General features: G+C 40.2%; 3 protein-coding genes across 4 annotated transcripts; 1 reads left to right on the top strand and 2 right to left on the bottom strand.

The window, feature by feature from the left end:
- Window positions 1-16,150: 16,150 nt before the first annotated feature.
- LOC129096920 (voltage-dependent calcium channel gamma-6 subunit-like) lies at window positions 16,151-22,707 on the top strand. The gene is made up of 6 exons (XM_054605613.1): window positions 16,151-16,354; window positions 17,209-17,319; window positions 17,776-17,884; window positions 20,897-20,971; window positions 22,204-22,341; window positions 22,487-22,707. Exons 1-6 carry the CDS (start codon window positions 16,151-16,153, stop codon window positions 22,705-22,707), a joined length of 858 nt encoding a protein of 285 aa, XP_054461588.1.
- A 15,731-nt stretch (window positions 22,708-38,438) lies between these two features.
- Window positions 38,439-49,170, bottom strand: LOC129096883 (voltage-dependent calcium channel gamma-4 subunit-like). 2 transcript variants are annotated; one of them, XM_054605566.1, is made up of 5 exons: window positions 49,140-49,170; window positions 44,970-45,221; window positions 42,061-42,144; window positions 39,706-39,846; window positions 38,439-39,313 (listed from the first exon to the last, which is right to left on the bottom strand). In XM_054605566.1, the coding sequence occupies exons 1-5, from the start codon at window positions 49,168-49,170 to the stop codon at window positions 38,439-38,441; spliced, it is 1,383 nt and encodes a 460-aa protein (XP_054461541.1). The 2 variants fall into 2 exon arrangements, with proteins under 2 accessions (XP_054461541.1, XP_054461542.1); XM_054605567.1 differs by having other exon boundaries at window positions 44,970-45,197.
- Window positions 49,171-65,837: 16,667 nt separating this feature from the next.
- On the bottom strand, window positions 65,838-97,229 carry cacng7a (calcium channel, voltage-dependent, gamma subunit 7a). Its single transcript, XM_054605583.1, has 6 exons — window positions 97,186-97,229; window positions 83,213-83,408; window positions 81,481-81,567; window positions 79,035-79,175; window positions 70,166-70,311; window positions 65,838-66,377 (listed from the first exon to the last, which is right to left on the bottom strand). The coding sequence occupies exons 2-6, from the start codon at window positions 83,406-83,408 to the stop codon at window positions 65,838-65,840; spliced, it is 1,110 nt and encodes a 369-aa protein (XP_054461558.1). The 5' UTR covers window positions 97,186-97,229.
- Between the last annotated feature and the right edge of the window lie 46,950 nt (window positions 97,230-144,179).

Below are 144,179 nucleotides of genomic sequence, written 5' to 3'. Positions count from 1 at the left end.
TTGTACTAAAAGGCCAATAGCAATGAAGAGATGCTGTATGAAGCAAGATATTTTGTAATATTTTGGATTCTTCACATGTACACAGAACACAAATTGGAACATCCTCAAGGTAACCAAGTACCTGGTACTCAAAAAACCAGGCCGACGGGGAATACTCATGATGCTGTGGAAAAGCTCTCTGGCTCAATCAAGAGTGAAAAACATTAACCTACTAATGTGACGAACAACATACTGGCTTAGTGCTGGGAGCGCTGCAGGGAGCTCAGGTTTCTCAACAAAAGGTCCGGACTGCCTACATATTCTATTTACAGTTTGTTAGCAATGATGACTAAGTGTGCACATGCAGTTTGGCAATGTAAAAACAGCAATAGCTTGTTTACAAATGACATTTAACACCAAAGGTAGATAATGGAAACTGAAAAAATTTATATTTGACTTTGGTGTGCTATTGGTGAGTGGGTAGAATCCATTAACAAGTGGTCCAATACTAAGTGGACAGATATAAAGACGTATTTGGTGGAGAAACATAGCGTGAATGTTACATCAACGTCACTAGAAAATCCAACTCCTTTTTCTGTGGTCGTGTAAAACTGGCGCTTCAGCAGAAGACGCTGCTGGTGTTTTGCTTTAACCACTTTGACTCTCATACGAACGCAACCGTGGTTGCTTATAGTCAACGCGACAACAAAACATGTAGACGACCTTGTGAAAAGCCTTCAATCAATTTTAAATACAGTCTTAACTGTGTTTATTATCTAGGCCAACCATTTACGTAAGTTACTGCGAGCCACCATGGACGCATTCATTGGAAAATCACCAATTACGGTCAATCGCATAACCGAAAAACAGTCTAGATCCTGTCTGAATTCTGCAGAACTGGAGTCGCTGTTGGAATATCGATTCTGACAACTGAACATGCAACAACTGGACATTTTGATGGTGCCAACTATTTTAATTCAAAGTTTGAAAGCTTTTTAACTCGTCTGGATGGCTGGAGTACTATCGCTGCCACCACAACAGAAAACAACAGGCACCTTGCTGTGAAATTGAGACCTATAGTCTGTGTTGTTTTGGATTTTGTTTCGCCTTTGAACCGCAAGTAACATACTTTCCTCTGCAGACCCACAATTACAAAGTATATCAGCATCATTTTCATGATTGACGGCAAAGTTAAAAGTCAAACTCCCACCTCTTACAGATTGGCTCTCCTGACTCACTGAATGATGACCTTCAGGTAATACATTTCCACCATAAGGTTGTCCATCTTCCTATCACCCAAGGATTTGAGTCCCTGTTCAGTCTTTGAAACAATACCATCATTTATCTTAATTCTCGTCTGTCAGTGATTTAGTGCGAGCCGGCGTCACGCTTGTCAAGAGCTGGATTTCTGATTTGAGGGTTGATGGATCTCCTCACATTGTGTTGGGCTCCTGTAAGCTGTCTCATGTCCTCGCTGCGTCTAATGAAAACGAGTCAAACCAAGGTGTTGGTGCTTCACGTGGCCTCCAGCCCGTCAGCACTGCGTGGACCGGGCCTGAGGCTCGACAGGATGCACAGGAAAGGAAGCCAAGGCCACCACAACAACAAACTCCCCTCTATCACTTATCTGTTTGACGCATATCGCTAATATTAAGTTGGTAGAGAAATCTCAATTCCAACAGTACCTATGTCAAACAGATATCAACTATAAGACAAATGCGTCATGCTGAACAAAAGTAACGCTAATGGTATAATAGCAGAGGATAACCAATTAAGATACAGCCTCTAGAGTACTGTCCCTCTTGGTGTCTTTGCTTACACAATTTAAACATGATTTAACATGATGTTTAAACTCTCGTGAACTCCAGCAGTTCAAACGCATAAGGCGATTGGATGAAGGCTAAAGATAAGGTGTCAAAAGCCTCAAGATCTTAGCCGCACGTGAGGCAAAGCTCATCACAACTGCACTGAATATTAGCCGAGGCAGAACAGGGTCATGTGGTTATGGGGGATGAGGGGGTGAGGGGTTAATTTAAAAATATCAACAGAAAAAAGTTTGCACCTGTTTGGGTAGGACCAGAACAAACACTCCGAAAAAATTAATAAAATAAATAATATTCAATCCTGTATCTGCTGCATTTTTCTGATTGCTTAAGTCAAATCTAAAGATTGAAAAAAGGTTTTATAGCATGAATCTACATTTTGTGTCAAAACATTGAACAGGAAAATTACAATAAACTCATGCGCAAGTAGTCTGTCATTTTGAAGACTTGAGCCTTTTCGACAAAACGCATCAACTTCACATCTCAACTCAACAGTGCTCCATGTGATTCAGCTAAGTTCATCACGAGTCTTTAGATAAACCTGCTGCTATTTATTGACTGACACAAGATGAAATCATTGAAATTACTTTTAGTTTAACAACGACAATGCACAAATACTTTTATGGAAAAATACTGATGCAAACAAGCAAAACAACCTTTTTCCGATGATCAGTTCTGTCCTGAAAACAAATTAAAATAATCAAAATCCTAAGTGCCAGAGGCTCAGAAAGCAAATTCACTGATTTTAAGGCTGTTTTATATTTCAGAGTGAGTTCAGATATATTTTTGGAGGGTAATCAGATCAATACTGCTGTGCTATATTTGCAGTATGTACATATAGCACATAAGCTTACAGCTTATGGTCGACTGTCAATTCTGTGTCCTTGAGAAAATCCTACATGCATTACATAACTAAATCAATCGTATCTTATATTTACAATATTGAAGAAGAGAAAAACATGTTTACCTATAAAAGTACAGATGGTTTGAAGTCTGAGATCTGCAGGAGAATTATTCACATCACCGTAAACAAACTGCCTGAAGAGTTCAGCTCTAACTTTGTGTTCCATTAATACTTTGTCAACTAGCTGTAGTCATTTATATAATGTTTAAAAGGCTGAAAGAGGTTTGCTTTTAAGGAAACAACAAATAACTTTGTGAGAAAGAAACAAATGAAGTTTTCTTACCTGCCTGCAAGTGTGAAGTCCCCAAGCTGGTTAGTCCATTGAGCACACTGATCAGCTTGAGGAGGATTGGCTTTAGGTGGATAATTTTATCTCTCTCGAACTCACACACACTCACCTCTCTACTGTAGGTTCGCTCAGACAGCCCATAACTGCCATTTTGTTACAGGTTATTCTCACTGCTGGGAGTTACTTGTGAATATGTTTTAATGAAGGTCGGCAGTACTGTACTTCAGCAACAAATGGGTCTTTACTCAATCGGTCAATTTAGAGATTCTGGTCTATTTTGCTTCCATAACATGTCTTCTTTCAGGACAGTGGGAAGTAAACATCCAAAATACACATTTAGTTTTTTATTTTACTACTTTGTTTATTTGTGTCTTTAGATTTCTCCTAAATTCACCAGAAGTTACAATTAGATAATGACTAATTTGCATATTTAAACATAACATAAAAAAAAACCTGTAATGCAAAAATGAATTGTCATAAAGGTAAGTAATCAACCCTATTCACCTGTAGTGTCTTCAAAATGTATGTCATCTTAGAAAACATATCTTTAAAGGCCGTTCTCTTTGAATTATTTTGGACTCTTAGCCAGAAATCTCTACTTCAGTAGCACTTACATGCACCGAACTTTCCACTTCCATTCTATCTATATTCTGAAGGTTTTAACGGAGAGTTTTGTTCATATATCATTCATAGCCTGAGTTTTCCAAAATTTCCTCTGTAAAAACCTTTGACACTAATATGTCAACAAAATGGAACAACAATTTTGAACCCGGCTACCAATGTTCACATTTCTGTTCTGGATAGGAATTCAAATTTGAAACATATTTCATGAGATAATGTGTCATTTGTATTATTAAAAAAATCCTGAATGTAAGTAATCAACTAGAGACGTTTCATTGTGATAGCAATTATTATATTTTCTTTTTAATATATACACTTGTAGTGTCTCCCCTTAAAATAAAGTTAAAGAGGCTCTGTGAGGAGCCAAACCAATAAGAAGCAACAGTGGGTCTTAAGATTGGTAGGTCACCAAATGTAAAATAAGATAAAATAAGATATGATAGTTCCACCAAATACTCTCTCATTTTCTTCAATCATTTTGTTGTAAACACATTTCACATTTTGCAGTGAGATCTCAGAGCTGGGTCAACCTGTTCTTGAATTCACTCCAATCACTTTGGCATCTGAAGTCCTTTAAATTGAAGATTAGATTGAGCCTTTATCCTTGGCCACGCCCCCCCAGGATTCTCAACCATGCCCACCTATTCACAATTGGAGGAGTTTCACAGGAGATGCCCCTGCCCTCCTCCGTGGCATAAGATCTGGACTGGAAAAGTCCCACTTACCTGATTGGCTGATTGACAGACCCACTAATGATGCAATCAGAGTTCCCAACAAGACAAAGATGTGGTTTAAGAGATCTTATGCAGCAGTTGGTGTTTTTGACAGTTCAGTTATGATTGTAGAAGAATATTTAATAAAAGGAAAGTTTTGGTGTGAGTTGAGTAGTTTCTGAGGTATTGGCCGTGGAGATGTCTGCCTTCTCTCCAATATAAACGAACAAAATGGCCAAAAAATACATTTAAAAAACTGACCCTGTTACTCAAAGTGTCATTATGAATTTCTGAGACATTGTTAAGTTCTAAAGCAATCTTTGTTGCCACTGGGGAAGTTTCATGGTGATATCTATTAGCATTAGTTTTACCCTATTCATCCCATAAACGTCCACAGGTGTGTTTTTTGATTGTAATCCATGAGTCATGTGACGGTGACCAGTGAACTTCACAGCTTACATGCAGGCCTGGACCTTTTCCTCTGCCTAAGCATGTTTCATAAGTCAGGCTAAATCCAGTTCTTTTTGACCTTTATGACCCCTGCTATTCTCCTTATGGCAGCACCATGATAACTAGCCAGCCAGTTAGCCGTTATTATTGTAACCTGCAGATGAGGTCATCGGGGTAAAGCCTGCTTTGGTTTGGTCCTTATATAGAAACATGCTAAAAATACCCAGACTACAGCTAAAAATGAACCGGATTGTTGGTGGTTATGTGTTAACTGTTTGGCAGGTAATTAACAACCTGCTGTGGCCTCAATGTATCCACAACACAAGAAATACAATATGCATGTATTAATAGTTAATATTATTAGTTATTAATGATAAATACAGGTAAACGCAAATTCATTCAGGTTTTTCTGCAACTGTGTATGCAAGCTATTTAGTAGGTAATTTTTGACAACTATTCAAAAGAAACTTTTAAAATCACAAAACAGGCATTAATGAAATACTTAAAATATCTATCATACAGTGAAAGTACCAATGTTTAAAGTCTTAATAAATGGAATCATTTTTCTTTTTTGTTTAAACATTCTACTCAACTCTTTTTGTGGGTTTTTAATTTGAGAAAGTACTGATCACACTAAATGATTCCTCTAAACTCTGTGTCACACTTTGCATGGTTACTGTCTATCAAAGGTTGATGGACAAATTTGTTAAACTGTTACAATTTTTTGAAAAGTGTAAGTAACCTCACTAAGTCATTAACCCTAGCCCCAGACAAACAAGCTGCAAATTACCATCTTATCAGGATTTAAATGCTGCAAACCTTTTAAGTTGTGGTCCAGAAAGCTCTTTACATAAAAGTGTTAATCTACTTCAGAATCAGAATTAGAAGGTGTTTGTTGCCAGGCACGTTACACATACAAGGAATTTGGCTAAGTAATTGATTGGTGCATAGCAGTAAACAGTGCAATGATATAAGACTTCATTTAAAAATAGAAATATGAAAATGTACAATAAAATATGGTAAACAGGGCAAAATTGTATTGTTTCTTTATGTAACTTCCTCAAAGGATTTGATCAGGATGAAGGACTCCTGGCTCACTCATGGAATTGAACCTGAGAATGAGTTTCATAATTCATATTTCCTTAAGTTCACTTCGAAAAAATAATAAAAAAGTTTGTTTTATTGAAAAAAAAGCATGTGTGCCTATAGTGTTGTATTTTCAATGTTTCATTTAGGCCATTAACCATAGTTCTGTAATATGTATCCAGGGAAAACACAATACAATTCCAGTTTTTAACCATCCTAGTCTTGCTTTTCGAGCACATGTATAAATTAAATGATTTTTGTATATGATAGATTGCTCATGTAGAGACTAAAGTGCTAAAAATCATACTTGTTCTCCAACAGACAGCAGGCTACTTTTGAGTCCCTGTTTGGAAAATGAATGTATTTTACAGACCAGCTCCATTTTTCTAGTGCTGTTGAATCATAAATGTCAGGAAATGATTTGATCCCCAAATGTATTCATGCCAGAATGAAACAAAGCTCTTCATGTGGTAAAAGCATTTCAGTCAGTGGAAGAGTGACAGACACATTATAGTTTTCAGAGCGAGATAAGCATATTTTAAAACACAACCACACAGGACTGCCACTATGAATATATTTGAATATTTCTGTTCAAGCTGAGGAAAAGAAAACTTTATTATTTGATGGAACATTTGATCGACAGCTCATACAAGCTGCGTCGCCATTACAAATGGCCTCATATGACCTTAGCAGGTTCAGCGTTTAGTTAAGTGAGAGAGAGGATATGTGAACAATGGTTTTTGAATGCAAATGTGTCTGATTTAAGCTATTTGAATAAAGAAAATCTTTGTTACCATTGAAAAAACATTGATTTTTTGAGCCAAATCACGGCCAACCAGAAGTTTCAGAAGCACTTTATGTCAAAACTTTTGAAGTACTGGTAATCACAATGGAGCTTAATTTGAAGATGCGCTACAATTTTACAAGTTTATATCGACTGTATGTTTAGAGAGACTTTAGTTGAGAAAAATGTGTGGATGGAACTCACAGAAAACACAATGTTCCCTTTGTCTGAGTTTCATTCTGCCATAATAACCGTAACACATCATCAAGACACTGCAACACTTTTTAAATATGGTTATTTGGACCGCGACCTGTCGGTCATCGCTGAGGCAGGAGGATAATTATGTCTAATGGCTTTTCATGCAACAACAACTAAAGACGGAGGATAGCGGCAGTTGGAGGGAGAGAGCAGAAGAATAACAAGGTCAGAGAGACATCGAAGAAACAACAGAAAGAACTGTGGACAGAACGCTTTGTCTCTGTGTTTGTGTACATCTGCCAACGTCTGTACATTATGAGAGAGACGGATCAGGAAGAAGAGATGAGCTTGACTGGACGCACCAGCAGGCTGCAATCCTCTCCGTTTGTTTCTTCAAAAGCCCACTTTTCTGCTTTCCATACTTTTTAATATCTTTCCGCTTTTCTGCAATTCTGCCCTTTGATGGCTATCTCCTTTTCCCTCTGCATCAGCCACTGCCTTAACTTAATCAGAGAGGCACAAGAAAAGTAGCTGACACAGCTCTGCTCTCACCGTGGAAACACAATGATTTTACTTCTTCTTAAACTATATGAATACATATATAAAATATACCAATCACACTTTCACGAAACTCACTGATATTTTGAAGTACTTGAACATTTTCTTTATCTTTATCTTTCTAAATCCGTCTACTCTCTGTATGTGTTGTACATAATATAAAAGCAATAGCAGAAAACAATGAAAGGAGACATATACTCATGCAAGATTATGGCCAAATTTGTGTCTTTTATGAGTTGTAAAACTACTACAGCTAAGTTTGGGGACTGTCCTCATCATTCAAACCTTCCCTCTGATTAATTATTTTTTAATCTTGCAGTGGAGCAGATGTTTTTTTATTTAGATTGATAGAAGAATCTGAGTTTAAAAAAAATACAGCAATAAGTTTGGTTACAGACCATTGGATTTTTGGCAAAATGGCCAGATATGTATTTCTTAGATATTTAGTAGTAGTTATTTAGTAATATCTTGAGTCTCAACCATGCATGTGTAGTTTATAATTGATTATAAAACCATGAGCCAATTTACAAAAATCATGTAAAGATGCATCAATCTCATGCAAGCTTTTGGCCATTTCTGCTGTTGCTGCTTTTTATAGAATGTAGGAATAAAACGTCCCCTTAATCCTGCCTACAAAGCTGTTTGGTCTCCAATTGGAATAAACAGCTGTCAGTGAACACCAGACTTTGAATCCCCTTAACAGCTAGGAGAGCTAAGTGGTCTTGAGCCAGGCTAAACCTTAGCAACTTTTAAAACAATAATAAAATGGCACCTTTTCTCCTGTGCCTTTGATTCATTTTTCTCTGTTATCATTGCAGTTTTTATTTTGATATAAAGCTTTTTGAACTGCCTCTGTTGTGAAAAGGTATAAACGAAAAGCCTCGTGTTGCCAGGGCGAACACGTTTTGGCAAAAACCAACACCCAACCTCAACTGTGCTGCGCTCTGACTGGCCATCTGATGTGGTTTGTCTTTGACAAGATGTGACAAGAAAGGTGTCTATTCTTAGCCTGTAAACATGAACCCTAGCTGAAGTGTGTCTCGGCCCAGGTCATGCATCTTAATGAATCCTATTGCCCCTTTGAGTTGTTGTAATCCAATCAGAACTCCCTGCGACATACAAGTTCAGGGTTCAAACTCCTGACTCTCTCCATGCCAGAAGGATTGGAGCGGCTCAGTATCTCACCCTCCACCCCTCCCTCCCTCCCTTCATGCCTCTCTGCCAGGTAGTGCCATCTCATGGTTAGGGCTCACAACTGCACTGGGGACTCACGCACAGGTGGTTTAAGAACCAGTTTTCTATAAAAGATACATGACTACATTTCTTTTCAGCACGTACGTTTATTGGAAACTAATATTATGCTGATGAGTAGTCAGCACACCAGAAGGTCACTGGTTTATACATCACCTGGTTGGCTGAAGGAGCTGGGAGGAAAAGGTGAATAAATAATTCTCTTTTTTCCCCAGAACACTTAACGTCCAATTGTCCTTGGACAAAGCACTCGACATTCAGTGGCCCCTGTAGACCAATAGCTGTGAAGTCTGGTGTGAAGTCAATCATTTCCTGTTTAAATAAAAAAAGTGAAGTAAGTAAAGCCCAGCTGAAATGTACCGTGATTTTAATGCAATTACTGGGTGTATCACTGTAGTACAAAAAAAGAGCAAAAAGTCAATAAATCTGTTGCCTTTTCTTACGATAAGTTCTCAAAACAAAACATTTCAAATTACAGCATCAATAGATCAACAGCAAATTAAGCTATCCATAATTTACCTCCTCAGCTTTGGAAGAAAAGCAGCTGTTTTGCTTAATGGGACAAAACAGAAGGTGAAAGTTTGGAAAGCAAAAATAATTTCAACCATTTTGTATTCACCGGCCATTAAAACTAGTGTTAAATCAGTGTTTCCCAGTAGCCTCAGGGCTGACTATCAATAAAAAAAACATGTAATCAGTGGAAAACTCTGAGCTGCTCTACATCAGCCTCCATCCGCCACCTCAGCATGCTGTGCATCTTAATTTGGCTGCTCCGGATCAGCGGTGAGGTAACTGTCTGAGCCCTTGTCTGGTCTCTGTGTCCATCATTCTTTCGTTTCCTATCTTTCCTCTCTGTTCTTCTTGTCTTTTACTTAATCTTTCTCCCCTTTCTATTCAGTGCTCCATCTCCATCTGTCTTTGTCTGTCTGACCTTCTTGTTTGCACATACACCATTTATCACAATGCCAGGCACATCTGACTGCAGTATTCTCTCCCTCTCTTTTTCTCTCTGAGGCAGCAGAAGGACAGGGCAACGATCCACCGATGGAGGGAGAAATAACTGAATTAATACTCAAAGTATTCATAATATATCAATATGAAACTATAACATTTGCTTTCCCTGAAGAATATGATGTGTTAGTGATTCACATCTGAAGATAGCACCCACAATTAGTGGTAATTAAATAACGCATTCCAGAGATATGGTGGCGTTTTATCAATAGCCAAACAGTTGAGCTTTTGGTGCCATGCTCCACTATGTCATACACATACTCGTGGAGATCCTAATACCAAGTTTAAATTATTTATAGTCAAATGAATTGTAGAAATATCTATATCTATTTTTTAATTGGTGCTGTAACGCCCCTGTAGGAAGAATTGTACAAAATGTTACCCACCTATGCATTCTGGCTGTATGTACAATATTCCCAAATTTGGTTGAAATCCAATTAAGCATTGAAGAGTTATGGCCCGATAAGTGCATCAGGCCACGCCTTAAACAAGTTGGTCACCAATTACAAACAAACTTTAGAGATACCCCAAAAAAAGTTTTGTTTGGAGGGATTTGAATATGGTTTGTACCAAGTTTGGTGGAGATTAGAGGAAATTTGTGGCAAAAGAACATTCTTTTACTACGTACTTGCAGAAATCACAAAATTAGTTAGTGACAGCTTGGTTTGTTTAGAAGCCTTCTTACTGGATTTATTTTGTATTATTTCTTCCATTGTGTCTATGAGTTCTACCCAGAGCTCCTCCAAGTAAAATGGGAATGATGTAGTTGTTGGATAACATTACATTACATTACAGTCACTTAGCAGACGCTTTTATCCAAAGCGACTTACAGTCAGTAGTATATTACATATCATTCACCCATTCACACACTGATGACAGGCTACCATCAAGGTGCCACCATCAGACTCTAACTAACATTCATCATCCAGTCCACACCGATGGCAAGCCTTCAGGAGCAACTTGGGGTTAAGTGTCTTGCCCAAGGACACATCGACTGCCGAAGCCGGGTATCGAACCACCGATCCTCTGATTGGAGAGGATACTACCTTGCTCTCCACTACGCCACAGCCGCCCACAGCTGGATAAGACTGTAAATACTGCCCATATATCTTTGTGCGTCTGCAATTTCTCGGTAATCATTGTCTGATATAAACACGAATCTCACAAACAATATATCTGTGACAGGCTAATATTCAATTACATCACCAAGGTCTGTTCATTGACACAGATGTGCACTATGGAAGTGCAGAAGGCGTGAAAGTGCATCTGAAAAATATTTTCTTGCATCTTGAAGGTTCATTCTTGATAATGGAAACCTTTGTCTGGCAAAATAAATTCTCAACACAAGGTCCAACTTTTTTTCTCCTGGCCTTTCACTCGCAAATCCATTAGCTGAGGAAGGACATGAGGTGTGTATGATGCTCCGGAAAAATAAAGAAAGCTTTAACAAACTTTTTTATCAAAGAAAGGCATTTTCGTTTGGTTGAGTATCATTTGTAAGACATTGTTGCACAATGGTTTTACAACAAAGTTTGTTTAAGTTGACCAAAATGTATTTTGTTTCCAATGCTCCACGCTCATCTCTAATAAAACATATTGTTTGTAAAATTGTTCACCAACTACCCCTATGATTGGCTGGAATAACATTGCAGGGCAGTTAAAATGACTTGTTCCAGACATGCAGTTTCACACACATGATAAAGTTGGTAAAACAAACCATCATCTACAATTCACCTCAAGATGCATTATTTTTTCATAATGCATCTTCTTTAAGTTTCCATCCCAATGGTCTATTTCATGGTGGCACAATACTGTAAATATTTTAAAATGACACGGGGTCAGTCTTTTTTTGATTGCTTAATACAATCATCTTTAAATAGGAACAAACTGCTGCTTTATATGTCTCAGCAAGCTATGGGATAGGACGGCTTCACTCTCCGGTTGAAATGGATCTCACGGCTCCAACATCCCACCATGTGAGCCAACAGGCAGCCAACCAGCAGTGTAACTTGTTTTCGAGGTGATGAATCTACAATTCCCTCCTCAATCAGCGGGTTCGTAGAGACGTGGCCTCACAGCCAGAGGGAGGCTGACACAAACCCCTGCTGCAGTCCTTTCCCCCCGGGTCGGCTTTAATGTCATTAACAGGTGGGGGGCAAAAATAGATGTAAGGGAGGCATAACATGCACATACACACACACAGATAAGGAGTTTGGGCCGTGTGTGTGTTTGCGTGTGTGTGTTTGTGTGGTGTGACACATTTAAAAGTACATTTAAAGCGTAAACAAACAGATTCACTTTCACACACACCCATACACACATTCTTTCCTACATTACCAACAGTGGACCATCGAACAACTCCAACCAAGTGTGGACCCCGCAACACACACACACACACACACACACACACACACACACACACACACACACACACACACACACACACACACACACACACACTCACACATACATTTAAGGCAGGGAACCTAGATACACATGGGGCTGCAAACTAATACACTGGCATGCACATGCACACTCACAGATATGTGCATACTTGCACACGCAGAGACACACACCAATATGTATTCCTGCAACCCTATCTATGTGTGTGCTCAGGTACACAAGTTGTACACACAAATATATGCACACACACACACACACACACACACACACACACACACACACACACACACACACACACACATTTGGGCATTTAGCTGATGCTCTTTGCCACCTCCACACACACACACACACACACACACACACACACACACACACACACACACACACACACACACACACACACACACTCTTAACCTTCCTATCCTCCATCAGACATAGCACCGACTCCTTCTTCGACCTCCACCCTCTTTTCCCCTCCCTCACCCTCTTTTCCCCTCCCTCACCCTCACCCTCCCACCTCTCACTCCCTCGCTCACTCCCTCTTCTTGCCTCGCCCCTCCGTCACTCCGAGCAGAAGCACACACACAAAAACCAGGTCAGCAGCTTGTTAATACCATTGTTGTGATATTTGTGAAGCAGCGGCGGGCGTTGTGGACATCGCGTGCTGCACGTGTTAAAGAGTGAAAAAATTAAAACTAATGTGTCTCATTTCAGCATGATATTTGTTGGCTACTGGACTGTTTGGGGGGGGGGGGGGGGGCTGGTGGGGGGAATAAAGCTGAACTGGCTTCAAATGTTGCATGTATAGAGTGCTTATGGAGTCCAGTTTCCTTTGATATAACGGAGGAACTTTTGCCTCACAGACGATAACATCTTGGCTCGTCTTTGGAGATATTTTAAGAGAGTGAACCTGTTAAAGAGTGTTGGTCGCTGGTCACAGCCAATGCAATGAGTTCCCTCCTCATGCTTTGATGCTACTTTTCCACTGAAGCCAATTGGATGCCTTATAAAGAGAGCCGTGTTCAGATTTCATGAGTAAGGACAGCAGTTTGTACTTTATTTAATGTTGTGCTATTCTTGACCACTAACATTTTACTTCAAATAAATTGTTCTGTAATGATGTGAATGCTTTTGGGATTTTTGCTGATGTTTAGTATATTGTAGACCATAATGACGAACTTTCATCACCGCCATTTTGGCAGATTGCATGCACTCTACTTTTTTTTTGGGATGCATGCACCAATAGGGCACTTCAGCTCCTTACTTGCATATTTGTTTGGATTACAGCATTGGCTTAAAACCTAGAATGCAAACTACTGTATTACTATCACTACGACTTTTACTACTACTATTACTACTACTACTACTACTACTACTACTACTACTACTATTACTACTACTACTACTACTACTACTACTACTACTACTACTACTACTACTACTACTACTACTACTATTACTACTACTACTACTACGTCTTCTTCTTCTACTACTAGTAATGATTATATCATTATATCCTTAGAATCAGAAGATCAATTAGATTTTTACTAAAATTACCATTTTAGTGAACATTCAAAATCATTTTATCATCATTTGATTTACTGCTAATTGTTCAATTTCTTTTGTCAAATTTAAAGTTGTTTTGTTGTCTGAATATCTCATTAATTTGAAGATTTATTTTCATATTTCACACAACTGAAATATGACCTTTCTTCTTTTGATATATATTTTTTAATATTTTCAAATAATACAACTGAATGCCTTTACTCAGGGGTTTCTCAAACAGCCAAACTCAGATTTTATGAGCAAGAATGTAACACATTCAACAAAGAACATAAATAGTACATTTTAAAAATTGTTTTTGTGACAAATACATAAACATTTATTACACTTAAATAAAACTATGAGTTATTTTTTATACAGTCCCTGCAAGGCGTACACTGTATATAAAGCATTTCGTTTATGCTTTGTACATTTTTTTATATGGTGTGCATACATGTTACATTTTATAGATGCATTAGTGTTATTATTATCTGTAGCTTGACTGAATCTGTGTTTGAATTTACTGATAAGATTTATGTGATAAGATTTATGTTGATAACAGAATATGATGTAAATAATTTTATTTGATGCACTGTACTGTGCTGTTTTGTATCGTTAGCTGTATTCCATGAAGTACTTTCCTGGAGTTGAAACTCTGCAGCTTGTTAGCTTGTCAACAAGACAGACGGTGATGGGAAAGCAAAGTTATGTGTTCTCCCCAGGGGATGTTTCATTTCTGCTAACAGGAGGGAGGGCTGCATGTCATGTCTGTTGTCACAACATTTTGGCAAAACACAGCTAGACAGCTGCTTGGTTCACCCTACAGACATAAAGGGTTTAGGATTCAATTCATCGGCAGCGTATCTGCGTGACTCCTCCATCACAGAGCTTCTCCGAATAGATAATTGGTTATGGCTTGAACACGATGAGTGTTTTTGTGCTGCTGAGGTACAACAAAGCGTCTCAGAATAGATAGCAGGTTATGATGTCAGCACTGCCTGTTTTTTTCAATGTGTTTGCTGTCACATAACATCTCTAAATAGATCATTGATTGTGATTCAACTATGCTAAGTGGTTTCATATGTTTTTTTTGTACAGACAGTACAGATAATTGTTTTTGATTGGAGGAAGCTCTCTCTAGTTCTGTGTTTTTCTTCTATCAGAAGCTCACACTTATGAATTTTCTAAATTCTGGATAATGCATACAGTTAATGTCTTTGGTCTGCATACACTATGGGGACAAGCCGAATAACCCTTTATGGTTCAGGTTAGCACCTCAATCTCTATAGTGGGATAGCGTAATATTGCTTCAAGGTGAAGGGAAGCAATGGTGCTGTAACTCGAGATAACAGAGAGAGTCACCATCACCTAGTTGGGTAACTCTTTCCTTCACTATGTGGGCGAACTGTACTTATTAACAAATAGCCAAGATCCCATATCAAAATATTGAGCCAGACCACCAACTGTATATTCGCAGCCTTAACCTGCATTCTTCCTTATCCAGATAAAATGTATATTCTTTTTGTTTTTGGGGTTTTCCAATTACAAAAAAACAACTGTGTGTCTAGCTCTGTTTGCTTTTCATGTTTTTTCTCTGTGAGTTTGGTCATTTATTTTGGTACATAATCTGGAATGACATTTTTTTTCGGTTGACAGATTTATGTAATGGTTGTCATAATAAACTTAAAATGGAAATTCCCAAGAGAGTTGATGATTGTCATTATCGCTCACGTCCCAAAATGTAAGAATGTCTCTCTAAACATGTGGAACATGTCCGTATAAGCAGGAAGTGTAATTCTCTATTTCATCTCTATAAAAAATATGATATGAGTAATTCTTGGTTTATTTTAGTACCATGAAATGTGCACCTGCATTGTCGCTCTGACAATAAATGACTGTTCTTTATAAACTGTGAAGTTTGTGCAAAAGACAATAACTTCATTTCCAGCTGATGTTTTACATAAATGCCTTACATAGTTACTTTGAAATTCTCCTCTTTACTTTTGTCTTTCCATTTCCATTTCTAGGAAGCATCACTTCATCCACACCTGGTATCTACCTCTAAAGACTCGAAAAGTGGCCACACTTTGCTACACATATTTTCTATCATTTTATTTTTCATAATGATTAATTTATCAGTTCTGGATCTGTCTTCAAAGCCGTCATTTTTTTCAAGGCTGTTTTTCAAGAGAAGGCTGATTCCTGCCTATGTCTGCTAAAGTTTTCTTTTACTTTTGTATGACCGTTTTTTGCTGTTAGTTCTTATCTAATAGTCTTTTTCTTGGTTCATCTCTCTACCTCTTCCTGTGCTTCTCCTTCCTTTTTGTCAGATAACCTGTTTGACATTATAACTTTAACACTGTCTCAGGTCTTTTTCCTGTTCTCTTTTATGGGCACAAACTGAGAATACACAACAGTTCTCCTCTGTTGTTGTTCCAGTCATCAATTTTTCTATTGCTAAAGTTTCAACCATCAAAGCAAAGCTCCCCGAACTAAATCCCACTCGGCTGTCTTAGTTGTTTTTTATTTTGTTACAACATGTGGTCCACCTTTTTTGTGACCGATGAGGAGGGCCGTACTATTGGTCCGGCAGGGCCAGGAGCGGTGGCTGCACCGGGAGTAGCACCCCAGGGTGCTGCAGGCCTGTCCGGCCTTATGACTGGACGAAGTACATTTGGGGGGAACAAGCGGCGCAGGACGACGTCAACAGGACACACCATGAGTGAGGCCCAGGAAGGGAAGGTGACTGGTTTCATATTGTGTGAATGTGTGTTCTCCCGCTGGCTGTATGAAAGTATTCTCGATGGAACCAATCGATCATTCGTCATTAAGCTGCCATTTCAACTGAAATCAGGCTTTTCCACAGGTCAGGGAACAGTTCACAAGAGCAGATCTAAAGTTAGAAAATAAGTATTTGCAAAAGACCAAATGCAGTCCTTGGACGTTATGGAAATAAAATGTTATGTAATCATGAGAACCATGTTAGTGGAAAATGATTGCTCAAAGATGACTGTGCCGGCTTTACCCACACTGAATTCAATACCCTACTACTTAAACCTCATGCATAACATACAAAAAGTCACCACTCAAAAACATCTTCACTCTCAACATCTCCACACAGAAGTACAAGAGCCCACCCACACATCTTAACTGCGCGTTGGGGGGTTGGTCTTTCATCTGTTGAGGACATTAAAAACAACATTCAGAGATTGTTCTTTCCCTTTGGTATGGTTAATTGCCTCCGTGCACATTACTGAAGGATTTCTGCTTATAGATTAACTAGCTTTGTTGTTCTCCTTGTGTAAATCGCAGCACATTATGGTCCAGTTCTCATGTTCATCCCCTATGTACTGAACTCCCACAGAAATGAAATGATGCCAAGAGCTTAAATGTTGTTATTGCAGAAGAAAATGGACATGATTTTGTGAAATCACCTCAACATGGACAGTAAATTCTGATAAAATGCATATGTGAAAAAAGCTAGACATGGTGCTTACTACTATGTGCATGTAACATTTTACTTGCTAGCTCTTTCAATTTCCTTTTGATTTAATTTAAACACTACCTCATTGTTTTGTGTTATGTTCTGTCCCCAGATCAAGTTGGCGTTCTTTGTGGCCATCGTGGGCGTAGTCCTGACAGTCCTTGGGATGGGGACAGAGTTCTGGGTGGAGCTATCACCTCCTAAGAGTTTCTACAACAACCAGGTGTAATATCGGAATTAGCAACAAACGGGATATTTTCTACATATGACTTAATTCATATGGTACATATTCATATTAATCTGTGCAATGATGTTTTCCTAAGTATTAAAAAACATGGTGAAAAACACCTCAACTAAACAGTGATTTCCTGATGGAAATGAATCTGTTTGGTGTCTTAACACTGTGATGGATGGAAAGACATTATATTACTACCGCATATTTTAACAAGAACATGCAGGCGAGAGCACATTTCCCCCATACTGGCGCTCATTCACTGGCTACTTGTGCGTGTTAGGATTGATTTTAGGATTTTGTTGTTCACCCACCTATCACTCCGACCTTTTTGTTATATTTTGTCGTACAGCACTACCCTTAACTGTCGTTTTTAAATGTGCTTTCTAAATCAATTTGGATTGGATTGTGCTAAAAAAACCTCTCCAATCTTTTTTCTTTTTGCAGACATGTCTGACAGCTCACTACGGCCTGTGGAAGGGCTGCACAAAGACCTTGTGGGTGTCTGATATCGACCCAGAGAGAGAAAGCTGTGGACCTGCCGAGCTACCTGGAGGTGACTCACAGATTTTCTGACTGGTTGGGTGGTTGTCTAACCTTTATGGTAGCTGGCTGGTCTGTGTGAGTGTAGGAGTTTTTGGATGATGATTGACGGACCAACTGGCCGACTGGACGTTTGTCAAACTCTCGAGGTCGTTGGACAGCTCAGTTTGGGAAAGCGAGATAGCATGAATGAGAGGTCTACCTGACTCTCTGGCAAGACAAATGATGTTTGGCTCACTGTTTGATGTGTGTCTGGATGAGTTCACTGGCTGACTGAGTCAATGTTACATAGTCTGACTGAAAGAGCAAGTCAGTCAAATTGCTTTTGGGTCAAGTGAGAGGTTACATCATTTGGATTTTGGAAGTCCTCAGCTCATGAGTAACAATCCAGTTTTCTGGTTTGAGTTTCTTTTTTTCTATACGATTTGAAAAAGTCCCATAGAGGTCAAGAACTAACCTAGAAAAGAAGAACTGGCCATGACAGCAATACACAAAAAAATATATATATTAAGCATGTTTAGTGTGGTTAAAACTGTCGGCAAATATTAGTTAGGGTTAAGATAAAAACGTCATGGTTTGGCTTAAATTAAGTACGCTTGTTATGTAACGTTAGCTACGCACATAATGTCATGTAACTCAGTGACTTGTTTGTTTGACACATCCCACCAGTGAACTCCTGTGCCTGCACTTAGTGGACTTCTAGCTAGTAAAAATATGTCCGTTGCTCCAGCACGTTCTCAGCCCAACCCTTGGTGTCAATTTCTAACGCACTGGATAGCCCAGCACTAAAGACTATGACGTGCAACTACGGTCGCAGTTACCGTTGGCAACAAAACCACTTAGTTTACTGACCTATTTTAAGCTGAACCATAAAGTAAAACATAACAATTGGGGCATGAACATCAGTGGCCTGGTTGAAAGTCCTTTGTTTTGTTCTCCAATCATTTCTGTTGGTAATTTGTCTACATCATGACACTAACAGAGCCTTTTCTCTGAACATCTGACAATGATTTTGATTGGTTTATATTGCAGTTAGTTGAAAGCCCGGTGCATCTCATAGAGACAGTAAAGATTCACTTCTGCACTGGTATCAACACGCCGAGGGCCTGAGACCATGCTGTACAGAAACATATGAAAATGTTTTAATTAATAACCAAATTCTCATCACAGGTTGAAGAACAGCTTATGGAAATAATGAAGAATTGTGGGTTGAAAATGCCATTCAGATGTCTAACTTTAAGACGTGCCTGGAAAAGATTATTACATCTATTTTTCCATGACTCGCCTGTTCGAGCTCCCCTTTTGAAGAATGACTCACATAAAAAGCAAAATAGAGACAGACTGGAAAAAGTCCACCAGAAGCTCTGTGTGTGTTCATCATCGGTTTCAGACAGGATGCCTGTTTGATTTTCATCAAAGCGACGAGGACTGATTCACAGGGTTACTTGCTTAGTGGTTCACAGGGTTGCAGTGTTCCCTGGGACTTTCTAACATGTAAAGGGATGGTTGTAGGTTGTTGGTTCCCTGTCATTGACTAGACATGACTAGGCTTCCTTATTTGCATGGTTGGATAAGGATACAACCCCCATTGGCTAACTATATAATTGTACCAAAAGTGAAACAGTCATTAGTTCACAAAAAGGAATCAATATTAGCCCACATTACTTTGTTTATCAAGCATGTTGTTTACAATTAACAAAGGTTGGCCAAAGTGCAGAGTTTAAAATGCCAATGTTGGGACACATATGAGATGAAAGTAGTTCATGTTTAGATTGGCATCATATATGTAATCATTGGACATTCATAATTGTACCACAGCATGGTGGTATCTTCAGTGAGAACGACATCTTAACATCCTTCATGAGTAAATCATTTACGCTATATTGTTGTATTAGGTGACATATCCTCAAAAATGGTTCGATTGATAGCTTACAAAAGTTGATTGCCTTTTCCTACGAATGTCAAGCAACATGTGTCAATTTCCTCTCATTGCATGCATAAAGTCTTTTCAAAAAAACCTTTCATCTTCAAAGGAAAAAACTGGGTTTTGGAAAGTTGGGTTTAGGCAACAAAACCACTTAGTTAGGTCTGTAAAAAGATCTTCATTTGGGTTAGAATAACAACAGAAGGGCCATTACTGAAGGATGCAAGTCACATGACACATAAATGAATGATCCCTTCTCAGTTCACATCAGCAGCTGTTTCCTGGGTTTAAGATCATCTTCTGTTTGGCCCATCAACCACCGCCCCAACCTGGCTTGTGTGGGCTTTGGCAGTTTGGTTCATGATTACATTGATTACTTACAAAACTATTTCCAAGAATATCTATGTATAACAGCATTTTTGTCTTTGTACAGTTATTGCTCGATAAGAACAGGCCGAAATATAACACATTGTAACTGTAAGTGTTTTTGCCAGACGCCCATGACTGAACAACATGAAACATGTCTTCCTTAATGGATAAAGAGGTACAAAGAGGAAAGTCCAATTATTGTCTGACTGCCTGTTAAAGGGACCCCTTTATTTGTTGATGGGATTAGACATTTTGTCAATGGGATTTGAGTGCAGCTCCTCTCAGTGCTGCTACGCCGATAGCTGTTGTGTGGAAAAGAACAAGCCAGAACTCTCTGAGGATGTAGCTTTGATCACACTAATTAAGAGTAATGTGTGTGCGTGTTTCGCTTGCTCGTGTGCGCAAATGTGCGAGGTAGCAGATAGAGGTGTCACATTCCATTTGACGGCCAAACTCCAATTACTGTAACACATCATCAGGGCGGCGGAATGCTAATTGTGCGGGAAGCATTGGACTGTCACCTTGAGGTTGTCATTGTCGTTCACGGATGATTGTGCTTGATGGAGAATTGTCGAAACCAAAGAGAGAGAGAGATGTGGCTGCTTGAATGTCAATGAGATGCTCATCAAGATTGCGAGCAGTTACGGCAGATTAGCTGTCTATGTTTGTGTTCCTCTCAGTTAACAGTGGCTCTTTTTCTCGTCCTCCATCTTTTTTTTTTCCTTTCTGCAGAATCAAACTGCACCTACTTCAAGTTTTTCACCACGGGGGAAAATGCTGTGATGTTTCAGAAGACAACAAGGAAGAGTGAGTCACGCACCTCTTTTGGCTCTCGTGGCCTCTCTGAACCGCTATCCCACCTCACCCGCCCACTACCTCCTTTCTTTATCCCTTTTCTTCCTCTCCACCTCTCTCTCTCTCTCCCTGCTCCCCTTCATCTCCCTCCTCTGATGCTCTTTCTTTATTCCTCAGCCTCCTGTCCGTCATCCGCCCCTGTCTTTTTCTGTCCTTTCCTTTTCTCTCCGTCTCCCTTCACCTCTTCGCTGCACTCTTTCAGGTTGGCCATTGTCTGCTCTGTGAGTGTTTTGAAATCTATTCCGCCTACGCTGCGTTCAAGTGTCTCCCAGCAGCCGTCTAACCTCTCATTTCACTGGCAGCTCCATAATGTATTAAGATCACAGAGTGCCATACGCTGAATGAAGAACGACAGACGTACATTTAAATCTAATTGGTCGCTGGTTCCACATCACTGTCGACGCTTTAGTGATTCAATAAATACAGCCATGAGTGTATGAAACACCATACTGGAACTGAGATTTTAGATCACAAGTCTTACTTTATGTAAATCTTCTTTCATGATTAATATGAATATAAAGGGAAATCATAAAGCAACAAAACATTTTATCTTTTTCACATCTTAGATATTTGTTTTCTTGTGTTGAATGATCCTCCCAAATAATCCTCTCAAAAACCTGAGCAAATACAAAATACTAATGGTCCCAAAATGTCATTGCAGTCATGATGTCATTATGGGTCGATTTCTTTTAAACTTTTATACTTGTCGGATCAACCAATATTGATTTTGATTGCTGAGATTTCGGAGGTTTGTGCATCAGCTCTTCTGCAAGCCGCCATGGCCTATGGTTACCCATAATACCTTTCTCTGGGTAGGTCCAAAGAGATGTTTATATGTAGATAAATAACCGTTAGTTTCCAGTCCCCGGCTCAGCCATCTCCATGTTGAGAGCCATGTGGAGGCAACCCCCTTTAATCGTGGATAAGCTCTGAATTACGTTTACAGACCGTTTAAGTAATATATCAAAGAGTTTTGAATGTTGGTCAGATGCCAAAAAAGTGCACAGCTATGGAGTTACAAATGAGTCTATTATAAATGTACACTCACACATATTTGCTATGCCAAAGCAACTCATCGACAGTTGATGTTGAATTGCGTTGCGGCAAGTTGTCAGAGGTTTTTCTTTCTAAACTCCTGGTAAATGTTATCGTGATAATAGCGCTGCTTTCCTTTCTCTGTGCAGATCTGAATGTAGCGGCAGCCATGTTGGCCCTGTTCAGCCTGTTCCTGATGGTGATGGGGTCCATATGTATCACCATGTCTCTCAGTAAAGAGATACTCTTCTTCCTCAAGCCAGCGTCCGTTTGCTTTGTTCTGTCAGGTCAGTCGAGGAAACAACACACTGGGCAACTTTCGAGCTTTTAGAGCATCTTTATTGATTAGTAGCTATTGCTAGAGGTTGATAAATCTTGTTTCATTTGTTTAAAAAAGTGTCCCAAAATTGATGTCCAATGTTTCTCCCACAGGTCTCCTGGTGCTTGTCACTCTGATGGTTTTCCACCAGTCCGTCCTGGCCTTCCTGGCCAGCGACCACACGGTTCCTCTCCACCACGAGCTGTCCTGGTCGGTGTCGTGCATCGGCTGTGCGGGCGGCGTCCTCATCGTGGGTGGGCTCCTCTTCCTGCTGCTGGCGCTGCCCTACAGCCCCTGGCAGAGGTGTCTCCCTCACAGGGACAGCAGCAGCTAGTGGCCTGGAGGTGGTGTCGCACTTTTGGGAGGGTTTGGAGGGACGAAGGTGTTTCCCAAAGACGTCTTAGCAGAGAAATGTTATCAAGTATGGCGATCTTAATGCTCAGATGTGGTTGGGAACCAGTCCTTTATTGTCTTACTATCCTGCAAGGTTTGGATGCAATTTACTGTTAGTTCATTCATTAAATTACTGTAATTAGTCCTTTGCAACTTAACCTATTTTTCAACTATTCCACTCCTTTGACATGAACTCAATGCTTAAACTCAAACAATTCACAAAAATGCTGTTTTAAATAGTGTAGAAGTGAAATGAAGTAGTTAATGTCAACTCTTTTAATGTTGCTCCTTTGCTGGAAGGATAGCTAACATGCTAGTTATTGGCTAAACTAAATGCTATCATGTTCATAAAGCATGACATAATGATTTTTGGCTACTTAATTTATCTGTAATGTTTCCTGAGCACCAGAGTCCATTTAGAAAACCTATAGTAACAATAATAACTATATAGAAATAGCCAATATACTCGCTGGTGGTCTGTTTGCTTATGTAGACTTATTCATAATCAGATAGAAGTTCTTTGTAGTTACTTTAGAGAGTACATTTATTCTAAATGCTGGTGATTTAAACCATTACTAAATAAATGTAATTAAAAACTGAATGAACAGAACAGTTTATTGACCTCCAATCAGAGAACCTCATTTAAGAAACTATTTTTTTTTTTCTCAGTGATGTGTGAAAAGAGTAATATCATGTGTGTCCTGTCTGCAGAGCTGCCTTTCTGTCTATGTTTTGTTGTTCACCCATTAACATTAAGAGACATTAATTACAAATACATTTCATGCATAGTCATGTGACAGGGCTCTAAAATTGAAATGGTAGCCCACAAATACCTTTAATTACATTTTTTATTTCTCATCAATAATAATTTATTTCAAGCTTTATACTTATTGTCTTTGTCTGGTTATGAGCATATCAGATTTCACATGCATTGCATTAGATATGGCTCACACTGCAAGAATATTACAAATGTTTTATTTTAAATTAAGTGTCAGGTAGGTGCCACGCTTTATAAATTGTTTGACAAGCAGATACAGCTAAAAAGATTTATGTTGGATTGGAAGATACACGCTGTTAAATCAGCCAAAAAGTGTGACAGGCTGCCATGTTGTTACCGTCTGTGTTTTTAATGGATGATCCCTGTTCAAGCAAAGTGCTTCTCTGTGCCTGAATGGAAGGTGAACCGACTCTGCAACTTGTTTTTTGATCCGAATCGATTGAGAATGAATGACTTCATTTTATTATTAAACATGACATGAATATTTAATGTCTCCCACTCTCAGGTTCCATTTCTCTCCTATTCTGCACCCTGAACACGTTCTCAGCTTACAGTCTTTGTCTCCTCAATAGCCGTCTTATTGTACCGGCCCACTTTACACCTCATGATAAAAATGACTGTGTTTACGAGCTGCATATTTGATACGTCCTCTTTGTGTTTGTGCTGGATTTTCATCGGTTGTAAATGTAATGCATAACATTTTACTTATGATAAAGTAAGCATAGTACAATACTTAAGTCATTATTTAGAATAGTTTTCATATTCTGTATTTTTTAAATACCCACAAATCTCTGCAAGTGAACTAGTGCTAAACTTCTGAATTGAAACCAAAACATAAAATATGAAGTCCAATAACAGAAGTTTGTATTCAACTTCTTCATGTAGTCTTTGCTTACCGGATCACTTAAGCCTTCAAACACAGCTACAGTAACACATCATCAAAGATTTCCCAAAAATGAATTCAATGCCAGCGGATGTAACATGTAACATAATGGCTTTTTATGTAGCGGGGTAGACCGATTAAGACGAGACACTGCAGGCAAAACATTATTTTTTCATGCACTGATCGATTATGAGATTTTGGGCCATTTTTTCTTCATGTGTCTACTCTCAGACCAGTGGAAAGTAAACATCCTAAAACAGATTGTAATACAAAAAAGAATTGTCTTAATGAAAGTGATCATCTGGGGGAAGTTTCATGGTTATATCTATTAGTTGTTTTTTTTACTCTATTTACCTGTAGTGTCAAACATAAGGCCGTTTTCTCTAAATGAGTTTTTTCTCAGACTCTGATCCAGAAATCTCCACTTCAGTAGCTCTTACATTCACCAAACTTTACAGTTCCATTCATCTCTATATTCTGAAGGTTTCTACAGAGGGGTTTGTTCATATATCATTCATAACCTGATTTATACAACATTTATTCCTAAAAACGTGGCTGTTGACAGTATTGTCTGATATATGGAGTGAAACAAAGAGCTATCCAAAACTCCCTCCATAAAACCTTTTGACTCTAATATGTCAACAAAATAAAAGTTAGCTCAAACTGGCACTGTGGTGGTTGGAGTTTGAAGTACAATCAATGTTTACAATTCCTGTTTTTTTTGTAAATAAATGGTGTGAACACACTGTTGGTCTACTACCAGACTGATGTGTCACTAACTAAATATAAAGCCCAGGCTCAGATCCAATACACCCACGGGTCATTATAAACCAATACATTTGTAATATTTGAAATCCAGGTGGAAAGTTTTAAACAAATTGACCTTTTTAATTTAAAATATTTGTCATTTGTCTATAACATAGTGGTCATACACTCCTTCCTCTAAAATGATCACATCTCAGCTACTTCATGATCATGGGCAATTCCAACTTTCCTATCATTAACCTTCTTTTGGATATGGATACTACACTTTTACCTTTCATGAGAGAGTGAACTGTGAGGGGCAGCAGAATATAAGAGGAGGTAAAGAGGCCTATGACATACAACAAAGGTCCCGGCTAAATTTGAACTCTGGATGTTGCGGTTGCATGTTATACGATACAGTACATACTTAGACTGCCGGACCACCAGCAGGGCCCTTTTAACCAGTCAGAAACACTCAAGCCATAATTCTGATATTTCCGACAGTGCCTGAATGCAGCGTACAAAATAGATTACAGGTATGTGGTGACATTGACGAGATCAGTGTTACTTTTCGAATCAATCAATCAGGTTTTGGTGTACATGACCTCGTGCAAACAGTTTGGATGGTTCTGACTTGTGGTTTTTGCCCCTCTTCGACCCCTCTCTCCCAACGCTAACGTTACTAATGCTCCGGTTCCCAGTCACCACACTGACCTCCTTCCAAGCTCACGTCTCTCTGAAGCGTCTCGCATGCTGTTTGGCTGCGACCTCCTGGCTAAATATAGAACCGTGGCCAATAGGACTGACGTGGCAGGAGAAACACAAACCTGGAGACACGCTGTGCACACTAAACACTCTCAAATTCACTTGTTAAAATGCACATGTGTGTGCAGCTCTCAAATGTGATGATACACACGGGGTGTGTTAACAATGTGAGGACCTGGTTTAGACTGAGACCCTGACGTCATACATTCCCACCGTCATCCAATCCACTTCACTGCACCGCAGAGAATCAAATTATCCTCCAGGGGTTCATATGAGAAGCGCTGAAGTAAAGTGAGCTCAGATCTCGAGTTGTTAAAGCTACAAACGTTCTTTATGTGTCAGCAAAGTGTTCTAGAAACCCTGTCTCCACCTCCTCCTTTGGTTAGGAAGGATTTTACTCACAGCACCCGTCACTCATGTTGATGTGCTGTCACCAAATATCTGTACAACACTCAAATGTCCTGGTTTTCAAAAATCCCTTTCAAATTGTCATCACCATTCAAATAATTATAATGTGAATAATATTGTACTTGTTTTCAGCATTGAAATAGTTGTTTAAGATGTTCTTTTACCCGTCAATATTATTTGACCCAATATAAAAAACGTCTGAATTCAACGTTGATTTGTCTGTACGTATGTGTGTCAATCAATCTGTATCGTTGTCGAGGCTGTTGCTATGGCGCTTGTGGCTCTCTCTAACAGAAACTGTCAGTGCGCTAACAGCTAGCTGTCATGCTGAAGATAAAGGTGTTTTTTCTAAAGAGTTCCAGGAAGCTCACTTCTTCTTTCATAAAGTAATCGACAACAAAAATGCTGCTGGTGGAGATGCTGATAAAAAAAAGATCATATTGAGACGGACAGATGACAATATAAAAAAGCTGGCAGAGAATTTAGCCGGCAGTCTACGCTGGAGCACACTGACAGATACTTTTTGTTGAGTTTTAAAAAGGTATCTGACAGTCAATAAATGTTATATTACACCAATGCAATCTGTTCCGGTTCACTAGTGTTATTATACGGTTTTTAATTTAACTATGTTTTTGTGGATTGTGAGGGAAAAAACATATTTTATCGTCTGCTGAGGAGATGTCCATGGTGTTAAAAGGTGCGCTCGTTTGCTGTGCAAAGTGCTGCAATAAATGTCCACAATCCTGATGAAAACTCCTATGGTCCGTGCATGAACATCCTCACTTGGGGGTTTGAAAATATGGTCACCCTATGTCTAAGGAACTCTGGGGATAATTGGAAACTAATAAACCTTTAATCTAGCTAATGTCCCAGTGGTTTACCAGTGGTTTAATCCCACACAGGAGGTAGATTAAACATAAAATCAAAAATGACTTTAATTTCTCACTATTGGTGATAAATCACAAGTATTCATCATTTTTAAATGTAAACAACACAACATAAAAGATTTTAAATCAGTGAAAGAAAGTGTATGGTTACATAAAAAATACAAACCATGTTATGATGAGTCTTGTTTCCGTTGTTATGCCTGATGGGATAAAAAAAGCAGTAGTAAATACCCAGCACGGTGTCCCTGGAGATGTATCAGTGTGGTAGGTAATGTGTCCATGGCTGAGGTGGTAGATTTGTTAGTAATGTATCCGACACACATGCAGGGGAGTTTCCGTCATTCATTTCTAAGAAAACATGATCTTTCCCTTTCCTAAACTAAATGTTTTAGTTGCCTTACCTTCCACACATTAACCAAACTTTATTTGCAATATCCACAATCTTTCCCAAACCACAGTAAGTAGCCATTTCCATAAATAAATACAATTAAATAACGAAAAGATACTGTCACCCCATCTATCGGAAAGAAAATTCACTCCTCCAATAAACATGAGAACTCGTCAAGTAAAGAGTGTACTCGGTGAAAACCGATATTAAGCCCTTAAATATTTGCAGCTTCATTGGCTCAAACCCAGAGCAGAAGTGTGTGGGAGAAGGTAGATGGTCTCTCTATGGTTACACCGGTGAGCACACACTCAGACGGATGTTTAAACGGTCCAACTCAAACAGAGCAGCGTCCAGCGCAGTAGCACGGAGACATTAAATTAAGATCTCCAGAATGTCACACGTGTCCAGACTACTGCGGTGCATTTTAAACGATATGAGTAAAGAGCTAAAAAAAGACTTTATTGCAACTATTAAAGCTCACGTACAAATTCAGCTTCATGTGTGAGTGAATATCAGATGTCTCTATAAATAAATAAACCCTCAAATAAGGCAGAGACATACAGTAGAGAAAAAAATTCATACAGTTTATTGACACAGGTCATGATATTTTGGAGATAAACAGGTCAGACTTTCACTGCTTTATCCTAATCTTTGGTGCATACAGTGATATATAAACTGCATTATTATCCATACTTTCAGCACTTTGGATTAGATTATTTCCATGATTCAGTTCACTTTTGCTTTGTATAATTTTAGGTGAGTAAAATACAAGTCTTAAAGGCACATTTATCAATTAAACTTTGTCTGTAGACTTTAATTTCCTGGAAGCTTACCATGACCCCGTGCTCTGCAGGTTTATCCCTGACCCTTAAATTAAGTTCAACCGTGTGGGGACCACCTATGTCACACTGGCTTGGAGGTAGGTCCCCACAATGTTACTGTATAAAGATATGTGTGTAGATTCACACAAATACTATTGAAGACAAATCTGTACTACTTAAACATTTACAAACATCTTCCTGTGATTTTTGTGCCTGATTTGCATGATGTTTTTATTTCACTTTTCAAAATCATTGTCCAAAGAAAACCATGAATATCCAAATTAGGAGATTATGAATTCTTAAAGATTAAATGTTTCTTAATGGGTTTAAAAAAATGCTTTTAAAACCAATTCAATCAATTGTAATAGCTAAAAGAAAAATGCATTTACAAAGGTGAAAACTAAGGTGTTTTTTGGTGGCTCATATGAAGTTTATCTGTTGGACATACTTGTTTTTCTCAGAGCAGCATTGTTATTCCGGCCCATTCAAGCAAACAGACAAACAGAAAGACAAAAATATGAACTCTACAGCTCTGAAATTGTATCTGATTATTGCACATCTTTGGCTTAGAAAATATATATCAGCTACATGTTTTTAGATAATTTGCTAGCATGCAAAAAAGGGGCAAATATTACATAATCCGAGAGTGTTCCGACTGAAATGAGACCCAGAATTTGTCGCCTGGTCTCTACCCACAGATTTTTTTTACAGTAGCTTGACGAATTAAAATATTTGAAACTTAAACGCTGGTGTGCCTCGACACACGTCTCAGTTCACGTCTACAGTAACGTGAACTGATGTCTGTAAACACCTGACTGTCTGCTAGCACAGCGTATTTATAGATAAACATTTTACCACAAAGTTAAATAAACTGCTGTTGATGGTAAAATGACACATTACTGACTTTAAACGGTGATGAACTCACATTGGCCCCAAAGCTCAAACGTCAATTCATTTTGAGGATTTGGTGTTAAAGATTTATTTGTTTGTGTTCTGAACATCTCTAGGTTCAGTTTGAATAACAAATGTAAATTAAATATTGGTCATATTTGGACTTAATCTTGAGACAGAGAGAATAAAAGAGGGCATAAATACAATATGTATGGACTCATACACACTGGGACCCCTTGGATAATACTTGTATTTGTCATTTATAAAAAAATGTTTGACTTTTAAACACAATACATGCAATATCGAATTACGCCTTAGTGTTGTATTGATCAATTTCCAAACAGAGAGCCTTTAGGACACCTTTTAACTCTGTGTGACTCTTCAGATTCAGATTGCACACATGAATGAAAATGTCCTGTAATTGTTTGTTTCAATTGACATGTTTAATGTCACATAAGGTTTTTAAAAGTAGATACATAAATAAATTCCCCGCAAAAATCAAGGGCTACTTTACATTTATTGTGATTTATGAAGTGAGATGTGTCAGTTCTAATCATATCCTAGTAGAAATACATGTAGTTTTCCAGTTCTACATTGTACAAGATGAATGTTCAAATCATTTCAAACATAAATAAAGCGTGAACTCTGTCTCTGAAGTTAAATCTGTGAGAGACAGCCGAGGTTTCCTGTTGCGGAATCTCCCTCTCTGAGGAGTGAGGAAGGATTGGAGGGCAGGAGGAAATGAGAGTGTAATCTCGAATGACAGGCCTCCCCGCCGGCATATGGACGGCTGTCAGCGAGCCCGGAGCCGTTATCAGAGACTGCAGGCATTCGATCTTTACCACCAAAGAACCCTGCGAGGAGGAGAGACAGCCGGACGGAGAAGCATCAGACTGAACGGAGGGAGAGGAAATTAAAATGCAGGATGTCTTCACAGGTGGCAGACTCCTGTTGACTCACGAAAGCAGACACAAGGCGGTAGCTATTATCGCCCTGTGTGTACGACAACTGTGCTGCTGGCTTCAGACATAATAACACAGGAGAGCCAGGTGCATCATGGGAGAACCCCCTGTGTAGACAGTGGTCTAGTGTGAAGGGTTACAGTTTATCCGGTTTCTATTAAACGTGGGACATTGGTCTCTCAGATTTGATGTGATGGAGGTTTCGACCTGTCTGTCTGGGCAAACAAGCAATTATGTTTTCTTTTCCCCCACGCATCCACCAATCCTCTCTGTGTCCTGGTTGTGGGCCATGGATTAGGAGAACTCTAAGAATGTGCAAATTAATCCATCAAAGGCAGCTCATCCACTGCACAGCAAGACATTATTATGGCTGTTTTTCTCTTCCAGGTTTGCTTCCTCGTGTCCAGACTGGTTAGTGTTTCTCAAACTCAATCAGCCTGCTTGTTCCATAGTCTTTACATTGAGATGAAGTCTATAATAACAATAGGCTTATTATTCAAACTTTATGGCTTCAGAATAATAATTGACGTTGTTTGCAATGTGAAAACAGTTCAACAGCTTTATAGACATAGATTTGTTTCACCGGGGCAAATTTGTCAATAAAGGCCTAATAAGTCTATATATTTAATCCAACATTAGCCGTGTTTTCAACTGTCAAGCGCATTTTTAAGCAAACTTTAGAAATGTCCCAAAAGAATAAATAAGAAAATAAAAAGAGGTTGTTCTGCAATTTCTTTCAATTGGTTTAAATTTTTCATTCATATGTTTTGCAATTAAGAAAGTTTGGTTACATTTTGCTATTTCCAAACCACTTTTCTAATGCAATACTTCAGAATATGCTTAAATATACTGTATGTGAATCGAAACATGGCTATTGGCCCATGTATAAAAACAAATCAAATCTCACTTTGTTTGAGTCATGTTAACAGTTCGACTCCAAAACTTTTATCCGTCATTAAAGGTTTCGGAACAGATTTGTGTTTATGCATTTTTTTTTTGCATCCGTCAGAGTTGTTTTACAAACGTAAATGCAAACATAATCATTCAAAATGTCATCTGACGAGCGCTGATTCACTTAATTCATTTGTCTCCGAGCACAAAGCACTTCATGCCAAACAAAGTGAAGAACACAGTCAAACAGAATTTAAAGGTAATTGCATAACAGCACACAATTGGGGAAGGTAGCTAAACAAAGAATGGAATGAAAGATTAGCAGTGATTGTGCCTATAGGCAGCAAAACGTTAGCTTCTTACTAATGTAATTCATTCATTAAATCCGTTTGGGACTAGTGCTACCCTGGAAATGTCTCCGCTGCAGGACTAATAAAGGATTATCTTATCTTATCTTACCCATTGCACCCACATTTTTAACCCACATCTACAAACGTTCGCAGCAAATTGAACAATAAATAGCATCTGGCTCAGTGTGCTGATAGGTACCAGTAAAACCTCAATGTTTTACGGTGTCATCATGTTTTATTTTCGCTAAGACAATGGTATTTTCCCTACATCTAAATCTATGTGATGGTTAACCTGCTCATAATGGGCTGCTTGTTATTTTTAAACAATTAAATTTCAGCAGGAAACAATCAATCATTTATTTTTTGCTGCATCTGTTTTAAATTGCTTTTTAATCCCTCATGGGACTCAAAGCCGGTAAATTGGCTTAAGAGAGCACAGATGTTGGTTTCTGACCCTAACCACTGGACCAACAGTTCGGATTAACAACAGCCATCTTTATCTTTCTCATAATGACCTTGCATTTCTCTGACGGGGAATCTTTCATCTTAGATCTTTGTATCCAAACTGCTGAGTCGATAAAGCAGCAAGACTCACTGATACTGATTACATTTCTGCTGAAAACAGCTTGCTCAGTCAGAATGTTAATATCATTGCTGATGGTCCTGATGCTCACATTTTAGAAATGCAGTCGTATCTAAACTGGGGTTGCTTTCTTTTTAAAGAAATGTTCTATTTCAACCTGCTTTTAAGGATTTAGTTTTATCCGAAGCAAACAGGTGAGGTGTGAAAGCAACCAAAGACTCAGAATGCTCAGTTTTTCACTACAATATTCAGTCTTGAAATAGATTGGTTGCACTGAACAAAATAAGCAGGTGTGCAATAGAAATGTCTATTAGGGTGCTTTAGTCCTTGCATGGTTACAAAGTCATGCAGAAATGCACAGACAAATGTCCAGTCTTCACGCTGCTGTTTCTGTTCCTGCTGCTCAAATCCATGAAGACGACACAGTACCATCAGGAGGATTCCAGACGGAGAGACCAACTAATTAAAACTTCAACACCAAATGACATTCCGTGCTGCTTCAACCAAACACATCTCCATCTCCAGCGAGCTCTGCCAGCAGATCTATTGTCAGCGGGATTAAAAAATGTCACAATTCCCCGAGGCTGACAGTCCCTCCCTGTGTTCTTCTCCAGAGAAGACATGTCAGCATTGTTAATTACTGCCTGTTACAGTCTGCTGTTTCTATCTATCTATCTATCTATCCATCCATCCATCCATCCATCCATCTAATTATATATTTTAGCAGAGGTAGAAGTAGTGTAACGTTGTTAAACAAAAGTAGTTATCAATACTGTAGCTTGGATGTGATGAGTTTGGAGCTTTAATGGAGAGCTGGCATCAGCATATCCTGACTCGCTGATGAATGTCTACGAGCCATGTCCCAACGGATTTGTCCAAAATCTCAAGGCACCAACTCCGACACTACCAAGAAGCAACTATATAATCTGATAAGACAAAGATGTGATCTTGGAGTCGTGGACATATGATCGCGGCTTGATCTTCTAAAAGTTAGGTTCCCACACAATGAAACTGCAATGTCGATCATGTTTCGAGGGAAACATGGACATGGATTAGGTTTGTTAATCCCAAGGTTTCCAATCAAAGTGTGTTATGTGTTTTGTGTTGGGTGTAGGCTGGGGTGGTTGGGTGGGTCAAACAAACACAGGACTATAACCCAGGAAACAGCTCTTAGTGTCAGCTGTGAATCAAAAAGTCAATGTTGACTAATTTCAAATCTACATCGGTAATTTAAATGTAGCAACAAACATATTTAGTTTAAGTCTAATCATGATGTTTTACCAAACCTAACCATGTAGTTTTTTCGCTTTTTGTTTTGTTTCCATTTAATTACGTTAAACTACGTGTTTAAAACTACAATCGAGAAATAATTAATTTCTGACAAAGAAAATTGAGAATGCAGCGCTATGGGAACTTATTTTAGTAGGAGACAAGGCTGAAAAGAGAGATCAGAGAAACTACCACAATGATCTTCTTGTCCATAGACATTTATCCACCATTGCTGGAGGCTTAATCTCCTAACCTTCTACTGCGTGGTGTTTCTTTCCAAGTAAATGTCCCCCGATTGTGCATTAGTTAAAATTCTTGTCTCTTGTAAAAAACTTTACCATGAACTAACCTCTAAATTGTAACTTAAACCAAGTAGCTTTTCTCAATCCTACCATGCTCTATGTGGCAGATCAGAAAACACTCATCCTTTTGTAATTGTCTTATGGGTCTGTATGGAAGACACTGACACCTTGGAGTTGTTGGAGCATCGACACAGTACTCAATAATTCAAATGACACAACCCAAGTTTCATATAGAACTTTAATGAATATATCTATATATTTATATACTTATATTTTTTGTCTTCCAGCGAGGATCAGAATATTGTATTGCTTCCCCTTTTCCTTATTGTCCTTTACAAGTGTCGGTCTGCTGAGTGGAAATTTAACAGTTTTCCATTTGAAGAGTTTCAGGTTTGACTCCTGTCAGTAGCCGAAGTGTTGGGGAAAGGAGCTGGTGACTCACGCTGGATTTAAAATGGCTTTCACATCAGGATATGAACTGAAAACGGAGGAACAAGAACGTCCGCTGTAGAACATGTTCTCACAAACACTTTTCAAAAGGTAAAATATAAGCTCAGGACGAGTTTAGTGATTTTAGAACAATTCACATATTCCTCAGAATGAGGCTGATGTACTTTGTTGTACTTATTACCATAAAAATCACTGACGACACCAACACAGATCACATTTAGCTCGCTCTCCCAGTCAGGGCTGGACTGGCCATCTGGCAGACCGCTGGGCCAACGTGACATTTGGGCCAAACAACTTCTTTTTTTTGACCAGCCCATAAAGCAGGAAGATGGGCCCATGTTTTTTTTCGCGAATTTTTTCTTAATGATTGCGATTGGCTTGTGACGATGATAGAGAAATGTTCTGAAAGCTGTCTGTATGAGTCCCGCCCCTTCACGCTGTAATAGAAATTTACTGTGTGAAAGTTTGATGTGCACAGCGGACAGGTGCTGAGGAAAAACAACGTGTTTTTCCCTCTTTGACCTTCACGCCTGCCTGATCATCTACTTCTCATCAAAATGACAATTGTTAGCAAAATCATTTATGTCAAATTGATGACAAAAACACTTGAAAACATGCATTGATTTGCCAAACAGGATATGTCCTCATTAGACTGGTTACTGCGGAAAAAACCCGTGCAGCAGCTTGCGGATTCCGTTTAAGGGCTTAATAAATTAACGAATGACTGAATTAAAATAAATAAAACATAATAAATAAGGTCAAATTTTCTGTCCCATTCCAGCCCTGCTCCCAGCACTTAGGCTACTGACAACATGTCCCAGGCAGGCGTGAAGCCTTTATAGCCCAAAGTTAGAGGCGTAAGAACTCTGAAACAATATAAACATTAAGAATATCTATACATACCACCACGAAAATAAATAGATTAATATAAATTCTATCGCCAACAATTATACACTAGTCAGAACATTAAAAAACACTGATTATTAGGCTACGTTGGTAATGTTTAGAAAAAAAAGCCTGCATGGAAATGAAAACATACTGATAAAAAAGTGAGCAAAAACCCCCAAATTAAAATATAGGAAAAAGCACAAATCAAATCCGCAATTAAATAGAGAAGATTAAAGAAAAGTATTAGTTGGGAAAGAGAAAAAAAAAGAGAGAAATGATTTGTAAAAAAAGAAAATCAGCACAAAAATTTACATACACACTAAAAATAATGTACACAGTCAAATTTAGAGTGATATTTGAAAAAAAAAAAGTCTACAAGCTGCCCATTAGAACAACAAAAATGTAAGAAATAAAATGACAAACACTATCAATGTGCCCTTGAGCAAGGCAGGTAGCCTCCAGTGGTTCCACTGTAGCCACTGCGTAACAAGCGGTGGACTGGTTTGACTGGGAGGCTGCCAGTGTGAATGTGTGAGTAAAAGGTGAAGCAAGGTGTTGCTGAAAAAGGAGCATGCACGCTCAGTCAACTCTCCGCGTACGAATAAATGGAATGAAACAATGAAAATGTCCTAAAGATGAGTTTACACAATATCACCCCCTCACGTATGTGCACATGCGTTCCACGTGACACCACTGACATTAATGTACATAAGCAAAGAGAAAGAAAATCTAAAAGTTCTTGAAACGAATATAAAAAAATTACAAAAAGAAAAGATTTCAAAAATGTATAAATACCCTGCAATAACCATTACGATCATAGAAACACCAGCAACATGATATTAATACTCAAGGAGTTACAATCTCATGTAACCTAGAGATGATTATCAATCACTCGGAATGAAAAGACAACCCATAGATTACCATTTACAGACATTATGTGCTTTTGTTGAAGTAAATGGATCGATAGAATATACTCAATAATACATTTATTATTCTAGTTTGTCAAATAGTATATAGTTATAGCTAAAAGAGAGACGGAGGGAAGTTGAACTGGTAGCTGTTGTGTTATTTTCTCTTTCACTTCCTCCGGCTCGTCGTCAACCAGGGTTGGGTTGAATTCACTTTGCAAACACAGATGATCCAGATGTGGATTCAAGAGTTCAGTGCATCAGTCCAACAGTCAGATTTTAGGACACGTGAAGAGTTTCAATCCAGAATGTTCCGTTACAGAAATGAGTCTCTCTCATTGAAATTTGTCACAGCCTCAAAAATATGAACTTCGCTCAAAATGTGATTGTTTTGTTTGAAATTCTATCAAGATCCTTTCTAAATTTTTACATATTCAATAATGTGCTTAAGTGTTGTATTATATTTTGTAGACTTGAGACCTTTACACTCTGGTGGTTGTGAGACAATTTTGCACATCAATATTTTTTTTCTAACTGTTGTTTTTGTCATGAATACTTTTTAACAGAACTCGAAATATTACGTGACGAACAAGTGAAGTATTTTTTCTTCGGAAGAAGGACGTTTTTTTCTGAGCTTTTGCTCCGCGAATAAGACCGTCAACCAACGCTTCCACGTTGTGAGGAACTGGTTGAGTTGGGCCATTTTTTTATGAACAAACAACATGGAAGCTCCATAGTTTGAACCAAGACGGCAAACTTTTCTTTCATCCTTGACAATCGCCATGCCCTCGCTGTGTAAAGGTCGTAAGTCAGGAATGACAAAATGGTTGATATATCATACTGGAGTAACACGATTTAAATGTTAAGCTTTTGATCCAAACTCTAACTAAAACTCCTCCCCCTGAGTGTAAAACTGAATTGACCCCCCACCCTGTTGCCTGTGGTTGCAGCCCTTTGCAGGAACACTCAACGGATGCTGCCTTGTAGCCTTCGGTATCAAATCACCTTCATAAATAGTCATAAAAACCCTGGAATCAATTATGCCAATTAAAGTTCACAAATAATGCATAAATGTCCATCTTTACAAGTACTGTCATTGACCTTGAAGGTGTGTTTAGCAACATTTCTAATGAGTCTGAGTTGATCAATACCAGTGATCATAGCAGAACTTGATCAGCTTCTGACATTTATGGGTTTTAAACCACATTTTTCGACAGAAAGCTCAACATTTTTGCAGCTTCTTACAAACTTGTGATTGGTGCAATTCACTAGTAATCTTGCAATACAATTTATTAACTTTGCAGCTTAATAAATTGAGTGACATCTTTGTCCATAACAGGCCACCATACCTGTATCAACAACCCTGTTAATATTGCTGGAGAAAAGACATGTCTTTTGTTGAGGCACAACAAGAGCAGTCTACTTCCATTTTGGCCAGAACTCAGCTAATATTTCTCACTTTTGAACAAAGACTGGAGGAATTAAACATCAAAAGTCAGAAGTTTCTTGTTCAGATGGACATTTGTTGCAGCGTTTGAGCAAACTGTGACAACCGGCAGTGGTGTAACGGAGGCGTTCAGGGTGAAGCTTGAAGTCTATGGCTGTGCCTTTCTCTAGGAGTGTGGAGAATGCCCATCTGTCACTGTAATTAGTTTTGACACACGCTGAAAAATAAATAGGCTGTGGCATTTGTGTGTGTGTGTTTGTGTGTGTGTCAGTAGGTTAGATATGGCTGAGGTTAAGTAGCTACTGGTGACCTTGACCTTGAGTTGGCAGTCAACTGATCACTGAGCAGCTTGTTACTTGGCTGAATGTACCCGTCTGTGGCTCACTGTTCCTCTTAAAAACAGAAAGGTAACAGAAAGTCCTGGCTTATACCATCTGGACACTTTTTATTTTATTATTTTATGATGCTTTAAAGTGTTTTAGAATACCAGAAAGCATTGATTTGGTGGTTTCCAGGTTCAAACTGGACGTCTGGATAGGTGAAATCTTTCACTTTTAAACGTCTTGTGACTTATAAATCACAAAATCAAAGCTTGGTAGTTTCTTCTGGCAGTTGATAAAATGTAGAATAGTATAATAAATAACTACTGATTCCCCCCGGCCTCTTCAGCAAGGCACTTAACCCCAAATGCTGCAACCAGAGACTTGTTTTACTGGAAAGCACCCAGTTGTGCACATGCAACAAAACAAATCCCTTGTGCTGAAGCCGCCACTGCACCATTGCTGTGCATTTAACGTGCAAACAAGGTTTTGAAGCTTAAGTCATGACCATTTTAAGGCAGTCGTCATGAATTTGCACAAAATGTCAGGTGTTCTATGACTGTTAATGATATTGGTAAGTAATTATGGCAGCTAGATACCACAGGCTCAAGGATGGAAACATGACCGTTGAAGTGTCACCCACGCATTTTCAGCCCTACTCTTCCTCTCTTTCAGCTCTGATATCTCTAACGTCTCTTTTCATTCAACACTCCCTCCCTCCTCTCTGAGGCTTCGTCCTAAACTGGCGTAGTTTTCCTGTTCAGAGTATCTGAGTTGCTATCCCGGTCCCTTTTGGCTGTCAGTCGGTCCAGGGTTCCCATGTTGCCCCGGTCCCTCTCCATGGTGGCTGTAGATATCGGAGCCGTCTGGGCCGTGGGGGCGGCCGATGTGGAGGTATTCAGCGGTGCTGCATTCTGGGCCACAGCCGCTGCTGCCGCCAAGTTGGACTTGGAGTGAGATGGAAGTGTGCCGCCGCTTATCACCGCTCCACCTCCACCTCCTCCTCCTCCTCCTCCTCCTCCTCCTCCTCCTCCGCCACTGCCGCTGGAATCCTTTGGGAAGTAGTTGTGGAGCTGGTACAGCGTGGCGCGGTCCACCGTGCCGTAGAGAGGTGGGGCGCCACCTCCCAGGCTGCCCATCTTGGAGTCCCTCGTCAGGGTGTACATGGAGATGTCGCCGCCTCCTCCGCTTCCGCCGCTGCTGGAGTGGTGAGGGTTGGGTAAGGTGGCCACAGAGAAGGGTGGAGCAGACGGCGGCAGGCTGAAGGTCTTGGACGTGCCAATGGGCGAGTTCTCCTGCGAGTGCGGCGGGTCGGTGGAGCGCGAGCTGGAGCGGGAGCGTCGTCGGAATCGGTAGCTGGGCAGCCGCAGCACGGCGTGCGTGGTGCTCTTGAAGAGGTCGGTGCGAGAGCGGCAGCGCAGCTCCTTGTTCTTCTCGATGTAGATGTTGACAGCGAGGACGCCCACCATCTCGGCCAGGATGAAGGAGAGGCCGCCAAAGTAGAAGGACCAGCCGTAGGAGTAGTGCCACTTCTTGTCCTCGTCTTTCTTGGGGGAGATGTCGCTCAGGGCTGCCGAGATGTACACGATCACTCCGATGATGTTGCTGAGGCCTGAAGAAATATACAAGACTTCGACTGTGAGTGCTCCTCTGAGACACATTAACCTGCTGCCTCGTTAAGTTGTTTTCCAGGCAGAGATACTGGAACTGTTTCCTTTCAATTATACAGATGAGAAGCAGGCGCATTATGAAAACCAATCTGCATATCATGCATAAGAACGTCTTATTATGCCTGTAATAAACTGAAAGGTGTGAAACATCGAAATGTGAAATAGCAGTTTCATTTCAGCGGAATAAGGCGGATTGGAAGGACAAAGACGTGCAACCAAAGGTGGTCCAACAAGAGCTAAAATACCAAAGCAGATTGTGCGTTATGAGTTCCTGTTTCGATAAAATTCCAACGCTATGAGTGAACCAAAAACCATGACAGAGCTGCAGTCTCACCCGCAGCTACAAAGAGAATCCCTCCACCGAGAATGATGTTCCTTTTGCTCTTGTAGAAGCTGCTGGAAGCAACACACACTCCACCAAGCAGGAGCAGTATGGCGCTGAGGATGGGGAAGATGCTGGAGGCTCGAACCACACCTGCAGATGAGAACAGAAACACATTTTCATCTACTAAAATATCATTTTTTAACGTCCTCTTGACTTTGCTGTGTCTGTACAAATGTAATACAATTAGTGAGTTTTTTTTCTTTTTCAACACCATCTCAAGTTGCAAAGTTAACAGCCTTGTGACACCCTTCGGAGATGTAGTGTTACCAAGAGGTGCCATAGCCGACACTACCACTTGGCTCGGGAACAGCAGCTATCTACAGTATTTATACAAGTTTCCTAAATAATGTTTAAAACATTATATATTTTGCGGCTTTTATAACTCTAACACATTTAAAACAGAAAGCCTGCATTAAAAACTGGTGTGAAGTTTTAACGATGTGGGAGTTTGATAGGAAAGTAGGGTCTGATGAAAATGTGATATGAAGTTGAATTATTAGAAATGTAGGATATAGTGTTCTCCGATATTGAAATTATATAAGGAAGTTAAGAATAAATCCTGGCTTTTATGGAAATTTTGCCTCTCGCAACTCCCAAAAATGTATAAAATTTCAATACAACCTGCAGGAATACTCCTTACACAGTGTTGCAGTTTACAGATTTTACAGTGGATCATCACAAAGACCACAAAGGACCTTCAGTACGGCTGCTAAAGGTTGCATTACATCCCCTAAAATCCCAACTACATGGGGATTTTAAATTCCTCTGCAGACACCTCAAACCCTGCGATAAAGTAGAGAGACATTAAACGAGATGAAAATGCTGAATAGCTCCATCTCTAGCAGGGACTTGTGGATAAAAAGCAAAGCCTTCAAGTTGTGAAGGTGACTTTCCGAGCTGCGTTAGCTTTTGTTTGCTTCTAAAGAGAAGCGATAATGCTGTGATAAGCATATATTCATAGAAGCTTCTGTCAGACAGAGGTTGCAAATGATTCTCGGAGGTTGTTTTTAAGAGGAAAAGGGACTGTATGGTTGGTGTTTTTCTCTTCGGCAAAATCTATTGATTTAGATAAGAAGCTGAGAAGAAAAAATGATGAGCTGCAGGAGTGAATTTCTGACCTTTGGTGCTCAGGGACAAACCTCTGCTGTGTGGTTTCACTCTGGAGAAGAATCAGTCGAGGGATAATTACCTCCTGCTAGTTTGAACTTTTCATGCTATTTTTTTTGTTGGAAGATGAGCTGAAATGGTTAATTGATAGACAAAAACATAATCTACAACTATTTGAACTAATTGTTAGTTACATGTTAAACACTTGTTGATAGATTTTAGTAGACTTTGGTGCAAAGTGAGGTCATGGACCAATGGAAGAAGCTTTAGTATTTGCCAAAGAATTAACAAATTGTCTTAAATATCAAGGTAAAACTGTTTTTTCCTCAACATTTTAACAAATTTCCAATCAACAATGGCAGTCACTTAAATAACAAAAAAATCTGGAGCATGTATCCGGGGCATCCTTTACTCTGGATTCTAAAAATGTTCTATTAATAATAGAGAAAAATAAATCGAAAAGATCGTGCAGCCTTTGGAGAGGTGGAAGATATATCTTGTTCAGTCAAGTAGTCAGATAACATCACAGCCTCCATCACTAGAAATAGATATCTTTATATAATATATATGGATGGAACATATGCTTTGGAAACCAAAAGGTTTTCAGGGCTGTACGAGCAGAATCTGCCGTCACAATGGAGGCAGGATGTGAAACCTGAATCCTGAGCTGAAAATAATCCATTAGTGAAGGCTGTTCTTTCAATCCATCTGTGAAAAAAAAAAAAAAAAAAAAAGCTTTCTGTACACCCCCAGACTCCAAACCCCATGCACCTGGGCATTTAAACACACACACACACACACACACACACACACACACACACACACACACACACACACACACACACACACACACACACACACACACACACACACACACTGTACAGACACTTACACACACCTCCAGGAACGCTTCGCTTGAATCTGACATCCGTGCATTGATGTCCGCCCACCATCCCCTTCTGTCCTTTCTCTATCCGTGTGTGATGGAGACTGTAGGGAGTGTATGTGTGTGGTGTTCTGTCGAGATGTGTGCATGCACAACGAGTTTAGTGCAGTGTGTGTGTGTGTGTGTGTGTGTGTGTGTGTGTGTGTGTGTGTGTGTGTGTGTGTGTGTGTGTGTGTGTGTGTGTGTGTGTGTGTATGTGCACACGTCTTTTTCCTGTCTGTCGTTCACGTGTTAATGTGTGTGCCACTCACGCAGCAGATACTCTGCAGCATCTTGGTCGTAGTCGGCGTCGTCTGGGAAGTGATTGATCTGGGAACACACACCTCGCTTCAAGCCTGAAAAAAAAAAAAAAAAAACGACAGAGAGGAAGAGGAGGAGAGCATGAGGAAGAGGGAGGAGGTAGAGATCACAAGGATGAGAGAAGGATGCTGGGTACAATATCTGCCAGAGAATAAGTGATAGGGAAGAAAGTGATGAGAGACGTCGGGGGGGAAAAAAAACACATTTATGGTGAGAAAATTTTAAAACGGTGAGAGAAAGGTGAGAGAAAGGTAGAAAAAAAATTGTGATAAGTAAAGGTGAGAGATATGGACGAAGAGAAGAAGATGGAAAGGGAATAAGAAGAGGAAGATGAAGGAGATGAAGATAGAGGAGTAAACATGCCGACAGAAGTAAAGAGAAGACAGACAGACGAACTGAAGACGAGAAAGACAAACAATTGCAGAAAAATGCGAGAGCAAGAAAGACCTGAGCTCTAAGAGTCTCAGGCTGAGTTATTTCAAAGCATTATGATGCCTCTGCATGGTAACCATAAGCCAATCACATACATCATTACCAGCTATGTCAGTGGCTCTGTGAGGCCGTATGCTGCATCGGGTTGAAAAGGTTAAGGTCGGCGTGCTAACATGCTCACAATGACGATGTTTACATGCTGATGTTATAACGAGGTACGATGTTTATCACGCTCACCATCTTAGTTTAGCATGAAACATTTAGCAAAGTACAGCTGAGGCTGATGGGAAATTTGTGTTTCAGGTATTGTGGTGGACTACAGTCCATCCTGAGGAGAAGCCTGAAGAACAGCAGCGTTATCTTGTAAATCATAACAGAAACTTGAATTTCTTTTTGAGAGGGACATTTTATTTTTTAATCTTCACAGCTATTTGTGCATCTCATGGACAAAATACACATCAAGATGAAGGAGAGATCCCATGTTTCTCTTGCAATAAAAGGAAAGACAGGAAAAAAAACATTAAAAAGAATGTTTAGAGAACACTCCGGTTCACGCTTGTGCAAACAAACAAAAGTCAGCCAAGAAAAAAGCTGAATCAATATCAGATCTTTACGAGATAGAAATCCATCATGCATTATGGATGTTCTGGGCTAGAATTATTATTCTAATAGGAACCGTAACTGCTTTAACGAAGGGAAGGGAAATCTACAAATGGGCCCAGTGGACTGAAACTGGGACAAAAAACAGTTTATCTGTGTAACACATTGGATGATTTCTGAAAAAGCTGCCAAACAACACAAGTTAATGTTCCGCCACATCTGGCAAGACACCACGAACAACAAGAGGACTTTCCATATGAAAAAGTTGCAATAAATTACTTGGTGAACTAATTCTAGAAGAAACTTTTGAAGCTATCAATTCAAAATGTACTTTCTGTGTCAGATTTGATTGCAAACAGCAGAAAAATGCAGTGAAAAGGCTGCTGTTCTCTTGTTTATGCTAATTATACTAATGCCTCAAAATGAATGTTGTCATTTTTTCTGGTGCTAAAATGCAACTTGAAACAAGAACCTATAAAACAGGTAGCTCGGCCTGGAAACCTCATCTTGTTTATGTGTGGTATTAAACCTGTCCGTCAGCTGCAGCAATGCAGGAGAACTACCTAATCAGCCACCGGATGAGTCACCACTCATATCTGAGCTCTGGGGCTCTGTGATGAGCTTTATGTTGAATGCATAGTATGAGTGTATATATATGTAAGTGTTTGTTTGCAGCAGGGAAAACACGAAGCAAAGCTCATATCTAAACATCCTGAAATCCTCTTCTCTGAGTTGTGTTACAGGATGAGAAGTAGCAAAAACAAGTAAACACGTCGGATCACAAAAGCTTTTCTAACGTGTTCACAAGGCTGGAAAAGTTCAACCGGCATGAACTTGGACTGCAGCGAGGATTTCAAGAGGCACTTTACAAATTATAGGATTTCATTCTCACCAGAAAAAATGTTGGCATTGTATATTTCTGCAAACCAAAGGGTGGTGATGTTTCTGAACCATGAATACATAGCTTCGTCTGAGGCTGTGTATCGCGCTCTGCAGAAAGCACAGTACTACGTGGTTAACATTGGGAAGCATTTGTCAAAGTTGACTTTTGGTTTCCCATGTGACAACTGTAATTTAAAAAGAAAATGCCCTGAGGGGACTTTCTTACGTCAAGTAACGTGACAAGCGTAAAGTCAAAGTTTTATTTTGGTGTCACACGTAACAACCGTAGCCTTAAATAAATAACAGTCGCCAGTAGAGGACTTTCTAATGCAATGCTTACTTTTGGTTTCACATCTTAGAAAACGTAACGTAGCACACGTGAATAAATAACAACCCTTGGCAGACTTTTTCACATAACTTAACGTAACAAGTGTAAAGGCCAATGTTTACTTTTGGTTTCACACGGGACGTGAAGAGAGGCCTTCTAGCTGAACGCTCTGTGTTTGTTTGACCAATCCACCACTTGCTCTGCACGTGCAAAAAACTTCAATATAACAATTTAATTCAACATATCCGTGGTCTGCAGAAATATACAATGCCAACATTTTTTTCCTAGCGGCTTTGCTGTATTCCCATAACTGACCTGATAATGAATGCAAAAGGTTAAAGTGCAGGTCAACAAACCAGATACAGAAACAAAAGCAGAACTACTCATCATGCTGGTAGTGTGTGTGTGTGTGTGTGTGTGTGTGTGTGTGTGTGTGTGTGTGTGTGTGTGTGTGTGTGTGTGTGTGTGTGTGTGTGTGTGTGTGTGTGTGTGTGTTTGACTAAGAGATCCCCTATTATGTCTGTTCTGATATCATTGATGAGCACATTGACCTCAACAAGACCCGCCATTGACCAGCACATGACAAAACACACATATAACACACACAACCAGCCGTACCTTCCAGGCAGCAGATCCTCCAGAGGCCGGAGTGGGTGAGGGCCCCGGGGTCCTTCTTGTCCTTGTTGTTGGAGTCGTCCTGGGACGAGTTGGCCGTGCTGTTGCAGATGAAGGCGCGGGCGTACAGCCAGTAGTCCGTGCCGATAGCCACCGTCATCAGGGCGAAGGCCGCGAACGCCCCCATGGTGGTCAGCAGCACCTGGATGCCCCGCTCACACCACACCATCGCTGGGCGGGGAAGGAAGCTGATGTCTGATGAGAACACAGACAACAGGATCACACGTTTATAGCACATAACAGGACAACCATCACGGAACAGATGACAGATATTATAGGTGTGAGTGGAAGACCCAGAGTTTCTTACAAGGACATTTTTTTTTTTGCATGGTGGAGAAAATGTCTACCATTATGATGATATCAGGCCACAGCTTTAGTTATAGGGAACTCTTTTTTAATATGATTTCCACATGATTCCTAGAAGTTTTATTGTTGACATCAGAGAACTCAGTAGAAGGTTGACACAGTTTCTACTCTGGTGTGAAGAGAGACGAGTCACTTCCTGCACCCCCGTCAGTCCCAGGTGTCGACTGTAATCATAGACTGCACATGCTTCCGCTTCAAAAGTGAAACCAAAACATCTGATCGCCCCTCTGGATGCTGATTACAGTATAGCGCCTTCACGTTAAAGTGTTCATTTATCCTATTGGTTTGATTTTATTTGTTTACTTTATGCCATAAAAAAAGGAGATGTGATGTCACGAATGACAGTGAAGTAGTTGCCGAGTCGAAGGCTGGGGAATTGTACGTAGAGTAGGAACCTGGAGAGGAGATGTTACTTTCCATAACAGTGATTATCGGTTTCAAATATAGACTGAAAACAAAAAAACTAAATCTAGCCTGAAGTCTATTGTTCATACAGTCACTGAATCTATGGCTAGCTAGCTTAGCAACAAGTGATCAGTCCTGAACTGAATTTGTGTCTGGCAGGAAATTGGGAAGGTCTCAAATTACCTCTGCTGTTCTTTTTTTGTTCATTTTACAACTGACTTCATTTTATTGTAGAGCACTTTATACTGCATTTCTTGGCATTACCATAACTGATCACTGTGCTGCAGGTTACTGATTGTAAGACTGTAACTGACAGCCACATAATCTATTCATGTCAAAATCCAGAAGTCTCAGAAGTCTATTTAGTGTGAAACTAAAAAGACTTTTGTTTCAATCATTCATTTCCATGAAGGCTCAGAAATGCCCTCAAAGGTTGAAATTAAATGAGATGCTAAAAGTAAGACATGTTTTTGGATTCCACCCTGTTCACAAATTCATGCATTGAACTGTCAAATATTTATGCAGTAATAGAACCACTGTCCCCCATGGGCCGCTGTGGGTGAGTGGTGGGAGCTGCTGACGGGGTTGAGTCTTTCCGTTGCATTCTGGGTGAGCACACTGGTGCGTTTTTTAATCAAAAAAGCAGCACACACAGCCTGAAGCAGTCAAGAAATGTTTGGCAGAACGCAGCAGAGGAACAAAATGCCGACCCGATGCATCAACAAGAAATATAAAACATCAAATATTGTTATAAAATGAACATTTGAGGGAGGAACATGGACTGCTGGGAGACGTATGAAATACTCTTTTGTGAGCCTGTCAGAGAGTTTCCCCGAGGAAATTTGAATAAAGTTAGAAAATCCTTTATTTCATGGATCAGTGGAATTCTCTCAGCAGGTTTCTGACCTTTCTGTCAAAACCTAGGATTTCAAAAATGACTCACTTTAGGGGCCGTTAATATCAACAGTTTGCAGGTTTGGAGGACAAATTGGGAATTTATTATCTGATAAGATCAATAGGATTTCTGGGGGAAAAAGACACCAAATGGCAAACGCAAAGGAAAGGAATCAGGGCACGGAGGTTTCATATACACATTAATAAACATAAGAGGGTAAAATGGACAAGAGAGGATTGTTAGACGAGAAGAGCCGAGTGGAGAGGAAAGAGGAGAGACATGAACGAAAGCTGAGAGGTGAACAGTGAGAAGGGACGACGAGAGGGAAATTGAGATACAACACATCTGTTGTGCTTCAGGAAACATAAATGAATAAATGAACCATCCAAGGAGAGAAGACATGAGGGGGAGCATAGGAAACCTGTATCCGACCGTTCTGCTCATGTTTTCCACAAACCGTTAGGGGGTTAATGTAAACAATGGATCGCACGGAGAATATCAATCCCAGCGTGGGCTTTTTTAAAACTACTTGGTTTAATTCAGTTGGCCTGAGGGGTGTTTCCATAGCAACACAAATCCCAAAAATAACAGAGAGACCACTGGTTCTCTGACCCTGAAACTGACCATGAACTGCTGCATAAGGTAAGTCCCAAAACGACTGCAGGGAGTCGCCAATGCACTGGGAGGTAAAGTAACGCCAATCAGACAATAATAAGTATTTTAAGTTGATTTTATTTTACTCATTTGTTTTATGCACTTAATGCAATTCTTCATGGTAAATGTTCTCTTGGAAGCCAGCAGACTGGTATCTGTGTCTACATTTCCTTTACTTCAATTTTTTTTGTATTTTGCTTTCTATTCCTAACTTGCTAAATCTATATTTCTATCTGTATATTTTAGGTTTACAGAAACACTGTAACCTAAATGTGAAATGTTTGATCAATGCCACCAATTGTAGATAAAAAAAAAAATGTCAGCTTTAAATGTATAGTTGAGTTGGAAAACACAATATAAGTATTAAAACAAAAGTGCAATAAATAAATGTTTGTTTCTGTTTGTCTTCAAGTGCAATTAGAACTTTTGTCAAGATAAAATGCGACAGAGGTTTGATGATAAATTTGTGGTTAGTCAAATAAATCCAAGTCAGTTCTATAGCGAAGTATCACATATTTGTTTCAAAGGGGTTTCCAGTCTGTGAAGCATACGACATACCCTCAATGAAAATGTGTCATGATTATCAGAATAAAAGAAAGATTTACACTCATTTTCTTGCTAAAGTGAAGTCTAAACTCAGCATCATTGCTACATGGAAGCAACAGGTTTCCACTATGTTCACACTGGACTGTACTGGTCCATTCTCTGCTGGACATTCAGAGCTCTATGAATAAGAATAACCCTGTAAATAAACACTGAGGTCTTCTTAATCATTATAAACAGTCTTATATTGAAGTTTTTTTGCGTTGAAACAAGCTGTAACATGGATGTAGTGAATTGTTACCATTCAGAATAAATGATTTAAAACTGAAATATATTAAACAAACATCTTTAAACAGCGTGCAAAGTGTACAGCTTGCAGTCAAATAAAGAGTGTAAATATGCTTCAGGTTTGCAGTGACAGAAATGGTTCAGGCAACTTTGTCAATTTTTAAAAATATTTTCTGCTCTGTTGCATCCAGTGTAGACGATAAACGAGGTGACACAACACTCAGCATCCGAAATTTACTTGATCCTGATTGGTTAGACTCGTCAAAAATATGTAATGGATCGAACCAATCAAGGACGGCGTTTTGCATTTGCAAAAAAAAATCTGTTGTCCAGAGATGATGCATGAAAAGACAACGTAATGAAACTGAATGAGATTTTGAGCTTCACAGAGATAATTTCCATATTGCATTTGATGTTCAATTAAGCAACCATTCATTAATTGTTTTACAGCATTTCTTTTAAAAACTGTTTTTTTTTTGTCAGAACTCCCTTCAGTCATGTCCGATCTAAAATCAGAGGAAATGTTTAGCTTGGTTACACAAATGCCAGAGCAGATTGATCGAAACCACTTGCCCTCTGAATCCAGACCTCAGTTCACATCTGCACTCCAGTGTGCGTGTGTGTTTAGTGTGTGTGTGTGTGTTTAGTGTGTGTGTGTGTGTGTGTGTGTGTGTTTAGTGTGTGTGTTTAGTGTGTGTGTTTAGTGTGTGTGTTTGGTTTCCTGCACGGTGGGGTTTGTTCATGCTGGTTTGTGTGTTTGAATGTTGCCTGAATATTTATATACATGTGTCATGTTCGAGTGTGTGTGCAAACAAAAATCCACATCTGCATCTGGTGGTTTTGTTGTGTGTGTATGCACATGCACGTCTGCCTCTGTCTGTGTGTGTGTGTGTGTGTGTGTGTGTGTGTGTGTGTGTGTGTGTGTGTGTGTGTGTGTGTGTGTGTGTGTGTGTGTGTGTTACCTGAGGGCATGTTTCTGCCTTTCGCCTCCATCTCTTCTCCCCCCTGCTGCTGCTGCTGCTGCTGCTGTTCTTCTTCTTCTTCTTCGTCAATGAAGAGCGCTCCGTAGCCCCGGTCCGAGCCGCCTCCATCCACCGTTAATCCTTCGCTTTCTCCCCCTCTCTCCCTCGCTCCTCTTCCTCTCTTCTTATCCCTTCTTTCTTCCTCCTCCTCCTCTTCTTCTCCTTTTCCTGTCTTTACCTTGAGCACTTCTTCTTTCCCCGGTAAGCGGAGGGGGATACTTCACTTGGCGTCCTCTCCTCTCATTGAATTGTCATGGCAGTCATCTTAGCAACTGAGAGAAGGAGGGAGGGGTAAAAAGAGGGTGAGAGAGAGTGAGAGAAGAGCCAAAAAGAGAGGGAGAGAAGCATAAAACAAGGAGAAGATGAGGAGGAGATAGGAAAGAGTGAGGGGAAGAGATGGGAGAAGGATGTATTCGATTAACGAACGAGTATTGAAACCAGGAGATGCTGCTGTCCAGAAACATCTCTCACACAAACATGTTTTCTATATGACAACGATGATGTGTCTTTGAACAAACAAACAAACAAACAAACAAACAAACAAACAAACAAATGTCCAAAACCTGATGCCGGCGGGAGAAAACGAGCCCCCTGTCAAACAAGAGGAGCTGGTTCGCCACAAGAGAGAGAGAGAGAGAGAGAGATAAAGCAATAGAAAAGAACAGGCGATGCGAGAGAGCGTGCTCTATTCCATCGCCATGGCAACAGTGAATTCCAAAGTCTATGGCGGAGCTGGCGAGTGCGTACGTGTGTGTGTGTGTGTGTGTGTTTGTGTGTGTGTGTGTGTGTGTGTGTGTGTGTGTGTGTGTGTGTGTGTGTGTTGTGTGTGTGTGTGTGTGTGTGTGTGTGTGTGTTTGTGTGTGTGTGCTGGGGGAGTAAAGAGAGATGGATGTAACAGCTGAGAGGATTTTGCTTAAAAAAAGTGTGTGAATTCCATTGGTGTGCAGAGTAGCCTGGATGTCATGCACGACTGATGCAAACACACACACACACACACACACACACACACACACACACACACACACACACACACACACACACATGCAGGTCTATGTTCTGGACGTACACGGTTGCATATAGTACATGAGGAATGAACATTCACAGGAGAGATGACGGACTCGTGAGTCACTCGCTCCGTGGTCACAGTGTTTCATCCGTCCAACTTTCTTCCCGTCGGTGCGATGGCTTAATCACAAGCATTTAGCGCTGTTTCATGCTTTTGAAATGCACAATACAGATTTCAACAAAGCTGAGAGATCCTGAGCGAGTTTTTTGATTCGATGCCTTGCTCGAGGGCATTTCAGCAGAGCGGCTGCTTGCTCACATCCTGCATTTCAACGAGCGGAGTCTTCCTGAAGAGAAAACCCCCGTCGGCACTGACACGGGGTCGGGTTGTGCAAGGTTTTTTCATTTTTCTTTTGCAAGCTGTTGCCAAAAACTGCAGGGCACCAAAAGATCCACATGAAAGCCATCAACAGCAGCACGGCAGGGGGTCCAGTCAACAGCAGATCTACGCCTCTGACCAAAGACTCCCTTTGGAGACTCCCGAGAAACCCGACAGCATCAGTCCTTTGTACAAATGTCTAAATCTGACAGATGTTTACATTTAACTGACAGAGAAACAGCAGCAGGTTTTTTTAAATACGACTTTTTTTCTGTTAGGAGCAAAGGCTGTACTACCATGATGATTTTATAAGGCTACACATCTTCATTAAGAAGAAGTTCGAGAGGCCACATGGGTTAACAAAGTGTGGAACTTTGACACAGGAAGCTGCTGGTGGAATCCAATTTCCTTCAGACTATCAACATTGGTTTCTTTTACCTTTACTTTTAATTACTTTGGAAGACAGAGATAGAGATATCGTCCTGCTGATGAAGGAGTCAGATCAAAGAATGATATCGGTGCCTCTGGCAATTACAGGAGGTCTTCAAAAGTCCAAAATGTTGGATCTGACACAAAACATATGTATAAATTACAACCTGAGTCTTGAGGACCATGAGAAGCCTGCAATCATCCCTGCTATCTGCCTTACAACAATTCAGCCAAGACTTCGAAGCTCTGCGATGCACCAGTCTTTGTTGACAATCCAATTAGCAACTTGAGATGTGAGAATGGAGTTGGAGTTGAGAGACGATGTCTACAACGGGATTGTTTCTCAAGTAGCCAGTTTACAAGCTACTTTCAAGCTAATTTAAAGCTAAATCGTTGTCAGACGATAGCTTCTGGGATCAGGGATTTATTTTCACCTCTTTTGCTCTCCACACGGAACGTTTACATGTATTCAACCAAGGCCTGCTCAAACGTGATTGGTTGAAAGAAACGGCAAACGGACACTAGAACCTTCTGATACCAAAAATCTTGCCTCATTGCCTTCTTATACCTGCATTCATACGCAGATATCTGTTCATAGAGATCAGTCCAAAATATGGATAATAAGGCAAACTTCCATGACCCAAGCAGCTATACACATGGGAATAACACCTAAACTGCGTTTGAAATCAGATGCATTTTTCTTTTTACTTTAAGTGCATACTGTACTGCAGTTGCCTTTGCAAAGTGCATACTGTTGCTTGCAGTGTGCATTCAATCGGGAAATACCACTTCATCAAAACATTGGAGGATTGTGGGTCAGAATAGCCAGAAAAGCAGGCTGCAAATGCAACCTGATGCAGGGAGACTTCCTGGTATTTTTGGCAAAGTGCTTTTGATAAACTAGGTATTGGGACATACTGGATCTGTTTCTGGCATGCTTAAAAGAATGGTAGTATGGGTATGTGAACGCACACAGACCAAAGACCCATGGCAATAGAACCGGATACCTCCAAGGACCGGATCTGGTAAGAATTTGGACCTTAACCCACTTTGGCTCTGCTTTGGGTGTCGGTAACTACAAACCACCAGGACCCTCTAGTCTGAGCTGTTGGTGGAAGATTAACAGCAAGTAAGGTGTGACATCTGGATACTTCCTCTGCCAGTGCAGCTGTCTCTACCCGATGAAATATTAACACTGACGCTTCTGTAGACAGGATTTGAATAATTTGTCAAATAAAGCTGACCAAAATAACCAATGTTGGACTCTCATCTTATTAGTCTAAATCCCAAAGTGGGAGCAACGAAACGGAGGTAACAGGAAGGAATGAATCAAAGTTACATCAGATATCAAATTTTTTTTTTTTCTTTTTAATGGTAGCGAGAAAGCGAGGAGTCCATCCTGAGAAAACAGTACACACCAACGCTGGCTGAAACTCTTCAACACCTCCACCCCCACCGCAGAATAATAGGACATTTAATGTTGCCTTTCATGGTTTTTGGCTGGTGAAACCCTTTAAACTTTTCCTCGTGAAAGTGTGAAGTTTGCTCATGTAGCATTTAAACATATCCTTTGTTTGGGACCCACAGACAGATAGAAAGCTTTGACGATGTCATCTGTGATGTCACTCGCAGTTTTTCTAAAGAGAAACTCTGAGGATTGAATTTTGGTTTCCTGCTCAGGGACGAGCCTGGAGGGAGCAGAATGTGGGACGAGCAAACAGCACAGCGTCACAGACTGAGACTTGTCAATTAGGCAAACACGCTCCCTAACATCCAAAGTACATCTCTGAGAGAGAAAAATACTCGAGATTATTAGAGAAAGCATGGATGTGAATGTGTTTGCCGTGATCAGATGGATGCTTTGAATTCCAGCTCGTTTTCCAACAGCAAATTATGAGTAACTGCAGCGTTTCAGCCATTATAAGCAGCCATCCCTCTCACATTTTAGACCAGTATAGGTGCAAATATCTACAGAAAAAGAAATAGACAACCTTGTCAAAGCTGATTCTTCTTAATCTCAAAGGCTGAGTCATGATCACTGATCTTTTAAAAGAAGCTGTAGAACTTAAATACCTTTACATTTTGCAAAATCGCTCTGATTTCTAAGACTTAGCTGCAGTTGAATTGTGTGTTATGAAGTTACAGCAGTTTATGTTGAATAGAACATGCATATATAATTAGGGAAATGAATTAGAGTAAAATCCTTATTGCATATCAAACTAATCAATTAAAAGAATAGGATAAACTATTCATTCCAAAGAATCTTGTGGAAAAATGGAGAATTCTGTCACTCAAAAGAGAACTTGAGAGTTTTGTCAATACAGTGATACACTCTGAGTTTTACTGGATGACCCATCTAGTGGTCATTAGAGGAACTGCAGCGGAACAGTTCAGTATTTCACCCAGCATTTGATTGCTGCTTTGAAAGCCCTGGAGGACCCCTGGGAGGGCCTGCAATCAGAGACAACAAACAAAACAAAAACAGGAACTCAGACATTATTATTTTGTGCTCAAACACCCCAAAATGAACCTGCTTTTCAGGCTGACAGCGTGGAACATTAGCAAGGTTCCAGCAGCACAACATGGAACAAACACAAAGGAAAAGGGGTTGCCGATGGCGGCACAGATGCAGAAAGCAGAGGATGAAAGTTCAAGGACAAATCATCCATGCTCTGCATCATGAATTCAGCGATGAATCCTGCTGTGAATACAGAGCATCAGCAGAACATGGACGTGGTGGAGGAGCCGGTTGGAGCATTGATGATGATTATTATAGCAACATATGTGGTGAGACACAATCATAAACTAAGACCTTAGAGATCAGAGGCACGGTGGGACGAATAGTGAGTGGAAAGGCACCTTTCTTTACATGTTATAATTACTTTATAATACTTTAAATACCGTACAAAATGTCAACTTTTAGAAAAATGTAGAAAAATTTGACACCATTTTAGAGAACGACATTATGGGAACATTGTTCTCCATTTCCTCTGACTGTGTGTGTGTTTTTGTAGAAAATACTATACTAATCTATATTAACTTAAATATCAAAATGATTTCAATGGATACATCGCAACAATATTTTAGTAGAGTATTCAGTTTCACAGATTCCTGCTGCAGTGTTACGGTAACTTCATATATATTCTTTCCAGTAGAGGACAATGACAAATCTTCCCATTTCATGGCCATATATTAAGATGATTTTTAAAGACAAAGGGATGTTGAGAGAATGATAAATCAACTTTTTTTTTTTAATTCATCTCCTTTTTTTGTTATGATATCACAGATATCTATATTGTGCATGAACTCTATCTGAAGTGAAACTGGATATAGAAGAAGTAAGGATGAGGTTGCTCTCTTCTGTTATAGTCAATACTCAGAGAGAGAGAGAGTCTAAATGCAGTCTCCAGGCTGGAGCCCACTCTCTGCACATCACGCCTGCAAATGATCCGACACACTAAACACTGACTGCTCTCTAACGAAAGCACAGGACACACGTCAGTCAAGTTGATGGTGTGATGTTCTCATTTGTTATAATCAATAATTATTAAACATTCCCCTTAAGAGAAATATCACTGTATATTAATGAGTCATGTACATGGAGCTCATGGTGACCATATTGTCCTATGGGATGTATAAATCCCCATCTGTACGTACACTTTTTGATATTGCATCCTTGAATTGATCACATATTTACAATTTTTTCCATTTTTTGCAGGAATAAGCAGTTTAAAAATAAATACTTTTTATACTAACACAAACGCAAAACGGTCGTTCCCACATGATTTCATCAAAAGTGTACATGGTGTTCATGAGGTGCGCTCCTCTCCGGCTCCACACACGCTCACACCGGTCTGCCACGCTGCCATGACGTTAATGCATGAACAACAGAGATGGGAAATTGGCAATCTGTTTAAATATATATATATATATGTATATATGTATATGTTTAAATCAGTTTTAGGCTTACCTTTGCAAGAGCAACTTCTGCAGCCGGTGCTGATGCGCCTGAGAGCGATAGAGAGAGAGAGAGAGAGAGAGAGAGAGAGAGAGAGAGAGAGAGAGTGAGGTGAAGTGACTGGGAGGTGGAGGAAGAAGGATGTATGTGTGTGTTTGTGTGTCGTTTATGTAATCTCAGAAACAGAACAACTTGTGACATATTGGAGTTTTCTCTGAAATAAATGTCTTGTAATGTCCATTATATCATTGTACAGTTTCTCTGTACCTGTGGAGATGTGCTGCAGACTGAGGGAACAGCTGCTTCAGTATTAGTGTCTGGTTGAGGTGTGAGAAAATGATTCTAATGTCTTCAGACAAGAGGCATCTGATAAGTGCATGTCTCTGCTGCTAGGAATTCTGGGTTGGGGTAAAGTCATACAGGAAGTGGACGTAGTCACCGTGACTTCACCTATTGGTTTGTGCAGCAGTTTTGAAGATTGTGTTCGGCATCTGGGCGGTCGCCATCTTGGTTTTTTGCAACCAGAAGTGACATGAGAGGGTGGAGCTACGTTCAACATAACACAGGTATTTTTGAGAACCTTAAAGGTTACAGTTAACTTTAAGGGTTAAAGTTTTAAGACGAAAACATGGACAACTCCCAGACAACGCTGTGATAGCAACCTGTCAATCACAATGTAGCCCCGCCCTAAAGCATACTCTGCTTTATGGTCTATTTGACTCTAAATGCGACCATAATTCACTAAATGAACATCATGCTGTATTGAAGGAGACTTTAAACTAGCTCTAAGCTTTGAACTATAACCCTCTATGTACCCCTAGGTACGCTTGTTTCAGTTTCAACATGTAACATGCATTGTGTCTTTTCAAAATAAGCTCCCACTTAGTAAGGTTAATGTAAAGGGCATGGCTGGTGTCAAATTCACCGATTAACAATTCATGTGACTAAATGTCACAATTGATTTGAGTTTCACATGGAACAGCTGTCTCCTGTTTGAAACGCCCTGTGTGAACCTTCTTGCTCTTAAAACTATGTCAGTGTATTTTGGTCGGACCAAACATCTTGTTTGACAAATTTGAATGGGTTTTTGGTTAGATATCTGAAATAAAGTCTGTGGTTATCACAAGCTAAAGATTTTAATGTTTTATTCTACGACATAAAATACATCAGTAAATATCCCTATCATGAATGTTGAAGCTTTTGCATGTCTTAAAAAAGGCGATTGCTAACAAATGGCTTAATGAGACGTCTAGACTTCATCACGTGGATGACTAGTCCTCCTTTTTCTCAGAGGTGGTGACGTGCGATCATGCAACCGTGGCGTAGTTTGTTTATAGACCAACGTTAGCTTTTTACTTCTGGTGATTGCATTTACAATCCCCCAAAAAATGAAAGACTATCTTGCTGAACAAAGCATTAAAGTATCATAAACATTTGTTTGCTGCAGAGCTCATTTTCTGCAATAATTAATAAAAAACAAAGGAAAAACAGAAGTACGTCATCCCTGCTGAACTATATAGAGACTAGTGAATGATTTCAGACAGTGTCAGTTAAACTGGTATGGAACTATGCCATTAGAGGTTGCCATAGCAACAGAATGTTCAAGTGAAACCAACTACTGGTGGCAGCATAAAAAGATCAAAGAAGTAGTAGCGGTACATTTGATCCATCACTCGTAAGGAGTAATGTAACTATGAATGTGTTAAGTCGGTGAGCAGGATTTGGATCGTGGCTGAGCCAAGATTCTGTAAAAAAAGTCACAATCGAATATGTGCAATATGAGCAATTTTTTATATTTTGAATTATTGGATTGGACTCATTAGTCTCAGCAGGAACAAAACTCATAGGAGAAAAAAAAAAGAACCTTGTTAAAGAACTGGATTCAGGATTGGATGTTATAGTACATAACGAATATATCTTTTTAATGCATTTGTTCACATGCATACTTGTGTGATTATGTCTCTTTCAGTGTAACCTTCCAGCAAAGAGGACAGAGGCAGAGGGAACGAGAAAGGTAGGAGACTAGGAGATAAGAAAGGAAGGACAGAAGAATGAGTGTGGAAAGAGGAACAGACGGGTAGAACAAGAGAGCCTTTACAGGTTTAATAAGGAACAGTGAGGGAGCTAAACTGAGATGGATCGTCGATATGGATCCGAAGACAGCCAGGGGGAGGGGAGAGTTAAGGTGTGTGTGTGTGTGTGTGTGTGTGTGTGTGTGTGTGTGTGTGTGTGTGTGTGTGTGTGTGTGTGTGTGTGTGTGTGTGTGTGTGTGTGTGTGTGGTCGGGGTATACACAGGAGGGGAGCCAGGGTAATAAAGACAGACGGAGAGGAAATCGATGCCCAGGCCAGCAAGACAAACATTTAGAAATGAAGTGCAGTGAAAGCCAGTCAGCCAGAACTTACAGTGACATTCACTGTCCAGCCACACAGCGGGCAGATTACACAAGAGGAGACTGTCTGCCTCGTTCTCACACCCAGGGCGGCAAATACCGACACTTTGTCAGGTCGCTGGGCGCCTGGTACCGACACATGAGGTGCCCTTTAGCGTTTGTATGAGACGCACCAGACGTTCAAGTAACTACAATGTGAACCCATCCGAGTCATTATTAGACAATCAAATACATTCTCTGGGAGTGTATTGAGGTATATAAGGACCAAAAAAACACACACAAGGAGGGAAGGGAGGTGGATGGGTCAAACAAACACAGGACTTTCAACCAGTAGACCCTTATTCGTGTCCCAAAGTGTTGTTGGGTTATTTTTCTTTTTCATTGTACTGATGTTTTACTCGTTAACGTACTTATTTTTAGCCCAACCATGACGTTTTTTCACAAATCTAAGGAAGTGTTTTAGTTTGAATTCACAACGTTAACCACATGTTTTACTGCGACAGTAGTGGAGCGTCATAGTTTGACATGCTCGGTTCGGCCAGATCAAAAGTGATACCATGGGTCCTATAAGCAAGAGTCAGTATATGACGAGTTTGGACTGAAAACAAGTGTCCAGGCCTCATTTAGCTAGAACCTTTGGACTACAACAGTGGCTAATGAGGGATGTCTTTTACTGCTGGCTACAACGGCAAACACTGAAAAACAAATATTAAAAGTAAAATGTGCCCAGGTATCCTCAGCTGAAAACATGACTATTGTGAATAACTCCAGCGATTTCCACACTACTATGTTCATACAAAAGGCACGCTGAGCTGATCAGTGTGAATGAGAGGGCTTTTATCTGTGTGGGGGAGGGAGCAGCGTGAGGACGACTGAACTTAAATAACTAAACTTTAAAGTAGTGCAAAAAAAAGAGAGCAAATATAAGAAAAAGTATTCCAAAAAGAAAGAGCAAACATTTAAATAAAACTAAATTGAACTGAGGGGGGGAAAAAAACACCAAACAAAAGAAAGCTGCAGATTCACAGCAAGCTGCCAACTCTTCTCTTCACTGACTCCAATGAACGGTGCTTTAACTTGTCAGCCTCAAATAACTGGAATGTACCACCTGCCCAGGTAAGACCAGGGTGAATGAAACAGAGCAGACATCAAAATCACACAGAATAATGAAATAACTATTAATACAAGGTGTCTAAGTTACTGCTGACATCACAACCTATCTATGGGCACTCTTCACACACCAATGAGCACGACAAATACGATAGAATGTACTTTACTGCAGAACTATCTTACCTGTCCTCCTTCATCTTAACAGAGTCCACCCCCCCACCCCCCTCTGCTAACAGGACACATGAGACTAACCTGTTCACACTCTCCTTGTTTGAGCTGTTGAGCAGCTGATCTACCAAGACATCCAGGTAACAACCCATCAAACAAACAATCTGAACAATGTAATATATCAAATAAACTGAAACATTGGTCTGAAATTAATATTCAAGCAGACACAAACCCCTGAGAAATTGAGAGAAGACACCGTTACAAACCTACTTCCTGAGTCTGAAATATTGTTTTATGACATATAGAATTGTTGGTATTACAGAAACATGCTTCTCAACTGCATTCATCTCAACTCAGGATAGGAAGTAAGTTAGTTATTACAGAGCCGTCCTTCTTGGATGGCATAGATTCTGTCCTAAATTCAAAAATAGATGACACAAACAGCAGCAGCACTGTTGTTAGGTCTGTACGGCAATGACAATGAAGACTGAAATATTATGGATGACAGGCTAGTCAAAAAGTTTGATGACGCTTTAAATACCCTGGTCTAAATATTAATGGGTATATATCGTCTGGCAAAAAATGAATTATGAATTTGATCGGTGTGCTCCATCCTGCCCTGATTAGGCCTACAAGGCGGCTCTGTAAACATTTGGGGCTCGGCCCAAACCTAGGGGGGTCCTCCTCCATGGAGATTCATATACATTTGTTAATAGAATGCCAAAAAATCTGTACATCATTTGGTAAAAAAATGATACTTGCCAAGAAGAAAAATCATCTTCTAGAGCCTTATTCTTTTTCCAACTGTCTTCATCATTCTTAAACCGTAACACAACACAAGCCTATTTTCACTCCTACCATCTAAAAGAGACAAAAATTGTTTTATGTTACTATTTTTATGTAATATAACATACATGCATAGGGTAAGCATTTGGCGTCAACATCATTACTGATCTTGCATACTTTCTTTTTACTATTTTGTCTATTTTAGCCACTCATCAAACCTTTGCACCATTGATTTGCCGGACCAGTCAGAGAGACTGAGGGGAAGTGATAACTGCATGATAGCAAGTTAGCTAGCTAGTGTCAAGTGAGAGCTATTATATCTTCACCACCCGCACTGCCTATCCATCTTCGTAACAAAATTCCGTCCCTCCCTCACCCCCCACACCACCTCTATTCTCCATTGTCATCATTGATTACTGTAACTTCTCCTCTTTGGTCTATATAATATATTATATATTATAAATCTCAAGTAGCTTACTGGTCCATACTAATCAAAGATACAGACATGACAGGACTGCTACCAATTGAAAAAAATCTAAGTATTAAGATTTGTGTAGTTAACATAAGGTAGGATATCTGAGATAGGACAGGACATGGCCATGAATTAAGGAATTGCTTTCGTAATAGGAAGACAGGGTTTTTCCTTTCTTCGAAACTGAAGTTAAGTTTGACAGAAAGTATATTTTTCTGCAGATTTAACTAATGACCCCTGTGACCTCCTCCCTGCCTACTCAGCTGACCCTTATTGGCTCATCAAGATGACTAAAAATTGAATAAACGTCAGTTTCTGTTAGAGCTAAGTCGTCTCGGTGTTCAAACCAATCTAAAACAACAAAGCAGAACAGCTGCTGAAATAGGAATCTGTCACCACAAAATGCTTCAAACTCTCTCCTCTGATCAGAAGAGTCTGTTCCTCCTGCTGGAATGAAGAGGTGCAGCTGTGAGCCCAGTGGTGCAGACACGTCACATCACTCTCACTCCCATGTTCACCTCAAGTTTGAGAGGAACTTTATAATTAGTGTCGGGAAATCACAAAAGGGTTATCAGGTTGTCCAAAATAAAATTGGATCAGAGGATTCTTCTCTTTGCTCATGAACCCCCATGCTGCACTAAAGCAACTTTTTTTGAGCCAGTTAGACTTTTTTCTCAGGAACATCTAGGTGTGAAAAAAAACACGTCTAATTGACATGTCTCTCTTTGTAAGAAGTGGTGAATCTCTGACATCAGGTAGGACAAATTATTCTTCTGACCTCAGTTTATCTGCAGCCTAGTTCTAAACGTCTAATTAGGTTTCATGAAAACACCTGTAACACCGTTCATATTGTTCTCTCTAAAGGTTGTATTGTAAACCCCTTTGTTAAATAGACATTCACTCACACATGCTTTGTGTTTAAGGCATTTAAACACTTTGAATGCACATTTTCTAAACATCTATCTAATTCATTAAGCCTACTCTGTGTATGTTTTAAAGTCAAATGAAGTTTGAATGGTGCTATACCTACAGGAGCATCCATCACTGTTTTATGATCTCAAGGTTTCCTTCTTTTTAATCCTCTGGAGTTCACATTTATCTTCCTGATGGTTCAGTGGTGTCATTCCAGTTATTTCCCTTAATTCCAAAGTTACTATTGTCATTCATTCAACGTTACTTCCCTGACTAATAACTCGAGTAACAATCATCAGATTTGCACGTCATAATATAACACGTCCATCACTGTGATACGTACTCGTGCTATGGTATGTTTCATCACTAAATATTCCAAAAACATACGACCTCCAAGGTTGTTGATTAGTAAGCAAATGCGTTATGCAAAGGCTGACTCATGCTTTAACAATGCACCATAATGCATTAGTTTTCAGGACTGCGATTGTTACATAAGTGCTGGTATCAACAAATGCAAATATGTTTTTGAAGTCATCAATCTGTGACTCATTTTGTAACCACTTTGTCCCTAAAACTTAAGGGACACATTCCATATCCTCAGTGGGTGAGTCGCATGCCTAATAATACAAATACAAAATATGGAGAATTAATTACTATCAGCATAAGTTCTCAGTTTCTGTTCTTCTTCTGTTCTGTGCCCGATTTATTAAAAATGAATCTATTAAAAATAAATCGGGCACAGAACATCTCTTATGAAGAGAAGCACTGTGACCCTGATCTGTTCCTTCAAGTGTGTAAACCTCGTGGTTAATCCAAATTACCAAAATGTATCAATATAATCCAAAATAATTAAAGGAAAGTTTATTGAATGAGTTAAAAGTAAGCTTCATCACCCAAAATGCATTTTTTTTTGCAGTGTCAAATAGCCATTATACTTGACAAAGTACTGATATAACTGAAAGAATAAGCAGCTATTTAAACGTCTTCATAAAAATTGAAAAAATGCTGGAACTGCATATTACTGCACATAAGTTGTTGCTTGTTATGTAACCATGCGTAAGAAAGTCCGTTGTAACGCTAGGTTGTAACGCTAGGTTGTAACGCTAGGTTGTAACGCTCACAGGCATTTTTTATTTGCAATATAAGGTGCCATCTCAACCTACTTAAATGAGCAAATGTGATTAACAAATAGGAGGCTGGAACCAGGCAAGCTTTATTGGTTTTAGACTTAACAAAACACTGCTGGCAGATAAAAATCACACTCCTGCTAATAGCACGTTTGCAGAAATGATAAAAAACAATGAAAGTTACATGAGTTGTTATGGTCGGTTTTGGACAGGTACTGAGTCAGTCAAATGTCATTAGACTCATATATGGCCATGTAAACTTCAGTTTGTTCAGTAATATTTACACCATAATCACAGTTTGAAGAAATGTCAGCATTTGAGGAAAGAAAGTTAACATTTCAAAAAAAGCGGTTCGCTGCATCAGAGCTCTACATCTCTGCTGTGATGTCCTCAGAAACACTGATGGTTCAGATTTATTTGCATCATAAAATGGAAAACAACTCCTCAGAAGTCAGCTACATAAATATATCTGGTGTGTGTGTGTGTGTGTGTGTGTGTGTGTGTGTGTGTGTGTGTGTGTGTGTGTGTGTGTGTGTGTGTGTGTGTGTGTGTGTGTGTGTTTGTTTGCTCACTACACAGCATGAATGCTCAGCTTTGGCAATTAAAATAAACATCTCAAAACATCAGCAAAAAGCTCTCATACTTAGCTGCTAAATTATTTCCTATTTAATTTCCACATAGCAAATATTCATAAAAGATGCTAACACCGCAGTTAATTTGCTACACTGTTGTCTTCTTAACAGTACCACAGGTCGTAAGCACATCCCTTCCATCCTGTCGGTCTAAAAATGGCTACAAACAATGCCCTATGCTGGGCACGATTGTTAATATGCTACAAAAACAAGCAATCTTTTTGTTTGTCTTTAAGTCACTGTGCAACATGAGAACTTCAATGGGAGTCAAACTGAAAATCCCCTTTTGATATTGTCATTTTTTTTTGTGCGTAGAAAATCTTACCCATCACTATCATACTCATGCAAAAGTATGTGGACACCCCTTACTGTTTTGTGGTGACTGTTGCTGGATACCCGGAGCTATATGACACTTCCAACCCATGTCACCATGACCTGAACGGAACAGAGCAGGCCTGGAGGCAAATTGTCTTCGTTAATTTAAGCAAGTTCTTGGTTTGTGGCAACTTTAGCATTTACTCGTTTTTTTAAGTTGCCTAGCAACAAGAAGAATAGAAGATGTAGGAAACTGCGAAAAGATTCATGGTCTGATCAGGTTTTTCAACCCAAAAAATCCAATCTGGGCCTTATAATTTTACATGACTTCCTGCCATGGCCTGAACCATAAACATGGGTCATTTGAAGCTCCCTCCCCAAAAATCAATATATTTATTTTGTGAGTCTTGTATGTGAGACCTCAGACACTGGAAAGTGACCAAACTATTCATTGCACCAGCACAACTCCCAGGTATTTCCAATCACATTTCTGACATTCACATTCATTTCTCCTCTCATCACCAGACAAATGATCGTTCACCCCTGAAATTGTCTGGACCCAAAAGATATTTGTGAAAAGATGTAGAATCCTACTCCAATTAACGGCAGCTGAGCTACCTACATGAATAATAGATTAAACCAGGAGGTAAATTGGAACGCAAAGCCATCTGTCACAACGCACTCAGGTTTTCAGTTTGTCTCCCATGTAAGCTCGTGTTCATCAAAGTGCCACGTCGTACTCCCATCTATTCTCTGTTTAAATCCTATATCTTCTAATGTAAAACCAGGAAGAGTTGGATTCCATTTCAAATCTGTCAGTTCAGGAAGCACGTCGTCATTCAAATAAACACTTCAAAAAGGGTCAGGGATAATGTCTACATGACAAGTTTGCATGAAAATATACCTTAAACGTTCTCCTGACATTATACCATTATTATCACATGTGTTGTACTCAGTCACGTCTAAAGCTAAGTCTGATTTCATTATATTCCCTGAACTGAATGGATTCAAATGGAGTGCAATCTGAACCTGGCTTTCAGAGGTCTGGTTTTCTTATATCATTATTTACATGCTTAAGAAATTAAATTCTCACGTCCATGGCAACAGCATCTCCAAGGCAGCCATTTTGATTGTGCCAGGGGTGATCGCCGTGGAAACAGGCGGTCCCTGATCGGTCAACGCTTACGTTGCAGAAACCTCCCGAAGCTCCCGCAGAAGCTTTCCCACTGTGCTCGGCACTTTGAAGAGTCTCTCTCTCAGTTAGGTCTTCTGTTTCACCCCACAAAATGTTGAACATTCATCCCCAAAGCTTTCCTCTCAAAATACAAACAGCTTAGAAAATTCAATACCTAAAACACCTAAACGCACTGTGATATTTACACCCCTCAACCGGCATACGGGATTAAGATTTTGAAACATTTGTTTCAGCATGAGAGGAAAGAAGAATTTCTATACAGTTGCAGTTTAGACCTCTATGCATATACAATTTACCTTTGATTTTGTATATAATAGTTGTAATTGTGGGTCATGGTACATGGGCAAAAGTTGTAAGCAATACGGATTATTAACAATAAGGACATTCTCTATCATATTGGCATGTTTCTTTTCAAATATAGTTTGTCATGGACATGGTCGGGAAGTAATAGGTGGTGTTAAGTGTCATTTACGAAATCAATTCAATTGTAAATTACAATTATAGTTACTGACTAAACTTGTTGTTACACAATATTGAGTTGGGCTAAACACTTTGTTTATAAAACATGTTCAGTTTATGAGCAATTCATATTTGTATGTACATATAGTTTTTGGCACACAAATTAAATACATAAATATAATTAAATAAATACAAATAAGACATAGATTTGGACATGTTCCATATATCAAAATGTGTATTTACGTGGCAACCCTGTCTCCAAAAAATGATGCTCCAATTCAAATACAATTTAAAGTAAAACATATTTTTCCCAGAATTACAATTACAGTTTTAAACACGTGGTTAACATTGTGAATTGAAAGAAAACAAAAATCCAACTAAACTAATTGGTTATGTAAAGGCTACAAAACCACTTAGTTCTAGGTTTAGTCAAAGATCATGGTTTGTCTTAAAATAAGCATGTTTGTTTCATAACTGAGGTTATCTATGTGACATCCCCTTGAGGACTTTGATTTGCCCTGTATTTGTGATATGATGAAAATAAATGTACTTTTCAGCAGACCAGGCTGGATTAATATCAATCTACTTTGGATTTTTAATGGATTTTTGGTGTTTTCATTGGGTTGCTCTCATGGTTTCAACATTTATTTAGAAAGTATTAAAAAGTATGAATATGTAATGAAGTTACCTTCCCAACCATGTCAATGGAATGACAAAAAAACACTGTATTATCAAAGCAGGTATGTTTAGTCCTTGTTTGGTGAAAAAGGATAACACATTTGTAGGCAGATATACCGTCTCACTTTTGTGTTCGTTTTGTGAATGGACAGAGTTTTGGATGTGATTCAACTTCCTGTTTCCTGTGCTGCTTCACCCTGTTGCCTGTGTATCACGGCCCTGGTGATGAATGTACCCGTCAGAAACCCCACAAACGTCTTGTTGCTACTAATCATCGTATCCCTCACTCCTCCCCTCCCATGTTCCCTCCCGGCGTGTTGAAAGTTTTGTTAAGTGTCTGTCTTCGTCTCGGCACCAGCAGTGAGTCATCCCTCCGCCCACCTGCTTCACCTCCCCCACTCCCCTCTTTTTACGTTCCTCCTCTCTCCTCTTTTTCATCTCCTTAAACCTCCCTCCTTCATCCACTCTGCTGCATCCCTCCTCCCACACACTTCCAAGATACAGGATTTGTGTTTGTGTGTGTGTTGTTGTCTTGTGGTGTGTAAGAGCCGTAACAGAGCCAAACTAATCCCCCCCCCCCCCCCAGTGGTGTTTTCCCTCCCTCCTTCTCTGCGTATGTAGCCTAGCATGGCGAGGCGCTCATTCGCATGTGCGAGTGATAGCGGGGAGGCAGCACGGCTGAGGGCGGCACACCCATGGGCAGGGAGTGGGGCGGTGGCCCGCTCGGGTGGGGGTGGGGGTGGGGGTGGGGGTGAGGGTGAGGGTGGCCTTGGGCATGGGAGGCTCGGGGAAGGGTGGAGGTGTGGGCCAGGTGGAGGGGGTGTGGGTAGGAGGAGGAGGTGGAGGAGGAGGAGGCCGGCTGGATCTGGTAGCTGGCCGCCGATGAAGGTCCAGAAGAAGAGGGCGTCGCCTGGGAGCTGCTGCCCCCCTTGGGTTGCGCCTGCGAAGGTGGAGTCTGGTTGAGCTGGATGGAGATGTCGGAGGAGACTTCGGAGGCGCTGCGGCCCCGCTGCGGTGGAGGCCAGGAGTCTGGATGGAGGAACTGGCCGCTGTAGTCGCTGCATTCGGACATGCGGGGGCGGTATAGGGCGGGATGAGGCCTGTACAACTCCTCCTCCGCATAACGCTTCATGAAGAGGTAGACGGACATCACCCCTGCACCCTGGGACACATTATACACAGATATGGTTACTGCAACGTCATGTACAGCATGAGTCTCCTAAGTACAAGTCCTGTGGAGTTACTCTTTAAAGCAAAAATAATAATCACAACCCAATTCACAAAAGGCCTTATCGAATTTCTTCATAAATGAATGTTTCTGACCATTTAACTGCTACTTTATTTCGTTTTATGCATATGTTATTGAAAACACATGTTAAATACATAAATGGGATCAAATAAATGCATTTTGACGAGTTAACAAGCTTGTATTTTTTAAAACAAGCAGAATGTATGCTAGCTTTTCATATTGGATTCACTGTTATAAGTTGGCTACAATTATCAGAACAATGTGAACATTCCTGCTCCCTCATGTGGCTCAAAGATGTACTGCAGAAAGAAATGTTAAATAAAAGACTATGGAAGAAATTTTGCAATACCGTAGTACAAAGGGAAAAAACATAAATGCAACTTTTGATGTAATTTGTTACATTTACAGTTTGCAAAAAGATCAACAACAGAAATGTTTTCACAAAATGACCAAAAGACTGCGTTATTTCAGTCAAAGACAACAAGCTGGAGCACTTTGTGGTAAATTCATATATATCTGTGAATTTACATGACATATTTTCATAATGTATGTGATGGCTCAAACTATGAAAGAAAGTTAAGAATTTGTGAAGAGCATGACATTGTGTGCAAGTGGTTCCCTTGTAATATGCTTGAATGAAAGATAAATTATAATCTGTTGTTAACAAACTAATTGTTGTGAAAAAAGCTAACTGTCATTCAAGAATTGAGCCAAAGCAAATATGCAAAATGGTAAATACGTTAAGAGGATTTTGAAGTCCTGGAAATAGTCTGGGTTCTTGTGTGTGCTTTCCATTTTTTATAATTTATTTTCAGTTTTCATTTCATGCACTGATGGGGTATCTCTGTCTGACAAAACATGCAATACTCTCTTATGCTCTCATTTGGTTTTATGTTTTATTACTATGTATATTAGTATATTGGCAGCATATTGAGAAGTAGCATGGTTGGATTCCCCACTAGGGAACATAACGTTGTCTTCGTTAAAAGAAATGGCAGATGTTTTCAAATGGAATAAATAGATCCACCCCATTACCTACTGGATCAAATATGCTTGTAATTGTACATTTGATAGAAGCTCTGGTTTTGTAGTTTTTTTTAAAGACAATCATTCAAATAAAGTGGATTTGCTTGATAAATAAATCCATAAAACAGTAATGAGAGTTGAGAGCTATTCCCGCTAATAACAAAGTCATCATTAGATAATCAAAATGAGCTACAGACTTCTCAGCCAATTCCCTGTTGCAAAAATATTTTAGAAAACATCAAAATCATATTCCCTAAACTGTAACACACATCAGGAGGGGGGGGGGGGAATTAAATAAATCCATAAAGATTTTTTGCAGAGCGTTGACAAAAAGGCTTGGCTCTCCGCGGTGGAATGAACCATTATCAAAAAATGTATTCATGTTCTCACCCGGGCATCTGCCGAGCATTCACAGCTCATACACTATTCATTCATTCATCGTCGCTACAACCGCCCGAAACCTTAGACGCTGAGGAATGTGTTTGTGTGTATGAGTGTGTGTGTGTGTGTGTGTGTGTGTGTGTGTGTGTGTGTGTGTGTGTGTGTGAGAAACATAGTATGTTTGTAAAAAAAATCCCATGTTACATAGCTACAGAACCGATTAGGAAAAGAGGGGAAGAGAGGGAAGGAGATACGAGGAGACAAGAGGAGACAGAAAGGATATAAAGTGAGGAGTACATGAGAGGAGGGAAGACACAAAGTCAAAGGAGGGAGAGAGAATATAAAAGAAGAGAGGAGATAAAAGAAGGTAAACAATAATAGAGGATTAGGGAAGGGAGAGTGACAGAAGATAAGACAGGTAGAGGACAAAAGAAAAAGAGGAGACTCTCAAGGTTGAGAAGAGGCTAGGAGTAGGGAGAGAAAATGATGTTGGATAAGAGAGGAGGAAACAAGAAAAGGAGACGAGAGAAAATGAGATACACAATGGAGAAGATATGAGGATAAAGAAGAAGAAATAAGACAGGAGTATGGGAGGAATGGAAAAGACAAGTAAGAGAAAAGATGAGTGTAAGAGTAAGAGCGACTTTATTCGCAAGGTAGAGGAGCAAAGAGAGGGAGAGAGAAAGAGATGCAAAGGGACAACAGAGAAGATAAAACAAGAAGAAATGGAGGATAAGCAGGAAATAAGAAATAGATAAGGACAATGAGTAGGGATGAGGACAAAGGGATTCAAAACAATTATTAAGACAGGAGAAAAGACACGAAATGAGAAGTACTTGAAATGTGAAGGACAAAAAAAGATAAAAGTTGAGTGACGAAATAAAGAACAGAAGATGGGAAGCAGATGTGAAAAGAGAAGAGAGTTAAATACGAGTCGACAGGAGAGAAAAAAGTAAAAAAAAAAGTAAAAGGGAATAGGAGATGAAAACAGGATTAGAGAGAAAGAAGAGAGAAGGGGAGAAATGCTACAAGACAATGAGGAGATACGACGAAAGGACAGAAGGCAAGAGGAGAACGGAGGAGATAAGACAAGAAGAAAAGAGAAGGGAAGTGACAAAAGAGGATTAAAGAAGCGAACATTAAAGAAAAACAAAGGGACAAGATAAAAGTAGAGGGCAGAGAGGAGGAGGATGAGGACTAAAGGATGGAGAAGATGGAGCAGCAGCGAGGAATATTCTGATGCAGATGAAGCTGAGCTGCGACGGAGCTGCTGCCCTCAAGTATTCTAGCTATTAACATGTATGAATATTGATGCAGGCTGGATGACGGGCTCCTACGCAGACACTTTTTTAATGTGTGTGTGTGTGTGTGTGTGTGTGTGTGTGTGTGTGTGTGTGTGTGTGTGTGTGTGTGTGTAAGCTGAATAAGTATGCATTCGGCAAGCTAGCACCACTTTGTGTGGTTGGTCCACATCCAAGCCAGATTTCACACAATCTATGTTCACACAATCGTGTGTGTGTGTGTGTGTGTGTGTGTGTGTGTGTGTTGTGTTTATTTCATTATTTATTCTAAATTACAGTAGCCATGATTATTTTCCTAATATCTGTTTCGCAGAGAAATGTTTAAATATTAATGGCGTTATATTTAAATCAGACTCTTTCTAATAAACAAACGCTTATTAGGTGAAATAATCGGTGCATTCAGTTCAACTTCAGTCTATGGAAGTCCCCTCTTTTAAAAGATACAGATATCACTCAAAAAAAGGAGGTTCAAAAATGTTTTTAAAATTTGTATTGAAAAGCAAATTTGAGGTAATATACTTGAAAAAAGACATACGAGGTAAATCTTCCATTTCATTTCTGTTTTTTTAAATGAGCAGAAACAGAGGTCCTCACTTGGTTGTAGTGGCGCGATAGTCCACTGTTGGTAATGTAGGAATGTATGTGTGTGTGCGTCTGTGCATATTATCTCTTTTGTCAGTTACATAGCGTCAGTAAATGTTAAGCATCAGTACCTATTAGTGTGAACCGCTCAGTGTGTGTCTGTGTGTGTTTACTTGAATACATCAGCAGAAGTGTGTGTGTGCACTTTGTCTACGTGCACATTCAGTGTGTAATCGCTTGCAGGTGTTGTGCATATACAGGCTGCAGTCTGTGTTTGTGTGCCTCCAGTAAACACCCAAATGTTTATGCATGACTACATCTGAGTGTGTGTGTGTGTGTGTGTGTGTGTGTGTGTGTGTGTGTGTGTGTGTGTGTGTGTGTGTGTGTGTGTGTGTGTTGTTCTTCGATTACCTCTTTCAGCAGGAAGGAGGAGGCGGCGAAAGCAAAGGACCAGCCGTAACGGTAGTGGAAGAACTGCTCTGCCTCTCTGGGTCGGTTCATCACCTCGTCATTAATACTGGAGATATACAAGACCAGTCCAACCACCAGACTGAGACCTGCACACACACAAACACACGAATCCATACTGTTATTACTGCAAATACAGAGGGTTTTACAGTGATCAACTTTCAACCCTTGTAAAAGGTGGCTTTAAAAAGTTTAATACAATCTCTATCCATGGTGCTGATCCTACTGATGGTCTCACTGGAATCATCCCAACCAACAACCAGACTAATTCAAGACCATGTCCTCACTACCTGTCTGCACTTTATATAAACTCTCCCCTGCAACCCACTGAGTATTGAGCTCTCCGGCTTGAGAGATGGAGTTCAACTCTAACACAGCTGTATATTCTTTTGGCAATAACACATGTATGTGTGGGTAATACTGTGCATGCAAGTGGATAAAGACGTAGTTTGCCATGAAACTTTCACCATCAACCCTTTTCACAGAAGACAGTTTGACCTCTGGAGAAGGTCAAAACATTTAATTATTTTAGTTTGCTCCATCTCTCACAAATGCTTTAACAGCTCTACAAACTATGCAAAACTAGGAAACCAGGATGTGCAAGGCTAATGTTGCATTACCCTTGTTACCCTGTCATACTAATCCCATTTGAATGGGCCTTTAGTCTCTTTGTATTTGTGTGTGTGTGTGTGTGTGTGTGTGTGTGTGTGTGTGTGTGTGTGTGTGTGTGTGTGTGTGTGTGTGTGTGTGTGTGTGTGTGTGTGTGTGTGTATTTTGAAAAGCTAATGATAACGTGTCCTCTTGGTACTGTAAATAGCTGAGAAAACCCCAACAACAGGCTGTGCTGTGGTACAGAGATAAACGAGGACAGCTACACACACACACACACACACACACACACACACACACACACACACACACACACACACACACACACACACACACACACACATACATTGACAGGCCCTTGCGCTTGTGGTCAAAGAAAACAGTGCACACAATAAGAACCCACATAAATACAGATAAACACTAAAGTATATAAATCCTCGCTGACTTTAGCGTGCACACACACACACACACACACACACACACTGAACCCTCATTAGCAGTGTGTGTGTGCTTCCTCTCCTGTCGAGCGACTAACCGCTGCAGCTGACCTCAAAAATCCTCCAGCAGTGAAACTCTGACACACTAAACACAGCAAAGATGCTTCTCTGTTAAAGTCACCTCACTGCCATACCACTGTGATGATAGCATACAGCACTAAGTTAAACAGGAATTAAATAATTAAACACTAGCCAACACGGACTTTCATTTTAAACTATGTTAAGCCGGCTTTAGTCTTTTGCGTCAGGGTGTCTCAGAGGCTCTGTGGAGCGGCTGTGCTCCTCCTGAAAAATGTAGCTCATGTCGGAGCGGCAGAGATACAACATGTTAACACAACAACAGTGAATGGTCGGCTTTTACTGCTTTTGGGCTGCACTTAAAGAAATACTTTTTTTTCCCCATCCTAGTAAACCTAAGAATTATATGTTGTCATCGAGCAGAACTATTTCCGGTGCAAACATTCCCTCGAGGCTTGTCGCTCTCTAATATGAACTGAAAGAGAGAATGTAAACACAGTTAGAAAAAGCAACGACCCCTGCTGTAATGTTTGATGGAATGAAAATCTTTTAAATCTCACATTTCACACAACAGTTGCGCTGTCTGAACCGGTGCATGTCTCAGCTCCATGTCACCGGTGTTTAGTTAGGCTTCAAGTCTAGCAGAGCAGCTGAGAGGAGGTGATGCACTCAGCTATGTCATCACCAGGCGACAACCTCTGGGTCTGCCGAGAGAAGCCACTGCGGAAATGTCTTAAAACCTGCATCATCTCTACTGTCCACCAGGGGGCGACTCCTCTGGTTGTATAGAAGTCTATGAGAAAATGACTCTACTTCTCTCTTGATTTATTCCCTCAGTAAACATTGTAAACATGAGTTTATGGTCTCAATCTCTAGTTTCAAGTCTTCTTCAATACAGCATGATGTTCATTTAGTAAATGATGCTCCATTTAGAGTCAAACAGACCATAAAGCAGGGTATGCTTTAGGGCGGGGCTTACTGTGATTGACAGGTTGCATCCGCTACCAGAGCTGCTTTCTAAATGTGGTAACTTCCGTTCATTGGCTGGGAAAAAAACTACACGGTAACGGCCTTATTCCAAGATGGCGACGGTGAAATCTCCAAACTTGAGGCTTCAAAACAGCAGTCCACAATCCAATGGAAGAGGTTACGACGACTACGTCCACTTCATATATACAGTCTATGGTTATCACTAGTCAGCATGTCGCCATTGGCACTATAAAACAAAAAATAAAAGGTGTTTTGAGGTTGATTTACTGGAAACACGAGAGGTCCCTGAGCATGCAGCCATTAAAGAGCACCCAAAATATTATGTATTGTTGCTGCAGCGAAATGAGAGATTAGCCGTGGACAGACACACTCACGCACACACTCACGTACACACACACACGACTGAACTCATGATCTTCCTGGCAGGGAAAATTCCAAATTGCCTCTTTCTTCAGTAGCTAATGTTGCAGTGATGGAGGAAGCAGATGCTACAGGAGCGTTTTTTTTCAAAATAAATGCTGTTTAAGGAGTTGTTGCTTCTGTAAGTCAACTTCAAACAACCTTTACAGCTGCGTCTGTGTCATCTATATTGGCCACCATCTTTGTGGCCATTTTTCAGTCACTTTATTGAATGTAGGAAGGCAGTTACGGCAGTTGAAGGAAGAAAATGTCTCCCTCCTAATCAAACCTACATAACTCTATGCCTACAATATTTGAAGCGCAATAAATCGGCGATGTAAGAGGAGCACTTGAGAGGTGTAGAACCAGACGTTATGATTGACCAGTCAGAACCAATGAATAAATCTGAATTCTGATCAGTGTGAAAAGGACAAATCACAAAGAATCTGATTTTTCCAATTTCTGAATAGCGCCTCTTTTATATGCGGTCCTTGAATCAGACACAGGTTGGATTTTCTGCAACGCGACCTTCAGCCAGAGCAGTAACATCAGATTTAATGCCACTTTTACGTCACACTAGATCGACATTAGTAACAATTCTGGGCTGTGAATCCATCCACGTAAACATCCCACCATGAAATAAAACCGTAATGACGTCTTTGTTATTGTTCTTTTGCACGTGACTCACTGATATCTGATATTGGCCACATTTAAAAAAAAAAAACAACATGAAAGATCTGAGCAATAAATCCAAATTGACTGCTTGTGCTTGCAGTGTGAACGTTGCCTTAGGCCTTACTTCTTAATACAGACATGCACAGACTCTCCACGATCCGCCCGCAGTCGAACACCATCAACAAGAACTAGAGGCTATAACAAACAGAGAACCTTTATGTGAAAACAGATTAGCGTCGCACCATCTGGGCCTGATTGGAAATACCTGTTCAATGAGCGAAACTGTTTTTGGAGTCGCAGCTGTGTAAAATGGGACTAATCAAAGCAGGAGACGCATACACTTTGAGGAGGCACGCAGGGGAGATTTGTTGGATGTTTTCTGTTTGTTGAGACGCCTCGAGGAAACCAGGCAGAGGATAGACAGAACAACGAAGCTGCAGTTACATTCATATACTGTGACATTTCAATATGGACACATTTCTGTTTTACTGCTTTTTATCCAGACATATTGACACACTGAAGAAGACTGAAGTCATTCAGCAGATTACTAAAAAAGCTTTCAGATTTCCTGGAACAAATCTAAATCTTTGCACAGGAAGTATTGTCATTTACGATTCTGGAGAAACAAAGGAAGAAGAAGTAGGACAGCTCTCAGCCTTGACACAAGTAACCAATGCTAACAATATTTGGCACAACATGAGAGTTTGAATGTATTTTGTCTTAAATTTTAGACACTTCACTGAGCACTTTACATAATTATCTCCCCAAATGTTTTTGGTTTGGTTTGTTGGTTTCTCTGTCTGTCTCTCAATTTTCCTCTTACTTGTTGGAATGGTAACCTTTAATGGTAGCTTGATTCTATCTATGTCTATCTAACAAGATCATATCATGCCATATCACATGTAAAAATATATTTCTTTAAGGCTTCAAGTAACATGTTTGAGTCCGGAAAACCAGACCAATCAGCTTCCATTCCTTTTTGACAGAATGCCAGACAATGAAAGAACGTTATAGGCATGAAAAGAAAAATATAGTGATTTGCACATCCTGTTTGTTTGACAGGTGATCTCTGGTGCAGTGCAGAAAGAGTCTGATATTAAAAAAAACATTTGTCAATCTCTCATTTTATGTTTTAACAGTCGTTTCTTTTATTCTAAATATGGAGAGTAAGTCAACTGTGACATTGTGAAAAAGGGGGAGACGTGAGACTGAATTGTAATTCCCTTTTATGGCCAACAGATGGCAGCCTTGAGGCTTAATGTTCATCTCCGCCGTCTTGTGTGGACACCACATGAGTGGGAACGTGAACACACACACACACACACACACACACACACACACACACACACACACACACACACACACATTCACAGAGGCAGAGGGGGGTAAAAGAGACAGAGTTGTAGGAGAGATGTAGCTGGAGGAAGGACAGACAGGAGAAATGGGAGGAAACAGCTGGTCCACAGCCACCATGTTGTAACCTCGGGGTGCTTGTGACTGACGGGAAGCTTTCATGACAAAAACACACACATGCTGACTGAGACAAACACCTTTTTTGCTGCAAAATCATTCTTGAATAGCACTGATTTCAGTGTTTTTCTCTGACTCCCCTACTGTGTGGGAAATAATTGCAGCGCTGCCTTTGAAAAACATTCTGTTTCTACGGTAAACAACAAGTATGGAGTGGAGCGTTGTCGTTTTGCTGCTTCTGAGGTGAAAATGGCAGCCATCGATTTCTGGGCTCAGACAGTTCTGTGTGATGGTTCTGAGCACAAAGAAAGAACTATTTCTGACAGACAAAGAGTGCTCAGCAATTACAAAAAAAATTACTTTTCTGATTCTGTTTCGCACATCTTTTCTCCAAAAAAAGAGAATTATGATTTCACAACTTTGTAAGATGCCGTTTTTTTTTCTTCAGAAAAACATCATGTCAATTTGTAACTTTATCCACACTCATACATTTGCTTTTTTGTCTTTGCCTGCTCGGGTCCTGCTATTAAAGCTTAGCTATTAGCTAACTCTGTGACAATAAAGGACTTTCCATTGTTCCTCTTAAATAAACAGATACAATAAAATAAATAAGATAAATACTTATAAAATACAGATTAAGTCTTTTTAAAAATGACATTTCATATGTGAAAACAGCACGTGAAATGTGAAATCGTCCAAAAAACAGATTGACTATGTCTGTATGTAAATTGATATTGAATAACATTTGGAATACATGTTTTCAAGTATGAATCTGAAAATCACACGTGAATCAGATTTAATTAAATAGATGATATAATGAATTTTACACCAATAAATATATATGAACTAAAATATAAAACTTTAAAACATGTTGTTTGTTTATACCTTAGTTGACGAAGTGCTCTTTCAGGGTTTTCTGGGTATTTTATCTGCACACATATATTGATCTGTACATGCATGTCTTCGAGTTAATCTATGTATAAGCATGCATGTGTTTTTCTCCATCTTGGCTCGGTGACATTCCCATGACATCATGGTTGTCACGTCTGTCCAAGTGTCCAGTCAGCAGTCCACCATGCTAAGCTAGCATCTGTGAGGTAAAGCTCACTCATGCAAAAAAAAAAGGCTGAAACAGGAAGGTGATGTCATCCTGTCTGCTCAGAGAGAGAGAGAGAGAGAGAGAGAGAGACTAACAAGGTCCCGAAAAATCCCGACAACCACTTCATCAGCTGAACCGTCTGACCCTGCACTCGAGGTAACCGACCAGAAACGTCACCCAGCTGTCCCGCAGCGACACCGGGACATTATGTCACCCTGTTGGCTTCAGGGTCTCTCCTTCCCAACAGGACTCTGGTACAAATGAGACAGAAGGCGACGTGACAGAGCGAGAGAGTTTGTTTTGTTAAATGTTAATCCTCAGTGAAACAGGAAGATGGATTACAGGGATTACAGGTTCAAATGTACACCAGCACACAACGTCACGTCATTAGTTTTTAAGATCATTTACGTTTAGTGACCAGTTGTATTGTTGGGAATAAAGACTTCTTTCACATTTGTTTAAAGCAAGGCTTGTTTTTAAACCTTTAGTAAACTGGATTGACTCGTTTTGGAGCCAGCCTCAACTGGCCGAATGAGGAACTGCAGTTGATGGCACTTTTCTCAACACCGTTGTTTGCCGCTTCCTTACTCAACACCAAACTGGGAAGACCACTTCTTTATGGAGCTGGCTCTATATAAGGGGAAAATGTCATTTTATAACAGAAGAGGGTCTACCTTCAGACCCTCCATTGGAACCAATGGACCAACCAAAATAAATTTGCGAAGAGGTGTCACTCAAATGGGCATATTCTGTATTTTAATTTATTCTAATACGCTGGAAGATGAGTCTGTCCTTTTCTATATAATCTACCATGTGGGTCTATAAAAGTAATTAGTGTGATCAAACATTCCATCCGGTAACTTTCCACTCAGCTCTTAAATAGCGTTCAGCTACGTGAGTGGAGTGTAGTTAGACTGCACTGAAGGTTGGTGTCCAGTCCGCTCGCTGCAGTCAGATAATGTGACATGTTTGGTTCAGACCACAAAGGTGTCGTCCCGAAGAGAGCCCACCTCCTCATTACCAACTTTCTGATTGAAATGTCAAACTAAGTCTCCTTCCAGACTGTTTGGTTAAAGTTTGAACTTTCTTCTTCTTTTTTTTTTTAACCAAAAGCCTGCAGCGAAACATCAAATCACTGCTGCCCTGCAGCTTCCTCAGCAGAGAGCAATTATGTGGAATTAAATCCCGTTCACTGTTGAGCCAGCAGCCAGAACAAGGTGAGGTCTGACAAGCTGTCAGCTGGGAAAAGGAAACGAGAGCTGCAGAGTGAGTCTTCCATCCTCGTTTTATCATTAACCTTGAAGAATGTTGACTCTTAACAAGCTCGCTTCTCTGATTCTGCTCTGCTGCTTTTCCTCTTCTTATTTCAGCAGACAGGTGAGGGAGGAGTTTGACACTTTCACACAGGCCTCATACCATACGGCCTCTTGACTGTTTCTACAGTCCTGATGAACTGGAGTCCTGGGGCTTTCTCAAAGCTCCTGCAGCAATAGCTCTCTCCAACAAAATATATTAATAAATCAATTTGATTGATGTTTTGGAGAAAAACATACTGCTTTCAAATCAAGAAAGTATGCTAAATAGAAATTATGGTAAATCTTAATTAGACTTTCTTTTCATCTGATCACTCAAAGCGCTTTCCACTAGATGTCAACATTCACTCATTCACTCACATTCATACACTGAGTTTATGGGCTCAATCTTTAGTTTCAAGTCTTCTTCAATACAGCATGATGTTCACTTAATAAATTATGGTCACATTTAGAGTAAAGTAGACCATGAAGCAGTGATTCTTTAGGGCGGGGCTACTTTGTGACTGACAGGTCTCTAACACGGCGTTGTCCGGTCTGGGAGTTGTCCGTGTTTTCCTCTTTCAACTTTGACCCTTTCACAATGTGTTCTCACTTCATAAAAGTTCATCTTAACATTGTTGGTTGCCTATTAATGTCATATTTATCCAGCTGTTGTACTAAGCTCCTCCCTCTTCTGTCACTTCTGGTTGCAAAAAAACCAAGATGGCAACTGCTGAAATGCCGAACTGAGGCTTCAAAACCAACAAATCAATGGATGACGTCAAATGAATTATGCTCACTTCTTATATACAGTCTATGCTTCTAATGTTTTCTTTTTTAATCTACAGTCACACCCTGTTCAGTGTTTATACTATAAACCTTGTTTTTTGCACTTTGCACTGATTAAATGATTTTGTTGCATTACAATAGGATTACTGCAGCTGTTTGACTCTTTGCCAGATGCTGCAAAATCTTTGCACCCATAGCGTATATTGTGGTTATGTAACATGTGCAGCAGTGTATTTGCACTTGAACAAATACATCTGTTCTTCAAGGACAAACAGCAAAAAAGCTCAAGTGCTCCAAACTGTTCGTTCGAGTTGCTGCATAATGTAAAAAGAAAATACTTCTGCAACAAGGCCACAAACAGTCAGGGGACAGGGAGGTCCAAAAGCATTATGAGAAATTATAACCTTAGCCTTTCTTAAATCTGATACGCTGAACGCTTTACTTTAAGCCTTAATATCTGTAATAGCGGGACGAGTTTTAAGTCTTCACCATCATCGTGCCAAAGCCTGAAATCTAAAGCAAGCCGAGGAGAGTTCACGGTCGGGTTTAATTACTTGAACATAAACCTTTCAGAACGGCCCCAAAAAATATTCCTCACAGGAGTTGCTTCCATCTCATTAGTTGGATGGAGTTTCCTTGAATTTACTTTTGAATTCACTGAGCGAGTCGCATTCCTAGAAAATGTGTTTGTTCTCCGACCGCTGTGCTCTGAGGTTTGTCTCCCAGGCTGCTTTGCATTGACTGCAACACACAGCACAATAATTGAAGAATATGGAAACAAACCTTGACAAGAAAGGCCTGGGGTTGCTATTTTCTTCTACAAGAATATAACATGCAATGCAAACCTTGTTCTTGTGCACCAAAACAAGTTCTGTACGAGCCGAGAACAATCCCACTGCATGAACCAGACTCTCTGTGCCGGGCCAGAGGCCTCCTATGATCCCAGACTCTGTTTGTAGTGTGTGCACCGGTACCTGACAGTATGAAGAATATTCCGGAGACGAAGGCGAGGATGGTGCGCTGCGGTCGGATGTGTCCAATGTTGCTGATGACGAAGGCGGTGAAGACGAAGAGCAGGGAGACCATGGGGAAGGGAGTGGCAGTACGGACCATTTCTGGAGGACAGAGAGGATTGTGGGAAGGGGAAAGAAAAGGAGAGATATTATTAAAGCAAGATCATGCAGACACTAGCAGGGGAAACATTACTTTAGAATGGTGTTGCAGGATGCTGTGGCCAAAATCCAGTTTAAATTCTATTCTGGCTCGTTAATGACGGCTTTGTTAATGTAAGTCTGAAATGAAGCAATCATAAAAATAAAACTTAACAGTGAAAACATTCATAATTCAAAATCAACTTGTTTCTTCAGGTCTTTATTTTGTTAAAAATGTTGAACTCAAACACCTGAGCAAGTTTGATTTGCAAACTATGAATATTAAATTGGCCTGATTAAATGAATAGATTATGAGTCTGGACAAAACATTCTCACTCCCAACTCGTCAAATATCAATTCTTGGTCAGTGGCTCTACACTTCAAACTATTTCGTTTTAAGTTCCCCTCTAGCATCACTTTTGGACGTGTCAGGGACGTAGTGTTAGTTTGTAGTTTATTTATTTTATTAAAAAAGCATCAAGATGGCTAATTTGTGTATTTACAGTGTTTTCAACGTTACTTTGTCATGTCATCAAATTTGTTCTGCCTATTCTTACATCCAGCATGGCCGACCTTTGTATAACTATTCCTAATCACTAATCTTGTATTCATAATTATGAATTCATCTCCAGTATTTGCTGGTTTTTTTAGCTTTCTTATAGTGTCCACTAATTCCTGAAAGTAATATCTGACCGCTAAATGTTCATTTATGTTAACCAATCATCCATTATTGGAGCTTTTTGGCTCAAACAACATTGATAAGAGGCCTGAGACTGAATCAAAACTGAGAAGTAACCGGCTGTAAAACCAAAACAAGAAGCTGAAAGATCATAAAACGCTCTATAGATCTGAGAGGAACTAAAGACTCAAATTATAATTCTCAGTGGGTTTATCAATACAAGCTTTTCACATGATTATACATAATGAAAATATTGATCAATGCAGCTATAAAGGCGGACATATGTGTACTTCACATTGTGATGCATAACATAAAAGAATATTAAGTAGTTAATGGTATGCTATTGACACAATAATTATGTCTTCTCTGGTTGTCCTTTTTTCACAATATGTTCCAATATCCTCCACTGCATACTCATAACCTCCGGTCTACAGCAGCTCACTCAGCATGATTTATTCAACTACTTCTCCCACAGTGCTACTACGGTGTTAGGACTTGTGCGTCTACCTGAGGACATTTATCTGGCATTAAACGGACCAAATGTCTTCCCCCCGGTGTCTCCAACAACACTGTGTGCTCCACTTCAAAGAGACGGAGGCGGCGGCGGCGGGCGGAGCACTTTGAAGCCGGTTCAGAGTCAACATGTTAAATCATTAAAACAGCTCAGAGACTAAACGGCTCCGTGGGGAACTTCAGCGAGCTCTCCACATTAATTTACTGTTTGACCAAATAAGAGATATGTTCAGTGTACGCCGGGTTCTTCAAAATGAAATGGTTCTGCAAAGGTTCTCTGTCCAGCATTATTCAAAATGTCAACTTATCATGCAACCCTGGAGACAAAACTGGTTTCCACCGGGTGGAAATGCAGGTTTTTAATTTATTATTCTGGTGTTATCCGTGGAAGGTTAAGTTAGTTCTACTACCTAGTAAAATATTTGTTGGCAGGAGGAGACGAGCAAGATTAGATAATCAATGACCCACTATATGTCAAGTTCACTCCTGTCTTGTACTGTCAGTAGTGTATATATATTTTTTTTAACATGATTTTCCTTCCAGCACCTTGTAAATGTTTTACAGCCAGTTGAGCTCAAGAAGACATCAAGAACCTCACTGGAATTGTTCAAGAAATAAAGAATATTTCGACCACTTTTGGAGGTAAAAAAACAGCTATAACAGATGAACTTTTATTTAGTTTGACGTTAACTTTTTAAAAAAACTTTTATCTCACAAATAAGGTTTTTTGATTGCGAAACCAGAAGGTGAGGTTTCCTCCATTCAATGTTATTACCTTATTAAGCTAAAAACTAATAATAAAAACTGATAAATGTAGTTTATGCATGCATATGTCTCGTATGACCTTTAAATTCAACCTGACCAAAGAACTGTAAAAACGTGTTTTCTCTGCTTGGCATCATGTTTTGTATATCATATTTGGAAAACTTAAAATGTTAAATACCGACCGACTGTTTTACCATTAAATAAATTGCACTGCATTCTTTTCCTTCAAGGAAGAATCTTCTCTGAACGCATTTTTTTCATTTCAATTTTCATTTGATCTATTCTTCATGTGTATGTGTGGCCGTGACTCACTGAGTATGTTGGCTGTATTTTCTGTCGTGATCTCTATCTCTGGCTCGGTGAAATACTCCGACGCCACACATCTGCCCTTCTCTGGCCCTGAAACAGAGAGAGAGAGGAATCAGGGGAGGGATAGAGGAAGGAATAACACACACTGGAAAAGTAGAGAGATGAGTCGGAGGCGCTTGGGTCGTCTTTGGGTCACAAACACTCTGGAAATATTTGCTTATGGAAATAAAAATCTGAAGAAAACAAACCAAAAACAGAGATTAAAATAAACAGAGAAAGGGCAGACCAACTGAGAGACAAACAACAGAGATTTCGGAAAGGGCGAATGAAAAGAGAGGTGAGAGAGGATAGAGAGACCCCAAAAGAGATTATGATGGGGGAGAAAAAGGGAGACACAGAATGGAAGTGAGAGAAAAAGTGAGTTAGACGAAGAGACAGATGGAGGTCAGGAGGTTTCAGGAGAAAACAAGGTTTGAGCTGAGAGAGAGAAGAGCTGAATACAGACACAACAATTAACCTCAAACTGTAGGCAGAGAGATAGGACACACACACACACACACACACACACACACACACACACACACACACACACACACACACACACACACACACACACACACACACGCACACGGCCGTTCCAAATGCCACCAGCGTTTTCCTCCTCTGACCTTTTGTACCAGGCGTCAGACAACAGGGAAACACAAACATGGCCGCCTCCCCAGAGCAACACCGCCGTGACCCGAAACACAGAGACAGCTACTGCAATAAGGACACTTATTTGTATCCGTGGTGTCCTCCCTGATGCCGTGTGTGTGTGTGTGTGTGTGTGTGTGTGTGTGTGTGTGTGTGTGTGTGTGTGTTTGAATGCATGAATAAACACTTTTTTTGTATCTCTAAAGATAAAATTCAACCAGAGTGAAAAAGTTCAATTTAAACATAATCTGTGTCTGTAAATCAGCCGACATTAGATGTGATGTTGGGGTCAGGGGTTAGGGTAACAATGCTCATCTGATGCCAGTGACCCTCTGCTAAGCCCCGCCCCCCGGCTGCTACTCCGTCAAGCTGTCATAGTTACCATGGAGCCCACGCTGTCACTATGTACGCTTTATTTATTCACTGTAACAACCGTTAAAGAGAAAAGGCAGCATGTGTGTACAGTTAGTTGACATTCAGTAGCTAGCGTAGCATAGTGCTAACGTGCCAATGCTAATGTTAGCTCCACAGGTTTTCACGTAGGAACGAAACAGGAAGTATTACTGCCACACAACGTTTAACCATAACTAGCTCCAAATCTACTAAACCGGCCTATGAATGAAGAACATCTGAAACACGAGGCTCAAACCCAGGAGAGATGCTGATGCTACGCTATGATTGGCCAGTCAGTGTTTCGAAAGTGGGACTTAGCAAAGGGTCAATTCATCCAGTGTGTGCTGTTGAAAATCAGTCATCCTGCACTAGGTGGTCTGACTGGTTCCTCTCAAGTTCTGGTGCAGTATTAGTCCAGCCAGAACCCATCCTTTGGTCTACAATATGCCAAAAACGCACTTGGTTTTGCTTTGTGAAATTTAAAAAAACAGTTCAAAAGTAACTATAAATTGTTTCTGCAACTCAAACAAATAATGACATTAAATTAGCATTAGTACCTGACAGATCAAACCAACACAATTCAAAGTGCCGTGCTAAAAAACACTTCATCAACATAATCAGCAGATGGTCACGTGACATTGTTACCAACCGGCCACGAAGCAGACCCTCCAGAGGCCGGAGTGCAGAGCCATCTTGACCTCGGTGGTCTGGTTCTGCTGCAGGACGATGCCCTCCTCCATCAGCAGCCAATAGTCCGTCGACACGGCGACGCCCACCAACAGCAGGCCGCACGCCCCGAAGACCGACGAGAGCAGCGTCAGAGCCCTCGTACTGAACGAACTCATCTGTGGAGACAAAGAATACGCTGCTACTGATCAGAGGAGGACTCAGCCTGCATGCATCCATGTGTTGGATGTAAATGAACAAACACAATGGGTAGCCAGAGAGGTGTTCACTTTATTTATTCAAGGGTGAGAGAGGCGAATGAATTCAAAAACAAAAACAAGGCAAGGCGTGAGAAACAATAGGTGAGGAGAGGACAAAGATCGATTTAAATCATTGATTTTGTCAATCTTAAAATATGCACAAGCAGATCAGAGAGGTCCAAAAACGATGAGTGAGGAGCTTCTGATTTATATCTTTCCTGACTTTTATTGACTCCAGCTGTTAAATATGTATGTGGTATCGGACAGGAGACGAGATGAAAGACGAAAGACGAAAGAGAGGAGATCCACTGAGAGCGCGAGAGGAGAACAACCTTGGACGAACTGGATTGGAAAGCATTGAACAGCTCATCATAACGGTCCTGAGATCTAAAGATGATTTTCTTTACATGTCAAGGGACCACGGGTCGAAAGGCCAGTAAAAATGAAGCACTTGGAGAAAGGCAGAGAATCCTACTCCTTACAGGAAGTGAATGGTCCAAGAAAAAAATAAGATAGAATGGAAAACCTTAATTTGGACCCCGACAGAAAACAACATTATACAGAATGTAAAGAAGAATGAGTATATACTTTAAACGTACACTGAATGGGAGTCATTCCGCCTCAACAATGACACAATGTGACTCAATTGTTCCCTTTTGGGAGGCAGTCAGTTCTGTGTCCAGGCATTAATCAATATTTAATCCTTTTTTTATGCCAAAAACAGCAAAAATCTTGTCATCTGACTTGACAGCAGCATCCTGTTAATAGTTAATTCAGTGTATAATCCAGAAAAACAAAAAACTTTTTTAAACATTGAAAAAAACTGTAGTGATTGATATAAGCGGCAAGCAGTAATGCTAAGCATACAGAATTTCCACTAAAAGGGCCAAAGTATGATTTTTTTTTTTTTAAATCTTTAGATTTTGCACATTTTAGACTACAAAGATGAAGCCTTTGGAGTTCGATCACAGCCTTGGAGTCTGTGGTGATCATCTAATGATCCCCTACTGGTTTCCAGTACGTCACACCAGTCTGTCAGGCCTCCAGGTAACATGCAGTGCAGTTTGACTCTCACTAGGGGGCAGAAACGTTGCCTCTGCCGTGCATCATTTCAGCTGTTCACACACTGAGAATCTCTCTCTCACACACAGACAGACTGACACACAACACACACACACACACACACACACACACACACACACACACACACACACACACACACACACACACACACACACACACACACACACACACACACACACACACACATCCTCATCCATCCAGTCAAAATGGAGGTCACATTCACCATGTTGTGGTCTCTGGATGTGAAGAAGGCGTGAAACATCATCATCAGTCTGATATTTCTGTCCAATCACACTATTTTCTGTCTGGACTAGACACAATTACGGCTGTATATACGGCTAGAAGACATGCAGCTGCAGGGCAAAGAAATAATTAAAGCTGAAGTTGAATCATATTAATAAAGTTTAATAAAACACGCTGTGGGCCTTATGGGCATTAAAAGGTTACACGATATTCATGGGAAAACTGACACGTATAGTTTAAGTGAATAATGTACAAGCTCTACTTTTGGCAATGAAAAAAGGGTGTTAATATGTTATTAATATCACATGCATAAGGTGTTCTGACACGTGTGAGTCATGTTTATGAATAAGGGATTTAAAAAGTAAAGTTTTAGTAAATATGCATGTGTTTGTGAAGTAGTGAGGCTACGAGTTGATACATGAATCTTGGATTATACTGCAGGAGTTGTGTGAGTTGTTTGTTATAGCTTTCCTTTCTTCAATTCATTTTTATTTCTTTCTTCACCATGTAGGCGTGAAAGTTTTCTACAGGAATTCAAGGCAACAAAAGGCCAGTCATTCATAAACAAATGTTCATTTTGGGGTTGAAGTATTCCTTTAACATTTCTTTCTCTTGTGTGTTTTACCTTTCTTTTTTATTACAGTTATCCAGACTTTTCTGTAAATGCCATATCTAAATCACATTACTTTGCATTTTTTTTAATGGATTGTGCAAAAAATAATATGGTTTCTATGATTCCACGATTTCTTCCATGATGTCACATACTGACACTTGGCTATGACCATTGTGGTGACTTTGGTAACATGTCGGTATTTGACACCCTGGGTAATGAGAATGGGGTTAACATCATGTAACTCCAGTTGCACTACTGCACTGGACTATTTGTCAAGGAATGTCATTTTACATAACTTAAAGAAGAAAAAGAAAACAGTGAAGAAGTGTGCTCAAACCAGGAATGCTACATACAGGTTGTTCTAACGACTTGAGCTGACCTCAGTGTGAGAAGAGTCAGAGAAGCTGCAGGTCATAACTTTCGTGTTGCTGTTGTGGAACAGAAACGTTTGTGGCTTTAGGGCTCTGTTTGCATTTACAAATTAGCACCATCTCTCCTCTTTGCACCAAAATAAACATTTCTGAGTGTATATTCTCAATGAATATGTAAAGCAGATACACACAGCCTGCAGGAGGATGGTTGTCAACCTTGTTTTTTTAACATTGGCCCGTTTTAAAAAGGTTTTTTATGGTTGTAATAATTCTCGTGTTTTACGGCAAATAGCTGACATTGAAAACAAGATGTTGAAGGAGGTCGGACTCTTAAAACGCTGTTGATGAGGCTGAGAAAGAGAGCAGCAGAGCCGATAAGAGAGCAGCCGAGAACAAAATGAACTCAGCAGACAAGATCAGAAGCGAACAGATAAGAGGCGAAAAAGAAAGTTGCTGTCAGGCAGGAAGAGAGTGAGGAGTGACCTCATCGCCCAGGCAGAGACGCCGCAGAGCAGACTCAGCGTTGTCAGAGTGGATTCGCTCACTCAGACATGAGTCACACGTTACAAATATTTGATATGGTTAAACACGCCCTCGCCTCAGGAGAACCCTGCCCATCAAGACCCCTTCGAGGAATAACGGCAGACATGTCAGGAATGTGGCGGTGATGTCAGTGCAAATCCTCACGTGTGCACATGTGACCATTTAGGCAAACGACGAACATGCATGTGCAAACACACACATGAAAGTCTAGAATTCTGATCGGAAGACTTCTTAAAAATAGATGAACTTTCGGGAATGACCTCAACCAAGGACGATCTTACATTCTGAATACTTCTTTGCCGATAAGTTATAGATATTCAAAAGTCACAAGAAGGTTATGTGTGCGTTTGTGGAGGAAGCCAGACAGTTGCTTTTTCAGGCAACACATGAATCTTAAAGCTACAACTCAATGCAATATATCAAAAACTGCTGCAGAACATACAGAGTTTTGAAGCGCAGAAAGAGGGAGGAAAGAGAGCCGTGACTTTCTCTCCCGTCTGCGGAGTCAAACCCCCGATGACGTCACTGACAGACGTCGGACGCTTTGGGAGACGTCAGCGCTTCTGAAAGTCACGTCCCTCCGAACGAGACAAAGGTGATTTGTGCGAGGCTCGTGTAAATAAGCATCGGTGTTAGTGTTGGAAATGTCAGGGCTCAAGGTGAGAGGCAGTTAGACGCTCAGAGCTGATGAGTCAAAACACACAAGTCCTCCGTCCTCCACTCAGAGCGGAGGAGGCAGAGCCGAGTACCTGCAGGACTCAGAGAACTGTCTCACATCGCTGAATGCATGCTGTTTGAAGGTCTCGTCACTGAAACATACAGACTTACTGCTACTTTTTGAAATCCACCCGTTCATTTATGTATGTGTTGTTGCTTTTGTTTTGGTTATTAATAAACCTATTCATACTGACAGACTGATCCTGTTTTGTTGTATTTGTACTTTAGATGGTAGTGTCTGTCTTTGTATTGTTAAATCTTTGTGTATCAGTTAATGTTAAGTCAAGTTATGTTTATTTCATACTCTGTATGGGCCCAGACATTTGTAAATCTTTCATTTTTTTGAAAATCCACCTACGACTCTTTCTGTCAGCTCGGTGTCTCAGTCTGATCAATGCCTCAACGGGATGTGTTTTTTGCTGCCAATACATAATTCACGGTAATCGATGTGCCTTTTCGTATATATTCAATTTAGTCGTATCAATACAAATTCCCCCAAAAAGAGTCTTTTGTGGGCATGCTGTCATTTCTGTCAACACGTTCTCTCTCCCAACCCGTCACACAGCGGCGCTGGGTCAGTGCTCCTAGTCGTCTGACACCGACGCACAGAGGAACCCTGTAGCTTCTGTATGAGACAAAAACAAACTCTGTTTTTACTTTTTAACCTAAACTTCCTATGAAGACAGTAGTTTATTTTGAAAGGACACTAAGTAAATAGTGGAAAGCTGGAACCATACTCTCTGACACTGGAGGAGTACTTAGACAACATAGTTTGAAGCTAAGGGTCACTTAACATTAGTGGTATTTGACGAGTTGGGAGTGAGTATTTCTATATAGAGGATATCATCAACAAAGCTGTAAGAATGCCTATATATTCAATTTATTTGTATTGTTATACATTAAATAATCAAGACAAAGCACTTGCTGTTAACCATTTTAAAAGACATAGTCTGCTGATTATCTTCATATTTCTGTTACTATTTAAGAATTTAAAAATGTACCATCAACGTATTATTAATCATCTCAGAAAATAGTTTGTCTCCTTCTCGCTCCAGTTCGACTTGGCCTCAATCTTTTCTACATGTCCACTTGGCAATATGCTGTATTTTGGATGGATCAGGACGACATCTGCAAACTGATTAACAAAATAAACGTCTGTCCATGTTTATGAATTATTCATATTTATGCTCTTTACTCAATGTCGTCTTGAACTGTGGCTCTAAAACTACAGAAAGACGGAAGCCTGAAGAAAATGTGTGTTTGGAGGACAAGAACTGTTATGATGGGTCAGGGCACAAACACACACACACACACACACACACACACACACACACACACACACACACACACACACACACACACACACACACACACACACACACACACACACACACACACACACACATACACACACAGAAAATTAGCCAAGCCTGTGTCTGCTGAGATAGCTGACAACAAATGGGCTGGGATGAGGTTCTATTTGTAGTTTAAGCCCAGAGAATAAAACCACAATTCCCAGGTCGCACCAGCCGCTAACTAGCTCTGTGTGTGTGCCGGGAGAATCCAGCAGCCGAGGTGATGTAATGAATTACAGATGAATGGAGTGTAGAGGTAATGATGTGGTGAAGAAGGAGTGAGGGAAGGGGGAGGAGGAGAGAAAGTAGAGAGGGGAGAAAGGGTGGATGCTTGTGAACGAGGATTTAGGAGAAAAGGATGATGATGGGAGGAAGAAGGGGGGAAGAGAAGGCAGATGAGGAGCTAGGAGTTGAGGAAAGGAAGAAAGGAGGTAGAGAAGGTCCTCAGGAGATAGCATGAAGAGAGGAAGGTGGACGGAAAGGTATTTGGAGGGGAAGTAGGAAGAGAATGAGAAAGGTATGGAGGAAGGGTTGTTAGTAGGGAGGAACAAAAGTAGGATGGAGGATAGGAAGCAAGGTGAGAAAGGAGGGAAGGAAGAAGTGTGTAAAAAAAGGCAGGACAGAATCAAGGACAGAAGGAAGAAAGGACGGAAGGAAATAAGGAAGAACGGGAGGATAGAAGGGACATAATTAAAGACTGATGAAAGGAAATCTGTGTTATTACAAAATTAGTTAATTTCAGTGTAGATTTATTGTTTCAATTAAATCTATTTTGATTAAAATATTTGTATAAATAAAACTGAAAAAAAGAGAAAATAAATCACAATGTGTTTCCATTAATTATTGGCAGAACAATAATGTTATGTTCTGTAATAAAAATAGCTCTTCCATCTATTTGCCTTATGTTTTATAAATCTGTGTCCATCTCTGTTTACATTTTAAAACTCCATTTTAAGATATACTGTACATGTTTTGCCATATTTAGATTTTTCTTGTGTATGATTTGTTGTGTACACATTTACAAATCACCATAGAAACACGAGAGGAGAATCATGTTCCAGAGTCCAGCAGTGAGCAGGACACTGGGGAGCTGTCCACCACTGTGGTGCTGAAATCCTCAATTCACCCAACAGCACTGATTCTCCTCTCTGCTGTCAGATACTGTACACTCGCTGTCACTCATTCCTCCCCCCCTCTCTCTCTCTCTCTCTCTCTCTCTCTCTTCAGGCTTTTTTTTTTTGGTCTTCTGAACATTAACGTTGTTTAAAACCGGAAAGTCAAAGTGGTTATTTCATTTTTAGGATGTTTCAGCTTTCAAAAATGCCCCCTCTTTAATGTTTCCTCGACCCAGTTTCTGTTTGATGTTGAGCCTGCCCCTGTTTGTTCAAACAGTGAAAAGACCTGACAAGGACCTTTTGTAGAAACAGAGAAAATATGATGTTGATACAGCACCACAAAGCCTCTTAGGAAGGATGTTGAGTTGGATAGCTCGGTCAACAAAGCTGCTGACTTTAATACGGGAGGCTGCTGTTAGCATCCGGTCTGCTGCCAACTGTCAATGATGGCTGTACATAACAAGAACAGTATATATTGGTTCCTTTTCCACGCTTTTCCATCCATAGAAAACATCTATTATTGAAACACTTATAGGCTCTTCTACTGATGGCTAGTTTTCCTTTAGGAGGAAAAGGTCAGAGGTCAGACGGTCAGCTGTAGTGCTGGAGAAAAAGTTACTGGTTTCATTTGATGTATTTTGTCATCCTGTTATATATCACCATCTGACAATGTTCCTTCTGTGTTAGCGGACTTTAAAATGGTTCACTGAATAAGTACATGACCACAGACCCGAAAGCATTGTGAGCCAGCCAGCTGCACCCCTCCAGCGTAGTTTCCCAAAGTAAAAAAATGAACATAGCCGAGGGGTTAAATTTAATCCATGACTGGCTCCTTCATTACAAAGCAACAGGCCCCGACGTAAATGTCCTCAGCCCATTTTCATTTTTTATTTGGATTCATTATTAATTCTGTTTTAATTTTTATTGGAGGCTTAGAGCATCCTCAATGAGGTCCGACTTAATGAATGAGTGTGCGTTACTAATTAAAGCAGGCCTGGCAGTGTAGGAGTGCTAATAACGTTCCTTTAATCAGGAGCTTTGTACATATGAATTAATTTCCGGAAAAAAGGTCGTTTACTTAATAAAGAGCACATTGTGCTGTACGGTGTGAGAGATGTTTTTTATCTAACGAGCCTCTTTATTGGTGATGACTGTGATGGTGACAGGGCGACTCACTTAATGAATAAAGACACAAACGTATCCATTAAGACACACAAACAAGGTGGACTGAATTGGTAATCAGATAAAAATGGAGCAATAACAAGGGATTAGTATCGGATATTAAGACTTTGGACACATTACAAATAGTGGTGAATGAGTCATTATTAGATAAAAGATCGCTGTCGTCCTCTCAGTCTGTACAGGCATACACTTTCCAATTTTGATGACAGTTGCGTAGTTTGTTCACTGTCAGTTAAATGTGATCAAAGTCGAATGTTGGAGTGTTAAACTCTTTTGCTTATTTAAGTCTAAACATTTAATGAAACAAAGATATTCTTAAGAATTAAAGCCGTTAAAAGTTTTTACTGGCTTTATATTTCATTTCAGTGAAATAGTTAAAAAAAGGCTGGTTATATATCAAGAAAGCAATGACATGCTGTGTTTAATGAAACAGGGAAGTTTACATTCTTCACATGGGAGTTTTTAATGAAGCTCGCTCTGATTCATTTTGTTTACTCTTAAAAAACGTTTATTTGAAAGCTGAATTCTTGCGAAGGGATTTTGTATTTGAAACCATAAATATATCGCTGGCGATGTGGAGAAAGCTTTTAAAACAACATTAAGAACATTAACATTTAAATTAACATCAAATTAGTTATTGAATGATTTTGTTTTAATTACTCATAAAAAACAATGGTGGCTATTCAAATTCATTTTAAGTTTGTCGGGTTGTGCTCATGACTACAGTATTACTAGCACAGTTCAACCTGACACCAATATGAATCGTGTGAAAAAAAAAAAAGGGGGAATTGGATGAAACAGAGATGAAAGCCTCGACGGGTCAATACGAAGCAGGGCGAAGCAACTGCTGAGCACCACGAAAACTACATGTCCCATGGTGCCGGGCGGGGCTCCACAGATGGCGTTCTCAGGTTAGCTTACGACTGAGGAGGTTGCTTTCTGTAGAGAAGACAATATGTCCCTCTGTCAGCAGTGAGGGGATTGTGCCAACTGGCAGGAAAAGAGATGGATATTTAAAGATGGGAAGAATAGAAGACATGAGGAAGAGCAAAGAGGAGTCACGGGTGGAGGAGATGATGAAAGGAAGGACGGAGGGAACAAATAAAGAGGGAGCGAGAGAGATAAAAGAAGAAGGAATAGGGAGGGTTAGAAGGTCAGCTACATCTATGGGATGAAAGAAGTGCAGATTAATTTGTAAAAGGGAATGAGGACAGAAGGAAGGGGTCGAATGGAGAACGCTTTGAGAGATAAGAACTGCTCAGAAGGATTATAAAAAGTAATAATAGAGTTATGAAGGAATGAGGAAAGGAAGAAAGACAGAAACAGAGGAGAGAAGGGACAAGCAGAGAAGGAACAGTGAAGGAGGAGGTAAGTGCTGTTCAAGAAAATAGAAAAAACATCAACAACATTTGCTTCCAAATTGCCAAAAAACAAATTATGTTTTAAAATAGCATCAATATTCTCCAGACGAGATGTTCCTGAGAACGATGCTGAACCACGTTCACGTCTCCAGGAGCCGCAGCAACACTCTCATTCCTCAAAGCGGTACTTAAGACGATGAAAGCTTTGGGAAACAACCCCTCGTCCTGCAGTCTGCAGAGCGACTGCTGGACTGATAAAGATAATTAGCTTATGCGGCGGGTAAGAAAACACACACACACACACACACACACACACACACACACACACACACACACACACACACACACACACACACACACACACTGTGGAGAAAACGAGGGGAGGCCTGAAAGAGACTGTTAATGTGGTGAGGAGAGGTAGATCAAATAGACGGAGGGATAAGCAGAGATACAGCGGGGGAATAACAGAGGACGGGAGAAGAAAAGGAAAGGGAGCTTACTGGGAAAGACCTTGGCCCAAAAACAGAGGAAAGTCCTTGTGCATCACACACACACACACACACACACACACACACACACACACACACACACACACACACACACTGTACGTCACACACATGCACCAGAGCTGGCAGGCAGCCAGTGTGAAGTGTGACACATCCTACATGCCTGTGCATGAGCAGAGCAGCTAGTATTCACAAAATCCACACAGCCACACACATTCATTCACCTTCACTCCGTTTTGAATGGTGGAAAGAAATGTGTGTTTGAGGTCACATTTGGTTTTGACCGGAGGGGGAATGGACGATACAAACACTGGAAATATATAACTGCTGCTGGCGGTGAAAGCTAGCAACTCTAAAAGATCTGCTTTTTGTTTGAACAAAGGAGTGCAACACCATGAAAAGTGTGTTCCCTCATCCCCATCTGTAGGATTAATTGTTTTGAGACAATGAAAATGCAAAACACACACAGCTCTTTGAGATTTGCAAGGCAGAGGGATGCATCCAAATAGATATACGTACTGTATGTGGCATTCAGGGATAAAGTTGTATGTACTATTTTGTTTCGAACACACTTAACCCCTGTCGCAGAAGCGTAACGTCCACTGTCCAGTTCCCCCCCCAGGATAAACTGTTAGCTCTGTTAACTCTGTTAGCGCACCGTTAGCTGATAGCCACTGGCTCAAACATCTCTCTTTTCTGAGAGCCGTAGTAGCAGTACGGGTTGTAGCTGCTGCAGTAGTGAGCCGATCACACGTTGCATTAAATCAAATAACGCTTGCAGTGATTGGCTGCGGGCAAAAAGCCTAGAATTTGTCATTTTATTCATCATCTAGGCACAAAAAAAGTACTTTACTACTTGGTATAGGGTTATTTCAGTGGACACCTTAAAACTATCGACTACCGGTACCTCACCTTAAACATTATTGCCGCAAAACAAGGTTTGGTTAGGCAACTCAAAACGACTTAGTCAAGGTGAGGAGAGGATTAGGGTTGTAGTTATAAGAAAGTTAAGACATTAGAGACTTCTGTTTGCATCCCATGTCCTCAGTCAAACACTGTCCATGCCCAACCGTCATGCTCAACGGGTTATGCAGTATTAAAACTATACCAAACCACTTCTGCTGTTGCTTCTCAGAACCAACAGTCATTACCAATGGAGCCACAAGAGGTCGCTTGTCAGAAAAAGATGCCCTTAGTTGTTACCAATGCAAAACATAGCAGACAGAGCAAAAGCTTCCACCATCATCTCCTTGGACAAACTCAATCAATCCACTCTCATTAACTTCTCCGTTATACTATTATTTCATTTTGAGACATTAAAATATGTAAAATATGTGATTGTTATTATATAATCTAAAGCTTGCTGTCGATACCTGACTGTTCTCAGTTGTGAACGCACAGGAATGTGGAATCTAGACTTAACTTTTCTGTAGCCAAGCAGGGTGATTGTAAAAGTTTGGATTTTAATAATGCTCAGGATTAAGTCAGGCTTAAACAAGTCAGAGCCAAACTTGTAATTAGTTAGATTTTTCTTGAAGAGGTGTTCTCTAGAATTCGTTGACCAGATTGAGATCAAGAAACGTGCTGTTAATGCTGTTATAGGCGTCATTTAAAACTCTTTAAAGTCTTGTAAAATGTTTCATCAGGGGTAGATTCGACAGTTTGCTTTTAAACATGAAAACTGGAGTCTATGAATATGACAGCAGAGTTCTCTCTGGTGGACAAATGTATCTCAAGGACTTTACAGAACCTCGAGTAACCCCGGTGGGAACCGAAGCGCTGACCCTGCCGCCATCGGTGACTCACGCCATCAATCAGCCGTTTAAACAACTGAAGTTACTGTGTGATTCATTTCCACTCACCTCAGAGAGCTGCAACCGATGATGATGATGATGATGATGATGATGATGATGATGATGCTTCACGTCTTATACAACCAGAGGACGGATCTGTAAACGTCTCTGCAGTCAACTAAATGGTTGTCTATTACACCTGACCCACTGTACAGGGTATGTGAGACAGTAATACATTGTACGATTAAAGTTCAACCAACATGTGTGTATTATTCTTTATATTGTTTATGGTTTAATCCATTTCCTAAATTGTTCTTGTGTTGTCATTATGCATTTTCTTGTAGCTCGGCTTCATGGTGTTGGTGTAGCAGGAGATAATGAAGATAATAAAGAGCAGAACAGCAGGAGCTTTTCTGGTCAATATAAGCAGAACTGGTCTCTGTATTTTCTCTTCTCAGATGGAATTCGTCTTGTTATATTGTTGGAGGACAGTTTCAAAATGGCAGCAGTTTGAAGAAGACCCTTGTCTTTAGATTCTGATTCCTGAGGTTTTTATTTGAGGTTTTAGATGGCTGAAACATTTACTTTTGGTGCTTTTCTTTTTGGTTTCCATCATTGAAGTAAAGTTTGAGTGGCCATGGTTAGAAGTATTTCCAGTGGATCACCTTCTAGACAATGACAGCATGACCATAACACGTTCATCTATGGTTGGTTCCTAACTATCCTGTTCTACATCCTCTTCCAAACCAATCTATTTTACTGCTGCGGGAAACAACAAACATGAGAGAAAGTCAAACTTTGTCTGCAAACACTCTTCATCCAAGGCCACTAAGGCGAGGTCTTCCTCTTAGCTGGCCAGGTCTCAAATTCATTATTTGCTCTTTTAACAAATCCAGAGAGAGGACTAGAGTTGTTTTTCTACAGCCAGCTAGAAAATCGCAAAGTTGCAGCTGAGGATCCAAAAACAGTGTTTGTTTAAGCTGCATTCATGTCATATGGACGTTGTCATATGTACCATCCTTGGACGTCCATCCTGGTTGTAATTGTGACTTGAAAATCTCGTTTTATCACAAAAGATGTAAACTTAAATGCACCAATCAAGGCCACTGCACCATATTAAATGCTACTGTGGAAAATGCAAATTATTTATATTCCCTCACAGCCGACTCTGCCTATCATAGAAAAAAAAACAACCTGCTGGGCAATAATTCAATACGGTTATTTATCGTCTTTCAATGGAATCGTATCGTGATGAAATCATATATCATGTTACACTATTTCATCGTCTAAATTGATAATAACAAGCATTTACTAACTCAGATTTCTTAATTCTGAATCAAATGAGAAAATACTTTTCATATGTCAACATACAAAAACATATGGTTATTTCAGACGTGCCTTTTTGTTTATTGAATTAGCAGAAAACCTGCCACATCGTGATGTGTATCTTTGAAATGATTCTATCGGGAGAGAAAATGTTTGCCTCATCGCCGAGCCCTCATCAGCACGATAACTATTCATTCAGGAGGTAAAACACACTTTACTGTGCACACTCACAATATTCATCTTGGATGTCTGATGTCTTGAACTCTTGCATGTTGTAACCATGGGGAACGTTTTCAGCCATTGACTCCCATTTCACATGACATTACTGCAGCATTAGAACTGCTAATACAAAAGCTTTCACATAAAGGTTAAACCCCTCCATTGTGAGATATATATATATATATTATATATATATATATATATTTATATTTATATATGTATATAGAGTGTTCACAGTAAGATGTGATATATATATATATATATATATATATATATATATATATATATATATATATATCTGTGAGAGGCATTCACACATATTTTACAAACGTTCCATTTCAAGGTCTACTTTAACACCATGAAAGCTGTGAGAAATTGTGATATAATGTATCTTAATCTATTAATATGGAATATGGAATTGTTCTGTCATTTTATCATTATGTATTATCATGACCAGTTGATGTATTAACATCATACATTATATTAACATCACCAGAATGCAGATGGGGAAATAGCTGGAAATTAAAAAGAGAAACCAATTTGTCTCCTCATCCCTTTTCTTTGGCTATAACACACACACACACACACACACACACACACACACACACACACACACACACACACACACACACACACACACACACACACACACACACACACACACACACACACACTATGCATATATATGTACAATAAGGAGAGAGAGAGAGAGAGAGAGAGAGTGGACCCAATAAGAAGTGCTGCAGTCTGCTGGAACAGTATCACAGGATGGGTTCCCCAAGACGAAGCCAAGACTTTTTAGAGCACACACACACACACACACACACACACACACACACACACACACACACACACACACACACACACACACACACACACACTGTAGTGACACATCGTCCACACACACTTTTCCCTTCTCCCCCCTCCGCATTCCTCCGCCAACAGGCCAGCAAACAGGCAGTGCAGACAGACTTCAGGCTGCTCTCTTTGATACAATCTCATTTTTGTATTTGTTTGAAGAGGAACATGTCCTCTCAACACACATCCACATGCATGAGCATCATCTCTCATCCCCTGCAGCCGAAACACAAAGTCCTTATCCGTGCGCAACCAGGAGACGCGCAGCTCGCCCAAAACAAGAGTGCGAGATGCAAAAGGGGGGAGAGAGGAGGAGAGAGGAGGAGAGAGGAGAGAGGAGGAGGTTTGGAGTGAGGTGAGGTGATACATGGGTGGAATGGATGTGTTGGTGCAGCAGAAAGCTTTACTCACCCTGCAGAGCGGAGAGCTGGTCGGACGGCAGCCGGGGAGAGATGTGTGCGCACTGGGAAGCCTGGACACCAAATCTGCAGTTTCCCTTTCTCTCTCTCTCTCTCTCTCTCTCTCTCTGCCTCTTTCTTGCTCTTGCCGCACACCTCCTCTCTCTCTCTCTCTCTCTCTCTCTCTCTCTCTATTCGTGTTTCCCCGTATCTCCCCTCTCCTCCTCTCTGTTCTCCCCCTCTTTCACTCCTCCTCCTCCTCCTTCTTTACTTCACTCTGCTCTTTCAGCACTGCGGAGAATCGCTCGTATGGGCTTCACTGTAGTTTGGTTAAAGGGAGGTGGGACTGTGTGTGTGTGTGTGTGTGTGTGTGTGTGTGTGTGTGTGTGTGTGTGTGTGTGTGTGTGTGTGTTAGTGAGAGGATGGGGGGGGTACAGTGATGTAGGCTAGAGGGAGAAGAAGACAGCATGGCATGAGATGCTGGCTGGAATTGAGGACACATCTGACAGAGTGACTGATCCAAACACACAAGCAACAATTAACACCGAGTAACTCATTAATGAGCAAAACACCCAAACATGGAGCTGTAGTGTGAGTGTGCTCATTCATTTTTTTTTTTTTTTTTCTCCTACATAATGCAGAAAATGATTGACAGCAGAGAATACATACATCTCCAGTATGGAGCCAGGGGAAATGGAGTCAACTCACGTGGTTTGCTTTGGTTTTGCTTCTCAAAACGTGTTCTCACTTTTTGGAAAACGTCACTCTGTGTGGGTCAAAACCATCAAGAGGAGAGGTCGAGAGAACAGGATGTCACATTTAAGGAAAAATAAATGTGTGCATGTGATATTGTGCATGTGTGTGTGAGCGTTTGTGTGCTTGTCTGTTACGCCTCTTTCATGGTTGAGTGGCCCCATCGGCCCCATGGCGACCCACAGACTGATACAGTAGGCTGTGTTGCACTGTGACTCACAATGTGTGTGTGTGTGTGTGTGTGTGTGTGTGTGTGTGTGTGTGTGTGTGTGTGTGTGTGTGTGTGTGTGTGTGTGTGTGGGTGTGTAAATGCATGGGCACATGTGTGGGCAACAATGGAATTCACCCCACCTGCCAACACTGACTTCATACACACCAGAGAACCTACTATTGACTTTGATAAGAACAGAATATTCATAATCTACCTGATTTTAGGAAATTATCAATTTCTACAATATCTGTGCATGTAAACTACGGTAGAGCTGAGGTTAGACAAACATTGTGGTTATGGAAAATACATTCTGCTAAAGGCTAGCGGACTCAAACACTTGTGCAAGGCACTGGTTATGATTGATCAAAAGAAATGCTAATGTAAACTGTAGTTCAAAACTGTAAAAAGTTCTGAGCTCAGCTCTCCTGCAGTGCTATTTGTGGATCCATCACCTCAGCCTCCAAACTCTTATTTCTGGCTTGCTTTCAGGACACGCTGCTTCCTGGATTTGTAATGAAGATTAATGATGAACGGAGGGAAGATGTAAAACAGACCATCAATCAACAAAATGTAAAAAGAATTCGGATACAGATTTATTTCCTTTCGTAAAAAAGTTGAACTTTTGATTAAACGATGAACTGTTTGTACACTGAACAACATTTCTTGCAGAACTAATGCAGCGTGGATGCAGTTTGAAGACTCCTACAATGACACATTACACAGCAGCCGGTGATGCATTGGAAAATATCGTGAGGAAATATTTATCATTTAAAATAAATCTGCAGGCCTTCCCTGTATACCATCATCCTTCCGAGGCCAAGGAGAGCTTGATGTGAGCTGACATGTGCCATGTGGTCTCTATAGGGTACAGAGTCAGTGGTAATCACATCCTTCAGTACATGTTGACGCTTCACAGCCACTGGCCTACATTCACACACATGTTTCAATAGGCTCTGCCTTCCGATTAGTTCGGCCTCAAGTGGGTCGTCCACACTTCAGGTAGGCTCTCATCACGCAGCGTTACAGGACGAGCAATCTGCTTCCATGAGTCCCGCTCCCAGGGGAGAGCTCGAAACGTCTTATCCAGGGCTGGAAAGAGTGTGTGAGCTCGAGGGAGAATGGTTTCATCAACTGCACAGCTCAGGCTATATGGAAAGTGTTGCCTTTAGTGATTGCAAAAGTATTTTACTGGACAAGCATTACTTGTCCAGCGATTTGTTGGTATCTTTAAACCACCAGTTTACTGTTATCAACCGATTGACTGGGTTTCATAAGCAGGTATCAATACTATTGTATTAAATCAGAGGGGCCAAACGGCAATTGTAAATTGACACCAAATAACTCAGGGTTAAGGTTACTGCGGAGTACCACAAGAATCTGTTTTAGGTCCTATTTAATTATCTTTAATGGTTCTCTTTTTAGAAAAACACAATTCCCCATATAACTGCTATGCTGATGATACTCTGCTGTACATTTCACTGGAACTGGGTAATTCTCACAGTGTCAACTTTGATCTGTTATTTGTGCTGTTTGTATGTTGTTTAGTTGCCTTATCGATGTGTTTATCAACTTCTCTGTACAGCATATGCATTTTAAAATTCCTCAAAGTCAGAATTTTAATTAAAGACACTTTTTAACCCTTTTAAAACACATCCGTGGTTATATTGTGCACTTATTTAACAATAAAGGCAAATAAATTACCAAAAATATCAACTACCTTGTACTTTCATATCATAATTATTTCATCTTCTCCTCCTGTAAAACTAAATATGATTAAATAAAATGTGATAATTGTACTTACATAAGCTAGTGCTGACCAATTGTAACCAATATATTATCATCCATCCATCCATCAATCTTGAACTCTTATGGACAAAGTCAGTCATTGAAAATACACTGGACAATCTAGCTTATTGTCCTATTATTGTAACCTGCTTTGAATAGAAGTAGAAGAGACCCAATTTTAAATCGTGTTAAACTTGGATATGGATAACTGTGTTTTCATGGTGGAAAGCTCAAACAGAGTTGAAAATCAAGCGAGAACTGGCTTCCCAGTGAAAACACTTCTAATGAGGCCCAGAACGGCAGAGGGTTAAGGAACCTCCTGCGATTTATGGAGTAATGTGTGACTCATAATCACAAACATAGTAATAGCGAGGGAGCACATGGCCTATTTCACTGGTTATTCCCCAGTCAGGCCAACTGGTCCTGTGTCAAACTGCCTTCTGCTGCACTGATCAGGGAAAAAAGAACTACTGTGGTGGTGCATCCATCAGAGTTCTGCTGCAGACGGTCACCCTACTGCTCTAAATCTAAAACATATGTGTAGAAAGTTTCACACTTTAGCTAATGTGAGGTATTTAAATATAGTTTCCAGCATCCAGCTGTTTGCAAACTGGAGAAATGGAAGTGAGAAGCTCAATAGCAGTTTGTAACATTCAGACAGTTATATTGTCCCATCTGCAACTAAGCAAGTGAGAACTACTGTGAGTCCCAAGCATGTAGAGCCCAATATTTCACAAAAACGCTGATAGTTTTTTGCTGTACCACTTTATAGAATAACAAGGCATTACCACATGATGGATTGAACCCTGTGACCGCTGCAGTGCTGATGCAGGAGGGTAATGTTTGCAGTGCTTTTAAAGAATCTGGATAACGGTAGCCAAAATATGAATTGATTGTACATGAATTACGAAACTTTGAACATTTAAAAAAGAAAAGTTATATAATGCTAAACAGTATTACAATTCCTTACAACAATATTGTTTATTGTGTTGGATTGAAAACAATGCTTATATCATGAGTCTTTATCATTGATTACCTTAAAATCACATTACTTAATGCCCCTTTTTAGCAGCCTGAGGCGACTGTTTGTATGTTTTAAATGAGAGTGAAGCGTTTTGGAAACGTTTTTCCGCTCTAGGCATCTTGCATTATTGCAGGAGCACCCTGAAGGCTTTGAGTTTAAAGAAATGACTCATTACTCATTTTTTTCCGTTGTTGTGGTGACTTTTCCTGGATACCTGGAAGGAATACTTTATCGTAGTTATGATGATCTGACCGGGAAAACAGTGGGAGAGATATTTAAATAGTTTAAACTGTACTATTAACTATTAAGCTACTAAGCTAACGTTAGCATTCATTCTGTGATTGCCTAATAACAATAAAGAAAACATTTGCAGCAAACTGTTTGAGCAACAAAATGTCTCTCTGTTTATCAGATAAGACCCTTGGATTCCTTTTCTGTTTCAACCCTGGAGTAAAGACCGCGGTGATGTAAAATACTTACTCTTACTTCTCTCAGGTTTACACCGTTAACCAAAAGGGTTCTGCTGAGAGCAACGGTAAATATCACTGAATCAATACTAATATCACCTTCAGAGAGTCAGAAGTCTATTTTAAAATACAGAGCCATAATCTATAATCATACAAAGGAGAGTACAAACATAGAGTTCAGAGAAGGACATTGTAGTGGCTCAAAGGGATGCTTATAGGTGACATTCACAATCAATACATATATGGATCCAATCCTCATTATATCAGAACTGTTCCATGAGCAGGTAGCTAATATGTCGGCATCTGAAGAATTTGTTACTCCGAGGAAAGTGACTCACGGCGAGTTAGAACATTTATTGGCCTAAATTATGACTTCTGTTTGCTGGGAAATGTATTTTAAAAAGGTTTGACGATATGTTATTTGGACTATTTGGGATTTTTGATATTCTTAGAAGACGTGCAATTGCTGATTTGGTTATTTTCAGGTAAAAAGATGTCTCAGTTGAACCTGGGTTGAATTTGTGATTTTTCTTTACATGTAAATTGTAAATTTAAACAGCATTTAAATTAGTAAATTTCTACTGGTATATTCTGCCGAATTGGAAATATACTGTATTGTATTTAAAATGCTATTCGATCCAGACATCCAGAACATTTTTCAACAGAATTTAGCACAGTTACTCCAATACTTTAGTCTTCCTTCTCAAGATTCTGTCTGGGCAGAAAACATAGTGTCCTGGTTGGTTTGTCCTTCCTGTCTTGTAGATAATTGGAAGGTGTGATTGTCCATTCGGAGCATCAGGCAGCAGCTGGGTCCAGTGCTCCTCATCCTCTACGGAAACTGCCACCTCATTCCCCCTGGAGAGGCTCTCTCTGTGAGCAGCTTTTGTTCCAAATATATATTATTTTCTTCTCACCAACATCCACACATCACATTACTTACACATCTGCTCTACGGTATGTCACGGAGCTTGGTGATTTCCAAATCCTGTCCCTTTTTTTTTTTTTACAGTTTAGTGAGTTCGGAAAAGCATACATTTTGTGTCTCTATTCATTTACAATGGGCTACAAGCTGCTAATGATACAAGATACAGAAATGGATGCAGCTCATGGCATGTTAATGTCATATTGGGATATGTTCTATTGAACATCATTTTGTAATTTTAATCTTATAATCTGTTTTTAGGGTGACTTTGTAACATCTGTCTAGGGACTATAGATAAAAAAAATAGCCTCTTGGCTACAGAAATGTTTTATTAACGTGCAATGTCCCTACCAAATAAACCAAAAAAAAAATAAAAAATAAAAGTAATAGCGTTGAGTCAACATTTGTAATTATGACTGGTTAACATTCTGATTTGGCAGAAAATACAGAAGTTCCTGAAAGCAAAAACAAATATGGACGCCTCGCATCAGTCAAAGTCCGTGGTTCGGTGTAATCAAACCCAAACTTAATGGATGTTTTGTTGTCAATGCACAATATTTTAATCATCTTATAACCAACGCTGGATTCTGTCTCTTGTACACGTGAACCCGCAAAAATTGTTTACATGGGAATCTTTCCAATCTCTACCAACCATCCCGTATAATACGATTATACCATCAGGCTTTCTCTTCATACGTTGACCAAAGGCATGTTCTCTTCTTCTCTGTTCTTATTTCTCTTCATCACACACTGCTTTATTGACCCTCTGCTCCTCATTTTCAGTATCTAAGGATAGCTTTTCATTGAGGCCGTCAAACTTCTCTAATGTGCTCCTTCTATGATCATATATATTTGGGGTTTGGACCTTTACTCGGGAAGAACCGGATTGTCAAATGTCCCTTTGGATTCTGTAAAAAATGGTGATGGGAATTTCTTCACTATTTTCTTAATTTATAGTCTGAATGAATAATAGTCAAGAAAGTTATCTATAATGAAACTAATCAATTACGGCTTTAATCTAAATAGTTATTCCCAAATCAACTCCTTATCTCCAAGAAATGATACAAGGGCCACTACAGCCTCTCCTGCATCCCAATCAGCCTGATGTTCAGAGGGATAACGTAAAGCTGGCAGCCGCTGCAGCAGCTCCATCAGCGCTGAACTCAAGCTTCTGCTTAGCACAGCTCGTAAAAACCTCCCAGTGGAAACAGAAACCTACTACTTCTGCCTGAGGCGTCTTTTAAGAGCTCCACTGTGGCGTAACTGAAGTAAAACTCCCCCAGGTGCTAAAAGGATAAGTGGGAACTGATCCACAACCGAAAACTGTCCAGTGTTTAACAGCCCCGTCACGCACCACTGTCATTAACAATTGTGTTGTTTGCACATGAAAATTACAACGAGACAATACTGATGGTGAGATAATAAAACATTCCTTTAGATAACAGTGCAGCAAAACTCTGCAGGGATGAAAAAAAATGGTAAAAAAAAAAGCTGCATCTAGATCAGCAAGCAGAGTCCGTATAGATCGTCCTCCTCCTCCTTCATCCTTCTGTCTTCGTCGTATTCCTTTGGGGTCCCTCACGCCCCCTCTTTCCTCGCCCCTCACTCTATTTTTAGCTCCCTGCCAGGGAAATCCAATACGTGAGCAGCGCTATTAATAGCCAGTGGTGCATTGATCTACAATAGCACAGAAAGGAGGGGTTTCTACATCAATGGACTGCAGACACTGGTGGTGTGCTAATGAGGCAGTTAGCTCGTCTGCAGCTCGTTTGGTGAGGTACAGTTCGTACTGTTTGTGTACTTGAGGGGTTTTATATTTCAAAATGGTATTTTTCTGTTTTAACAATATTAAATATGAGCTGATTGATTCTGGCTGGCTGGGTTTCAAGCTTTGTTTGCCGTCTGAAAAGCATTAAAGATTTAAAAACACAAGAAGAAAGGGATTAATAAAATATTCGTTTTTTTTAAATGAACTGGTGAGACAGTTAATTTCAAGGTTGGACTCATCGCTGCGTTTGAGTTATATCTCCATTAGTTAATATGCAATGGTAATGATGGATTCCAATGATTCCATAACGCAATGAAGCTTTCCTTTGAACTACTATCTTATTTTATTGAGTAGTAAATTTGATGCCTTCTCTTGTTTTCAGTCTGTTTGTTTAATACTTTATTGTTTGTCTACCTCATTTCATTTATTCATTCATTCATGCCGCCTTATCTTGGAATACACATAAATAAGATAAAAGGCATACAAAATCATCGTACAAGCAACGAGAACAAACTAACCGGCAGATTGCTCCACTTGCAATTAAAAAGAATTACTAACATTAATAATTCATCTTCACATGAATGTGGCATCGCTGACACTTCTGGGCCATTTGTGCTGCAGTTTTTTGTACCTCAGTACAAACTGATGCAAATGTCACATTAAGCTCTGTGTGCACACAAACACCCCAACACAAAGATGTGACAGCATGATTTCACTTTAATATCATAAGCTGTGTAAATGTCAAATTGTGTTCATATATGCATGTGCTGTGGGTGTGAATAATCTGCATGTGTACATATATGGCTCTCCATGTATACAGTGTTTGTGTTTGTGTGTCTGGCTGCCCTCACGTGGCATTCACATGCACCCTGGGTGATCCGACGCTATTCAAGAGGAACAAAATGCATTAGATTCTAATGTTAAAGCACACAGCCTGGAATAGTTTAACTTCTGTTGGATGTCATACATTTCCCACAATGCTTTTGAAGATGTAAAAATGATTTGAAGTAGCATTCAGCTACATGTTTTATAAGGTGATGCATCAAAGGAATACTGATCCAAACATGAAACCCTCTCTGTTTTGTGTCCACGTTGAAGTTTGTCCTTTTAAGGCTTCTGTGGATTTAGAAATGCCCCTTTAAAGCTCTCATAATCAGTATTGATGTTAACATTACATCAGATGACGATGTGTAATGTGAGAGGTGTTGCTCGTAACAAATCAAATATATCATCATCAAACAACTCTTAAGAGCTTTTTAGCCTCATTACGCATATTATTTGTTTTACGGCATATTTACTGTTAAACTTGGTCTCAGGACTCTCATCAACCCAATTATTTTAGGAGCCGTGAGATTTGGAGCTATTTTGCTTTGATAACTTATCTTCTGTCAGACTAGTGGAAAGAAAACATTCAAATTACACATTGAAGTGTTTATATTAGTACTTTGTCTATTTGCGTCTGAAGATTTGTCCTAAATCCACCGAAAGTTATCATTAGAAAATGCAACATTTGCATATTTAAAAATAATATTTCATAAAACTTTTGATAAAAAATTGTCTTTATGTAAATAATCAACTGGTGAAGTTTCATGTTGATATCTATTAGTTATTTTTTTACCCTATTCACCTGTAGTGTCTTCAACATGTATGTAATTTAACTAAACATATCTTTAAAGGACGTTTTCTCTAAATGAGTTTTTTCTCAGACTCTGATCCAGAAATCTCCACTTCAGTAGCTCTTACATACACCAAACTTTACAGCTTCATTCCTCTCTATATTCTGAAGGTTTCTACAGAGGGGTTTGTTCAGATATCATTCATAGCCTGATTCATACAACATTTAATTAATGAGAACATGGAGGAAATTGTCTTTTTTGGGGGGGTTGTTGGCAGTATTTTCTTATTTATGGGGTCCTTTAAAGAGATATCCAAAATTATTACCTGGTATTATCTATATTCAAATCCAAGCACCTATTTAAGATAAGACAATGGTTTATTTGCATATTTAGACATTCATTTCCACCGAAAAACTGTAATATGTATATTTTTTGTCTTAATTCCAGTAATAAACTGGGGGAGTTTCATTGTGATATCCATTAGTAAATATTTTTAACCTATTCACCGTGGATATCTCCCCTAAAAGCCTTAGGCCAGCACCAAACTGCAGAAACAATACAGATGATTCCAAATCTAGCAGCTGGAACAGCTGGATGTTTTTCCTCAGGCGTCGATAAAAACCAACACAAAGCTAAAAGGTTGAAAATACTTCCTTCAATCAGATGGACACAAACAGTCCTCCTGATGTCTGTTGGTGGTTCTCTGTCTGCTGAATCTGCAAACACATAATTCCTCATTATCCAAACATGTTCAAAACATGATGAGAGACATTTCTGATGATTGTCTTTCTCAAAAAAAACTGTAGGGGTTTCATAAAATAAATGTTTTTGGAGTTATGACTTTTTTTAATCCAAATTGTGGAACATTGCGTCTGATGCTGCTGCACAGGAAGAAAGTGGTGTTGGGGAACAGTAGTAAGAGCTGGTTGGATAAACACCACCCAACCCTCCGTGAAAGCTTGTTTTGAATACTTTCAAAGTCATTATGTGGTTGCTAAGACAACGGTGATTTCAGAGAATTTCCAGTGGGAAAATAACACGAGGTGGAAGAGGTGAAGGATGGAGGGAAGGAAGCAGCGAGGGGGTGATTATAAAAAAGTAGAGGAGAGGTCTGACAGTGAGCCAGCGAGGTGGTGATGTTATTAGGGAGGGGGGGGGGGGTAAGGGAGGAGAAGATGTTTGGAAAGAATTAGGAAGAGGGATTGTATATGGAAATGAGGAAGATTAAGACAAAAGGAGGGGAGGAAGGCAGAGGAAAGAAAATAAATGGGAAGGAAGGAAGGAGTGAGTGAGGGAGGGAGAGACGAACAAATGAAAGGGGGGAGGCGAGGACAAGAGGAGGCTGATGAGGAGCAGTCGGAGCGGAGCGAGGAGCAGCAGGAAGGGAGAGGAGAAATATTTAAGGAAACACAGAGATAGAAACATGAGATGAATACTAACAGAGCAATTAAATATGTTTATTAGATATGACTGAGGCTGCCTGACAGCTGGAGACACGCAAAGAAAAAGATGTAGACACTGACTGAGTAAGGATAGGAAACATGAAAAAAATAAAGTGTATTTCTCTGGGGAGGATGTTGTTCTCCCAGAGGAGACACGGCTAAAGCTGAGCCCAGACTACAGGACGTTTTGGGCGGATTTATCCCCGATTCACCTCTAAAGACAATCGGAGGAGAAATCTGGACTGGAACCTCCATCAGTACTTTTAGAGCGAGTCCAACACCAGCCAATGAGAGAGACGAGACGGAGCAGATGACGATGTTGCCAGGCAACAGGAAGCATTCTATCCCTCGAGGCTAACGTTAGCTAGCATAATATTTTTTGACAGATATTAAAACTGACAGTTAAAATCTCACCTCGGATTTTCGCTGAAGAACAGACCACCCTCACCCTCACTCTTCTAGCATTCTGCTTTTGTTTTTCACACTGAAAGCATCATTATAGAAAGTTACACCACGTCAGTCTCCGCTTTGTTTACATCGAGTTTGAGATTAGAGAGAAGAACATTTCTGTGGTTTCTCCTGATGTGATGCAGCCTACGGTATATAGTCAGAATTATAGAAAATGTTGACCGACGACTCAGCCCTGCCTCCTTAGTTACTGTTGCTATGTCCATCAATCTAGAACTGTGCAAAAAGTATGCAGTTTATCATTTTATTGAAATAAAGGGTCATACATTTCACTAAGGAGAAAACAATGATCCATGAAGAAGAAGAAATGGAAATAAAGGGATAACGTTGTTTGTAGAAAGGTTCTGTGGTACTGTTAGATAGTACAGAATAGGAGTATTACAATGTTAAACATTCTAACATTACATCAAGTTTGATTTACTTATACAAGAGAACATACATTGATAATGTAAAGTGTTACAGATGACAGGTCATCAGCAAATAAACAGAGTTTGATCCCTCCCTTACGATTGTTCTGACTATTTAAGAACCCTCCAAAGCCTCGAGCATCACAATCACTGCAGTCCCGTAAACACAAAGTCAGCATGTGAAGAAATCCAGTAAATGCAGTATTTGTATTTGGGGATATTAATTAAAACAAATGCTTCCCAATATGTTCCTTCTTAAAATGCATATGGTCTTGTACTTAATGAACCTGCAAAAAATGTCAAGTTAGTTAAGATGAAACAGGTTAGAGAGAGAGGATCAAGGGGGGGTGACGGAGGCGGATTGACTGACGGGGTAAAGAGTGATTCTGCTGCTTCGACAGTCTCAAACAGGAAGGTCAGCATCTTTAAAGGACAAACAACTACAGGAGAACGGTGCATGTAATCTACATGTCTATCAACACACAACTACATGATTATGATTATTGGCTTTTCTGGTGGACAAATCACAGAGACATGCGGCATGTGGAATAATACATTTTTATTATCCATACCTTTTTACACAAACATCTCTATAAAATTATACAAACACTTGTAACATTTGTTATTAATGCCCAGTAGGTGAGAAGTGTTTTACCTTTTAGTATAACAATATACTTAAAATGACCCTTATTTTGAAAAATCACATCCTCTTTAAAGGCAAATTGTCACAAAGAGTATCTGTATTGCGTCAAATTTAAATAAGTTGTGTGTCACCCATCCATCATGGCAGTATTACAGAAGAGTATGTAGCAGTGTTTTGGGTTACAGGAGCTATTAAAAGCTAAGTGGCGTCTAACCTTTGTCAACCTCAACATGGTGACGAATAGAAAAGAAAGAAAATCAATAAGACTTGACTTTTTTTGTCAGTCATGTTATGCATCAGCCTCCCTTTTTGAAATGTGCCTTGTGTCCTTGAAAAATGTCTGTCAGCATGTGCATTAACATGCTGCATGCGTGAGATGTCAATACTGTATTGTACACTTCTCTGCACCAATTATGATTGTGAAGGAGAGGAGGGAGAGGAGGGAGGATGAAGGAGAGGTGAGCGGGAGGACAGGGAGAACAATACAAACAGACGGCAGAACGGCAGCCAAGAGAGAGAGAGAATGAAGGCAGGGATGAGGTGGAGGATAAACCCTCCCACAATCAGTTTCCTTTTTACTCTATATTTCTAAAAAGTGTGAAAATCTTTCTTTCAATTTTAGTGTCCAAACGATACAGGTTACGATGCCTATTTGCCGGGGTGAAAAGGCATTTTTTTGAGTCATAATTGCATTAAATTTGCTGATGTGTACAGATGTTGCAGCTGTGAGTAGAAGCACACATTTCACAGGACAAATTCCCGTCTTTTTCACCGAGCAGGACATTTCTTTTCTGGTGCAAGTGAAAGAAATCAGCCGGCGAGATCAGCTTAGTCACAGGACCACGAACACCACATACATGATGTCAACAGGATTCATCTCTGACATTAAGAGCAGGGCAGACAGATGCAAGGAGACAAGGATGCGAAGAGAGGGAACCCGCCGTGGGAGGAAAGGGTAGATGGAGGGAAGAGAGAGAGAGAGAGAGAGAGAGAGAGAGGGTGGATTCAAGTAGAGAGGGAAATTAGTCGTCTGCAGAGGATTTCTAAGAGGCATTATGTCTTGGAAGGATTAAGAGAAAGAGAAAAGCCTGAGCCAACGTCCATGTTCCGTATCACGGCAGAGAAGGTCTCAGCTGGAACCACAGAGAGGAACCGCTGCATTTATTCCCACCACGACGTCAGAGCGCCTCTTATCTCAGAACGCTAGAGCCTCGCTGATAAACCATTAAAGGAGAAGCATGAAGGGGAGACACCCCAAGGTGAAGAGGGTGAAACGTTAACTAATAGATATCAACGTGGAACTTCCTGTTGGCTTCTAGTATTAGGCCAATTATTTATTGCGAAAATCCATGTTTAAGTATGCAAATGAGGCAGTATCTTAGAACATATGTACTCATTTGAATACATTTCCAGATCATAAATATGTACATTGGATTTAAGCCAGGTTCAAAATCCTTGTTTCGTTATTTTCTGACATAAAATTGTAAAAGTTTTTGACAGAGGGCATTTTGGATGTCTCCCCATAAATCAGATAATACTAATCCCACCAAAAAATCTATTTTCGCCATGTTTTTGGAAATAAAACGTTGTATAAATCAGGCTATGAATGATATATGAGCAAACCCCTCTGTAGAAACCTTCAGAATATAGAGAGGAATGAAACTGTAAAGTTTGGTGTATGTAAGAGCTACTGAAGTGGAGATTTCTGGATCAGAGTCTGAGAAAAAACTCATTTAGAGAAAACGTCCTTTAAAGATATGTTTAGTTAAATTACATACATGTTGAAGACACTACAGGTGAATAGGGTAAAAAACATAACTAATAGATATCAACATGAAACTTCACCAGTTGATTTCTTCCATCAAGACAACTTTTTTGCATTACAAGTTTTATGAAATGTTATGTTTACATATGCAAATGATGCATCTTCTACTGATATCTACTGTTAATTTAGAAGAAATCTACAGATGCAAATAGACAAAGTAGTAATATAAACATAGAAATGTGTATTGTGGATATTTTCTTTCCACTAGTCTGAAAGAAGACATGTTATGGAAGCAAAATAAACCATGATCTCTAAATTGACCGGTACATGAAACCATGTTTTTTTTATCTCGCCTTTACAGGTGAAAAATGATGAAATGTCACAGAAAGTGCCCACTCACAGAATGTACAGTGTTCTGATGTCTGATGCAAACTGATTTGAACCTTGTATATATATATATATATATATATATATATATATATATATATATATATATATATATATATATGTGTTGTCAGAGACAGAAGCCGAGGCCTCAGGCCGCCTCTGTCCGAGAGCTCGCTCAGTATGGAGATGAAATATGGCAGCAATCAGACTGGAGGCGGGAAAACGAGGCGCACTGACGCGGTCGTGGTTACATAAGTGTCCCCGAGGGTCCTCAATGACTCTGGAGCCTGAGCAGTGATAGAGCCTGAGCAGTGATAGTGCCAATCATGAAGCCACGAGATCCAGAGTCACTGTATTTAAAAAAAAAAGATAATTAGTGACCAAGTCTGTCAATTTCAGTTCGACTATATTCCAAAATACCTGTTTTTTCTGCAACAAATCCTACAATATTAATGGTTGTTAATGGTGAAATTGTCAGAGTCCATTTCTACAACCAACTTTTTGCATTTATATGACGTTTAGCTTGTGACATTTATATTCTTGCAAACGAGTGTAAATTGAATTTCCTGTGAGATAACGCTCCATATGGTGACATTAGCATCCAATATGTTGAGTGACACGAGGCTCTCCAGGAGGTCGAAGGTGACTAATGGAGACTGTGAGCTGCTAATAATCACTGCACAGCGGGCTAATACATGTTTGTTCATTTCATCTAAAATATGATATGAAATAAATACACAGACAAAAGCTGTATTCAAATTTGTATAGATGATGAAAAGTGCTTATTTAAAAAATATGGATAAACTTCAGCAGCATCTTTATTAAGTACGTAGTTATGACTGGAATTGATGCATATGTCATTCACAGTGGTCAAATTGCAACAGTGCTGATTAATAAAATAGCTTAAAAGGAAATGAATGTCAGACTGATGATGCAGCTGTAACTAAAGGGCAAGTCTGTATCATGTCAATTAATGTTAAAATGTCATATAGCCTTCTGACATCAAAGGGAAATAGACCAACAAGTTCCTCACAACCAATAAAAGCAAAATGATTCTTTTTTTAATAAAAAAGTAAACAGATGTCCCTGTTTTTATTAACATTATTGGAAGTATTTTGATTTCAATGGAAAGAGAAGTCTGATAAACATCGTCTCTCTCTTGCTCGCTGCTTCCTGTTAGAAACGCCCGGAGTCACGTTGACCCGGCAGACGCTGCCAAGGCCCGAAGGGACCCGAGCTCTGAGCTGACTCCTTCCCGCCACGCTGACTATTTTTACCCCTCACACACACACACACACACACACACACACACACACACACACACACACACACACACACACACACATACACAGTGTGTATTGTAGTATTCAGGGTCAAAACATGAAGGACATATCAACATATTCACACGATGATTCAAACACGTTCGCATAAATAAACCTTAAACTTGCTAATGCTAACACTTATACTCAACCATATTGTCACTTACCATGACCTTAAGTTACATAAGCAGAGGATGATGTCATCGATTCCGTCAAAGTGGATAGGAATGTTTTAAATTCTAACTTTTTCAAACGACAAATGAATGACATTTTCCAAAGTTACCTCCTCAAGAAAATCATGAAATGTGACCTATGAATACTAAAATATGGCTGCTTCACTGCCTGTGCAATACATAGAGAGAGAGAATGTGTGTGTGTGTGTGTGTGTGTGTGTGTGTGTGTGTGTGTGTGTGTGTGTGTGTGTGTGTGTGTGTGTGTGTGTGTGTGTGTGTGTGTGTGTTGTTCAGGTCTGCGGTGCCTCTGACCCATTTAGGGCCTCCTGCTCAGCCAGATGAGCGACTGAATGTCTGAGCGTTCTGAGCCCTCGGCCTCTCGGCTCAGGCACATCTGTGACAGACTGCAGGACTGGAGGCTGGACGTCAACTGTGTGTGTGTGTGTGTGTGTGTGTGTGTGTGTGTGTGTGTGTGTGTGTGTGTGTGTGTGTGTGTGTGTGTGTGTGTGTGTGTGTGTGATGTTTTGCCAATGCAATCAGAAAGACCAGCAATCAGGACACAAATATTAGTAGAACAAACCTGTAGTGGCAGTGGGTGTCCACTAGCTGGCAGCAGATTATTCTCCTATTGATGTTCTCATCATGTACACTTGACAGTATTCTGTCTCGTAAAACTCTTTTTCTTATCCCATTTTCAAAGGCAAACAGTTTCAGCAAAGAGATAAATAAAGTACGTCGTTATTATAGCTTTTTTTCACCAGTTAACCGAGGTGCATACGATTTAATACTTACAGAAGGAATGTTGTTTTATAGGAACTATGACATTATGTTTTGTCATTTCTTATCTGAAAGTGTTCTTATGTGAGAATTGTGCTTCCTCTTTTGAAGATCATTTGATTTGATTAAAGCTTGAGGAAAGCAACTACATGTTCTATATTTTCATAACCGCTTCTACAAGAGTCAAGAGCTTCGATAGGAACGTTTTAGTTCTTCAGTGATTTGAGATTGATTGTTATGATGAGTGAAATAAATTCACTAAAGGGAGGGTAAAGGAGACTGTTCAAGGTCAATTCAATCAGTAAGTCTTGGCCCAACTGAACACAAGGAAAAATGCAGGAACACTGGACACGGACGCTTCAGACGTTGTTTTTACAGTATTAATATTTTACATTGACAGCTAAATAACATCACTTTATTGTAATGAACATGGTAGAATACACTGCAGGCTATACAGTAGCACTGGAAAACAAATTATAGTCACAATTTATTATGCAAAATGGCATTAACTTAAATGTATAATACTGTACTTTATTTCCCTGTGTACTGAAACTATTTGAGTGAGATTTATGGTAATTGTATCATGATATGAAATACAGCAACTACTGTATAATCATTGCCAGTAACTTCCTGTTAATTTGACCATAAACGTTTTAGTGTGCATCATCTGCATAAAGTTCTCATGCGTTTCTTGACTCTTTAAACTTCCCCTCATGATGTTTACACACACTGGTGTCTCTGTTTCATAGTTTTGGCCCCAAAACACCAACCAGTTGAACTAGTTAACGAGTTAACTCCCCGCTCAGTCTGTGCACCTTTGTGACAGTGGAATGAATATTTCTGCAGGTTCAGACCGTGTGAACCGCCAAAACACTCCACCATCTGTCAGGTGTCACTACGAGCTCCCACCATCTGCTGCTCCGGGTGGAGGCGACCGCGTGTGACGCAGTGTGTACAAGGTGGCTGTCTTATCGCCATAACGACCTTTACACCCTCTAAACACACACACACACACACACACACACACACACACACACACAGACTGAGGGAGAAGTGACGTGACGGGGAAATATTCAATTATTCAGTTTTTTACCGGCCAGATCGAGGCCGTTTAACGAGCCAGTTATGAAAGTGGGAGCTTGTTAACTCGTCCATTAATTAAGCTGTTTTAATTGGTGCAGTGATGAAGCAGAGTGTCACACCTGGTCTGCCCTCTGAGATGATTAACTCTCATCGGAACATTCATTTATTAGTTTAAGATGCTCCATTTTTAAAGTCGTGATGTTGTTCTTTTAATCATCCTCCACATTCACAGGAGAAAACCTCATCTCTATTATCACCCAGCTTTGTAAAATAAAACATTTTAGCAATCTTGGAGAGGTATTGATTTTTTTAACTACCACAAAAATCTATTTTCTGCCATTAAAATGTTTCGATGTGGCGTCTTTTGTAGGAAACAAATTTCAAGGGATTTTGTTTTCAAAAAGTCAATGTTTTTGCAAGAAAGTTTCCCAAAAAACAAGAAGCACGGAGCGTCTTCTCATCTGGATCCATCGTGACTGTGTGTGATTATTATTCCTGCTGTGGCTCTTTATTTTTGACTCTGCTCACTCAAATTGGATTGTTCATTTCAGAGAACAAACAAATCTTTAAATGTTTCTTTCCCGTTTTCATTTCCAGTTTCTTTCTTCTTTCTTTACAGAACTTCTGACTCCTTTTCAGTCATAATGGAAACGGGTCACATGCTCGTTCATCCACCCTGAGCTCCTTGTTCAACTTTGACCTTTGGTACTTACACTTTGTCCATTCACTTTAGGTTCACAGCCAAGATAACTTTTTATTGTTTCTCTGACTGCTTTAGTTTTTTTGTCCCATCAGACTTTGATGTCACTGTGTTCTCAAATCACAGCAATTAACTCGATGAATGCAATTTTATCATCACTGATGAAGACGAAGACTAAAACATTACTGAAGTTGTAAGAAGGACATAATAATTGCAATAATTGACATTATTTTCATTTTTAAAAATAATATGCTCCTGATCAAATGTAATATATTCAAGCATAATAATGCAAGCCTTTCAAAGAGCCACTTAATATTAATAATGATAATTTTAACAAATTGGAATGGGAAGAAAATATATATATATAAATTATCCCAAAATATTAAATCAGCCAGAGTCTGGCTCCGTTAACAAAGAAATCACCTATAAACTATGAGACAGCTGGCACCGGGCGTTTATATTGGCATTGTCGGTCAGATATTGCTCATTATATTTGACATTGTGAAGGTCAAACACTTTTGTATTTTGACTTGCAGAACCTGCTGTTCTCTTCTTATGAGAGACTCTGTTCAAGCAAACACACGTAAACGTCAAAAAGTCAAATATTATAACACATCATGTTTTACAAACATACATTCACGAAATCATGACTGACATTCAGAGCTATATTTACTTGTGTTTTTCTTCTTCTCTTTCTCGCTCACTTACACACACACACACACACACACGCACACACACACACACACACACACACACACACACACACACACACACACACACACACACACACACACACAGTCACAGAATCACATTCTCACCCCCCTCCATCGTCCTCATTGCTGCTCGTCTCCTCTTCTCTCTCTGATGGAGTCGAGCTCAGGAGGGGTGCTGGATCTCCTGCTGACTGTCATCAGCCAAAGCACAACCTACACACACACACACACACACACACACACACACACACACACACACACACACACACACATACACTCTGTCTCTCTCTCTCTCTTCCCCTGCCAATATCATGCAGCCGGCTCAGACTTTATTAGCGCACCATGAGATTAGATTAAAGGAACTTCATTGTCCTTCTCTCTTCATTGTCCTTAAAGTCCTGATCTCAGTCTGAATTTGAATATCAGTTATGGATAGAAGGAACCGTAACTCACTTATAATACTCCAACACAAACCCATCAACATCAATATTAGACGCTTAGTGCAGCTGACGTAGTTTAAAGAGCGAGATAGTAAGTTAAGGTCCACTTATGATTGTTGAAAATATTCAGAGGACCAGCTTCCTGAATACACAGAGGCAACATACCTGATGATGTGATATTCAAACATTTAAATGATGCATTGTAATTTGATGTTTCTTTTATTTATGTGAATTCTTGAGTGCAAACCGAACCATAATCGTGTCTTCAGAATAACCAAGTAGTTTTGTTACATAAGAAAACCTTTAAACTAAGTCAACCCCAAGTTGAGAGTTTATTTTGAAAATACTTTATGTATGTAATGAGCATAAACTATACGTTTCCTGTGAACACAGAAGTTTATTCTGAAAAGACACTATGCATGTGACATAAGGAGCAGGAGGATAAAACGTTGGAATTCATCGATTTGTGAATAAAAACGTTTTATTTATGGTTTTATTTCTTCCTAATTTGAGGCATCAGCAAGAACCCTTCTGTGTGATTGGACAAGTTCTGTACTCACTGGATTATCATTTGTCTTTCATTTTGGATTTTCAAACAAAACAATCATCAAATTCATCATTCATGTTTGATTGTATCCCATTATAGTTACATTAGAGCCTTTCAGACGGTGGAATCATACGTTCATTACTTTTGCATGTATCTTCTTGTAGTTGCTGCGTTTCTGTTACCAAAAGAACTGACCATAGTGATGTGGAGGCACAGAGCTCAGAAGGTCGTGATGTCATCGTACTGATGCCGTGACTCAGGTTCAACGAGGTTACTCAGTCTGGTCTCTCCTGGTCTGAACTAAACACGGTCTTGGTTCAGCTCCTGCTGGTCCACCTACAGTCTTACAATGTAATGGAAATAAGCGTTATGAACAGAGAACTCCACCCATATAGCATGGACGACTGTCTGACTACTTGACAGTTAGAAAAGAGGAGTAATGATGGCACCTTAATGTTGATGAAATATATGAGGAAGAGAAAACAAAGGCCCAAAGCGAAACTTTAATTTTCTTTTCTAATTAAGCCTCTGTGACTCTTCTCCACCTGTCGGAGTATCTTCCTCTCTGTTGGTGTATGAGGCAGCTGAGTCATTACAATAACAATAAAAGGATGCATCAGAGAAACATTCAATTAAACATGAGTCCTATCAAGCTGTCAAAGATAGAGAGATATACTGTGGTCACTCTGTGCTGTGGGGACGCAACAAGTACACTTCTGCTGGCTTAAACAAGTGTGTCTAAATATTCAGTTCAGTCCGCTCTATTGGGTTTCTGTCCGCTCCACTCTGAGGACTCTCCTCCAGTCCAGTCCAGTCCAGTCCAGTCCAGTCCTCACTGTCCAGAATTGAAGAAGAGGCCCGACAGCTGGTCAGTAATAACACTGCTGGCCCCGGTAATCAGATTTCATTAGGTCAGGATGAAGAAGCCGGTAAGTCACTTGTGCAGGTCGTCAGAAAGGCAGTGCAAGATCCCTGATGGGGAAATCACTGCATATGGCGCCCTCTAGTGGAGGGAACACTGAGGTGCACACGTGTCAGAGTATAGAAGATAAAGAGACACTACGGGTGAAGAGGGTGAAACGTTTAACTACCAGATATCAGCATGAAACTTCCCCATTAAGACAATAATTGTTTCTGTATTACAAGTTTTCTGAAATGTTATGTTTCAATATGCAAATGAGGCATAGCTCATTAAATATGGGCTTATTTGCATACATTTTCAGAAACAAGAAATCTGCACATTGGATAAAGCAAGGCTCGCAATTCTTTTTTTATTTTGTTGATGTATTAGATTTAAAGGTTTTTAGACAGGGAATATAGGATATCTCTTTTTATCGCTCCATAAATTATAAATTGCTGTCAACAGCCATAAAATAATCTATTTTCTCCATGCTTTTGGTAATAAAATGTTGTATAAATCAAGCTATGAATGATATGTTAACAAACCCCTCAGTAGAAACCTTCAGAATACAGATATGAATGAAACTGGGAAGTTTAATGTATGTAAGAGCTACTGAAGTGGAGATTTATGGATCAGTCTGAGAAAAAAAACTAATTTAGATAAAATATCTTTGATAAATTGTAAAATTCAATTTAAGGTGAATAGGGTCAAGAAAAAAATTAAAACATATCACCATGAAACTTCCCTAGTTGATAACTGACATTAAGACAATATTTTTTTGTATTACATATTTTAAATATGCAAATTAGGCCATATCTAATGGTTACTATTGTTAAATTTAGGAGAAATCTACCGACACAAATAGACAAAGTAGTACAATAAACAACCAAATGTGTGTTTTGGATGTTTTTCTTTCCACTAGTCTTAAAGAAAACAGGTTAGCAAAACCTCAAAATTGACCAGTGCAGGAACAACAATGTTTTTGTCTGTTGTGTCTCGTCTTAAGAGTCCTCAGCTCAGAGGGGACGGTCAGGAAATCAAGAGATGTTGACTTGACTCATGAAAACAAAGTGAAACCAGGAAATGCTCTGCTGTACTCACAACCTGCTCTGTGTTGGGTTTTTTTTTTTATGTTCAAGACAACTTGAAGAAATTCGTCCTCTAAAAGTTTGGCAATCTTAAGAATTCGCTCCGGTGAGAACAAACAGGAAGCTCACGACCAGTCTGGTTCAACGCGCTGCTGAAAGAACATGTTCTGGACACTAGTGTGGCTCTAACTGCACTGCAAATGTATTTTTTCTTCTTCTTTAGTATTCCGCCTCTCTACCATCACACGTTTCTTTCACTTCGCCTCACTGTAATCAGAGTCCAGGGTCATTCATGACACATTTACGGCACATCTCAGACCACCTCACCCCCATCAGCTGAATGATACTCCAATCGATGCTACATCAGCTCATAGCTTTCACAGGAACCGGGGGGGAGGGGTCAGGGGTCAAACCGAGCTCGCTGCGATATCGGGTTTTTCAATCGCACCTGTGAGATGGATGTGTGTGTGTGTGTGTGTGTGTGTGTGTGTGTGTGTGTGTGTCTGTATGATGAAGATAAGTGTGACGCGTGAAAGTTATTATTCATGTGAGATTGCATGTAGAGGTGAATCATGGGAGGAGGTATATGTAGGTGGATGTCGCTGTGGGGTCTTTGATCGTACACAGTACGTGTGTGTGTGTGTGTGTGTGTGTGTGTGTGTGTGTGTGTGTGTGTGTGTGTGTGTGTGTGTGTGTGTGTGTGTGTGTGTGTGTGAGTAAATGATGAGTATGTCACTAGACGCTCCTTTTCATTTGGTGTTCAGCTGTGTGCTGTCACCAGAGGCCAGTGAGGAGCTGATGGGGAGCGTGAACTCCAACCGGACCGCCCTCCTCTGGTCGGGGGGGGGGTCATTATCCAGACCGCCCTCCTCTGGTTGGTGGGGGTCATTATACGGACTGTTACCGGGTTAACGAGTGAGGCCTTTACTGTCTGCAGCGTAGCTCTCAATGACTTTAATACATCTGCAGACACTTGATAGCTGTATTGATCCACACAGACAACTCAGTGGGGGCTTTCAAACTGCCTCGTATGGTTTATTGTTCACGTCGGACTAAAAGCTAAATTGCCCTCATGGCATTTATTTATGTTGTATTCATATTGGATGTGCGCTTGAAGTGGATTGATTGAAAAGACAATCAGCCAATGCCATCCGTATCTTTTAACGTCATCTCTGTTAAGAAGTTATGAATGTGTTCTTTGTGTCTGTATTTCCATGTTTATCCAAAATGAAAGCTTTGAAAAAGGCAAATAGAAATCAAAATGCATATCCACAGAGCTGTGAGAGCCTCAAGCCTTTATTTTTTCTTGTATTTGCTGCTTCATAAATAATTTTTGGATTTGATTGGACTCAAAACTGAGACTCGGTGGCAGAGCAGGGTGAGGTTGTTTTCACTTTTCTTGGTTTTGATTAAAGGCAGAGGCAATAAAAAAGAATAAATAAATTGCATTCTATATACAAAAATGTGAAGAGTTGATCAGCGTTGTATTAATATAGTTGTTTATTTACGTACGTGTGTGTGTGTGTGTGTGTGTGTGTGTGTGTGTGTGTGTGTGTGTGTGTGTGTGTGTGTGTGTGTGTGTGTGTGTGTGTGTGTGCAAATGACTTACTTAGAACCCATAATGATAAAATATGTGTTCTTTCAGTAATTTATTCAGCTGGTGAGTCAGCCAAAACAAATATAAAGCATCTAGTTTCGATTTAAAGTACATCGGCCCACTAAGAGACATAAACATGTAGGAATATAATATAGAATATTTTTTATAATGAGACATCCAAACTGAAAAAAGCTCTCAAACTTTGTGTTGGACAGTCGTTTTCATAAGGCATGAGGAAAATGAGAAAGTGTTTTGTTCTGTGGTCTCACACTGAATGCAAAGTGGCAGAAATGAAGGGAGGGAAAGGATGGAGAAGAGGTGGAAAGTTGAGAAGAGAGGTGCATTCATTTACTCTGGATAGGGTTGCTTGTTTCAGGATCTCAACAAGTTCCCAATTTAAAAGGAGGTTCCCACTCAGAGTGAAGAGAGGGAACACGGTGAGAACACGGGGAGCTGACAAAGGCGACGACTTTAGTCCCAAAACGAGTAAATCTACTATTTGACAAATGTTACAGACGCCACAGCTGTTTCTGTCAGGAAAAAAACTAAAAAACCACTTGTTTGACTAATCTTGAGATGTTTGCTTAATAAATAGTTCACTTGCAAAACTTTGGCTATAAGGTTAAAAAAAGCTTCTGGAAGAACATGCATATGCTATTTTGTCATTAATAATGCTATATATATATATATTTAATGGGCTCTGATTCGCTGCTGCTCTGAATATTTGTAATTCATGCTACCTGAATGCTCATAATGACTGCTGAATTTATAGTTACTATGTGCAGTGATATTAAACAAAAATGTGCATATTCATGCAGTGAAAAGAGACCAATAAAATGTTTCGACCAAAGTAAAACCAACAGCAGCGTTTCCTGTGAAATGAGAGCGACTCTGGATGTGTTTTGTTGGTTCAGCCCCACGGAGAGCGACCGAAGCATCTCAACACATCTGTGATGGGTTGCTGGGACATCTGATGCTCTCCTGATCCCTCCGCTCTCCAGCTATCGCCATCATCATCTCTAATTTTCAATCAGTCCTGTGCTTATGATTATGACTAAGTACTTGCAGAACTAAAGACAGTCCCATCAAGCTCAGCTGCACTTTGGGTTAAGAGCTAATTTGCAAATGTTAACGCACTTAAATTAGATAGTTACCACAGTTAACATTACACTTTAACAGCATTAGCATGTGAGCATTGTCATTATGAGCATGTTCAAATGAACCTCAAAGTTACAGAGTGCAAATGTTCATCCTCACTCCTCGTCTTCTTCTTATCCTGTTAATGTAACACTGCTGTATCCAAAATACAGGGAGGTTATTAGAGGAGGAAATACATGGACAACAGTGATCAAATAAATCAAGGAAATGAATATTTTGTGCCAATTCTAGTTTATCATTGAACCATCTCAGAGTCAAAGTGCCCAAATTAGAAAACTCATGTCGCCTCTTATGGAACAACTTCTCTAAATCTCCCTCTCTCTTTTACAAACAAACATTCTTTGTTGTTCTTCTATCTAAAGGGCAGAAACTGTATGCTTCATTTCCATAAAGATAGCTTCCACTGAATATCTGTTTTTATTTCATATACTGCAGCCTCTCATGTTCTGCATTTCTTTGTTTCTGAGTTCTCTTGAAGATTTTCCTACGCAACCTTTTTCCACGCTTGTATATCTGAAAGTGTATCAGAGATCTGAGACGTCAACAATAAACATCTATGGAGTCGAACCCTGAAGAATAAAGATGAACGTTTCCTTCTATTGTCAAGACTTTCAACATCCCTAGAAATCCATTATGTTTTCTAACATTATAATTCCTGGAAAGCATGTAAACACACTGCACACTAGTTTGAAATGTTTTTTTTTTCTTTCCTCATCTCAGGATATTCATTCCCCTTCAGCCACCATCTGTAAACCCCGTCTGCAGAATGACACCTTTATTTGACCGTGCACCTCTCCCGTTCAGAGTTTGATTTATGATCTCCTCTGCTTATCACGAGCCAGCTGCCACATCCTGAGGTCCCGTCATCCCTCCACCACGTGTCACTGTGTGTTGTGTTCTGATTCGGTATGACTGAATCGTCTCTGCTCCACTGCTACTTGCACTTGGCAAGTGGAATCTTGCTCTGATTGCTCAGAGGAGTGAGCTTTATTTCCCTAAAGATGCCTTCATTTTCAGCTGTGAAAAATCTAAATTGAAGTGATGAAATGTAACACATCACAACACACAACACTAAAAATCTGTGCAATATAAATACACTATGCAATGCTATAATTATTCTGTCTTTTTCTATTTATTTAATATTCTTAACAGTTTTATTACTTATTTATAATAACTTGTTTTGATCTTGTTTTTTGTTTTTTGACTATTTGTTATATTACTTGTTTGCACTATCCTCTCTGCTGCTGTAATCCTGTAAATTTCCCTTTCGCTGCGGGACTACTAAAGGATTATCTTATTTTATTTTATCTAATCTTATCACTGAATATGTATTCTGCTCGTTTCTCCTTGGAATTACTGAATGAAGCAGTGTTGTTTGTTCAAGTGCAAAAAAAAAAAGATTTAAAAAGTAAAAATTAGTTAAAAAGATAAAAGATATCAAAAGATCCTCCACACTACCTGTAATATATGCAGCAAAAGGTGAAAACAATACCAGCCGCAATCTGTTGCAGTTGAAAAAAATTATGCAAACCTTATTTTCCCTCTCGTGGAAGATTTAGATACCATGTCCACTTATGTACCAAAGTATTTGCACATGCATTATTTGCCGTGGGCAGAATGCATGTATGAAAGAACACCGAATGGAGATTCATATCTGAGTTGAAGATGTCTGACGCTGTTTAATGTTCAGATCAGGTCCAGGTTCAGAGAGTTACCATAGAGACTAATAGGAAAAAAAAAAAGAAAATCTAGTGAGGCTGAAAGAGAACATCTAACCCATCTCTGTCTGTGAAGCTTTACCTTTTCATTCTCCCTCTTGTTCATTCTTTCATTTTCACTTCATCATCTTCTCATCCAGACCTACAGAACCTCTCTGACCCATAAAAGGTCTCGTCTCATCTGTTGCATTGGGTTCAGTACATTTATCAGATCTTATACATGTTGTGTTGAAACCCGTTAGGAGGAGCACTTCACAACCTTCCATCAATTTCACATGTTTGCTCCATCAGTCTCAGTGCTCGGCTCAGTGCTGTGCTTTCACTGAGGTATCGAGCACAGTGAAGTGTTGTGTTGTTGTCCAAACAGGTGAGTTATCATGAAATGTGGTCAGGATGAATTGCTGTGGGTGGAATGTGTGTGCACGGATACTTATCTTACTTGTGTGTGCACGGAGTGTTTTCCAAGCTATGGTTCATTGAAACCTTCCTTCACGTTCAGTTTTAGATTCCTTATCTTTTAGCATGTGACCCCTAAAAGAGATAAGAAAACCAAATATCATATAAGTATTATAAGAAGTAAGATAAATAAGTATAATTTTGTGTATTTTAAATATTGTTTTTTGACTCATGACCCTTTAGATTCCGTCTCTGACCCCTTTAAGGGTAACAACTCCGCTTGGTTAGCGGAATGTAATCAAAACCAATGGAAATCAAATGTAGAAAATATAAGATTTGAAAAATAATTTACATTTTCCAGGCAGCTCTTCCGTCTTAGAAAGGACACAAACAATGGCTACTTGCAAAGTCAAACTTGACATCTGATGAATAGCAAAAGCGTGATGCAATAAAACACTGCAAGAGAAAATAGTCCTGATTACAAGGCGGAGAAGATGAGAAGAATGGCAAAGATAAGGACGAATAATAGACATAGTGGAAAGAGGTGTCTTAATCTATCAGCCTTTCTCTGTTCATCTCTCCACCTGTTGTCCCTCTCACTTTGCCTCGTCCTATCTGTCTATCAGCCATTTCTCACAATCAGAAATATCTTTTCTCACAATCAGAAATATCTTTTCTCACAATCAGAAATATCTTTTCTCACTTCCCTCTAACTCTCTGGGTCTATCTTTGTCTCTTTATTTCTGTTATTCCCTTTTCTCCCGTCAATCTATCTCTGTCAGAGTCTACCTTGGCCTGATTTCCTCTCCACTTTGCCTACCAGCGACGGAAACAAAGAACAGCATGTTCTCTTTGTGTTTAATTCTTCGCTACGGCACCAAACCATATCCAAAGGATGCATGAATATATATCTTCGCCAGGAATACAATCTTTCATACTGAGGGCATGATACAAAACCAAGAATCATATTTTACTATGGTTTTACCTGAGATATAAATAGCCATCCTCACATCCAACATACAGTGTGTAGGGAAATTTGGCCAAAAAACAGTAAGCAGATCGGAGCGTTAGTTATAAAAGAAGAAGCGGAGCTGATATATGTTTTTTTTCTGTGATCCAGGAGAAACAAAACACATTTTTCTTCTTCTTGAAACTAGAATGATTATGATTGAATCTGTTGAAAACTGTGTATGAGCGCACGTGAACCTGGAGAGGATCCCGTGATGTCTGGAAAGTGAACTTCGAAGGAGCCATCAGAGTAACTCATGAGTTATGTTTTTTAATGAAACTGTAACGACTCAATCGTACAAACTGTCCTCTCAGGTGTGATTGTATCACTTAGTATCACTTTGAAACAACTGGAAGTAAAAACCAAAGGGACGGTTATACGGCAGTTTTTTTTATATATTATTAACTGCTACTGAGGTGAAATGCATTCAGGGAATATTTTCACTATCTTTATTGGATTTAGTATCTCTATCATTGCCATTTTAATTTTCATACCCATCTTACAATGAGTTGGAACTCCAACAACTTCCTTTCCTTCCATTTCCCCAGGCAGCATTTTTTACATCAGCTATACATTTCAAAAGATTCTTACTCTCCTTCATGCATCTTAAACAATTAGTCTTTACTTTCCAATTCTTTCTTCTTTATTAATGTGACGACACTGGCCTTGCTCTCATAGAGGATAATCTTATTACGGTCAAATGTCTGGTTAGGCAAGATCATGGCAGAATATTACATTTTACAATCTGTTGCTCTTTGAATTTCTATTTGAATTTGGTCCAATAATGAACTGGCGAAATGGCTTCTTTCAGTATTTTCCTCCCCTCATCTCGTTCAGCTTTTTTACTACTTTAGCACTCCTCTCAAGTTCTGTCATTGAAATGAACTCCTGTGTGATCAGAACAAGGTCAAATCTTCCAAACACCAAAACATTCTCCTCAACTGTCAGGGCAGAAAACAACATGTAGCAACAGACATCAATTTCCCAGAAAGTAGGACACAGTGGAGGGATGGAAAAGGGATTTCTGGGGGATTTTAGACACACCCAATGGCTCCATTTGTCAATTTGATCCCCCTCGTATCCTCTGATTGTAAAATGTGTCCGTACCGCCTCCGTCTACATTTGTCAACGTTGCAACACTAAGAGGTTAGGGAGTTCAGTAATAAAGTGAGCCACACAGCACTGCAGACAACTCAAAAGTGACTTGTTGACAATTAAAGGACACTTATGGCACATTTAACTGTGTTATTCTTCCCTTCATGATCACATATGTCCTTCAAAAAAGAGCTTAATGCTTCCATTCATGCTTCATGCCAAGGAAGGCCATTCAGGAATTTCATCAATTCAATAATCTGAAGATGAGTCTTGTGAATTTCCCTTATTAAAGTATATTTACGTGTAGGTACAATCTCCATACGACACATGGTAATTGGGGCTTAAATTGAATGGGCAGTCAGTTAAGAGGAGGTTGAATTGTGCTGATCCAGTGATCGGTTCAGCCTTCACTACGTTGTGAGCACATCTCTGTACAGAGAGAAGAAGGTCTGATCAGGGTCAATAATCCCTCTTCTCCTCCCTCGAAAATTGAACTAACGAGCTTCCACAAGAAGATAGAATTTGAATCTCAGAGATGAGCATGAAAGGCCGAAAAAGCACAATGCAAATACATTTTTCATCTAAGACAGCGCCAACGGTCTCCTGCATCAAAGAAGAAATGGAAACGGAGGAAAGAAAGGGAAGACCATTTTCTGTTTCATCAGTGTGGGGACACACTGGAGGAGGAGGGCTTCCTGGAGGTTTTCCAGTTCTGACAATTAGAGGGTAAACTGACTGTGGTATTAATCCAGAGGTTCTCTAGTAGTGCTACACATTTAACAACTGTGTTAATATTTGATAAGAAAGGACTATAGAACGGATCCTTAGCTAAGCTGTCAGAGCTGCCATGGAGACCACACTGCCACTTCCTGAATAAATATCATTAAATTTTTAGGAAAAAAGAAAAGCAATGTAAGAGAGAAGCAGACAGAGGGGTCTATGGTATGCGTTTGAAGGATATACCTAAGATGTCAAACAGATTCAGCAGTGAAAACTGTTGAAAAAGATAAATATAGAAGTTGCAGCTACTTAGATTTAATAGATCTTAATAGATCACAGTGTAAAAGTGAACCACCACAACACCTGGAGGTCTAGACAGACATTAAGGAACAACACTGTTCCGATAAAGCTGGGTAAGTGTTTATTCAACGCGTGTTAACATTTAGCATACCTTCAGTAGATAGCATAGCATAGAAGTGCCAAAGCTAGTTAATGATGTGCTAACATACTCTGCTCATGTTACGCTGAACGTTATGTTATAGAAACATATTTCTCCTCCCAACTTCTCCAGGTTACAAGTATCTCTATTAACGTTTAACCACGACAAGCTCCACATTGAAAAGCATGTGAACAATTCGAATGATAGTCATTTGAGCAGAGCTGCATAGTTGTCCAACCTGGTAAGAGCTGGCTGATGCTACGCTATGATTGGCCAGTCTGTTTCTGACGGGCGGCACATAGCAAAGGCTCGATTGTTAAACCAAAACTCAACTGTTTTTAATGAGAAATTCTGTCATCATTAACATAAGATCTAACAGCTATGATTTCAAGCTGACCATGAAATCTGTTCAACTACAAACCTTATAAAACAACCCAGTAAGCACATGACCACCTGTTGTGGCAGTATTAGAAAGGAAGGTCATCTGCAGTCTTGGACCACCACATCAATGGTGGGAAATCCCCCAAATAGCAGAAATATTTCTGAATTTATTTTCTCTGAACATCATTCGAGAAGCCAACAAACTTTGAATCTTTGAGATATCTAAGTTAACCTTCGTTTTGATAGAATGTTAATGTTGCCAATGACTTTCACTTTCACCAAATGAACTCTTACCGTGTGTCTTTAAAACCGACAGATGGAAAGGTTTTGGGTTGAGTAAGTATGAATAGAAATGTTCTGAAACAGTATCATAAGCAGAGGATTTATGATGAGGCAATCATGTGTCATGGAATGCCAAAAATCTGCAGGTTTAATTTCCAACCAATCAGGACACCAGGTGAGTTCACTGATTAACGCACCATCAACCAGCCAGGACGAACTAATCAGTGAAATCAGCTGTGTGTGTGTGTGTGTGTGTGTGTGTGTGTGTGTGTGTGTGTGTGTGTGTGTGTGTGTGTGTGTGTGTGTGTGTGTGTGTGTGTGTGTTTGCTGGATTAAAAAAAAAAAAAAAAATCAGCAGAAACTGTGAGCAGACGCTGTGGAAGCAGTTTTCTCCTGTGATGTTATGTAAATCTGACAGACAAATAAACCTTTGGTTATGTGTGTGATGCAGTGGCTCAAAAATAAACCTTTAATGCTGCTGAAGTGTTTACTAATGTAAATGTGCATGGTGCAAATATGGGAGTTGATTTGAATAATTTTAACTTTATTTGTGATCAATATCATTCAGTGGCTCCTTTTCTAAATCCTGAGTTATGCATTCTATGTTTTTTATTTAAATCTTATTCCTTCATATCTTTGCTTTAACTCTTTTATGCATTTAGTTTTGCACGTATGCAATTGTTTTAAATTGTATTTTATGCATCCTATGTAATCTTTAAAGTGAGTTTAAAAGTGACTTTCAGATCATGTGTAGTTTAAATATGCTAAATTATAAGACCAACAGTGAGACAACACCAGGCGGACACCTCTGGGTCTGAAAAACGCCAATGAAGTGCCTTAAACCTGCATTCTCTCTACTGTCCACCAGGGGGCGACTCCTCTGGTTGTATAGAAGTCTATGAGAAAATGACTCTACTTCTCTCTTGATTTATTCCCTCAGTAAACATTGTAAACATGAGTTTATGGTCTCAATCTCTAGTTTCAAGTCTTCTTCAATACAGCATGATGTTCATTTAGTAAATGATGCTCCATTTAGAGTCAAACAGACCATAAAGCAGGGGATGCTTTAGGGCGGGGCTACCTTGACATTGACAGGTCTCCACCAGGGTGTGGTCCGGTCTGCTTTTTAATCTTAGAATTTTAACCCTTTCCGTAAATTGTAACATTTTAGTCGTCTTAAAATGTCTTGTTCAGCGTTCTGTTGTACATAGCCTAACACACTTCTGTTTCCCCCCCAAAAAAACAAGATGGCAACCGCCAAAGTGCTGAATTAAGGCTTCAAAACTGAGACTACGTCCACTTCTTATACACAGTCTATGGGTTACACCTTAGGGACGTTCTGTGGTGATTAAAAAATGCCTATTTTGGTTTAATTAAGAACATTGTAATAGTAGCTTCTGTTGTGTGTATTTACAACCTCAGAGACATATGCGCTGATTGGTAGAGAGCGCACTTGAGGCAAATTTCATTTTAGTTTTCATCTTAAAAATGTAAATCTCCAACACTGGTAGAAGAGAATGGAGAGCCTTTGATGCTGCTGAAATGTTGCAGCGTATTGATTTATATGTGCGTGCTGCAAATGAAATGTGTTCAACTTTCCAACTTTTTTCCCTGTTCATTCCATGTCTATTTTCCCTTGTAAAGGGCTTTTTGATGCATTTTCATGTATAAAATACAGTTTCTTCATCTTTTCTTCTTCTACTTCTTCTTCCTCTTATTGTTGTTGTCAGGTCTGCGGGAGTCCTCCAGCATGCCAAGAGTCATTGGCACTTAACCTGCTGTTACCTTCGTTGCCCCTGGATACGGGGGGCGATCACTTTCCGTCTTCTCCCATCATGCCGTGCCTTGTATTCCAGGCACGCAGCAGGTAGGTGTGCATGTGTGGCAGTCAAGGGCGCGCACACACAAACACAGCGAGGGGAGAGTGAGAGTCATATACAGAGAGAGGGAGATACTCACACATTCACACATGACTACATACATGAACACAAAGCGACCAACAGACACACACACAGAGAGTGGAAACACACACACACACACACACACACACACACACACACACACACACACACACACACACATAGTCCCAAGACTATCAGGTTGTTGCATCAGAACAGACGCTGCCCCCCCCACCACAACTGAAGACCATTGAAGTTTACTGCATTCAAATGAGGAAAGAGTGTGTGTGTGTGTGTGTGTGTGTGTGTGTGTGTGTGTGTGTGTGTGTGTGTGTGTGTGTGTGTGTGTGTGTGCGCAGTACAAGCTGAAACAGTTGAAAGCCCCAGAACATGAATAATTGATACGCACACATGTGTGTGAAGTGCTGGATTGTGGTTGAAATCATGAACCGCAGGGCATGAGTGTACACAGTAGCATACAGTTGTTTATTGGTGTGTGTGTGTGTGTGTGTGTGTGTGTGTGTGTGTGTGTGTGTGTGTGTGTGTGTGTGTGTGAGTTGAAAGCAAATCGCAGCAACATGACTGTGAGCATGTGCGATCATAGACATCACAGATTCAGATCGCTGGTTGTGTGTCAGTTACTTTTTTTACAGCAGCTGGAAATATCACAAGATAATTCATCTTGGATGCTTTTCTAGATAAAATATATGTTCGCTCTTTTCCCGACTGGATTTATACAATCAGTTTTGAAAACAAATCATCTGGCAAGTCGGGTTAAAGGCCAACAGCATGTATCTGGAGCTTATTATTTTCCTTTTTATATTAAACATAAAACAATTGTAAAGACATTGGTGTTCATTTGAGTTACTTCAAGTGAAATGAATAAAAAAAAATCAGTGAGAATCAGATATTTTCATTTCTGTACTTCAACCTTGTTTTGTAACTCTGGCTCATATTCAAAAGGTCATTAGCATTTTCTTCCAATTATTTTTGTTCATTTTCTATTACCAGAAGGATATTCTGAAATGTTTGATGGAATGATATTAAATATGCAATAAAAAGTATTTATTTGACAACTTGGGGGCAATGGAACAAAATGTGAACACATCGCTGACATGTTATGATCTTTTTTAATTTGGTTTGGTTAATAAAACAGTTGCATATTTTCACATCCAGCGGACACAGAGCAACATTTTCATTAATTCACCTATTTGTGACCGGTTGCTGAATACAAGGCAAATGTTCACTCTAGTTTAGCTCTGTTTTTGGTCTCCTCCAACTCCTGAAGGAACTACCTTGTCTAACAAAATCACATTCAAGGAGATGTATTCTTCCCGGGATTACGGTCGCATCTTGAAACCGTTTTAAACTGTTTAAAACATGTGTTTAACGTTAATTGAATGAAAACAAAACAAAATGCACTCCAAAACTACTTTGGCAATTCAGTTTATTAAATAAATGTCATGGTTTTGCTTAAAATTACTTAAAAAAAAAAAAAAACAAGAAGAAAAATGCAATGGTCTAGACTTGTATTTAACAACATCAGCAGCAGAATTGACCTGCTAGAGTGAAGGAGTGCTGTTAATGCCATGTTATCTTAGTGTCGTACTCTCACTGAAATAATGATGAAATGGTTCCATGAGAAAAAGTTTCGCCACAGCAAGGCGATCGATGAGGAGGTTCCAATAATTTTAGTTATTTTGCAGTTTGAGATCTTCATCTTGATATTGTTATTGTTCCAAAGCCATTTTAAATAAAAGGTGATGTCGTAAATATATATGAAGACATTTAGAATTATATTTCCTACATTTGCTTTGCAGAGTCAAACAGGATCATGCAATCATTGTAACTCTGAAGTGTAATTTATATGGAGTTTGCAAACTCAAAATTGCTTTGAAGTAATGACATATTCAATCTAAAAATTTAAAGCAGACTAATTACTCTTTTGACGGGTCTGGACCACTCGTTAATTGCAGTCGTACCTAAGAGAAAATTCTAAATATACGAGAAAATTGCAGATTGCCGCAAGTTCTGAATCAATCATACAAGCCACTTCAAAAAATAACTGTTCGTACTAATGGTTCTGGCATGAGACCCGTTTCCTGTCTGCAGACATTTAGACATCCGTCTGCGTCTGTAAGGACATGCAGAGAAACATAAAAATATACTACAAGAGACAGCCGGCAACACAGTAGCTGTGTCCCAGTCCAGCGGCTGCAGCCTTCGGAGGAACCAGCCTTCACGGTCTACGTCGGCCGGGTCCTTTGAATACCGTGAAGGCTGGACCGAGCGGCCCCCGAAATGAGACGGTCTGGTCCATAAATTATTTCTTGTTCGCGTCACCAGCTTTTTGCGCCCCCATCCTTTTGCCGCTTCCGTCTCCTAGCAACCAGCTGCGGTTGTCATAAAAGAGTATAAAAAAAAAAAAATATTAAAATGGACGAGCTGCTGTAAATAGTGCAGCGACTCCCGGTAGCGTTAGTTTGTTTGTTAATAGTGTCACATGAATTAACCGATCATTTTAACATCAGTGTGATCTGATCAGGCCCTTTGTTTTTAGTTTTAACACTTGTATCTGTAAATATTCACGTGAGTTAAAACCCAATAATTATACCCAAAGAATTCTCCCGCTGCTGGTCCACTAGTCACCATGTCAAAAAAATAAAAAAATCAACTTCACCGGCACGCAATGCATCGTGGGATATGTTGGGCCGTGAAGGACCCATCAGTTGTATCCTACGAACCGGGGAAAAGTAGTCTGCATTTGTCGGCCGCATTAGAAGGAGTCTTTGAAATGGGACGGCCCCGCCGCGGCCGCTGTGGCGTAATGGTTCTACAGATGCACCCTCCGAAGGATGAGACGCTGGACTGGGACACAGCTAGTGTCCGTAATGTAACATATGCTGTTTCAATCAAACAGGTAATCAAGTGTTTATAGCTGTGTGCTGGTATTGTGATTGTTCCTATTAGGAGAAGATACTGCAGGGTATTAAACCCTTTGAGGATATGAAGGGAGATGCAGATGAAAGGGAGGAGACGGTAAAGACTTTTAAAGGTCTATAAGGTAGAGCATCGCTTGGAGAGTATAGCAGAAGTAGAAAGGTTGACTGTGTGCAAACGTTGAGATGATCACCTCGCTGTGTGTGAGGACGTGTAGAGACTTAAAAAAAAGAAAAACGTGATTATGAATGCATACGGAAACATGTAATGAGATGACTACAATTCCAAACAGCTGGCGACGCAGTAACAGTTTAATGAAACATATGGCGTTTCCATCAAAACAGATAATAATAACAATAATGAAGAGTGTGCTGCTATTGTGATTGCACCTATTAGAGAAGGAGGCAGTGTATTAAGCCCGTCGGGGGCACTGATGGAGATGCGGATGAAAAGGGATGGTGAAGACAGATTGTAAAAAGGTGCTACATGTGGCATTTTAACATGCATTCATTATTATTACAATAATTGTGTTAGTGTGATTAAAGAGAACACCTTTAGCTGCCTCAACAGTGCAATTACAGCACGGATATTTACTGGTCTTCACTGTAAGAGGGGGGAATTAAAACACACCTTTCCTTTATGTATCTCACACATAAAGGTAGTGTGTGTGTGTGTGTGTGTGTGTGTGTGTGTGTGTGTGTGTGTGTGTGTGTGTGTGTGTGTGTGTGTGTATTATGTGCATATGAAGCCATGTCACCAATAGCTTCCTCTTTACCAACGTCTTCACGATCATTCTTCATTTTAACTTACTCTGAACTAGCTGACCCTCCTGACACTGAAGACTGATGGGAAAAACGTCCTCGTTATGAGTGCGTACGGTGCAAACTGCCTGTGAGCAAGGTCGACACAGGAGTATCATGTGTGTGTGTGTGTGTGTGTGTGTGTGTGTGTGTGTGTGTGTGTGTGTGTGTGTGTGTGTGTGTGTGTGTGTGTGTGTGTGTGTGTGTGTGAAGCATATCCCTGATAAGCAGGGTTTCATACATGCATTAATGAGCTGCAATTGTCATTCCAGTTCAACTGTAACGGTCTTGGGTGAGTTTGGAGGTCAAGGCTCTGTGCAGGCCAGTCAAGGTCTTCTACAACAAACTGGGACAAACTTTAATGTTTTGTCACGTTGAAACAGAAAATGGACAAACAAACAACATTGTCTGAAATATTATTGTATGCTGTAACATTAAGGGTTTATTTTATTTGGTTTAAGAGGGGTTGCAAAAATCAGCCAACGGTAGAGTTATTGTCATATGAGTGTTTATATATTAAGAAATGGAATGTATGAATGTGTCTGAGGCCATTCGTTAGGCATTTGCGACTGGCATGTTAAGTAGAATTAAATTTGTTTAGATGCAAGGCAACCAAATTTTACTGGCATCACAGGACTTTAAATGTATGTATGTATGTTAAATTAACTTCATGAAATGTATTTGTTTTGGTTTGATACAATTTCTATTAATTTAGTAAAACCTTGTCATCTGATTTAACTGATCTTGTAAGTAATCTGCCTCCTTGGAAGTTTTAGTGTAATATTGCTTAACAACACAAAGAAGGGATTTAATATAATTTGCTTCTCACTCACCTTGCTTGGACTGTTCTTTTAATATCATGACATTGGACATTAAACTCCAGATACTCTTGATTCCCATTTATCTTATCTTAAGACTTCTAAAACTAACTGGCTGCAGCAGTGATTGTGAAGTTCTGTTGAACATTTATACACCTAAAACCTTTATTTTTAATCGTTACATAAATACTGTGAGGGGCTGAGGTGAAGAGTTATTGGAGGCGTCATCATTCCTGCCAGCTGGCTCCTCCCACTCCCATATGACAGCGTTAGGAGCAGGTGTTGGAAGCCAAACACCTGAAGCTGATCTACTCATCATGGGAGAATAAAGAACAATGATTCTTTTGTGTAATTTTGAACCGGTAAATCAGCTAGTAGCCTGGCTATGGTAGTTTCTGTTTTTATATTTATAGTGATAATACATTTTCAGTTTTGTTTGTACGAGTTTGTTAATGTTACAGAAGTGAAGGAGAGAATTCAATGGAGCTGTTTCAGGAGGTCAGGAGCTTCTGAGGGGGAGGGTAACTCCTTTTAGGCGTGGACTTCAGGTTTTACACTCTACGGACCTTTTACATGTACAAAAATATATATAACACACTAAAGAAGAGGGGAAAGTGGAAAAGCATAACAGGGCCACTTTAACATTAAAGAGTATTTTGCTTTTGATCAGTGACAAAAATGCCAATGATGTCCTAGAGCAACAAATCCCCTGAAAACAGTCTCTAATAAGTTCTACCTCAAAAATAATATCATATTATCTTGTGTAAATGATAAAAACATGTATTTATTAAACTAAGTGTGTATTCATCTGATAAGGTCAGCAGTGAATACATTATCACGCGGTGTCCTTTACTGTATGTGTCGTATAAACCACTGTCACACCACGTCCATTAAGCAGTTAACAACGCCTCCAGCCGCCTCGTAAATGTGACACTAAGGGCTTTGTGTGGGGGGGGGAACTCCATCCCGATGACCTGTAACCCTGACATTTTAGTACCCTTCACATCAGAACGTATACCGAGAGTGGCCAGTTTTATGTAGACACACATGAACCCAGGTATAAACCCCGGGGGAGGCATTAATCAAAGAGTGCACACACACACACACACACATGACAGCGGGAATACAGTTTCCCTTCATTGTGTGTGCTCCGAGGTAAACGCTCATTTAGAGTCAGCACGTTTGAACTCCTGAACCCTGCCGTCTAATTATAGGACTGTGAAACAGGCAGGCAATAGGGGAGCAGTAGAAGGTAATTCCTGCTGTGTTAGAGGGAGAAAGTGTGTGTGTGTGTGTGTGTGTGGGGGGGGCTGATTATGTAGCCGCAATATGTTTGAGAGAGAGAGAGAGAGAGAGGTGGGAGATTTATCCATATCTGCAGTGTTCTCTAACACAGGCAGCACTCAGCGGTGGTCTATTGTTGCAGAAATGACAACCGGCTCTATCTTACCCTGCAGACAGAACGAGAACTGTCTCCTCTCTCTCTTTCTTTCCTTCCTCCCACCTTTTCCTTTCATTTCTTTCTCCGTCTCTTCTCAGTCCTTATTCTATCTTCAACCGGCACTTCCCTTCTCCCTCTTTCTCTCACTTGCTCTCTCGTTCGTTACCTTCTCTCACTCTCTCTCTTTCCTTACTTCCTTTTATCGCGCTCTTTTCTATTTACTCTGCGTCTTATTTAGCAGCCACGGCCTAATCTTCCCCCTCTTTTCCCTTTCTCATTTTTCAGCCCGATCATCATTTCTTTATCTTGGATTGCAAAAGGCACCAAGCCAGAGTTTTATTGACTCTAGAATGCACTCATCTGCTTCTACCATAAGCTATCACCACGATGAAGCCAGCAATACACTGTTCTGCCCAAACAAAATGGTCATTAATCTAGAAGTTATTGAATGAAGACCTTTTTCTCTAATGTGATTGGCTATGTACGTTCAGTTTTGACATAACTGAATTTTTCACTTCTTGTCAGCTTTAAATTTTGGCCCCATGTGTAGAGTTGCAAAGTTGGAGGAGTTATTTTGGGCACCCCTGGTTTAATCAAAGTTAAATTCATTATTCCCCAAAAATGTACACAAAACATGACATCATGCACTGTATGCTGTCTCGGTCCTTTAAGTGGTCAGACACCGGAACAGATAATTCTGCGTACTTCAGATGTTTGTTTCTCTAAAATGAAAGGGAGCCATATTCTTCAAATATGAAAGAAGTAACAATCAAACTGTCTCAAAATGTGTTCGCCAACTCACTAAAATGAAACTCAGGCATTTATTTCAGTTCTTTATTAAAATCATCTTTTTTTTTATATATCTGTCCTGCTTGCAGTGCAGCACGTTATTGTCATCGCCCCCACTGGTGGCAGAAGGCTGAAGCAGAGTGGCAGCAGCATCATACCACCCTTACCTGTGTGTGTGTGTGTGTGTGTGTGTGTGTGTGTGTGTGTGTGTGTGTGTGTGTGTGTGTGTGTGTGTTCATGTGAATCTGACAGTGTGTGCATGTGTCTTTGTGTGAGGTCCTGACAATAAAGTGTAGCACGACTAGCCGTCATCCCGTACAGTCAATACAGCAGTATTAATACAAGGCCTTGAGACATTGTTCAGAAGTGTACAGGCAGAAACTGTGGATGTGTTTCCACTGAAGGCTAAAACTGGGCTCACCAGGGCTCAGGGAAATGCTTCACATATTATTGAATGCAGGGTGGAAAATTGATAAAACCTTTCGACAATATTGACGTACATTAGGAGGCTGGATCTCCTATCTCAAGGATCGCTTCTATTTTCCCTACCCGTGCATGATCATTGTCGTCCATCAGGAATAAAAGTGGCAAAAAGTTTGAAGATGTGGTTATCAAAAGAAAGCCCTGGTTCGGCCATTTTTGTCCTTAGTTGAAACCACACTAGCGAGCAGATTCAGCTCTGCCCCTGACATGTGTCATATTAGCTTTACCAGTTTTGTAAAATTAAGATAGAAACAGTGTGTCTGTCGTGTATAATTCTTGTTTTTTTTTTTCCTTTTGTTTTTACAGCACAGCAGCTTGGCAGATACAACACATTATGTACGTATATCAAAGTCCTTATATATACTGTATAGGTTGGTTGGCAGGGGTAGCTGTGCATGTTTTTGTATAGTAATTCCGTTACTAAGAGATGCAAAAAAAGCCTGTGCTGCTCGCTACATGTGTGTCAAAGAGGTCACCTCACTCTACAATGCCGTATAAACTTCAGGGTCCGATGTGAACCGGAAACCGGGGGTCGAGAATGTGACCCCTTCATATTAGTGAGAGTTGTGGTAAAAGCTGCTGTATCCATAAAAGGTTTAATTAGTTGTTAATCTGTAGCCCAAACCAAAAATAAAGGCCCCTCTGGGTAGACAAACACACGCCACCACTGCTACAGTGACACGGTCATAAGACACTCGCGCACCCCTCCGCGTTGTCACTTGGTTGAAACCTTAGCGTTAGCTACAGTAAATAGCTAATGGAGGCGAATGGTTGGTCTTAAGTGAGCAAAAACACAGTTATGTACTGGTCTCTGTTTTCGCTGGGGGGGTAGGGAGCTGGGCAGGAGGTCCGAGACGAGGAAAGACAGACAAACCGACATATTCATTGAGATAATACCGAAAATTTAGTAGACAAACTTATAGAACATAGATCTAAGCGCCTTGAAATATACTATCATATATATTTAGATACTCTATCTTTTTTTTCTTTTAGATGAAATAAATATATCCACAGATAATCTTCTTTTTTTCAAAACAGACCAGCTTTACAATTGCAGACACGCAACAACACAATGGATAGACGTGAGGAAAAAGAGGCAAAGGGAGAGAAGGAAAGATAGTTTCTCTGAGGAAACACCCAGGCTTTGTGTTTACACCGCTAGCACCTATGGACAGTTCGCTGTTTATGCTAGCTCACTGATGCTGCAGTGAGTCAGCAACAGCAAGACACATGAGCTGAAATGGTTCGACTGCTGCCAACTTTTGAATGGCAACATTGTTGTTCAGGTCACAGAGATTGTTTGTACTTGAGGCAACGGACTTGAGTTGCTTGCGGTGTGAACGCAAAGAAACATGTCACACTTACTCAACGCTTTTCCTGCTTTCATTGAAATTTGTATAAGCCGTTGATTGTGATAAGCAAAGCACTGAACTGCCTAAAAATTGGCTTAATACAGTCAATCTTTGTCGAAGAAAGTAAATCTAGAATTTCCCTGTTGAATAAATATGAGGGAATATGTGTTTTAACACATATTTGCCTTATTGTAATGGACTTCCCCAAATATCAAGATGCTAAACAACAATTTTCTCTAACACTATCCACCGCCACACATACATATATATATATATGATAAATATATATATAGATTTTTTTTTCTGAAAGAAAGGCAGACTACACAACAAGTTATGTCAAAAAACGTAAGTTCTCTTTTTGTTTTCTTCGGCTGAAGTAAATTATGGCTCAGATGCAGTTCCAGGCAAGAGCTGACCAGACTGATGTGTGGATGGCTGAGGCATTATGTCAGACTGCAAACACGAACGCTGTTGTGCCAGCGGTTCTTACCTTTTTACAAAATCTCCACTGATGTCCAATCTCCATCAATTCTTATGTTGATGGAGAGAAGTAGCTACTCTAGCTAATTACTTGACATCGGACTGTAACTGCTGGTGTCAGCTCAGTTATGGATTAAAAAGCTATAGCTCTTGATTACAAATTTACAAGTTGAGAAATAAAAAAACAAAATCTCAGAGGAGGTGATACTGTGTCTTTCATACACCATCACTCAGATCCAGCAGTCCTTCACGTCGTCTAATCCGCTAGCTGGCATCCAGCATAGGCACAGTCTCTTTGACATCAAAACGGCACTGGCACTAGATCTAATTTTGCACCACACAAATTCCTCACTGTCCAATCATACTGTCCTGGTAGCAAGAGGCTAACCCCGGACATGTTGATTAAAGTACATACCTTCATAACACAAACTTTACACAAAACGTATGGCAGGAGCAATTAGCATTAGGCTACAAATATTTATTTCCCTGCAATCTTTCACATTCTCTCATAAATCTGTGTAGCACCACCATGTTCGACACACATTTCCTGCTCACACCTGGGTTGGTTAGTTTGTGAATGTATTCTAGTCTTGGCAACAGTTGGACGACTTGCAACATCAAAAACAAAACAGAAACAATTGTAACTGTAATCTTTTGTAGATCTAATTATTCATCAACAACTGTAGACTTACCCTTAAGGAATAGCATACTGTTGCTTATGTCAGGCTAACTTAAAAAAATGAACTGAAGTCATCTCACTGTCCATCTCTTCAAACAAACACAAGCCCTAACCATCAATAGTGCTACAAATTCCAAACTCCAGGTGTCTTAATTGTTGTTGCAGCACACTTGATGGCGGCCGACTTTACATTCAATCAAATACAAGGAGGGGTAAAGACAATGCCTCCATTGTCGCAGTTAGGTAGTTGAGAGAATGTTTCATGTGCAGCTTGAGTAGAATGGCACAGTGCTTACATTGTATTAGACAAAATAAATGTCTTAATATATAGAACACAGTCAATAACAACAACAACTACAACAGGTAAGTAAAAGAAAAGGTTCAAAGTATAAGATTGTGGCATGAACAGAGGGTGAATAATGTATTGCTCAAGAAAGAGAGTAGATGAATTGACTTGTTTAGATGCACAGGTCCTTGTATGTGCATGTATGCAAGGGTTTGTGTATTTGAATATGCACATATTTGAGAGATGATGGAATAAACTGCACAATAAAAGTAAAGCTAGCAGCTAAGGTTGTACAGATTGATGTCGAGCTCTACTTAAGTTTGGCACTCAGCTTTTCATTAAGCCAGTAGAATATCAGTCACTGTTGACTTACCCTGTTGTCAAGAATACAAACACAGAAAAGCACAGACACACAGAATAATCACATTGAGGAGAGGAGCCAAGTGGGGAGGACAGGAGAGTAGAGGACAAGAGAGACAAGGAGACAGACACTTGATCAAGGTGGGTGAGGGGGTAAAGAAGAGAAAGATAGAAAGAAAAGCAAAACAAGGGATGAAATAGAGAAAGAAGGGGGGGAAAACAGAGTAGAACAAAAGAGAAGAGATCACTAGAGGGTGAACGGATAACATAGAGAAGATAAGGTAGTTATCACCCTCCTCTCCCTCTCAACAAGAAGGTATTTATCATACACAACAAAGGTGCCTCGGGACGTTGTCACAGTTCTGCGGGGGTGTAAACAGTTTGTTAAGGAAAAAAGGACAGTAAGGGGTAAGCCATTTGTTTAAGGGAAAAGTATAAGAACACTGTTCTGTGTTAAAGGCTTCCGAGAGCAGCAGGCATACAGTACTACAAAGTTCCTGAGCCCTCAGTAAGCATTAAGAATGACTATGAATACAAACTACTGCTCTGCTTCAACATCCAAAGCCCTTTACTTTCTATAGCAAAGGAGTCATCTTCATTTGTACCACTTTAAATGTCCGATTTGCTTTTAGTGTTATTGGTTAATAACCCAGTTCAGGATGCATGTTGTTGCTGTGGTTGTAGTCATTCACATACTGAGAGGGATGAAAGTTAATGACAGTAAGCACACCATTGCTTCTGTTTCCCTTTGACCTACCCCGATAGGGTTTGTTTGGCTTTCTGGTTTGTTTGTGTGTTTGTTTGTTTGTTTGTTTGTTTGTTTGCAGAACTTTAGGAAAGGGCTCAGTGCGTAGACTCGTCTGACTTGGCCGTGCAGCCATGTCTCCTGCCGGGCAGATTCAGATCCAGATCATCTGCTTAGACTCAGCCTTGCAGGGCTCTCTTATGACTTTTGATACCTTGTTGAACTTCAGACCTCGCTCTCCACGCTGGAGAAATGAGCTGAGCCCCTTCGTGAGCAAAGGCTCTTGGCTTTGAGGGGTAAGTGAGGAGACTGAGGAAACCTCTGGGGTTGGGGTACAGAGCGCAACCTCTGGTACTGAAGTTTAGCACTTGCCGAAGCCATGGAGGAGGGTTGGGGTGCCCCCGGAGTGGATGAGACCACAGAGGGGGAGGATACAGAGGAGGAGGAGGTAGGGGGAGGAACGTGGATAGGGTGGGATGAGGATGGAGGAGCTGGAAGGGCAGGGAGCGGAGGTGGCAAGCTTGATATGAGGCTCGGGGGTGGGGGTGACTGCCGACCTCGATCTCTATCTGTTCTTTGTGTTCGCTGCTGGAGACTGAGGTTTGACTGGCTGCCAGATTTGGGCGGATTCTGTGAGCGCTCAGGTTTGGAGGAGGATGAGGAGTCATGTTTTGGCTTCAGGGGACCACCAAAACTGCGTTGGTACAGCTCTTCCTGGCTTCGAGATGTTACGCGGGCCCACTTGGAGGAATGGGAGTGCGGATGGTGTCGGGGGGAATGACAAGAGGAACAAGCTGCTCGACCTCTTCCCTTGTCCTTTGATTTGCGTTTACTCTTCTTCTCATCCTGCATGTGGAGTTTGTCGACTGACCAGTATCGTCGAGGAGGTGGTGGCGTGAGCGGAGTCGGGGGCCAACGGGATCCCGATCCCCACACTCTATCTCCTCCATCTCCTCGACCACCATCACCTCCCCCTCCGATAGACCCCCATCCACTTTCTCCTGTCCCCCACCTGTCTACCCTCTCCAAGAACAGGTCATCTCTACTGTTGATGCTTCCGGATTTTTCCCTGGAGGGGTAGGTGCTGAAAAACCAACCACCTCCGCCGATCCCGCCTACCGCCCTGCCTTCGTGATCCTCCCAGTACCTTTCAAACTTCCCGAACTCTCCTGAAGAACCATCGTCATCAGAATATATCCCGACTACCTTATCACGTTCTCGCTCCTCATCCGACATTGTCCTTCGTCCTCCACGCCTCTTCCCACGGTCCGCCTTCCTCCTCTCCAGCTCTGAATCTTCTTCCTCACCCTCTACTCCGGACTCCCACTCTTGGAAAGATAACCCCTCCTTGGAGTGCATCTCAGCTCTTCCATCCCGTCCCAGCAATGGCCTCCTTTCTCCTTCAACTCCTACGGCATCCCGGTCTGAACTTTTACTCTTCCTCCTTTTGGAAGAGACAGGCAACAAGGGCAGAAAGGCAGATGGAATGGTGTCGGAGGATGTGTTGACCCCTCCCCAGAACTTGACTGACGTCGAAGGCTTACTGCTAGAGCTAGGAAATTGTTTGCTGTTCCTTCTCCTGTTTTGTCTTTCTTTCCCTCTGCTTTCATCCCCATCATCCCTCTCTTTCTCTTCTCTTCCCTTCCTCTCCTCTTCGCCTGCAACGTTCCATCCATAGCTTCGGATTGAACTTTCACTCTTTTTCCGAAAAGACTCTCGCCTCAGGGCTGGGTATGATGGGTAGTCTGGTGTCCCTGATTTGAGCTCCTCTCTCTTTTCAGCATCTCCTCCCTCTTGCTCTGACCTCTTCTGCTCTCTCTTCCTCGTCTTATCCTCTTTCTTCCTCTTCTTTGCTTTACGCCGTTTTCGCTCCCTTTCTCTTTCCCTCTCCTCCCTCTTCTTCTTCTTCCTGCCCTTCTTCCTCCTCTTCCTCTCACGTTCCCTCTCTTTGTGATGTCTCTTTTCCTCTCTACCTACTCCTCCCTCCCCCCGGCTCGTTGCTCCTCCCCGCCCTCGCTCTCTGTCTCCCCACGAGGCCCACCACTCCTGTAATTGGGCCAGCTGGCTGCCTGTTCTCTCTCTGCCATAGTCCCTCTGAGGGCGTGGCTTCCGAGGCGGGATTGGTGGAGGTGGTGGGCTGCATGGCAGCGAGCGCGATGACATGCGGCGGGAACGGATCTTCCTCCGTGTCCCCAAGAGGAGGCTGGACTCCTCTGTAAGCAGGTCAGAATCATAATCATCATCGACAACCGTAAGTTCACGGTCGCCTGCTCGATACCGGAAACTCAGTGAAGAGTTGTAAGAGCTGTCACTGGAGCAAGATGATGGGGAATTCGACCTAGACAGTGACACGGAGGATGAAGAAGAAGATGATGACGATGAAGAAGAAGAGGAAGAGGATGAGGCACTGGAGCAGGAGGAGTAGAAACGGCATGGAGAGGAGGGAGTGGTAGGAGTGTGGGTAGGAGAAGAGAGTGGGACAGGCAGAGGCGGTGGAGGACGTCGCCCTCTCCTTCCACCTCCATCGCTTGCTCCATACCTCCCACCTCCTCTTCTACCCAGAGGGAGAATATTCTCATACAGCGGACCTCCTGAGCTTTTTCTCGTTGCCTGAGCTAGGCTTCCTCGTCGCCAGAAAGGAGGCCTTCGAGGGGAGGATGGGAGCGGTGGAGGTGGCTTTGGGATTAAGTGCCCTGGGCCTGGTGTGGGGCCTTTAGGAGGCAGCCGTGGCATCCCTGAGGCTTTGGGGCCTCTAGGATTAGCTTTGGGAGTCTGCTGGGGGCCTGATGCCTGTTGTTCAGAGTTAGCTCCAAGCCCCTCTGGATCTATAGGACCATAGTAGCGCTTATATTCATCTAGCCCTGTGTCACCTCCACCCCCTGCTCCACCTGCAACTCCGCCTGCAACTCCGCCTTGCAAGCTCCAGTGCTGTCCAAGATTCAGCTGAAACTGCGGGGCCTGAAGTTCAGTAATCCCTCCTGCTATCCCCCCAACACCCACACCTCCACCACTTCCTGCGCTCACGACCTTCTCTTGCTTTGGCCTGTTCCAGCGATCCACCACAGCAAGTCTGCGGTCATGGCGAGGCAAGAAGGTGGAGCAGGGCATGGGGCCTTCGAGCAAGGGGCTGTTTGAGGGTCCTAGAGCCATTGCTGAGTGTCCTGTAGTTGGCGGCGACCCGGGTAGCATGGTGGTATAGGTTGGCCCCTGTTGCTGTTGTTGGTGGTGCTTCTGATGTTGTTGCTGCTGAACCATGGCGATGGCAGTCGTGTTGTTTATTGTGGCTGTAACAAGGTGTTGTTGGGCTGCAGTAGACATGGCGGTCATGGTGTGGTACTGGGGCAAAGAGCCACCTCCTGGTGCTGTCTCATCCTCAAACTGGCAGCAACTGTACATCCCCTGGGTGGAGGGATAAAAGAGAGATCGTAATTAGAGCAGCAGGCTGCCAAGTATGATAAGGAAGACAGAGAGACACAGAAAGAGAGAGCCGACATCTCTCATTTGGAAAGGGAAACCTATAGAGCCGTTTTGATCTGATACACATACCATAACAAAGCTATCTGTAGAAACCTGCTCGTGTCATTGTTCCAGCCTTTACCAGTTCTGTCCAAAAATATCCTGATCTTCACATAAACTTGAATATTTTTGTACTCTGATTTTTATATTTCTGCACAACCAGAGGTTGCTATGATTCCTGCAAAAAAGACACCAATCACCACATTTTATATATTACAAATTG

Source organism: Anoplopoma fimbria, chromosome 10, assembly GCF_027596085.1.
Source record: "Anoplopoma fimbria isolate UVic2021 breed Golden Eagle Sablefish chromosome 10, Afim_UVic_2022, whole genome shotgun sequence".
Classification (NCBI taxonomy): domain Eukaryota; kingdom Metazoa; phylum Chordata; class Actinopteri; order Perciformes; family Anoplopomatidae; genus Anoplopoma; species Anoplopoma fimbria.
Note: the sequence above shows the minus strand (reverse complement) of the source record. Positions and strands in the feature narration are given on the sequence as shown.

Bases quoted from the DNA above. Each gene is read 5' to 3' on its own strand.
- LOC129096920 (XM_054605613.1), top strand. From the start codon at position 16,151: ATGTGGTCCACCTTTTTTGTGACCGATGAGGAGGGCCGTACTATTGGT. The intron at 16,355-17,208 runs GTGACTGGTTTC...TTCTGTCCCCAG, and splicing joins GTGAGGCCCAGGAAGGGAAG to ATCAAGTTGGCGTTCTTTGT. The intron at 20,972-22,203 runs GTGAGTCACGCA...TTCTCTGTGCAG, and splicing joins TCAGAAGACAACAAGGAAGA to ATCTGAATGTAGCGGCAGCC.
- LOC129096883 (XM_054605566.1), bottom strand. From the start codon at position 49,170: ATGGAGGCGAAAGGCAGAAACATGCCCTCAG. The intron at 39,847-42,060 runs GTGAGTGGCACA...TCTCATCTGCAG, and splicing joins TGCTGCAGAGTATCTGCTGC to GTGTGGTTCGAGCCTCCAGC. The intron at 39,314-39,705 runs GTGAGACTGCAG...ATATTTCTTCAG, and splicing joins GATTCTCTTTGTAGCTGCGG to GCCTCAGCAACATCATCGGA.
- cacng7a (XM_054605583.1), bottom strand. From the start codon at position 83,408: ATGAGTTCGTTCAGTACGAGGGCTCTGACGCTGCTCTCGTCGGTCTTC. The intron at 81,568-83,212 runs GTTGGTAACAAT...TCTCTGTTTCAG, and splicing joins GAGGGTCTGCTTCGTGGCCG to GGCCAGAGAAGGGCAGATGT. The intron at 70,312-79,034 runs GTACCGGTGCAC...GTGTGTGTGCAG, and splicing joins AATATTCTTCATACTGTCAG to GTCTCAGTCTGGTGGTTGGA.